Source organism: Callospermophilus lateralis, chromosome 19 (genome assembly GCF_048772815.1).
Source record: "Callospermophilus lateralis isolate mCalLat2 chromosome 19, mCalLat2.hap1, whole genome shotgun sequence".
NCBI lineage: Eukaryota > Metazoa > Chordata > Mammalia > Rodentia > Sciuridae > Callospermophilus > Callospermophilus lateralis.
In genome coordinates this window covers 24,058,544-24,199,689 of record NC_135323.1, presented here as the reverse complement: position 1 = coordinate 24,199,689, position 141,146 = coordinate 24,058,544, and the positions used below count along the sequence as shown (strand labels likewise).

The 141,146-nt window shown below is 52.1% G+C and overlaps 1 protein-coding gene and 1 long non-coding RNA gene across 2 annotated transcripts; both read left to right on the top strand.

Annotated features, from left to right (window-relative positions):
* The first annotated feature begins 50,732 nt into the window (after positions 1–50,732).
* LOC143638243 (uncharacterized) lies at positions 50,733–106,688 on the top strand. The gene is made up of 3 exons (XR_013154576.1): positions 50,733–50,877; positions 54,177–54,228; positions 106,271–106,688. It is a non-coding gene; the product is annotated as an uncharacterized LOC143638243 (long non-coding RNA).
* Positions 106,689–106,701: 13 nt separating this feature from the next.
* Positions 106,702–131,523, top strand: Auts2 (activator of transcription and developmental regulator AUTS2). Its single transcript, XM_076840055.2, has 13 exons — positions 106,702–106,739; positions 107,816–108,069; positions 108,769–108,989; positions 110,453–110,497; positions 113,524–113,619; positions 115,692–115,763; positions 116,875–116,904; positions 118,450–118,521; positions 121,609–121,750; positions 123,578–123,655; positions 124,343–124,426; positions 125,469–125,691; positions 127,873–131,523. Exons 2-13 carry the CDS (start codon positions 107,976–107,978, stop codon positions 129,110–129,112), a joined length of 2,397 nt encoding a protein of 798 aa, XP_076696170.2. The 5' UTR covers positions 106,702–106,739; positions 107,816–107,975; the 3' UTR covers positions 129,113–131,523.
* The last annotated feature ends 9,623 nt before the right edge of the window (positions 131,524–141,146 follow it).

Genomic DNA, 141,146 nt, shown 5'->3' with positions numbered 1-141,146 from the left:
CAGGTGCGTGAGGACAGCACTGGAGTCTGAGCTTCGCAGGCAGGACCGTGTAGTCCTGTGATCATCACATGTGCGTTTGAAGCAGTCTGCCCAGCCTGTATGTGCCACTCTGCCACACAAGATCTCTCCACCCCAGCGTCACGGGGCTGACCGTGGTGAGCAGAGGGCACCAGGCAAGCAATGTGGCCAGGTGGCTTTGGGCCCGTGCCCTCCATCCCATCTTGTCAGCTTGGCAATCGTAGCCCACGTGGCTCCTCTGAGCCTCGGGATTCCCTGTCTGTAAACCGAGTAAGTGAGCCTCCTTCCAGAGAGGCTGGGAGGGTGAGCTGCATGGGGAGCTGCGGGCTGCGCACTCTGGAGATTCTAGCCTAGGGCTTCTGAGGGCCGCCACTTAGATGTGCAGGCTTGGCCCCTGGTGGCTGACCTGCTGCTGAGTGGCTGCAGTGGCATGGGCGACCCTCTCTCCACCAGTTGTAAAGAGGGTGATGGGACCAAAGCGTCTGTGGTCCCATACTGAGTACTGAGCACCTCGCAGACTCCAGTTTCCAAAAGTGTAAACAGGGCTCTCCTCGTCTGTGAGAGGCCAGCCTCTGCTGTGGGCAGGCCAAGCGTGCCTGACAGGGAGGCTTGTTTCAGCTCCTCTTGACGTCTGGTGACGTCAGGTGGCGACTGGCAGTGGGATGTGTCTCCTCCGCATGTCCTCCCAATGTGGGTTCATGCAACGGGGCTTCTCCTAGGAAGTGGTGCTGCCTTCAGAGGAGCTGGCCCACTCCTGCCTATCCCCAGGCCATGGTGACCGACCCCCACACCCTGTCTCAGGCCTTCAGGGCATTGTATCTGGCCACCCAAGGGCCTGGCTTCCTCTGCTATCCCTGAGCTCCGCCAGGACAGGCGCCTGGGCTGGGGAGGGGATGGGTTCTAGAAGCTCTGAGCTGAGCCGCTCTCCACCCTGGTGCTCTTGGGCTTTCATACAAGACAAGGAGGGCACTGAGGGCTGTGTGTCCACACCTCTGCAAGAGAACCGGATAAGGTGGCTGTGGCGGGAAGGAGGGCGAAGGAAACGCCATCATCTCTAAGGTTCTCAGAGGAAAATGGCTCCAAGCCCCTGGGAGCTGCCTGCGACTCAGTACCAGCAGGTTGTAGTCTCCCTCCCAACAGTGACTGAGGACAGAAGGACTGTCCACACTCTTAGGTGATTCTGACCCCATGGACCCTGGGGGAGACTTGTGGTGAGTGGTTGTGGGTGTGCCACGTGGGTAGATGATGCCGTACAGAGCACCCAGGCTGAGGTACCAGCTGTGCTGCCTCCATCAGTGCTTTGGGCTCTCCCTGGAGGGGTGGTCCAGGCAGTGGGCCCAGAGGAGGCAGTGATGTTGGCCACATCACTGGTGTGATCTCGTCCATCCCCAGCAGGTCCTGAGGAGTCTGATGACTTCTGGCGTAGGCTGTCACAGCCCTGCATCAGAGCTGTTCAAGAGCTCGGTCACAAGGGGCAAGAGGCTGGCTTCCTGTCCTTCACTAGCTCCGAGAGGTCAGAGGTGTTCTTAAAGTGTAGCCCAATACATCAGCCCCACCTGGCACTTGTCGGAAACGCAGGCGCAGGCCCCACTAAATCAGGAACTCTGGGAATGGTGCCCACCTCTGGGGCTTCACCTGCCCTCCAGGTGATGTTGATGTGCTTTGGAGCCGCAGGTCACAGTGGCTGTTTGGGAGGACCACCTTTGTGGCTGCCACCCCTTGTGACATGGAAACTGGAGTTTCAGGAAACCTAGATTCAAGGTCTCTTCCTCTGTTTACCTCTTGGGACCTTGCAAAAGCACTGAGTTTTTTTGAATGGTATAAGTAGTATCCTTTATAAAATGGTAATAATCACACATCATCCATGTCCTTTGTGAATATAGATTTAATTGAGGCCTACAAAAATACTTGGTTAGTTCCCAGTGTTCCATGTATATGGTGGTAAGTGTAAGATGGTGGTGGTGTTTTGATGAGCTCAGACTGTCAGGTGGATTGCCATCATCCCCGTTTCACAGAAGATGCAACTGAGGCTCAGAGTTGGAGTAACCTGGTGCAATAGGGCTTCTGTCTGAGGTTCATCTGGTTCCATCTGGCCTCCTAGGGAGCCCTTGTTCTTAATCATGATGGTCCTGGAGATTTTCAGCCTGGCTTTACCATCACCTGTGGGGCTTTCAAAGATGCTGAGATTCTGAGTCTGTTGGTTTGATTTGGAGCTTGCCCATGATGTTTATTTCAGAAGCAGCCTGGTTCTGTAAGGTGTAGACAGGGTTGAAGACCACTGTTTCTTGCCTTTGTGCCACCACCCTCATGTCTGAGAGTAGAGGCTGGCAGCTCAGAGTTACACAAGATCTAAGAAAGTGGTGCAGGGCATTGGCACTCCATGGCACTCAATACATGCTTATTAGATTTGTGAATTGCATTAAGTATTTTTAAAATAGCATTTACTGCAATTTTAATAATTTGGATAATAGCTGTTCATTTTAGAAAAGCTGAAGAATATGGGAAGTGGAGGAATATTAATTCTAGAACCCCTTGTCCTGAGGCCCTGGGAGGTAGGAAGAGGTAGACACTGTTCTTGCCATGTTGGAGCAAGGAAAGCAGCCCCCAGGGAGCCAGAGTGATTTCCCTAAGTAGGGTATTTTGGGGTTGGTTTGTATAGATGGTGGGCAAGAGGATAATAATGTGAATTTTGTACTTTGAGCTTTTGGGGAGATAGGCAGACATTGTGTTGCGCCTGCTGATTATACCAAGGTGCAATCCAGGCTCTGTGTGAACTCCCAGCAGACCTGAGTGAGTGCTTCCCCGTGCAATTTCCCTTCCCTCCTCTGTCTGGAAATTACCTTGAGCTGGGAAGTGAGAGGGTCCCAGGGTGACATGCAGGCATTCTCCATTCTTAAGTAGCTCTTCTGTGTTGGAGGTCTGTAGAGCTGCCTGGTGGAGCTTTCCCAAGTGAAGGTTTGGGGAGACTCACCCAGGGCCACACCTGTCATCACCCAGATTCTCCACCTTGCTCCCCAAACCCTACCTAGCAGCAAGCCTTGCGACCACCTTCAGGTTAGAAAACACAGCATTCCTCTGCCCCACCCAGACCACAGAACGCTGTGGCTTTTGTCTGTGCCCCGTCATAAAACCACTTTCCCATGACTTCCCGAACCGTAAACCCCAGCTCGGGTGCCCGGGAATGGGGCTTTTGGTTTTTAATGGCCTACAGCTGAGGCGAGTTCAAAAGTGCGAGGATTGTGAACTTCAGAACAACTCTGCAAACGCCGCGCTGTGGCAGAATGATTCAGGAGGCCAAACTTTGCCTCATCGAGTCAGAGAATTTTCTGCAAATGAACTTTTCAAGAATTATGCCGTCGTTGGCATTACAGTATTACCCACATGCCTGTTCCCGATCACTCACTGGAACTTATTTTGTAGTTAACCTCCATAAAGGACTGTGTGAGCGAGCACAGGCCTGTCACACACACATTATTTAGAAGCCCTTATTATTATTTTATTGCCAGTCCTTGACAGCTGAGGAAAAGCCAAGCGCTTTAATCTTTTTTCCCTTTAGTTTACAGTGTAAGAGCTGCATGTAAGATGGATTTGATTAATATGTAACAGAGATGCAATTCTCTGTAAAATGTGCTGTACTTTAGCACCCTGGAAAACAAACTGCATCACAATGGCTTAAATCTCAGTCCATTGTATTATATAGACATCATAAATAATAGAGAGCAGGCAGATATTGCTGCAGGCTTCATCTGCATAACACATCTGAGCTCTCTATAATGTGTTCAACTTGTCACTTTTAGTACAGAAGAGAGGCAATAAAGCTAACAGCTGACTAACACACAGCAGCCCTACCTCACTTCCAGGGGGGGGTGCTCATTAAGCCATCTTAGCCCTGACTTTTAAAATCCATAACTCTTACAAATGTAAAAAAGTTGCCACAAAAGATTAAGCGCATAATATATGTCAAAGTATAATTTTTCCTGCTTCTCCTCCAACCACCACTCCCCACTGCCGCCGCCACACCAAGATCCTTGTTTCCTTTATAGCCCTTTCACTCGAGGAAGGGAAATAAGAAATCTGGTTTTCAGATAAAACCAAATGAAATATCATTTTCTCCGCGTCAATAAGGGACTAGGTAATTGCTTTTGAGTTTGGAGCCAATGGGCTGACCCCAGGAGGACTGAAACCTTTCCCCCTCTCCAAGACCAATTCAGCTGAGCAGTCGGGCCTCCCTGGGGGGACTGCAGACAGGCGCCCATCTTAGTGGCCTCACAGTTCTTGGCCTCAGTTTCCCTCTTGGAGACCAGAAGGGAATAAGCCCCTCCCTGGCATTTCTGATAGGATTACCCGGCACTGTCTGTGGGATCCCAGTTGGCAGAGCCTCAGACTTTCCGTTGTGCTCCTCTGATTAGCTTTCTGGGGTTAGAGGAAAATTTGAAAACATTACAGTATGTCCTTTTCTGTGATGACGGCTGAGCCTCTTTAAGGGATTAAGGCTGTCAGGCAAAAAAAGAAAAAAGCTTGTTTATACTCTAACTCGGAGCAGATTTAATCCCACGGGGTGCATTCTGGTGGCATTGTGGTCTCTTTCTGGGGAGGCTGTGATGTATGTACTACACGGATGCCTGTGTCTCACGACGTTCTTCTCTTTGGAAAATAGACTCTAACATTTTTCTTGCGCTTCTAAGAAAAGTGAATGGCTGATGGTGGTGGGGAGACAGGTTAGGATGAAACAGGAGATTTTTCCTAGCAGTTTCAATTCTCTTGGGGTAAGAAGCCAGAGCCCCAGCATTTGACTCATTTAGAGTAAGTTGAACCAACCCCTGAAAAATAAACTCGCAGGAAGGGAAAGACGGGGAAAGAGCCCAAGGACCCTCATGAGGTTGGGCCTGGCCTGCGAAGGTGGTAAGAACTGGAGTCAGCACAGAAGTCCCGGTGCGCACTGGGGTGGGACGCTGTTCACATCTCTGATTAGTGCGGAACTGCAGAGCGAGAGCAAGCCACCGACAAACACAGGGGCTTTCATGGACATCGGTGGAGCCTGTGGGTGGGACTGGAAGAGGCTTGGCTTCCTGGCCAGGAGCGTGGGCCTAAAACAGGGAAGGCTTTTCCACAGCTCACAATGACGGTCTGTTTTGGAGAAAGTCATCATTAAACTCCGATGTGGACCGCAGCACTGCTACCTCAGAGCTCTGTTGGTGTCCACCAGGCCACCCCAAGGGCTCTGCTGTCCACTGCCAGAGCCCACGTGGCTGGCACCTTGTCCTGGATTCCTGGCCTCCTCGGCTTCCGCTCTTCCCTGTTGTATACTGTGGCCACTGTGGCCCTGTGGCCCTACAGTCACCTGCAGCCAGCTCTGCGTCTCCACTCTTCACCTGACGGCTGGCCACCTTCCCCTTGTGCTGGCTTTTCCAGTCACACCTAGAACCCTCCACCCGCATCCAGCTGCTTCCTGGGCTGCAGAAGCCCTTCAGCTCTGCAGGCTGAGGTCTTACCTCTGTCCTTGAGGGTGCAACACGGACCTCCCCGATTTAGGAGCTCTTATCGGACCCCACTGGAAACACATTTCCCCAGAAGTCTTTTGTATCATTATCGTACAGATGAATATCCACAAGAGCTTTCACGGCAGTCAGCGCTGCTAGTCAGGCTCCCCAGTTCAGAGCGCACTGCCTTTCTGGATCCTCTCTTGATTCTTCCCTGCCATCCTGGCCTGTCCCCCTCTCCTAGACAGCCAGCTCAGTGCGTTGCCAGATAGTCAGGCTGTGGACGGGTGTGGCCTGCAGGAGCCGCAGCGTCTCAGGCCTAGCTCTGTTGGTGGACACTACCTGCTGTATCGCGATGCCTGTCCCCGCCACGGGTCTCGTGTGTAATTCGCTGCTCCTCGGGGCTGCAAGGGCTCCGTGGCCCGCGTTCCCCCAGGAAGAGGCACCTAAGGTTGCCCTCAGCTACCTGGGGCAGACCCGGCCACCACAGCCACTCCTATGATGTGTCCCCTGTGGGACTCTGCACTGATTTCTGTGACTCCTCCAAGGAGGGATGGCTGGGTCTTCAGACACACTCAGGTTCACTTCGGAAGCCAGTGCCAGGTGCTTTTGTGACTGCTGTGAATCCCACCATTCACACTGGTGGTCACACACTTTTCTGGGTTTGTGATTTTGAAAGGTTTAAAGTACTGTAATGAGTTGATCTGTTTACTGAGGTTCTGGCTTGTGAGCTCACAGAGGTGTTTTGTGTGGTCTAACTAGATTAGGTCCTTGGCTGTTCTTAGACTTCAAGTATCTCCGTCCACTCTGTTCCCCTAGCTATCCTAGTGGACTTTATTGAGACATCCCGTCTCACTTAGGTGGTGGGGCCTTGTCCCTGCTCCACAGAGGTCAGTCCACACTTGCTACTCAGCCTCATGTCCCACTTCTCACCTGGGGCCTGAATTCACCCACGTGACTTTGTATGACCTGCTCGATCTCGTGGTGACTTTATCACCAATTGTGTCCTCACCTAGATGTGTGTTCCTAGAAGCAGAACTGGGTTGTCCACTTAAGCCCTGCCCAGCCCTGACCTGGCTGACCCACTCCCCTGTGTTTATCTTGGTGACAGTTTTCCCTCCAAGCCAAAGAGGTCTTGACCTTGATGCCCCCACCTCTCCCCTGGGCCTCTCTCCTCCCTGTGGACTCCTCCCACCCAGGCCCAGTGCCCAGCATGTGAGCTCCACTTCTCTTCACAGCTCTTCCTCCTCTGTCCCCTGTCACAGCCCTGCTCACTTGTCATCTCTTATGCTGGAGCTGGCTTTGTTTCTGACTTGTCCTCACTGACCACTCCAGCAGGCCCCTGCCTGCGTCATACCTGCCTGAGGACGTCTGAGACCTTCCACTGCTCTCCTGGGTTGTGGCTTGGGCTGTTCTTGCCGCCCGTCTTGTCTTAGCCAACAACTCCTAGACCTCCCTCAGAGTTCCTTCCCTCCACAGGACCCACGATCTTATTCTCCCCCCTACAAGATGGTGCCTGCAACCATGGTACTGACCACCATTTAGGGGCCATTGGCACCTGATTCTCCACCCTAGCCCCCTCCCTTGAGCATCAGACCCACAAACCCTACAGCCATCACGATGCCCTTTCCCCATATGCCCTGTAGGCACCTCCGATTGAGTGTGCCAGACTTACTGCCCGCATCTATGGTCCTCCGCAGGTTTCCTGGAGTGTATTGGAACACCAGCACCCTAAGACAGGACCCTAGGAATTTTTCTAGACTTCCTTAAAAACACAAGGAAGTAACTTCATTATTAAGAAGTTGTTGGGTTTAGGAGCTCAGCTCTGTTTTCCCCCGCCCTGCCCCAGCCTCTTCCTATATGCTCACACTCAGAAGCAGCCAATCACCAAGGCCAGAAATCAGGCCCCTTCCCGGCTCTTCCTTTGCTAAATGCTGTATTTTACCTCTCAAAGTCCTGGGCCAGCCTGCCCTTTCTCTCTGTGGAGATGGCCTCTGCCTGGCCTCTGTCTCTCTCGTCCTCTAACCGCTCTGAAGCTAGGTGCAGAGGTGTTTTGTGTAGTCTGACCAGTCCTAGCAGCAACCAGCATCACCTAGGGTTCACTTACAAATGCAGAGATTGCTGGCCCCACCCAAAAGCTTCTGCCTCAGGGGACCTGGAGCCTGGCCGAGAATTTGCCTTCTTCCTGGTTCCCTGGTGAGGCGGGGGCTTCTGGTTGGGACAGCACTTGCAGAACCTCTGCTGGTGTTGGTCTCCCACCCATCCATCTGCTCACTCAGCAACTTGCTGACCGGTGCCAGCACCAGGTTGTGGAAATGATCAGGGAGCCGATGAAGCCACTGGTGGAAAAGGAGGCTGGAGCACAGTGGGCACGTGGGTATCCTGTGATGTCTGCAGCAGTGAACAATATAAAAGGGGGAGGAGGCCAAAGGGACAGAGAGGGTGATGGGGAGGTGGCAGTCAGGGAAGACTTTCTGTCAGGGAAACTTCTGAGCAGACGCCTGGGGAAGGAGGGTTCCCCACACGGGAACCGGGTGCCCCCAGCTTATCATCCCGAGCCCAGCCCTCACCATGTGGGTCCCTAATAGAACAAAGGGCAGAGGTCTGACTGTCCCAGGCCTCTCACCTGTCCATCATCCATCCACCTGCACCCAGCTGGCCGGCTGCCCCAGGCCACATGCTGGCAGGCCACTTGCCCAGCTGGGGCAGTGTATGTGCCGTTCCACCCCTCGGATGCCCGTCCCCGCTTTGCCCCTCGTCCAGATCCTGTCATTCAGTCATCGCCTCCTCCAGGAAACTACCCCAGATCTTTCAGGTAGAAGTGTCCTCTTCCCACTTCTTCTAGAAGCTTCTCTTCCAGAAGCATTTCAAGACCCTGTGGCACAGCTCCCTTGCATCTCCCTGTGGAGTGCTTCTCCAGCTCTCAGACACCTCCAGGGGCGGGCCTCCTGGCCCCTGCCCACAGGGCTGGCAAGGCTTGGCCAGATGGAGCGCGGGCCCCGCCAGGCTCCTCCGCTCGAGCCGCGTTCTGCGCCCTGATGAGGATAATTGGCTTGGAAGAGGGGGTGGCATCTTCTTCACCTTCCTCTAGGCTCCCAGGGTGGTTTTTACCCGAAGGGAGGGAGGTCCATTGACTTCCTTTATCTTCCATTCAAATGAGGCTCCCGTAGGGCCGGACCTGCAGGGGGGGTTCTGCAGACCCTGGAGCCCGATCCAGGATGGCTGCTCCAGGGTCCTCTCCCCCTCTTCCCGCCATCCTGACCTGGCACCACAGCAGTTCAGCGGTTCAAGTAAGAAATGTCACCAGGGGGCAAACAGATCCAACCGGAAGCAGCGCCAGCTACTGCATCCCCCACGCCGCCAGATGGTCTGTGCAGCAACCGCCTTTCAGAATTAATAACTCGCCCCCCAGAGGGGAGGCTTCGCTCAGGAGCCCTCTCACATTTTCCGGCGAAGTGTGCTTTTCCCCACAGTGTGTCCTGGCCGCCCTCCCTGGGCAGACTCAGAGCCTGCTCGTGGAGGCAACAGAGACGTCTCTCGCTCCCTGCACCTTTCTCTGCCTTTGGCTTCTGACAGTGCAGCTTTTAATCTAGAAATTATGGTAACTTGTATGTGCATTTTGAGAGTATATCATTGCTGCATTTAATTAACGGTTATTAGTGTTAGCGTACTGTGCTGTATTCTATGTCACAAATCACCAAGTCTCCCAGAGCAGTTATGGCAATTAAGAACTCCATCACACCTTCTGTACAGTCATTTGGTACTTTTCCAGGTCTTTTCAAAACTGGAAATTACTAATCAAATCATTTCTGCTCTGCGCCTCAGTATCGTTTATTCCATTCCTAATGATGTGCGACTTTTTTTTCTTTGGCCGTTAACAGAGGCATCCGTGCGTCTAACCCATTTCACACCACCGTCATGCTTTAGCGAGGCGATAATGAACTTGCAGAAGGAAATGCAGGCTTTGGTTCTCTTTTCAGAGCAGTGTCTTTCCTCTCCTGCTGCTGGGTGATTGAATTTTGAAACTGTAAAATGCATCGACAGACCTACAAACCTGACTTGCCAGAGCCACAGCCATCCCAGTTTAGCTTCAATTCAGAGCGCAGTGCGACTCCTGCCTGATCAATTTGTCATCCCTCTAAATGGAAACTAATTACTTCCCAGGGAAAGATTGCAGGCAAATACCAGCCTCTGCATCAGCAGCCCTCTGCAGTGAGGTTAAGGCAGAGTCCGTGGGGTTTCACCAAAGGGGCCATTTCCCTCTCTGCCTAAATGATGTCAGGAAGAAGTTTTATTATTGAGAGCAGCAGTGGGCTGCCGTCAAGAGTGCATCTCACTTAATAGGTCACCTGGATGGTCCCGAGTCAGATGTCAGGGGCCATCCAACTGCCAGGTTTCAACAAAAACACCCTGGCAGGCTTTTGATGGCGTTTAGGTGAGGTGAGCCAGCCTGCTGGCAGTGGAGCCCACCACCTCTGGCTCCCCGAGGGATCCTCTTTCCCCCCTGCCCAGGAACACTGCCCTGGAAGCGTCCCCAGAATGACTGAATCGTGGCCATTTGTGCAGCATCAGACAGTCTGTGCGGCTGACAGCTGTAGGCAGGATTGACTTGGACGTGGTGCCAGGAGACCCGGCTATGCAGGGCTGCTGCTTGAGGCCTGCATTAGTGTGAAGGTCCTGGCGGGGCTGGGCTGGGGCCAGGGCCAGGCCGGCCAGCTCACAGGCTGGTGAGCAATCTGATCAGAGCAGGGCCTTGCCAGTTCCCCACCTTTGCCCATCCTGGATGCTATCTGCTCCGCCTGTGTTGGGCTGTCAGGCTGCCTGAGCCCTTTGCAGTCAGGGCGATCCCAGCGCCTCTGTGTCTGGACTGAGCTACAGGGTCTTTAGTCTGGCCGGGGCTTTGCCTGTTCTTGGACATTCTCCCAGCTTCGGAAGTCGGACAAGACCCAGCAGAGAGGTTTGTTTGGTTCTGTGGCAGATTGGATGCCCCCACTATTTGATTTGTGTTGTTTTGGGGAACTGCAGCCCCTTGAGCATGTGTACAGAGGAGCCCTGGCCCATTCCAGAATGCCCCTGTGCTCCAGGACAGCGCCCCTGTGCTCCAGGACAGAGTGCCCCAGTGCTCCAGGACAGCGCCCCTGTCTCCAGGACAGTGCCCTGTGCTCCAGGACAGCGCCCAGTGCTCCAGGACAGCGCCCCCTGCCATTGCAGCCCACACAGCAGTGGCACCGTGAGAAGTGCTGGCTGGCTCCTGCACCTTAGGAGTTGGGCTGAGCCACGAACCTCTCCAGCCTCCTCTTCCTCATCCTGTGACCTCTGGTATGCCTGGTGGTGGCCTCTGAAGCCTTCCATTCTCTGTACTTCTGTCCTCAGTCTCTATGAAAAGCGGTTGCTTTGAATATAATTAAAAAACAGAAAAATAGCTACCACTTGGACACCTCTGCTTCCAAGTGGAGAACAAATGAGGTGTGTTGAAGATGCTGCTGGCCTGAGAAACCTCCCCAAGAACTTGGTGAGGCGTGTGGGTCACATGTGGCTCAGGTCCTCTGTGGCGTGCATGCTGGGACTCTCAGTGGGAGAGAAGCTGGTCTTCTGCACCCATCATCTCTTGAGCCTTCCTTCACCTGCTATTGTCATCGTGGAGTGAAGCGGTGACGCCTCTCTGACACTCAGGCCCCGTCCACCCTGGCTCCAGGCAGTGCTATGGAGAAAGCGGGCTCTGAGAAGGCCATCGCACTCATTCCTATTTGAGCTACTGACCCTCTGGAATAGCCCCCAGGAAGTGTCACCGTCGCCTGGTGTCGTGCTGGTGATGGAGATGGCTGAATGATGACTGTATGTCCAGCACCAGTTAACTCTGGGCACGGACTTGACCTTCCCCTGCCTTTCACTTCTCGCACTAGGGGCTCCTCAGCTGCGCCCTAAGGGAGGTGGCTGGGCAGAGGCTTGCCCGTGCTGATGGTGTCCGGGGAGCATCCCCTGCCAGTGAGCTGGCCGTTGTGCACCAATGAGAGCACTCTGGTCTTGCATGGAACTGTATGTTCATACCATAATGCACAGTGTGCACAGGAACACGGTCCACAGGCAGGAAACCATCCAAAGAGATGCCAGGAGAGCCCATGGAAGGCTGTGGTGAAGCGGATGACCCACCTAATCCCACAGGTGAAGGAGGAGGCCTCTTCTGAGGTAAAAGAGGAGTTGGGTCTGTTTTGAAATCAGGGTGCCTTTCCTGTGTCAACCTCATCAAGGTGAAGTGGACAGGCCCTGGTGATGCAGAGAGCAAGTGGAGTCTGGGGCCCAGGGCTCCATCAGTTCAGCGTCCACCCTGGGTGTCCTGGGGCAGTTCTGTGGGTGGTTAGGGTACGTGCTCCAGGTTGCCACCCGGCTTGACCATGTCTCAGTCACGTTGAGCCTGGGTATTTAGAAGGTCAGCAGTCAAGAACATCGATGCACAAGTCACACAATTAAAGTGGCTTCACCAATGGGAGGGGCTGGGTATGTGGGTGGGCGTGGGAATGGCCTCTCCGCCGTGTCCTCGGCTTTCCCGTGGCTTCAGGATGGCCAAGCCACCTGCCAAACACTCCTTACAAGCCAGGCTCACAGGGAGGGATGTATCTTCCATGTCTCCATCTTGTTATCAGGAGGAGGTTCTCTTCTAGAAGCCCCACAGAAACGCCCCCCAGGTCTCACTGAAGTATATGCCTACTCCCAACGTAATCACCAGCAAGGGAAAGTGGGATGCCACGGGCAATCTGGCTCCCTTGGCCGCCTGCCCATTACACAAAGCCTGAGCATGCAGACCTGAGAACAACCCTGTTCTCTGGACAACCCGCAGGGTCAGTGTGTGACCCCAGGGTCATTGATTCCCGCCTACCACCTGTAGGTTAGCAACTGTGGTACACACCTGCAACCCCAGCTTCTCGGGAGGCTGAGGCAGGAGGAGCCCAAGTTCGAGGCCAGCCTCAGCAACTTAGCAAGATCCTGTCTCAATAAAATGAAAAGAACTGGGGGTGGAGCTCAGTGTCAGACAGCCTGCCTAACCTGGTGAGCCCTGGATTCCATCTCCAGCACCCCCTTCCCACCAAAATAAATTTGGCGAGGAACGTGAAGCAGTCACTAACAGGCCTAGAAGTAGGATCTCTTCTCTTCTTGTCCCTCTCATGTCCACTTAGCTTTCCCCTGGCGCCACTTTCAGCTTCTGAAGCTGGAAGCCAAATATACAGCAGTTGCACATGTCACTTGATATCACTACCTAGTTGCATGTTGTTTAAAAACAAGCGCCTGGTGGAGGGGTTGTGGCTCCGTGGCAGATCGCTTGCCTGGCATGTGTGAGGCACTGGGTTCCATCCCCGGCACCACATAAAAAAATAAAATAAATAAATACAATAAAAGTATTATGTCCATCTTCAACTAAAAAAATTAAAAATTAAAAAAAAAAGTGAGCACCTGGGGCTGGGGCTTAGTGGTGGGATGTCCTCCCCGTGCGGCCATAAATAGCAGCCTGCACGTCCACAGCTAGGCGCCACCTTCCTTCTACGGCCACTCACCAACGACCTTGGGGGTTCATTCCACATGCAAAACAAACCACAGCCCAGGCCCTTGTCCCCAAGACGTTTCCAGGCTGCTGGGACACTGTTCCCACACCTGTGACCTGCACACGAGAGTCAGTAGGGCCTCTGGCTCAGGGCAGAGAAGGGAGGAATCCTGAGCAACACCGTGCTGGGCTGCAGGGGGGGTCAGCTAAAGGGAGGAGGGAGGAGTCGCCAACATGCCACGGTGACAGTAGTGCCCCCTGTGTTTAGGAGGGCTCACTGCTTCTGGAATAGAGTTCTAAGCACTTCACACGTATCCACTGGCTTCCTCACCAGATCCATTACGAGGTGGGACCATGGCTCCTTATGGTTTCTGCTTTGTGCACAGGATGAGTAGAGGCAGAATGTCCTCGAGGCCACTCTGCCAGTGGGCAAGCAGCGAAGCCGGCCCAGGTGTTAAGCTCCCGCATCGGCCCTCGTGACGCCCTCTTTCCCGCCTCAGTGTGGGACAGCCCAGGCTTTTTGCAGGGATCGCCAGTGTCCCCGGAGCTGGGGGGTTACAGCCAGACGAGCAGAATGTGAGGCTCTCGCCCTGGGGATCCTGGTGGACCCTGGCAGACGCTCCAAGAGCAGCCACTTGGCCCTCATGTGGCCGGTTTTGTTATTGTTGTTTAGGGTCCAACAGTTTATACACTGCAAGTGATAAGATGAGGCTGACTTGCAGTTGGAGCCGGGAGACTTCCCACCTTCACACTGGGAACTCCACTGCATCGTCTGTAAGCAGTGAGGACATGGCCAGACCCAGATCACGAGCCTCGTAGCACTGGCCATGCCTGGGCCAGTGAGTGGGAGCACCAAGGACCCCTGGGTATGACGCTCAGCGAGTGGGCTTGGCTGCCTTCCGCGTGTCTCCCCACATTCCACCCCGTGGGCTTCGACAGAGGACAGAGGGACCCGTGCGCTGGCCACTCCCTTTGTGAGATGAGTGTGGAGGGCTCTTGTAGCCCTGCAGTGGGGAGTGCGCCCTGGACAGAGCAGCCCAGGCTAGCCGTCCCCTGGCTCCCCGCCGGCTGTGCTGTGCTAAACGCAAGCACAAGTGCTTACGTCGCTTTTTATGTAAACAGTTTACACCATTTAAAGTGTTGAGATGGAATTTATTTGGCAGTTAAAGTGGAAAGAATCGGCATCATCTAGACACAAGGAATTTGTGGAAATAAGGTCTTAGACCATCATTTCTGCCAAAAATTGAGTACCCAAATGACTAAAAAACCACATCCAGAGTCTCCCCAATGAGAAGATGAACCAGCCATAGGAAATGGGAGCATCCCCGAATGTCAGGAGTGTTTTTCTGATCAGAGCTTCACTGCTGTAGCGGGTGGTGGCTGGGTTTCCTGTGGGGTGACCCCTCCCCTGGGCAGAGGTGGGGTTCTCATCATGGTGGTGATGGTGGGTGGTTGGTTCTGTCTGCCTGACGCCCAGATCCCTTTCCTAATTTAGATTCTCTTTCTTGCTGTAGTTGGTATGATAACAGTTTCAGTCAGCTTTTTTGCCAGTGTGACCAAAACACCTGACAGGAACAATCTTAGAGGAGAAAAAGTTCATTTCAGACCTCATGGTTTCTGAGGTTGGGTCCATAGATGGCTGACTCCACTGCTCTGCCCAGAGGTGAGGCAGAGCACCTGGTGGCGGGCAGCAGCTCAGGACTTGGCACCAGGAGGTAAAGAGGGAGCTCTGCTCACCAGGAGCAAATGTACACCCCAAAGATGTGCCCCTTCCTCCCACCAAATGTACACCCCAGTGCCCCTTCCTCCCACCCACCCTGCCCGCTGATCGGTCACTGTGGGTAGGTTAGAACACTGAGGGGGTCATGATTCTCCTCTTCTGACCCTTTCCCTTCTGAACCCTCTTGCGTTGTCTCACACGTGAGCTTTTGGGGGACACCTCATAGCTAAACCATATCCCTCCCTTCTCTAAGAATGTTTTAAAATTTCAAGTCATATTTCCTCTGCTACTTCTGTATTTCCTCTTTGGACATATGTCTTAAAGCTTTTAAAGATCGCTTCACCCTGGACATCTGGGCTCTAATTCTAATTCTAGTACCTGACCAAGAGCTCTACAGCCCTCGGGTCCCTCCAGCTGTCCCTCTAAGAAGTGGTCTCCCACCCTCCTGGTTCAGATTTGTCCTTCCCTAGGGCCCAGCCTAAATGCTGCTTCTGGAAGCTGTCTTTGATGCTTCTCCTCTCATGTCCCTCAACCTGGCAGTGATCCAGGAGGTCATTTCCTGCCCTTGAAGTGCACACTTACGGACAGCCAGAATTATGCTTTCATATCGTCAGTCATTTTCTTATCCCAAGTGCTGAGCACAGAGCCTGCCCACAGTAGGAGCTCAGGTGTTGGGAGGATGGGTGAATAAGTACATCTTGAGGGTGATCTTGTGATTTGAATCAGCAGTTCAGCCGTGGGGCTGGGCACGGGGCTGCCTCAGCCACAGGTTTGCTGTGGTGATTGTTACTGACAACGGTTATAGCCTGAAAGTATGCCAGCTGTTTATAAATAGCTGCTTTATAAATTAACTTTGTAAATTTATAAATAGCAGCTTTGTACATCAGAAAACTCCCGGTTAGTAGTAGCCCACAGTGGGGGCAGTATCACGTCCTCCGTGCTGATACTCAAGTGTGACCTCCCATGTGTTGCAATGTATCCTGAATGCAAGAGGAAAGAGTGAAAGTAGAATAGAATCAGGACACAGGAAATTGTATTAATCCACAGTCTGTCTTTTCTGTGCCCCAGCCCATAATAAGCCAGAAATCACTGTTAATAGTCTGCAAACTGTGAAGGTGTTGCCAAAATGAACATTTTCTGTCAATTTAGGGAAAGGAATAACCATTACTATAAACTAGAGATCAGCAAACTTTTTCTGTACAGGTAGCTGGTGAATATTTTAGGCTTTGAGGGCCATGAAGTCCCAGTAGCAACTCTATACAATATCGCTGTTATAACACAAAAGCAGCCATAGGCAATACTTAAGAGTATTGATGAATGTTGCTGTGTTTCAAAAAAACTTTATTTACAAAACAAACAGTGGGCCACATTGAGCCAGGGGTCTGCTCTAAATCATGCAGTGCACATGGAAGTATAGGTGACACTGGACAATTTCAAACATCATACTAATGGTATTCATGTACTTCCTTTGTAATAATGAAGGAGTTCCTACATAACAGTGAAAACCAAGGTGTGGTGAACTTGTTAATTATTTACAAGAATACATGTTTTTGTGTATGCTAAGGTTGACAGTCCCTATAAGTTCCCAGCCTAAGAAATGAGGTTAAATTCCGCTGCGGCTTAAATATAGCAGCTGAGGCCATTTCGTCAAAGACAGCTGTGGTATGAGGCCGGGCCCTCCTCGATCAGCTTTCATGGTGCCAACCTGAGCACCTTGTTATTGTCTTGGAGTTTCTCTCAGTGGAATCACCAGGCTCTGCTTCCATGTTTGGCCCATTTGCTAATAATGACTTGAAAACTCTGCACTTGTTTTAAATTGCTGCATGGAGTAATGACCTTTCTTCTCGACAGTCAAAAGGCCAATAAACGCATCCATGTGAAATAAATCTTTAAAACAGGGCCCCAAGTTGACTCGAAATAATTAGTCCCTGGAATTTGGACATCAGTGATGGCTGTCTGGGGTGGCTACCAGACTCAAACCGGCTCAGTCACAGCTTGTGGTAGAAGACCACCACAGCCGCAGGACCCCCCATCTGGGGACTTCCTACCCAGTGCTTGTGAGCAGAGGGCCCTGCCCTCACACTCTTCTACCCTCTCTTGGCCGAGGGCCATGGGAGCCTCTCCTTCCCTTTTCCTTGAGCCCTGTTCACCGCGAGAGGAAAAGTGCTGCTCCTGAGCTCTGCTGGGCATAGAGTAGTCCTCTCAGTCAGGGCCAGGGCCTTGTCAAGCTGAGGAGGCTCTCCTGAGTCACAGACCAAGCCCCTCTACCGTCAGTCAACCCAAGAAGGGAGATGGTGCCCACTGTAGTGTCGTGTGGCCGCCATCTCCACTCCTCCAGGCCAACACAAGCCCAACAGCTGGCATCTGAGCTGGCCCCTTGGTGCAGCTAGGCTAGGAGCCCTGATATACCCCTAGTGATCAGAAACCCAACTAACTGGCTGCTATTAAGCAAAATGTCTGTCTCCCACTGCCAGAAGTCTGGATAGGCGAGGGCCGGCCTGTCAGCGGGACCAGGCTCTCCTCCCCTCCCACCTGCCTCCCAGGGTTCTGCCAATGGTCTCTTCATGGATGCCAAGCACATGTCACATTCGTGGTGGCTCTGCAGGGGACAAAAGAGGGCTCTCCTCCTCGGGCTGCTCTCTTAGCAGCACACATCTCTTCCCCAGGTTCCCCACTAACCCCCTGAACTGGCTAGCTGAGCGGCAGCCCTGGCCTTTTCACGTAGGAGTGAGATCACATGACCAGCTCAGACCCTCCCTGGTCTCCCCTGGTGCTGGGCACACACCACAATTAGAGTTCTGTTGGCAGAAAAGAAAGGCGGTGGCTCCTGGGTAAGCAGCCAGATATGGTGGTCACCAGTGGTCACCTTTGGCTTTGACACGGGGACCAGAGGCTCGCCAGGAATCCACCGTCTACGGATGGTTGTCTGCAGTTGGGGCCAGCAGTCTTCCTGGTAGCTGACCATTCGCAGACACCCAGGTTCCCTTCAGTGCTTTCTACCTGGCAGGACTCCTTGATGCCCGCGAGGAGCTGATCTTGCCGGGTGTTTTGGAGGCTCTGTTCCCCACCTGGCCGACCCCGTGGTCCTTTGCATCTTGAGCTCTCCCTTCTGTGGTGTAGAAAAGCCACTTTGGAGCCCTTGATACCTTAAAAAAAAAAAAAAAAAAAGAATTTTATTTTTCAAGTGAAATCAAGGTCTGCATTTCTTTTTTTGCAGGATACAAATACATGGTTTGATACCATTTCAATAGACTACTTTTTAAAAATAGATATAAATTTGAAATTTCAAAGTAAATTTGAAGGGTTCTCTTCCTCTATCTTAATTCCATGTGATTTCTTTCCATGATCTAAACTGTTGGCTGCAGGCTTTTCAATATACAGACATAAAATTGTAGAAAGGTGTTTAAGAACTGTAAGGTTGGCATGCACAAGGCCCCGGGTTCAGTCCCCAGCACCACCAAAAACAAAAATAGCAACGGTAAGATTTGATTTAATCTTCAAAGTGCCAAATAGAGCTGACTTGGATCTCCTGCCCGTTTGGAGAGGCCCATGGTTTACAAAGGGCTTTGTTTTAGTACTGCCATAGCTCCTCTCCCCGTTTTACAGATGAGAACTCAGCTGTGAGCATCCGGGTGGCTGGGTCAGGGTGCTAGCTCTCTACTGGGACTTGGCCTTCTGAGTCCACCCCTGAGGCCCTTTCCTTCCCCTGCCATGGAAACCCCAGTCTCCACAGATATCCACAAGTAACCATGCCCCACTTTCTGCCCATTGCCAGGTTCTTCTGTGCATAAACTTCTTTGAGATTTCCTTTCTTTCTTTCTATCAGATGGAATTGTCAATAAGAAACAATAAATGAGCCAGGCACAGTGGCACACACCTGTAATCCCAGCAGCTCAGGAAGCTCAGGCAGGAAGATAACAAGTTCAAGGCCAGCCTCAGCAATTTATCAAGGCCCTAAGCAACTCAGCAAGACCTGTTTTAAAATAAAAAGGGCTCAGTGGTTGAGCACCCCTGGGTTGAATCCCTGGTACAAAGAGAGAGAGAGAGAGAGAGAGAGAGAGAGAGAGAGAGAGAGAGATATGAAAACAAAGTGAGTAGGTGTAGGTTCAGACCTTAGAATAACAGTGCCTTTAAAAAAATAGGGTGTTTTTTTGTTGTTTTTTTTTCCTGGATGTAGTGGCACATGCTGGTAATCCCAGATACAAGGGAAGCTGAGGTGGGAGGATGATAGTTTCAGGCCAGCCTGGGCAACTTAGCAAGACCCCCTCTCAAAATAAAAAAGTTTTAAAAAGGGGCCGGGCACATAACTCAGTGGTAGAGCACTTGCCAAGCATGTGCAAGACTTGGGGGTTCAATCTCCAGTACTAAAAAAAGGGTGGAGCTGGGTATTTTTTCTTCTTAAAAGCCTGGAAGTCAGGAGCACAGGGCCAGGCTCCTCAGATCTCTCCATGTGGCCCATGATGTTAGTCAGCTTTCATTGCTATGACAAAATACCCAAGAAAAACACCATACAGGACAGGACTGGGGTGTGTCCCTGCAGCATGCAGGAAGCCTCGGTTCCATCCTCAGCACCAGAGATCAAAACAAAATCACAACAAAAGACATCTTAAAGGAAAAATTTATTTGGGCTTCTAGATTAAGGGGCATTAGTCCATAGCCAGTTGGCTCTGTTGGGTGAGGGCCTGTGGTGAGGCCCAACAAGATGGTGGAAGGGTGTGGAGGAGCAGAGCAGCTTACCCCATGGAGGCTAGGAGCAAAAGAGAGGCCAGGGGAAGGGTTCAGGAGCATGATGTACTCTCCAGGACCTGCTCCCAGGGGCCTGCTTTCTCCACCTGGGCCCTGCCTCCTCAAGCTTCCGTACTTCCCCATTGGGCCACCAGCTGGGGACCAAGCCTGCAATGCCAGCCCCAGGGTATGGGAGATTCAAACTACAGCCATGACATTGATCTTCCTGAGCAGTGGGACAGATATAGGGAAAGGGACACAGGAAGAAGGCAGGACAGGATCAAGAGTGGGTTTCTGGAAGCTGCCAAAATTCTGCCACATGGCCACTGCCAGCTGTGGGAAGGACGGGGAGTGGGTCCCTCCTGTGGACTGTCAGCACCAGATGAAGTTCTGCTGTTGTGGAAGAAGGAGGGAAGGACGGGCAGTGGAGATCACCAGAGCTTGCAGAGCACCTGGGGCAGAAGCCAAGTGTGACCTGCGCTGACAAGGGGAAGCCGGGACGTCTGCACTGCGTCCTTGTGAAGGGCATCCAGGATTGCCACTCCTCCGTTCACCCACTGGGCTCGTCAGCCGTGCACACTAGGGCTCGACCGTGGAGCATACAGAGCGAAGGCTCTGGCTCCAGTGTGGAGGGAGGATTGCCACAGAGGTAACGCTAAAGCAGCTGAAGCTTGGGAGGGGGCCGCAGGCAGCTGTGCACCGCAGCCTCCCAGGCAGGGGAGCAAGCGACAGGCCCCAGGGTGCAGGTGCCCTGGGTAGGTCCAAGGCCCAGGGAGCTGGGGCTGGAGCAGCGCACGCCAAGGGACTCTGTGAGAAGCCACAGTAGCAAAGGTGGCCAGGAGCAGACCGCGGAGGGCCCGGCAGGCCATGGCAAGGAGGTGAGAATCCTTCTCAGTGTCACAGAAGTTGTCAGATGACGGAGCAGGCCATGACAGGTTTGGATGTGCCGATGAGTAGGCAGCCCAGAGCTGCAGATCTGCTGAGCTGTGCAACAGAGGTCCTGGGCAGAGCTCAGGTGCTCTGGGGAGCTCCACCAGGCTCCCTGCCTTTCTTGGGTCAAACTCGTCATCATCTGCCCGGACCTTGCTCTGAAGGGGGAGCGCTGAGTGGCAGCAGCAGAGGAGAAGCACCTGGCCACGGGCCGCATGCTGAGGCTCAGATCTCACTCGCACTCTCTAAGCTAAGGTGTTTGTATGGTTTGTGTCTCCTGAAGCTCCTCCCAGGAAGACCCCAGCAACAGGCCCGGGAGCACAGGCGGCCAAGTGCCAATCCTGTTGGGGGCTCCCTGCTGGTGGCTCTCTGCCGCTTTCTGATGGCAGTTTGTGGCTTGCCCAAGTGTCCCTTCTGGTTTCCTGATGTTGGGACAAAGCCCAAAGATGAGCAGGATGTGGTTGCCAGCCAGCCTTCATTGCAGAAGTCCTCAGCGGGTGGCCTGGAGCTAGCCCGCGGACTTGGTGCCTGCCTACCCAGCTTTGCATGCCAGGATACACATACAGGGAGAATTCCATCGAGATCGTGTACAACTAAAATCAGCTTATTTTTTTCCAAAGAGGCAGGGGAGCTACTTCTTAGCCCAAGTGAGCTGGAGTCTCTCTGGAATGCAAAACACAGACCTTTGTGTTAGAAGTGAAATATTTAGATAGGGATCATTATGGAGCTCTTTTTACAGCCAGGCAGGCCTGATAAACAGAGCTGGGAAAGGAAGCACAAAGGAGGTAATAATATCTGATTAGCGAAGCAGCTGGATAACTGAAGGAGAATTTGTTAAAAACCTATCAAGACATCAGAGCTAGATGTGAGTTGCTCTGTCATCCCAGGACACTTGTAGAGCCTTCTGGAATATTACTGAGTGTCTAATCTGCTGCTGTTTCCCCCTCACATCACTTACTCCTGAGGGTTCCGCACTGTGACTTTAGCAGGCCTCTCTCCGCCCATCATGGCAGGCATCCCAATGTGGGGCAGCTAAGCTGGCATCCAGTCACCAGGTCTTCCTTGACCACTATGAACAAGCTACCTTGCGTTTCTGGGGTGGCAGGCCAGGAACCTGGGAGGTTGACTCCCCGCCGGAGGCCTATGGCTTCCACAGAGCTCTGGATCTTGTGACTAGTTTCCCAACATGTAGCACATCTTTCTTGTCGTGGTTACAGACTCGAGTCACCATGCCGTGCTGCTCAGGAGAGGAGGCGGGCCCAGGTGGGAAGGAGTCGGCCCGAGGCTCTCCCATGGCCTGCTCTGCTGTCCTTGCCGTGGAGTGCTATATCTGGTCACTAGGTAACCCCTGTGCAGTTTTTAAAACCAACCAGAATGTTTGAGCTTGCACCCTGAGGATGATGGTCCTGCCGCTGGAGACCCTGGAGGCCTGCCTAGGGGCGCTTGGGGGTGGCCCCAACACAATGGCACACACACTTGCACAGAGGTCTTAGGTGCCTTGTCTCTTCAGAGAAGGGCTTCAAAGCTCTGCTCCACTGTGGTGCTGCGGGCCACCACACGCCAGAGCCTTTGATCCAACTCTCTGAGTCCAGCCCCTCATGGGGCTGACTCGCTTTGAACCCAGAGCTCAGCCCCTCTGTCCCTCACACGAGCAAGAGCACGGGCTTCTTTTTATCTCACCTAAATTGTGAGGGTGCTCATTTCCACACCGTCCTGGGGGAATCGTCAGGACTCCGGGAAATGTCTCTGAGCCCACCAGGCACAGACTGCAGCGGGAGCCCCTTGTCTTGGCAGCCTCCTCTGTAGTTCAGTACAGACGAGCCACATGCAGACAGAAGATGGGAAGAAAAGGAAATTTGTCGTAAGGCTGCATGTTTTGTTATTTGGGGTGCAAGGGGAGTGGAGAAATCTGTCATGGATAAAATCCAACTTTAATGACACTCTGAAGCCCTGAAGCACAGACATATTGCAGAGCTAATGTATTATTTTGTTTTTGTTTATTCTGCAGAAATGGTGAAATTTCATTTTTTAGTGGAATTACAAGCTCCCCTTTTATTATTCACAAGTCCTAACATGCATGGCAGCCTGAGCCAGAGCCTTTGGTGATTTTAATACCAGCTTCCTTGCGAATCTAAACTGGTTTTCCAGTCCTCCCCGGTGGGCCACCATGGTCACTGGAGTGACGTTATGTGTACTTAAAGCTTCTTTAGGGCATCTGGCTGCTGTGGGTTCTCAAGAGCAAGGAGCTCTGCCATGAGACTCGGCTCTGAGGGAAAGCCTTGGGGAGGGAGGGCCACTGTCGCCTCATATCCCTGGCTGGCTGCCCTGCTGCAGCCGATGTCCCCCTCCAATACCCTGCAGCACTTGCTGGGTCTCGCCCTGTGACTGCTGGTTCTCAGGCCCGGGCCTCACTGGAACCACCTGGGATATTCTGAAAATTCGGACTCCCAGGTCTGTTTGTTCTGACTTAATTGGCCTGGGCGAGGCCCCTGGGCAAGGCGGCTTGCAGAGTCTGGGCTTCCAGCACCACCTGGGTGCTTCTCTGCACTGCCTGCACCCTGGTCACCTCATCATCTCCAGCTGCAGGTGGTGTTGGCCGAGGGCTCACACAGGTTCCAGGGTGTGCCCCTCCCTGACTGTGTGACCTGGGGCCTTTTTACTAGGCTCCTTGCTGCTAGGACAGTAGAAGAACTGCAGAGCGGGTGGCACCCACCTCCTCCAGGTGGCTGCGAGGACATGGTGGCCTGGCACTGTTGAGGGTACTGGGTTTCTGCCCGGGCAGAATGGCCAGAGTCCCTGCTCTGCGGACCTTTACTTCAAGTTGTGGAGATGGCGAATCAACTACATTTACGATGATGTCAGTGATGGGGAAGACGGCAGGTGGCAGGAGATCTGCACATGACATGGGGGGCGGTACCCAGCGGCTGCTAAGGCTCCAGCTGTGTATGGGGGCTGCGTGGTAGCAGGGATGGGGGGGGGGTTGCAGTTCCCGCCGTCCCACTCCAGGCATGTGAGAGCACCCTGGCGTCTCTGCAGAGAGGCCAGAAGCTCCCTGAGGCAGAGGCAGGCTCAGAGCTGCCAAGCCGCCCTTGGTCGCCATCTGTAGGGAAAATCCAGTACCCAACTCCAGGCAAGCATCTCAGGGTAAGCGAAGGTCCCAGAGGAGGCGCAGGATCAAGTGCTTCCTTCGCCCTGGGTATGGCCCGTGGCGGGACCAGGGAAAGCTCACTGCCCAGTGAGGAAGCCCCGTCTCTCGCCACTGCTGCTGTGGCTTCCTCAGGCGCCGGCCCCCAAGGTCCCACCCATGCTCTCCACCATCCTCACAGGAGGGACGAGGGCGCTGGGCCCTACCATGCTGTCCCCATTCATGCTCACTCCAGGCTCACAGGGGCTCACGTCTGAAATGTCTGTTCTTTTCCCTCCGAGGGTCTGAAGGCCTACTGTGTGCCAGAGACTGGTGTCTAACCATAAATCGCGGGTTCCATGGTGCTCTCTGCTCAGATGGGGCCTTTTTCGCTTCCCTGGCCACCACCCTCTCAAGTTAGCTCTGGTGACGTGTGTCAGTCTGCCCTGGCCTTCTTTCTTTACTTGTCACCACACACACTAGAAGTTATGCTCAGAGAGGGGTCTCTGTTGGTACTGAAGTCAGCAGGCATTCGGGCAGGCCACCTGATAACCCAGCAGGGGGACTGGGTGGTGCCATGTGACTGCCCATAGTCCCGGCAGAGCGCGGGTTCAGGCAGAAGCCAGAAGGCTGTCTGGTGGCGCGCGAGGCCAGCTCCTTCAGGAGGGTGTCTCTGGGGTGGGCTGTGAAGTGTGAGGGCTTCACCAGGGAGGAGCGGTGGCGGGGCCTGGGTGGTAGGGGGCCTTCTGCTGGAGGATCCTGTGACATGGAGAAATGCAGGAGGCCCTGTGGAGTGGGCGGGGGTCGCTCACCTTTGCTGGCGTGGTGTGAAGAGGCCGGGAGCCGCACTTTGGACATAAAGCATGAGCTGTGACTGCCACCGATAAATGTGTTTCCTTGGGCAGCTCTTGAGCCTCGTCTGTCGAACGGGCTGAAGAACACCTTCCCTTTGGAGAGCTGGGAGCGAGGCCCTGGTGTGGGACGTGGGCAGCAGCAGACGCCTTCTGCTGGGAACCCCCAGGCTGGGTGCAGGAGCAGGGCCATCTGCCCGGGCCGGATGCTGGCTCGAGGCCCTTGACTTGAGGGACAGGAACAGCTTTACAGATGCTGTGCTTTGAGATTTTTCTTTCATAAATACAACCAGCAGCGGCCTCCATTTCTGGAAAAAATGGAACCTTCAGTCACAGCTTCCTGCCATGGCCTGGCCATCAGCAGGGGAGGCAGAGCCCCCAATAGGAAGGTGACACCTGAAGAGCAGAGGGGGGCCAAGTGGGGCTGCCAGCCCTTCCCACTGACACAGCTGTCCCTGTGAGGCGGGAAGGCCTGCATCGTCCCCACCCACTGCAGAATTCGCTGCAGGATGCCTTCTGTCTGTAGCACTGAGGTGACATAGTTTGGGCAGCTGCCTGCGGGGCTCAGGGGTGCATATGGAGTCCCAGTTGGAAAAGTGGGCAGACACTAAGACTACAGGGTCTTATTCTGAATTGGACTTCACTGCCCATCCTTCCCCGAACCAAGCTGTGGACCCAGATCCTAAAGAAGCAGAAAAGTCTTTCTGGCAGGAAAGGGAACTCCTAATTATTACCTGGGAAACAATCCTCATTTCCAAACCCAGTCAGTTACCTGGAAGATAATGTGTGGGCAGTGATTCATTAGCAGGCTGTAATCCCCAGTGCTAAAGGGAGAGTTATAGCTGTATCATGGGGCTTAGAGAGAGGACCAGGGCTTCATAAATCACTCCTCTGGCACGGTTGCCTGCATACCTGGGCCTGTAGCAATTCATCCCGAATGAGGAAATAATAATGTCATTTCCCTAGCCTTTTCCTGGGAGAAAGTTCTGTAATGGAGGGTAGGTAGGCAGGTGCGAAAAAGAAATCTGTCTGGGCTGTACCTCATTACGAGGTTGGTCTAGGAAAGCCCTCTCGACTCCTCCCCTCCCCTTGCCTGGTCAGCAGCAGCGTGGGAGTCTGCACAGCACGCGTGGGAAGGAACTCACTCTGTTGTTGGTTTGTTCTTTGCATAATGTAAAGTGGTGTGGGAGGGTTTCCCCTCCTGCTGAGCCAGTCTTGGAAGAGGGGGCAGCTGTCCTCTGCTGAGGATCGACACATCTCAGCAGAGATGTTGCTGTAGAGGTGGTCTTGGCTGAGGTCACCGAGCCTAGATGCTTGGCTATGCTTGTCTTCCACTGCACAAGGTGGAAGCCAAACTGTCGGCTTTGAGGGTGGGTAGGCGGGGCCATCTTAGGCATGATGGACAGACGGACACCCTTCTTCACTGATACTCTTCTAGCATCTGCAAGAAGACAGGTCCCTGCTGCTGCCGTCTTTCTGAAATTCCAGGTTGCCCTCGCCTTGACCTCTGAACTTGGACCTGTAAAGCTAATGCTCAGTTTTGCTTCAGATTATGATGCTGCCAACCACGTAATAAGTGGGAGTCGTGGAAACCCGTATAGGGTGGCCAGTTGCCCTGGAGGAAGTGGCCGCTGTAGACTCCACACGGTGTCCTGGATTGTTGCCGAACTTGCACAGTGATGATCCCTGTCACTCTTCCCGTGGTGGCCCACTCTCTGTCTGTGCAGCTGTACTGAAGTGTGCCCAGCAGGCCCCCTAGCTTTCCCAGGTGGAGATGGCCGTTTTACATTTAGATCTGGCAATGTATTATTTGATCATCAAGCGATTTACCAAGTGTGGATCTGTGACATTGTCATGCTGGATGCCTGATCACTGGAGGGGACACTGGAAGCCAGAGCTTCCCTCCAGAAACTCTGGTTCCCAGCAGAGGGTGCAGGGAGCATTTGGTACTGCCAAGGCCCGTGGGTGGTGGCTGTGGCTGGCATCTGGGTGATAACACATGGCCAGTGGGAACGCTGACTCTGCAGGGCACTGATGCTCAGCGTCTCTGTGTTCATAATAGCAGTCTTACCTCAGCCCAGTGAATATGGAGCTGGGCGAGGCTCTGGTCACCAGGAGAGAGGGCACCATTCCCTCCTTGGGCTGTGCAGCCCCCTCTGGCCCAGCCCCTGGGGGTTCCGTGGAATCAGCAGAATCACAGCTCTTGAATGTGGGGGCACCTGTTAGCTGCCAAAGCATCCAGTACAGCATGACTGCATGCCCACGGAGAGCACAACACACAGACATCCAGTGTGGCGGGGACCACGCCCCTGATCCCAGCAGCTCCGGAGGCCGAGGCAGGAGGATTTCAAGTTCAAGACCAGCCTGGACAGCTTAGAGAAGCCCTCAGCAACTTGGTGAGAACCTGTCTCAAAATAAAAAAGGTTGGGGATTGTGGCTCAGTGGCAAAGTGCCCCTGGGTACCATCCTCAGTACAAAAAAAAAAGGAGATTGGCTTGACCACCCCCCCTGAGATGGGCGGGGCTGACAGAAGTGGGTGCTTGTCAAGTGGCCAGCTTCCTGGGGACCTGGGGCATCTGACTGAAGCTGCATAGAAGGGGGAGCGCCCTGTTGATGACAGGTGCCAAGGATAGATCAGGAGTGCTCGAGACTGGGACTCTGGACCTGAGCTGCATTGGCCGTGTGAGCTCAGGCCTGTCCCTCAGCCTTCTGGAAGCTTCTTCCTCTATAAAATGGGGATAGTAGAAATAATGTAACAGCTTACTGAGGAGACTGAACAAGGGCAACACTGGGGGTCAGACCCAGGCATCTGCCTGCTAGATGGTTGCTGTGTCACTGAGCTGTGTCCCCTGCCCGTGTGAAAGGACTTAGGGTGTCCCCAGCACAGCAGTAAAAAATCCGCAAACATTGGCTGTTCTCCTGGAGCTCAGCAGCGTGAATATGCTTGATGAGCGTGAGGGCCTCAACGGCATGTTGCAAGGCAGGAGAAATGGGTGTGGAGGGAGAGAGCTCCCAGGACAGACCCAGGTGGGGCACATTCCTACTGCTGCAGGGAGCTGGCAGGCTGGCGACTCCCCGCCTGAGCAGTGGTATCCTGGAGCAGAAACCATCCTGTGTCCCCATCAGACTCCTTGTTACCCCACGTGTCCGCCTGCCCCACTTCCTGTGAGAAACCTCTGGCTCTTTTATTTATAGGGAATGCATGAGTTTCCCGTCACCCTTCATCAACGTGTGTGGCTATAAGAACCGTCTCTGCCCCCAGGATGCCCAGAGCTCTTTCCCCTGGAGTTTGGCTGTGCCAGGGGAGTGGTCAGAAGACAGGGGCCTCCCCTCCTTCCTCTGCTCTGCTGTAGTTCTTCTTTTGATGGGGCAGGGTACACCCTGGGGCTGATTGTGTTCCCCAGAGCTGGAAGCTGTCACTGCAGGGTTAAATCAGCAACAGGAGGAGAGCAACACTCCCCACAACCTCGGGAAATGGAGAAGGATGTGGAAGGGAGCAGGAGCTGGGTGGTTTTGCTGCTTTGGTACCATCTTCTTAGGGGGAAAAGTTCCCTTCCCACCCCTGTTCTGCCTTCCCACAACACACCTTGTACTAAATACATTTTTCAGACCTGACTTTGTGCAAACACAATGTTGTTCTGCAAGCATTAAAAGGCAATTTAGTACTCAAAGGATTAAAAGCTCATGTTAAATTGAAGACTACACTTGGCATAAACATTAAAAATTGACAGAACACCCTGCACATTAACTGCACCAGGGCTTCGTAATTAGCATTTAAAAGTAAAACATCATTTCCTTACTGTTTCCTACTTACTCATTTATAATGCATTTATTATAATACAGATGTGAGCAGGAGGCTTTCTACCATCATCAGCAAATGAAAAATATACCTGTGCTGAGAAAGAATCGGGATTTATTAATCCAGCCTAAAAAGCAAACCAATAAAGGAGGCTCCCCCCGGGCTGATTTGAGAGCTTCCACTACCCTTTGGAAGATTGACACAAGGCCCCCAAAGAAATCACCTCCACGTTTCCTTTCCTTTTTTAGCCTTTCACTAACAAACACTGGGAAGAAAATCCCGCTAAGCTTAGGCCAGGCACAAACTTGCGTTTAGAATTGATCAGCTGGCAGTTATCAGGGGATGTGGAACAGGGCACGTTGGCCAGTTGCTGAGTCTTCTCAGAACTTTGGAAAGACTGGAATCCCGTTTTCCAATTTAAAGTGAAATTCTGCTGACTGCACACAGATAGCTGAATTTGTAAATGAGGACACCTGTTCGTGACACCTCTGGGCTCCCACTTACATGAGGGGGTTTGCTCGTTCCCAAACTTTCATGTGCATCACTGTCCCCGGGGGGTCCCACCAACTTCAGATCCTGACTGCAGGTCCAGGTTGCATCCTGCACTTCTAACACGCCCCCGGGTGATGTAGATGCTGCTGTCCCTGGATCACACCTTCATCCGTTCTCTGAGAACACCTTTCCCGGGTGCCACCTAGAAATCCTGACAGACATGTTCTGCCACAGCAGACTCCCTGGCTGTCCCCGGGTGGCCTCCAGCTGGAGCACTCTAAGTTTATCAGGTTAGCCAGTTGACAGGACAAATATAATTTCTGGGCCAGGAGGCCAGCCTGGGTGGATGCCTGACATAGGTGTTGAAGTAGAGGAGAGCACTGAAAATAGACTTCACTCCTGCCAGACAGGGCCAGGGTCTGGCCCAGCCGGTGGAATGGCTCAGCCCTGGAGGCTCTGGGCAGTGAAGCACTTGTCCCTGGGAAGGATGGTGGTGGCTGGGGAGAGGGAACGTCTCCAGAGCCAAGTTCCCAGGGAACCAATTTGGCACCTTCTGTGGCATCCGCTTGCAGTCTGGGGAGTGAAGAGGAACCTTCAGTGTAGACATGGGAATATTTGGGCACCAGCCACCCCCTTGTCTTTTCTTTTCATGGGTATAATGATTTTTTTTTATATTTATTTTTCAGTTTTAGGTGGACACATATCTTTATTTTATTTTTATGTGGTGCTGAGGATTGAACCCAGGGCCTCATGCGTGCTGGGCAAGTGCTCTGCCACTGGGCCACAGCCATAGCCCCATATAATGACTTAAAATTCCAGAAGCATATTCATGCCCCTGAGTGACTTAAAAATGCTCCCGTCTCAGAAAGAAGCGAGGCTTGCATCAGGGTGAAGACTGCAGCAGGAGCTCCATCGACGCCTGGCAGGGCCGGGAGGGCGGCGGCGTGTGGTTTGCAGGTTCATTAATTACCACGGTGTTTTTGTGGGAAGACTCTTGGGTGTGTTTGTGGGAACAGAACCCTGATTTTAATTGCATCCCTTCTGGTTACTCAGATGATGAACTTCCACGGGTCTCGTTTCTCAGGCTCCTGTGTACCTTGCAGAAATGCAGAGCTGTGGAGAGGGTACCTGTGAGCTGCGCTCGCTTCCAGGAGCAGGCCCAGCCACGACTGGTCCAGCCCCTGGGCTCATGGGTGCAGGAACTGGGGCTCCAGGACAGTAAAGGGGGTTGGCCAAAGCCACGTGGCAGGGTCAAAACCCAGGCCTCCTGGATCTGTTTTATACATCACAGTCAGTTTTTCTTTTCAGATTTTTAATCCAAGTCACAACTAGAATTAAACGTCTGTCCTTTGAGTCTTGGCTGTTGCGTGAAGAGCCAGTGTTTCTGTTTCTTGATTCTTTGGTTCGTGGCATTGAGAAGCGTTAGCACGGAGTTGGGCAGGAGAGTGGGCTCAGTTAGAGACTCAGATGGGCGCAGGACGCCTCTCACTACGGCTAATGCGTGGGACGCTTGAAGGCAGGGAATGCAGAGGCACCCAAGTTGCAGCTCATGCAGGGGCCACAGGGCAAGCTTCCCTCTTCAGCAGTGCAGAGCCTGGGGGCTGAAAGGCACACTAGTGCAGGCCGCACCCTGGGGGCTTCCTCCGTGCAGGCTGTTGGCCCCAGGCCCTGACTGCCACTGTCCAAGGACCTCCTCACACACACGTCTTCAGTGATGGCGCTTCGGCTTTTTAACATTCTCTTTGGTTTCTGTTGCCTGGTATGTGTAACTGAGCCCTGTGTGATGACCTTTTCTGGTCACCAAGAGCCTGTGTGGGGAGGAAGGAGGATTTTGTAGATGAAATGACCATTGTTATTTCCTTTGTTTCTCTGTCTTAATCAAATTATACCTGATTCCATGCACAGACGGCTCTGATCCTCATCTGCATGCGTCAGAACAGGGCACGTGCTGATGGGGAGACCGTAGGATGTGACCTAGCTGGAGTGAGATCTGTTCTCGCTAAGGAAGAGAGGCAAGGGGCCTGGCGCTCTGTCAGGTCCAGCCACCAGAGCAGAGGGCAACTTTTGGACCCGTCTGCCCCAGGACTTCACTTGGGTCCTGTCCCATGGATGGACAAAGTGTCACAGAATGGAGAGCTGGAGGTGACCTAGAGAGGACACTTGGGCCCTCCTTTGGTTCCTGCTGCAGCCCTGGGCAGTGCACGCTATCCTCTGGTCTTATGCCCCCTTAACAAGCCAACTTCCTGCAGGGCTGCTTGGAGCCACAGGGGCAGCCCTGGGTTCCCTCAGGTAAGGAGCAGGCGATGCTCACCCCAAGCATCTGCTCTTGTGTACCTTCCATCCTATTAAAAACTTTGACTTATGCGTCTTACGTCCTGCCACTGATGGCAGGCAAAAGCAGCCACCCCAAGACAAGATAAATGTGGCTCAGGTGGACACGGCTCTGGCCTTGCTGTCTTCTTCCTCTCCAGGTGGGTGTCGAGGGCAGCCATTCATCAGACATGAAAAGATGGCTTGGAAGTGGGCGTCAAAGGGAAAGTTTGGAGAAAGGGAAATTACCCCTGAAAGGATAGCCCTGCCCTCCCCTGGGGCTTGCTAAGAAGGACTCCTTATCTCCGAGGCAGTGGCCGTGTCCAAGTTCCTCCTGTGTGTGAGGTCGTGCAGGCCAGGCCAGGCCAGGGAAGGAGCTTCTCTTCCTCTTCCCTCTCATTCTAGCACAGGTACCAACATGTTGGGGTCTGCTTGGCTCTGACCATGCACCACCGTTGGCTGTCAGCCTGGGACTTGGCAAGTGTAAGCCCCTGTGACTGAGGATGGATCTGTGTTGGAAGAAGCTAAGTGGTTTGTCCCAGACCCTCCAGTCACGGGGAGGCAGAGGAGAGATGTGCAGAGAGAGATGTGTCTCTCTCCAGCTCACCCTCTGGACTGTCAGCCTGGGAGAAGGGCCAGACGGTGTGGCACAGAGCTCTGTCCTCGGGTCAGGTCCGTTTGCAGTGTTTACTTGGTGGAAAGAAAGTGGGGGGCACTGGCCTGGAAGAAGACAATCACGATAGCTCAGTGCCCGGCAGACTGAGGGGCTGAAGGGGAGCCAGGCAGCGTGCGTGGGAGGGAGGTGGCAAGCAGGAGGCCGGTCCTGAGACTTCTGAACTGGTTCAGAGCTGGGGGCGTGGGGGACTGGCTGAGGCTGTGAGAACCAGGAGGACACGCCTCTGAGTTGGTTTTCAGAAATTTAGATTTTGAAGAGACAGTGGAACATCAGGGCCACCACTCACCAGTCCTATTAAAAATGTGGGTCCAGGATGCAGGAGAACCTGGGGATGCAGGAGCTGAGACTGGGGAGTCACCTCCTCGGAAAGCAAGGCAGAAGCTGGGAACGGGGAAGAGCGCCCTGTCTGACCCCTCTTTCTGCACACTGGGGTGGACCTGAGTCCAATACCAAAGGATGAGCCAGTCAAGACAGCACCACATCACTAAAGAAAGAAGATGACAGGAGTCCACTGGAAGCCCACCAGCAAAGGAGAGGACTGCTGTGGAGAGGGCCCAGAGGCCCAGCTGCGAGGCAGAGACCTGTGACCCTCGCAGGCAGTGAAGGTCAGAGCTGCCCTTTTCCCATGATGGAGTGGCCCTCGGGAAGGTGAATAGATGACAGTCCCGACCCGCCAAAAATAATAGCACATGATTTTTTTTTTTTTAAACAGTGTCTACATTGTTGTTTTTGTTGTTGTTGTTGTTGTTATTATTATTATTGGTACTGGGGATTGAACCCAGGGGAGTGCTACCACTGAACTACATTCCCAGCCCTGTTTGTTTATTTTTTGAGACAAGATCTCACTAACTTGCCCAGGCTGGCCTCAAGCAGGGTTCCTCCTGCCTCGGCCTCCTGGGTCGCTGGGATTACAGGGCCTCCACACCCAGCATGGGACACAGTTTTTAAAAGCAGAAGGACAGGGGCAGCACCCAGCCAGTGAGAACGACCCTACCGCAGCATTTATGGAAGAGTAGGATGGAAAATGAGGGGCGCAGCTGTTGGTCCAAGCCCAGCTTCACAGAAGGGAACCTGCTTGATTGGGTCAGCCCAGCCTGGAAGCCCAGAGGTGACCTGCTAATCAGACTCAAGGGAAACTGACTAAATTGTAACACAAATCACTCTGTTTACAACAAGGATGTAACCACCAACCCAGCAGAGTGACTTATGTGTGCTAGTTGGCAGTTTTGCCCCAAAGGACAATTCCCAAGGAAGTGAAATTATCATCAGGAGGTCACGTCGTAAAGAGCCCTGGGCGGGCTGGCTGCCCTGTCCTGTGTGAGCCTCTGCTGGGTGGGAGCTTCTGTTTCTCTCCCAGCGCTGGACTGCACTGTACTGAGCATGCCCATTTCCCAGTGCTGAGTTCCAAGCCACCTGAGAGCCATCTGTGTCTTATCCTGGTGCGACTCATTCTTATTTGTCACATATTAGACCCTCAGTTGGAATCATCTGATCCCAATCCTGGTGGACTTAGCAGAAATAGCATCGAAGTCAGGGCTCCGCTGTTGGGGTGCCACCACGTGTCTGCATGCACACTGGACAGGATTACCTCATGGGTGCCCAAGTCCTGTGCTGGCCAGGTCCTGAGGTCTAGAGGCTCCAGAAGTTAAGTGACCAGGCCAGCTTTACGCAGGAGGATGTGGATGTGGACCTGGCATGCCCAACTTCAGGGCACAGGCTCCTTCCCCTGCACTGCACGACCTGAAGTCCCTGTTCCCCAGCCCCGTGATGGCAGTTTCCAGCTCCCCTCCATGGTGTGGCGTGTGCCTGAGGAGGTGGAGGGAAGCAGAGAAAGGCTTGTTCAGGCGTCAGCTCACAGAGGTGTCCTGCCTCTTGTCTGGTCTTCATATTCACAAATGTTCATCTTTCTTTCTGCCTTTTTTTTTTTTATTCTTCCTGGGGATGATGACTGACAGATTAATATATGTCTAACTACATGTCTCAGAAATCAAAAGGAAGGTGCTGTCAGAATCACTTGTCAGAAAATGAGATTAGGCGCACTTGTCATTTGCTGAGGATTGCAGTCTTTCAGAGATAAGGTTTCATTTAATGAGGGTAAAAAGCCTCCTTTTAAAAAAAGAGAGGGTGCCTGTGAGGGCGGGTAGCGGAGCAGTGATGATTCTTTTTTCTGGTGTCAGCCAAGTGTTTATACCTGACAGGATCCCGTGGCACTGGTAGCCACTGATAATGGCCGCCTGGCCTTCTCCACCTCCTGCCACTGAGCCCCATCACAAACAGCTACTCCGTACCTACATCGCCCCTCTTGGAAGGTGAAGCTCCTTTTCTTGAGGGAGGGGCAAAGTGTGCACTCTGGATTTAGCAGCAGGCTCAGGAAAGCACGCAGCACAATTAACGAAGGGTCCCATTCCCAGCCAGAGGAATGCTGTCTGCCTGGTTGGGAGGAGAGCAAGGTCCCCTTGCAGCTCTGTGTGTTGTTACGGGAAATACTTATCAAGGTCTTTTGCATTTGTTGGTTCTCTTAAAAGTGACCCAGGAGGTGCTCCTGGCACGTGCCTGGACAGCCTCATGTGCCCCGTGACTCAGATTGGCAGTGTGTGCCTGTCATTAATCTTCCACTGCTCCTTGGTGGCTGGATACTAGATAAATATTCCGAATCAACCTTCCTGCCCCCGACCACGGAAACCGCAGCTTTCTTATGGAGAATGCCCCGCATGAAGCAGGGTCCATGTGGTAGCGGGTTGCGTTAAGTCTTCTGCTCCGGCGCTCCTGGGGTGAGGCAGCAGCCCTTCTCTTCTGCTCCCACATTAGCATTGGGAGTGAGGAGGCGGAACAGGCAGGCAAAGGGGCCCCTCTGCTCCCCCTTGAGAGGGCACCTTGACCCTCTAGGCTGGGATCCCTGAGGGTCTTGGCTCAGCATGGGGCACCACGTGACCTTCCCCTGAGGCTTGGCTCTTCACAGAAGGGCAGCTGGCTCCCGGAGGAGTTTCCTGGGAGCTCCCAGAAAGCCAGGGTCCCCTGAGGGGAGGCAGCAGGGCCAGGTTCCTTTTGACCTAGCCTTGGAGAGTCACAGAAGTCGCTTCTGCCACTGCATCGGTGCCGCTGCAGCCCACAGGGTCCAAGGGAAGCGCAGCCCTCCAGCTGGAACCACAGCAGCCTTCTTCCTCCTTGGAGGTCGATCTGCTTCCTGTGTCCCTGGTGGTCTGTGAACACATGGCACCGGTGTCCGTCACTCCTGCCTGGGCACAGAAGGTCCCCCTCTGCAAGATGGGGGTGGAGCACTACTGCATGGGGTTGGCACCTGGGGTATTCCTGTCCCTGCATCTTCTGCACACACTTTAGTGACTGCCTTTTTGTTTTCTTCAGGTCCTTCCAGGGCTTCTCCATCCTGCCTCCCAGAATTGTATGGAGGCCCTGATTTCTCACCCCTTCATTGTGCTTATTTTACTATGAAGCCATGATCCACTGCAGCCTCGTGCTCCGACAGTGCTCTTGCTGGTCACCTAAGACCTCCTAGGTCGCCAGTCCCTCGGCCTCCTCTTGGTCTGCATCTTCCGGCACCTCTAGCACGTATCACCTTTAGATCCTGCCCTCTTGGAGATTCTGTGTCACCCACCCTTCCATGGCTCTTCCCCATGGATGTGGACAGGGACTCAGGGTGGTGCTGGGCTCTCTCACTCCCACCATTGGCTTCTGCTCAGGGCACTTGTGTCCCTCACCTCTCTGTGGAGTTGTCCTCTCTGTGGAGTTGTCCTGCACCCACCCCTGACAGAGCCTCTCTCCCGTGTCCCACCCAGGCTCACATCCTGACCAGGCTGACCTTCCCGCCGCCCTAGATTCCTCTTGTCCAATGCGGCTCCATAATACCCCCAGGTCCTCAAGCTTCTGTGTCCCCGCTTTGGGCAGCTCCCATGCTCTCTGGTTTAGTCAGCCATTCACTGCTGTGACCAAAGGACCCGACCAGAACAACTGAAAGGGGGAAGAGTTTATCCCGGGGCTCAGGGTTTCAGAGGTCTGTGTCCATAGAAGGGCGGCTCCATCCCTCAGGGTTCGAGGTGAGGCAGGACATCGTGGCGGGAGAGGGTGACCAAGGGAAGCAGCCGACATGGTGATTAGGACGCATAGGGTCGCCACTGGCCAGATATAAAATACATACTCCAAGCCACGCCCCAGTCCACCTCCCCAGCCAACCCACCCCTCAGGGACCCCCCAGCCTAGCCCTGTCAGGGTTAGATCACTGATGGGGTAAGATCTCAGCCCAGTCCTGTCTCCCTGAACCTTCCTGCACCATCCCACCGTGAGCTTTGCAGAACCCGCACGTCCACCATGACTCTCTCCTCTTGCCTGTCCTGCCAGCTCTCTGTCCTCTCTGTCCTGCCCCTGCCTTCTCCCGTCGGGTGTGGTCTCTCCCCTCTTCCTGCTGGTTGCCCCTCCTGTGCTGCCCCCAATCACACATGTGCTTTTGCCATCTCTCCTAAATTCTGAGGTCCCTAGGGCTTTCTTCCTTCTCCTCCCCTCTGCCCCCCACCACCTTGTCCTCTTCCCACGTGGTTTGTGCCCATAATGAACAACTGTACTTTAGGATGTCACACGAAACCAGTCACTCGGCAGGCCCCAGCCTATGGAGGTAAGAGAAGGTGTGGGTGACAGAGGCTCGTGGCCAAAGCACACCAGGTCCTGCCTGGCCCTGAGCTGAACCTCAGCACTGGCTGAGGGAGCAGGATGCGTGCTAATGATAGGTGGCGGTGGTGGTGACACAGCCGTGGACAGCCGTGCTGGGTGCTTACTGCATGCTGGGTGCTGTTCTGGCTGGCTGAATCCTCTTGCCTCTGAGATGGGTACCTCATGTTTTCCATTCCATGATGAAAAAGCAGTGACAGGAAAAAAAGTCAAATACTACTCTTTTGTCCACTGGGCGAATGCCTGGTACCCCAAAGCAAGCCTCTTGGCACTGTGTGCCAGGGCCAGGGAGTGCTTGGGCTCCCCTGGGGGCAGGCCCTTCCTTCCCCTAATTAATCCACATTTTATTATTGGTTGACCAGCAGACCCAGAGCAGCTTCCCAGTGGCCCCCAGCTGGGCTTAGTCACCGCCACCCTGGAGGCAGTGGAAGGCAGAAGAGAGGCGCCAGGTGCCTGCAGCCTACTGGGCAGGCCCGTGTGGCTCTCCACCCACTGGTGGACAGGCCCTCCACGTCCTAGACGCCAGCCACTCGTGTTAGCAGCATGAGGAAAGCGCTAGAAGGAACGCTGGGAGAGCGGGCCTTCCCCTCAGTAGCCAGCAGCCAAGCAGGCGGTGCTCCTTGGTGTGTGTGCCTGATACCTCCCGAGGTCACCTGCCGATTGAGAAATAAGTGAAGAGTTGGGGACATCGGACATAGGTCTTCCATCTTTTCTATTAAACTTGAAAATTTTCAAAATACAAGCTTGGGAAAAACCTTCAAAGACAGCTGAAGAAGCAGAGAAAACCCGCATCGCTCTGAGAATGGGCGGCAACAGCACATACCAGGAATTGGATCTGAGGCCAAGAACTTTCTGGTCTGTCAAGGGGGAAGTGCCAGGAGAGAAGGGAAGAGGGGGAATGTGAGACACCTGGTGCTTCTCAGGGGATTCTCAGCCTGCTCAAGAGGCTAATTTAAAACCCAATCTCAGCCCTGGGTCCCACAACCCTTAACGTGACCCAAATTTTCCATTAGCAGGTTCTGGGGATTTGATCCTGATACGGTGGCTGAGTCTGGACTGTGTCTCCTCGGTTACAATCTGACCCGCTGGGGCCACGTGTGTCTGCGTAATAAGGTCTTTTCAAGCCAAACTTTCATGTTAAAAAAAGTCCCGAGAGGAAATAAATGTGGTCCTCTTCCCTTCAAGGCCCGTCCAGGCTATATGTTGTTTTATTTGATTTTTGAGAGTCAGAAATGCCTAAGTTGGTTCCCAATGTGGTCTGCACATTGCCTTGGCCAGGAATGGGCGGTAGGAGCTCAGCTCAGCTTAGACACCAAGAGGGCTCTGATTGGTGTGGGTTTGGAGGAGGGTGTGTGTATTTTTTCCTTCTTTCTGAAGTCCTTCCCTCGTGATTTTCAGATTAAAGTGTGCGTGATGACACCTTTGCCCTTTGGGTTTTGTTTTCAAAGCACGAAGCTGACAAATGTGTTTAATGGGCCCATAGTTCCAAGTGACAGCAGCACATAGCCCTAGAGCGCCTTTACGCTGTGACTGTTGTGAGGGGAGGTTGCACCCCACCCTCAGCAGAAGGAGGAGATGTTCCACTGCACACTGACCAGGACAGCGCAGGGTGGGCACATCAAACTGTGTGCCCTGCTTAGGAATTGACCATGTGATGGCCAAGAAAATGGAGGGAAGAAGATGTGGTGTGTTTTCAGCAACAGACTGTTGTGTTTAGAAAGCAGGTTTTAGATCCTGAAGAGTTGTAAGGTCTTAAGGGGGGAGAGAGAGTACTCATGCCAACCCTCATGCATTTTAATGGCAAATTAAAAGGTTAAATGATCTAGTGAAAGTCTCAGCTAGTTGGCACTGGACCTGTTCCTAAACCAGATCTCCTGACTGTGCCAGTCCAACCCAGGCCTCATTCAGTGCTGGATCCTCCCTGCAGTGGTACACAGTGACCCTGCAAACCATTTCTAAAACTCCCCAGAGTTGGCAGCTAATGCGATCAGGGCAGTCCTCAACACACCCTTAGGTACGTCATTTGCAGTGGTGTTCATATTGTACTCTTAAACTCGGCCAGTCAATTCACAAGTGCATGTGTGTCAACTGTAAGTGAGCGCTGGTGACCAAGAAGAAATCCATCACCCCAGCAGTAGTGGAAAGGAACCCAGAGCACAGGGCCTGCAGTACATTGCTCGTAGCTTGATCTTTGTGTAAGATGGACATCATCATAAATTAAAATAAGAGCTACCAGCCAGCAGCTATATTTTTACCAACCTCCTCTTCTCCAAGAAAACTCATTGCCAGAAAAATAAATAGCATTCTTTACCAGCAGTCCAAGGAGAAGTCTTGCTCATTATAGGCGAGTGGCTATTTGAAAGCCTGGCTACAATTTTCCTGTTTTACTAACACTTGTAATTAAATCCATCAACTCCCTCTAAGATTCTGTGTAAATACCAGATGCTCGCTGTGCTCTTTCCTCCTGGAGAACACGAGAAGTGGTACGTTGGCTGTGGAGGCGCCTCAGAGGAGGCGCACAGACCTGGTGCAGGTGGTGGGAGCCCTGCTCACATCGCTTCCTGGTGGGTTGCTTGGATTTTCAGGCGGGGGCAGCTTGCCACCTGGGATGGGGAGGCCCCTTCCCATCACTCGCCTGAGCCAGGGATGTGAGGTTGACATCAGCGCTGTGCTGGGAGCAGATGGCTCCACGTGGGGCGTGGTGGCCGGGAGAATCACAGGCCTGGCAGGAGGGTGTGAGCAGGGAGGAGAAGGCCAGGCCTCTTGCTCCTGTGGGGCTGCAGCCTGCTTTTCATGTGCCGTGGAGGCTGCCCCGCCAGCTGTCACCTGATTCACTCAGTAGCTCACTGGGAGGATCAGAGGAGGAGGGGGGATGGCTCTCAGTCCACCCTCGCTGCTGGGGTGAGAGAATCCTCTCCCACCAAGGACTCCTCAGGGGGGATCAGATACATATTATCAGCTTTTTCCTTCCCTATAAAGAAGTGTAACTTTTTGTCCCAGAGGTGATGATATTTCAGCACCAGGCGAAGCAACCCCCTTTGCTTTGGCAGAATTAAATGTAGCTGCTCAGAGCTGTCATGACCTAAGGAGAAAGCTCGGGAAGTGTTAAGTGAATCGTAAAAGTGAATCAACATACCTGCTGCTATTTAAATTTTAGTGTATTCCAGTGTGAGTTTCTTGGCATTTGTAAAGCAGAATCTGGAAAAGGGTGCTCTGTCCTGGCTGTGTGTGTGTGTGTGTGTGTGTGTGTGTGTGTGAATTTACTTAAAAATATTGAGCACTCCTCAAAGTAGTGGCACGGCGTCTGTATCTGATGGACACCCCTGTCCTTCATGCTAAGGAGCACCCCCTGGCTTTGGCACTCCCCCTCTCCTGCTTTCCAGGTCGCCACAGAGGGATTGGTTGCATAACGAAGGTTCTTTTGCATGTGTGCATGTTTGGGAGGAGCGGGGAGAGGGGTGATGGAGCCAGTGGCCCACGCCACCCCAGCTACTTTCAGTTTCTATTTGAAACTGAAATCACAGATGAGCTGTCAGATGGCAGCTGTGCATTTGGTGGAAATGAGAATTCCAGATTTTATGCTAATTTGGTTTCAGGTTCCTTTGAACCTGCAGTTTATGGGGCTATGCTTAAAACTGCAATCTGTTTTGGATAAAAGAAGGGATTACTAAAGACTTTTAGTTTTGCAAACATTCCCAGTCTCCAAAAGAGAAGGGGGAGACCAGATTTATTCTTTTGTTAATATTGTCATGTTAAGTTTCCTTTTCTTCATCAAGTAGAAGAAAATTCCCTGATTTTAGTGAAGATCTTTCTTGTGTCAGAAATACTATTATTATCATCATTATTATTATTGTCGCTGCTGTTATTCGTCTGTACTTCAGTAGCACTCTTTGTCCTCCCTCAAGGTTCTGACAGTCCCTTGCAGAGTCAGGAATGCTCATGGAGGAGTCTCATCTTGGCAGGTGCTCACCTTCCTTCTTTCTTTTCAAGGCTGGGACTGACCCAGGTGATCACTCCAGTTGCCCATAACTTTGTAACAAACCACAAGCATAGTATCTGAAATCACAACAATTATTTATTTACTTACAGTGTTGCCGTGTGGACAGGAGTGTACACACAGCTCCTCCCTGTTACCCAAACTCACCTGCAGCTGGAGGAACCGCAGGGAAGATGGCTTGCATTCACAGGGGAAGGTGGTTTGTCATCCCATGGTGAACAAACTGTTGCTGGTTGTGGGCAGGGAACTCAGGTCTTTGGTCCTGAGGCCTCAGTTTTCCTCCATGTGGACCTGCTTGGGCTTCCTTACAACATGGAGTCTAGGTTCTCATCATGAGGAAGCAGAAGCCACTGGGCCTTGTTACCTACACTCTAGGGTAACAGAGCATAACTGCTACTGTGTTCTGTTGGTCAAAACAGCTGCAGGTCCAGCCAGATTTTTAGGTGTAAGTTCTACCCTCTCATGACAGGAATGACCTGCACATAAGCATTATTTGGGACTATATTTGGAGAGTAGCAACCACCATGGTTGATGTGATTGATGTAGTATCTTAAGTAGCCTTTCTTTTTGGTACTGGTGGTTGAACCTAAGGAGTTCCACCACAGAGCCACACCTCCAGCCCTTTTTATTTTTCCTTTTGAGCCAAGGCCTCCCTAAGTTGTACAGGTTGGCCATGTACTTGGGATCCTCTCTCCTCAGCCTCCTAAGTTTCTGGGATGACAGGCATGTGCTACAGCGTCCAGCAATTAGTAATCATTTTCAGGAGAGAATTTACCTGTGCTTTTTTGGTTAGCCTTGCAAGTTTCTGCATTGTGAAATCCAAAAAGCATGGCAATTTGTGGAAAGGCGCTCAGGGTTTAGTTCATGTCTGAAACATTGTCTTGCTCTCTTCTGTTCTGGTTGGTCATGCATTCACTAATGTGTTGATCTGACCCACTTATGGACTCTTCTCTTGTGTGTAAGAGGGAAGCAAGTGTGTGTGTGAGAGAGAGAGCACACACCACCTACCTGAATGCACACTCAGGCGATTGGGTCTACAGATTGCTCTCCAAAGCAGTGACCTGTTCCCAATTAAGAAATGTGTGCCCTCAAAAGAGAATGGCAGTGTTCGGGGGAGCCCTGACATAGGTGTGTCCTGCATGGGCTGAGATGTTTCCCTTAGGAAACTTCAAGAAAAGCTGTGGGTGGGAGCAGAAGAGGACATTTCTGGTCTAATTAATTTGTATCCAACATCAGGAGATGGAAATTATACAAAACCAGAGAGGTGCTGCTGTCTCTGCAGGCACAGTCTTGCTCAGACTTACGTAGCATCGGTATATGATCCTAACGACTGGCAAGTTGGCAGTTTGCAAAGGAAGCTCATCCTGTCCACAATGCCATCGAGTTGGAGGCTCTTGGAATGGCCACTGTCAAGCTTCCCCCACATTCAATAGTGTGAAAGAGACAGGGAGGGGAACTAGGGCTGGAACAAGAGTGAAAACAGAGAAATGTCGTCAGTGAGCTTTCAGGAGATTCAAATAAGGAGCTTCTGTGGCATTTCGCTTCCCACCTACTGCCCTAGCAGTGATATGAGCCACCAGAACAGGGACGCAAGTGTTTGGTGACTTCCCAGTAAGAACCTCTGCAAGTAAATAGGGACCATCAGGATATTCAATAAGGAAGCTTCCAGTGAAAGCGTCGTTGGGTCACATTACGTTGGCTTAGATACAGGAATAGAATTCCCACCACCCAGAAATTATCAAGACGTCCAGGTGCCATATTTCCTGGAAAAGGTGGCAGAACCTTTGACAGAAGGTTGTAAGGTAGCCGCTGGCCACCATCTCTCAGGAGGTCAGTGATCCTTCACAATGCATGACCTGTGAAGGTCATTACTCTGACACCCTCACAGTCCTCACATGGCATGGAGACAGCTGTACCCTAGCCTCTCAGATCTTAGACCTCAGAATGTATTTTAACCTACAGCTTTGGCCAAGGGGTGAGAAATTGAGAGCCAGCCAGCTGTGGAGGTGGAGCAGGGTATTAGCGCAGGGGGTGCTGGCCCTTGCGGAGCCGTGCTGTGGGAGGGAGTGCGCCAGGCCCAGGGCCTGCTCACATTGGCTGCATCAAGGTCCTCGCCTGCAGCAAGGGGAATGGGGCATGTCTCGACTTGCCATAAGACTGACAGGCGACATGTCAGTGCGAATGCCTCAGGAAGGGCAGCACCAGGTAGCCTGCCTAACATCACCCCAGAGCAGTCGAGTCTTAGAACCATAGATGTCACCTTGGGGGATGATTTGTGGCCTGTGCTCTCCCCTTGGTTTCAGTGTCACCACTTCATGGGTTGGTCTCTGTGTCCCTTCCATTTCAAGGCACTAGAACAAAGATCTGGATCATGTTCTGAGGCTGCCTGGGTCCTAGATAGCGAGGACAGGAAGCAAGAGGTGGCCCTCACAACAGGCCCAGGGTGTTTTCCCTTCAGCTCAAAGCAGTGTACATGCTGTGACAAGGGGTGAACACGGACGAGTGCTCAATAGGTGGCTTTTCTTTCAATATTCGTGTTAGTCACTTGAGCACCTAACTGCAGAGCATCTAGGGTGGCTTCAAAGGACTCTCCTCCAGGTTGAAAAAACTTCGGAGTTCAATCTGAAATGGCTCAAATGCTTAATTATGATCAGGCCTAATCTCCAGGGAATCAGGAAACCCCAACAGCCCCTGGGAACCCCCCTAAACACACCATGCTTGTTTCTTGCGCTGTCCCGAAGGGCAAACGACGGAGAGGGTCATCCTCCCTGTGGCTGCAGGGGTGGCTTCCCTGTTGGGCCAGCTCTCTCTCCCAGGAGCTGTGTCCATGCCTGGGAGTTGTGGTGACAGCCCCTCCTTCCCAGTGGGACTCAGGCTGCCCTCCTTCAAGGTGAGCTCCTCAGGCCTCCCCTGCCCCCAGGCCTTCCCTTTGCTCTCCCTTTTCGAGGGTAGGTACCTGACAACCTGAGCTAAGTGGGGTCACTCTGAGTGTTCCCAAGGACGTGTGCTCCTAGGAGATGGCAGGTGCTGAGGAGAGAAGGTACTGCTCCAGGTGCCGCGCTGATCCTCTCACTGCCCGCAGGTGAGCAGCAGAGGCAGGAGGTGGGAGTCCCCTGGGCACCACGTGGTGCAGTGTGGGTGCGGGAATGGAGGGCCAGCCGGATTTGGACCGGTGCTTCCTTTGTCAGTGCTGAGCTCTGAGCCACTATTGGACCAGCCATCTCTCAGCTGTCCCCACACAGAAGTGGCTGGCACCCGTTGAAAGGCCCTTCTTGCCAGGCACCCTGGTGTGGAGAGCAGCAGTGAATGGTTGAGGGAGCGTCCGCTGTGGGCCAGGGACAGGCAGGCATCCTGCGGGGTCAGCCAGCTCCCCACAGGGCCACTGAGTCACCTTCTAGCCCAGCTCTGAGACTCACATGGGGAAGCGAGGCATGGCAGAGTCCTGTCACTCCCAGCATCACCCTGCTACCCTGTGGAGAAGACTCAGGCACATTTCCTGCTACTTGAAGGGCATGTTCCTCACCCCTAGGCCAGGGGCCGGAAGCCTAAAGCCCCAGGAACCTGGGTAGGAAGCAGGTGCTGAGACATCGCAGGCCCCGGCAGCCTGGGAAGCATCTTTTTTCAGTTTAACACTGTACTTTCCTCCGTGTGTTCTCTTTGGTGACTTATATCCACCCTTCGGCTCAGGCAGATATTTGTACTTGATTTCTCATTTTCATTGCCTTCTTTTCCCCGGCTCTGCCACATTTTCTTGTGGAGACAGTGCCAGGAGCCAGGTGACTCAAGCAGGTGACCCAGGCAGGTGAATACCTGGACTCTATCCAGTGCTGCCCCTAACCCCAAGTTACACATGTCCTCCAACAGTATGCGGGGGGCAGGGAGCTCAGAGACTGGAGTCCAGGTCACAAGCAGGACGGCAGGACCGGGCAGGCAGGAGGCGTTGCAAAGTCGGGCGAGCTCCTGGTGCAGGTTGAATTTATCCTTTCTTTTCACTGCCTCTCTTCCCGGGGTTGTCAAATTCTGAATGTTAATATTTTAATGTAGATTTGGTGGTTAAGTAAGATATATTTCATGTCTTTTTTTATGCTTTTTCCCTGTTATAGTTTATAGTACACTGTGAAGTTTGAAAGTAAAATTCTTTTTCTTGACTTCTACACTTGGAAAATATTTATTCCCCTCTGCATCTCAGTAGTAGGCATCATAAACTAACCCTGTTCCGTTTATTTACTTCCCTCTCGTTGCTGCCCCGTGATCAATTGTGGCAACACAGCATGTGCTAGTGGAGGGCTTGGCTGAGCCACGGCAAGGCGTGAGCTATGGTCGCCTCTATCCTGCGATCCAGGAGCGGGCCTCTTTTGTAAACAGTCCCCTTTCCAAAGGGATGAGGATTTGGGCAGAGGGACTGGGGGCCACCTCAGGTCAACTCGGCGTGTTTCCCTGAAGACACCAATCCTGGGCCATGGTTTAAAAGAGGGTTGACATACCCAGGAGAAATCCCTGGGACCCAGAGAGAGATTGAACCTGTCTGTGGCTGAAGAGCACGGAGGCCGGAGAGCAAGGAAGGACAGCCTCGGCAAGAGACCCCACTGATGCCTGGTGGCGGGCACCCCGCTGACTCCAGTTCCCCACATCTGGACCCTTGGCTGACCACCATGAGCAAGAGCAGCAGGCACCATAGTCAAAGCGCAGGTCCCCCTGGGCTCTGTGGCCAGTCCCCTCCACTTTACCAACTACCCAGACACTGGGTGACCCAGGCTTACTGGGAGAACCTCATTCTCCCTCCTCGTGCCTCCGATGAGCTGGGCATACAACTGTGACCAACCTCTAGGACAGAGATTCTCGGCCAGAAACCAGGCAGGTTCAGAAAGAAGGTGCAGCACAGTCACACACGAGGACTGTGTCCCCGCAGGCAGGTAATGCAGTGCTGGGCTGTCTCATGCCAGGCTGCCACGGCTGGCAGGAAGGAGGAGGCCTAAAGCTGTCCTGTGCAGGTACATCCAACATTGAGTCATGGAAAAACAGAACGTGCTTCGTCCCAGTAAGAAATCATTTTTCTAGTCATAAGCAAAAAGGCAGGCCTTTTTAAACTGGAAATGACTTTTTAAAAAAATATTCCTTGTTTAGTTGTAGGTGGACACAATATATTTTATTTTTTGTGGTGCTGAGGATTGAACCCAGTGCCTCATGCATGGTAGGAGAGCGTTCCACCCCTGAGCCACACCCCCAGGCCTGGAAATGACTTTTTAACATGTCAAACGACACAATTCGAGTGCCTGCTGTTTTGTTTTGAGCAGTTGAAGCCCTCACTCTTAGGAGGTTGAACTCATCCCTCCCGACACCTGGTGAGCTCTTGCAACACTGTGCTGGATTATCATCTACCGAAGAGGTGCCTTGGCGTTACCATATGACTTGGGCTGTGTCGAGTCCAGTCTGACCCTGTGCAGAGGGACTGCAGTGGCAGTGACTGTGTACAGGTGTGGCTCTCCAGCAGAGATGGAGCAAGCCATTGAGCCTGTGGTTGGCGCCACTGTCCCACTCTGTTCTTGTGGCTGTTTGAATCACTGCTGTGGTGACCCCCATCCAGAGACACCAGCTGAAGGCGTGGCATGGATACTGTAGCACCCCAAAAGACACTTTTATTTTGTTGATTTCCACAATGATGAAAAGAAACCTGTCCCCTTGAATCAAAGTGACCACCTCCTGTGTCCCACTTAGCAAGCCCGGCACTGCTCCTGACAACAGTCAGTAGATGTAGCCTCGGCTCACCTCGTTTTATAGACAGGGACCCAGGCACCAGGAATGGAAGGATCACATGAGGTCTTCTGGTTGAGAAGTGACAGGGCCATGGTGTCACCAGGGGCTCATCCCAGAGCTCCAGCTCCTACACCCTCCCAGGGAACAGATGGAAACTTAGATTTTTCAGAGGTGAAAGAACTTCAGAAGTGAAAAGGAATCAAGTCTCCTGGAGTCACAGAAATCAGCCAGGCGAGGGGACATTGTTCCCAAAGCTAGCTGGGAAGCAAAGTCAGTGTCACCACTCCCCTTCGGTGCTCTTGGCAAACTAAGACATAATTCAGTATGAAAGACCCAGACATCCCCTTCCTGAGAGCTGAGAACCCAGCACCGCTCTGTTGGTGTCTGAAGGTCATTGTGTTTATGAGAGGAAACACAAAGAAGTGATGGAGATCTCTCACTGTGAATGCCCAGCAGAAGACGGGTGGCTTTGTTTGTTGGTTGGTTTGTTTTTAGTAGTAGAAGGACACAATACCTTTATTTTATTTATTTTTATGAGGTGCTGAGGACCAAACCCTGAGCTTCACAAATGCTGGGCAAGCGCTCTACCGCTGAGCCACAACCCCAGTCCCCAAAGGCCAGAGATTTTAAGGAGTATTTTCCCCAAACTTGTTTAATGTAATCTGATCATTTATGATACAAACTGAATAACATTTCAGGTTTAAAGTGTTGCTGTTTTAGGTTGACTTGGATCTTGCATGAGCTTCTGAACCTGGTCTGTTTTGAGATGTATCTGGTGATTGGAGAAGGATGCCCATATTGGAACGTGGCTTTTGACAGTTCCGTCAGTTGGGCATAAACTTGGCTTAGATCTTTGGCCACATATTAAAAGTGCTTCTGGAAAGACCATGGAGTCCACCCTCTTGCTCTCTGCTTCTTGTTGGGGTTCCTGCTTTGAAGCCTTGCTCTCCTTAGAGCTGCCTGGTAGGTGGAGGGTGGTGACAGCATGATGGCCTCCAGTCCTGACTTCTAATGGGAATTCTAATGGGATCTTCTAATGGGAATTCCTAAACAGGGGGCCATGCTGTGACATGCAGTAGAGCCCTTCCTAGCCCAGGGTTTCTGACCAGGAATCACACACTAAGGACATTTCAGGGGTGCTTTTGTTTGTCTGGTTTTTGTCTCAGTACTGTGAATTGAAGTCAGGGATATGTTACCATTGAACCACACACCCCCCCACACACGCATATAGTCAATGGATCTTTATTTTATTTATATGCGGTGCTGAGAATTGAACCCAGCGTCTCACACACATTGCTAGGCAAATGTTCCACCACTGAGCCGCAACCCCAGCCCTGTTATTTCTTTCTTTCTTTTGGTACTTGGAATTCAAGCTACGGTTGCTTAACCACTGGGCCACATCCCCAGTCCTTTTTATTTCTTATTTTGAGACGGGGGTGGGGTGGGGGCAGGATCTCATTAAGTTGCTTATTAGGGCCTTGCTTAGTTGCCCAGGTTGCCCTTGAGTTTGGGATGCTCCTGCCTCAGCCTTCCCAGTCACTGGGATTACTTGCATATACTGCCAAGTCTGACTCCCCTTTTCTCACTTTCAATGCTGTGCTGTGCCTGTTGCCCTTGCCTAGGGAACAGAGCTACTAGGAGACCAGTCAGAACCGCCCCAGGACTCTGCAGAGGTGGAGAACTAGAGTGTGTGGGTAGTGGTAGATGCACCAGGGAAAGCCAGGGCAGTGGAGGCGAGTGGGGCTGAATGTGGTCATTGTGGTTCTGTGGACTCCCCAGAGGTTTGGTTATTGGCATTCACAGGCTCCTCCTGATTACAGATAATCAAGATACAGGAACACACGCAGATCTCACCCAGGCTATGATCTGAGGCCTAATCTCTGATTATCATTGATGACATGATATGTATAAGAAGTGCCGGCTGATAAAAGAACCCAGGAGGGCTGCGTGCGCGGCTGTTGCAGCTGGTCTGCTAAGCTGTCCACGCCTCCTCAAGCCTCAGTTTACCCTGTAAGGAAACTGGCAGGAGCCCAGGGAGTTTCTTTCCTGTAATACTGACTTTATTAGAGCAAGAAGATAAGAAAACCGTTCCATTTTGTTTGCTCCAAAAGAAACATTTTAATGTCTTTTCTTGAAAATTGCGTGTTTGCCCTTCAGCTATCCTAGCATTGTAGAAACAGCTCCAGAACAAATGTCCCGGAGGTCAGGGCCTCAGCTGGGTTTGTAACATCTTGTAAGCAATTGGAAAATCCATCTCCAAACTTACACCTTCTGAGGTGCCTTTTTCCCCTGACTTCTTGGGAGGTAGTGATAGGAAAAAAATCATTATTACCTACCTTAAGAAATACTTTCCTGACACTACCAGCTTGGGAAGGGATAAAGCTAAAGAGAGAGTGCCTCTTATTTCCAAAATTAATTTTATTAAAGGGGTGGTCAGAGGATGCCATACAGCAAGCACCCCCTTTTTTCTCTTGGAGAGGTTTTTCAGGAGCACCATGAAATCAAACAGTGATGGTTAGGCGCCTTCAAAGAGGTGAGGAAGGGCAGCATTCCTCCAAAGCAATTTCCAAGTCATCTGTATGTGCAGCACATCTCTCCCAAGCCTTGTTCCTCCTCCTCTTCCCCAGCCACACTCCAGGTAGCAATGGCACTGGGAGGAACTGGAAGCTTTCCTCCTGCTCCCCTCTTGGTGTGTGGCTCCATTTAAGCCCCTCCCAGTTGCAGTCTGGGTCTTGCTTGCACTGGGAAAATCCAGGTAGCATTTCCTCCAACCCGAGAAGGGACCCCACCAGGATGCCTGGGTATGGAATTGGAACTCCAGATGTTGTCAGGGGTCTGCAGCCTCCTGGTATGGCCTGGCTCTTTTCAGGGCCCTGTGGTTAGCTATTGAGTAAGGAGGCTGGGGCCCTTCAGAAGGGGCCCGCCAGGCTGAGCAGAAGGGACCAGGATGTGTTCTGGTGGAAGAGCGTAGCTTGGAGAGAAGGGCAGGGTTCTTTTTATGATAACCGGGTACCCTTTACCCTGGGGAGGCCTGCTCTGGGCTCTCAGGGGTACAGTGAAAGTAAATGACAAGACTGGTGCCCACAGAATTCTCTCCGTATTTATTTGATGCGTGTGAGAATCAACAGGCTCCACTTTTGTGGGTGTGAGGAGCACAAATGTCAGACGATTTGAGATATTGAGAGGAGGGGAGGATTTGTGAAGGGCCAATTTATGCACTGTTATCCGTGAAACCTAACAAGCTGTTCTGTCTCAGCTGCACTGGGATGGAGGGTTGAACAAGCCCTTTCTGTTGTTCTGACACGCGGACTCTAGTTTCGTCCCTTCCGTTTTCAACGACGAAATTATTTTGTATTGAGCACCTACTATGTGACAGGCCTTTTACATAGAATTGCGCCTTTTTTCCCTCACAACCACACATCTAATCTGCTCTTTGCAAATGTGACTAGTCTCCTCGCAATTCAACCCCAGGCTGCAGGCCTAGTGGCCTTTCTCTGCCACGGCGCAATCTTGGAAGCGACAACTGCGGAGGGCGCGGAGCGTTGCAGTTCCCGCCGCGCCCGCCCGCGGGGAAAGCAGCCATGGGGACCAAGGGCTCGCCCCGCGGGGGGAGCAACAGCTGTCGGTGTCGCGCCCGGGGACTGCGCCCCCGCGGGGCCGACCCGGCGCCGGGGCGAGAGGAGGGGCGGCGAGGGGCGGGGCGCGCGGGGCGGGACGGAGGAGGGGCGGTGGCACCGGCGGCTCGGGCTCGGCGCGCCGAGAAGTCCCGCTCCGAGAGCTGCGAGCGTCTGGGAGAGGCGCGCTCCACGCAGCCGGGAGTAAAGTCCGAAGCGAGGGCCCTGCGCCGCGCCCCCTCCCGCCAGCGTCCATCCAGGGAGTCCACGGCGCCGGCGGCGGCCGCCGATGGAGTTCACTTGAGCCGCGCGCGGCGGGAAAGGCAGGCGCCCGCGAGCGGAGCGCGGGCCGGAGCCGAGCCAGCCCCGGGCGCCCGCCCGCCCGCGAGCTCCGGCCAGGAGGCGCCGCCAGCGCCGCGCAGCCCGCCCGGCGCCCCCGCCGCTGCAGCGCCTCCCGCGCCGCGCGCCGGCGAGATCGGCTCCAAATAAAGACTCCCGGAGCGGTTCCCTCCAGCGCCGCGGTGGCGGCGGCGGGCCCAGGAGCAGTCGGCCCGCGGCGCTGCTGGGGAGGCGGGACCGGCTGTCGGGGAGCCCGAGGCGGCCGCCGGGGAGCTGCCGCCGCCGCCGCCGCGCGCCCTCCTCCTCCTCCTCCCTCTCCCTCCTCCCTCCCTCCGCACATGGTCTCCTTTGTCCTGTCGCCGCCGCCGCCGCCTCGCTCCTAGCTCCGCGCGCCGCGGCGGCGGCTCGGGCCGCTCCTCTCCGCCTCGCCCGCCGGCCCGGGACGCACCTCGCGAGCCCCCGCCCGCCGGCCCGGCCCGCCGCGCCGCAGGAGCCGCAGGGAGCAGCGGGCGAGCGCGGGCCGGGCGCCCTCGGCGGGCGCGCTCCCCCCCGCCGCCCGCCAGGACTCGGCCGCGCTGGATGTGCGCGCGCGGCGCTGGCTCTCGGCCGCCCGAGGCTGCTGCTCCGGTTCGGATTTGGTTCGCGTGCATCCGCTTTCAGACTTTGGCGAGGAAGGAGCTGAGACTTGCGGACAGAGCCGGGCTGGAGTTGGGCGTTTTCTCTGCGTGCGTTTTGCTGGCTTCACCCCGGGCTCTGGTGATCACCCATCAGGAACCCTGCTAAGGACCCAAACCATGAACTTGGGGCTGACAGGACCGCTTAACCCCTTGCGACCAGGTAATGCAGCCCGGGGGGCGCGACGCGCTCGCCTGCTAGCGGCCCGCGTCAGGAGGGAGGCGGCCGGGTCCAGGGTCTTTTGTTGCGCGGCCGGGCCCGTGGGCAGGAGTGGCAGGGCGGGCTGCTCGCGGCCGGCGCGCCCGAGCCCCATGCGCCACCCCTCCTCTGCCTCCGCGCCCTCCCCCCGCGGCCCGGCGTCCGCCTTTGTACTTTCGGCCCTCGGCCGCCGGGGCTCGGCCGGGGCGGCGGCGCGGGGCCAGGGAGCGGGGTGCCGGAGGGCGCGGGGCCGGGCCCAGCCCCGGGCGCCCCGAGGGGCCCCGCCCGACTCCGGGCCGAGGCCTGCGCCCGCGCGGGCTGGAGGCCTCGGCGCTGCGCCGCGCGCACTTTGGCTGGTGGCGGCCCGGCGCCGAGGTCGGGGTCCCGGCCCGCAAAGGGGCCCAGGGAAGCGAAAGGAGAGCGGGCGCGGGCTCGGCGGCTGGTGGAGGAAGTCGCGCCTAAGTTTCGGGGAGGCTCCGCTCCTGGCTGCAGAGTCTGCCCTCCGCGGGCGCCGCCCCAGGTCTGCGGCCCCAGGGGTAGAGCGCACCCGCCGCGGGAGTCGCCAGGGGCGCGGAGGGCTCTCGCCCGAAGTCCCCCTTCGATCGGTCGGAGTTATTTAACTTTTCTTTAAACGTCAACTACGGTTTCTAGTAATTGTTTAGTTTCACGGGGAAAGACAGCCCCCATCCACGTACACAAAAAGCCCGGAGACGATCGGGTTTCCGAGCCCTGGCCTCGCCTCCGGACGCTTCCGAGCCGGCGAGGGAGGAAACCGAGCGGCGAGCGCGGCCGTCACGGGCAGGGGCGCCCCGCGAAGGCAGCCGCGAGGCCCCGCTCGCCCCCGCGCCCCCGAGCGTCGTCTTGGTTTAAACTACCGAGGAGAACGATCCCGACAGTGGAAGGCAATGCAGGCGTTTTTCCTGCAAATAACGAAAACGTGCCCACGATGCGGACCCAAGGAGCCAAACGATCTGTGCAAATGCTTGGAAAGTGCAAGTGGAGGAAAGTTCACCGCGGAGGGGTGGAGGTGTCGGCGGCTTCCGCTTCATGCATAGGCCGAGGCGCTCGGCTCTGGCTCTGGGACCGAGCCGGCATGACTTGAGCCACCTGCTTGGGAGAAGGGGATTCGGAAGCCTTTTACGGGGGCCAGAGGCCCACTGCGGTCACCATCTTCTGGGTGTTTTCCACGGAGGCCTTTTTGAAACGTCCCTTGCCCGGTTACAGGAGGAGGCATTTCAAGCTTTGTGACATGTCAGTAAATTAAAGGGCTCAAAAATATTTTATTAGGAGACCCTCCTAAGCCTTCGCATACCGTGTGAGACTCACCTCCTTCATAACTTGCTGGATGGCATCTTAATAATCAAGTCCTCAAGTTGGGTTCAGACTGAAGGACCCTTACCTGCCTATCAGGACTGCAGAGCCCCATGCAGCTCACAATGGTGGCAGTCCAAGAAGGCTCTGAGTGGCCAACCAGAGGTCCTGCTCCCCCACACCCAGTGCAAGGAAAACTCTTTGGGTCCATTTCCTTTCCCTGCCTGTGTTTCTGCATATGTGGGGCCGTCATTTGTTTACTATTTATTTGGGCCAGTTAGAATAGTCTTAACAGGCAATCCCTTAATTTTTAAGGATTATTTCAGCTTGGCAAAATGATTTAACAGTGACGTTTTTCTTAAAAATAAAATTAAAAAAAAAATCAACTCCAGTTTGTTTTTTAAGCCATGAATGGACCAGCCATTTCAAGAGAATTCCAGGCCATCCTAACAGATACTTTTTAATTGAAGAATAGCAAAATACTCACATTGGGAAGTTTTTAGTTGGGAAACTCGTATGCTTAGAAATCTCCGTTAATGCTTCAGGATAACAACACTGTTAGTGTCATTTTTGGTTAACTTGGTAGTCTTGATCTGTTTGATGCATAACTTGTTCCTCCCCCCATGCAACACTTTTTCTAGTAGTTGATTTTCATGAAAAGCTACTGTGATATTTAGTTTTATTTAGTTTTGTTTAAGATGTCATCAAGGCTCTCTGTGTACTTTTGTTTTTCCAGCAGAGGAGGAAAAGTCCAGGGTTTATTTTGAACAGTATAATTGTGTGCAGTTGAGTACTTACTCTGCACATTAATTTTCCCCTTCAATTCCATTAATCTTCTGAACTATCCCTATAGATAGAATATTAGAATTAAAGGAAAGGGAAAATAGCCATAGTAAAAATATTTTGTCATTTTTTTAATCACCTGCACTGAAAACAGAACGTCTCCCCTATATGCACTGGAATGTCTCATCTTCCTCAGTGTAACGAGGAAAGACTAAGCAGAGTATCTTCTTTGTCCCTAAAAGCTGGCCCCAGAGTAAGAAAGCACTGTACCTCAGATCCCCCTCCTGGTGTCCTCACATTGCATGCCTTCCTTTGCGTGGCTTGTGAAGTGTGAAGGAGGGTGTTATGCCTTTGAGTGGAAATATACCTTAAAATTCATGTAGCACGTTGCTTCATTTTTATTTTTTCAAGTCCTACAAATATTCAGTGCTTCTGAAACATTCCAGCATTTTCCACTAAACCGACTTAAATGTTTATTTTCCAGAACATCAGTGTATAATTTAAATTGGCTTTCGTCTTGCTATTTAGACAGGCTTATTTCGCTTTCCTCAAGCCACTGTAATAATTAGCAGACATGAGCTGTAGAAAATGGGAAGGGACTCATGCTGGTGGCATGTACAGTGACGGGGTCTGGGCAGGTCGCTTGTGTCTGGTCATAAGCTCGTCCTGGTGACTCTGAGAAACAGGGGATCTTTAGGTTCATCAGATGAAAATTAATTTCTGGGAGTATTGGCTGACACTTTAGTGAAAAAAGCTTAGCAGTAAATAGTAGGCATTTCTGATTTGTGGAGAAAATTGAAAAATAGGCATGTCTGCAAGTAGCATGCAAAAATACCATTTCCAAAATAATGATCTGTCAGCGAAATTGGAAAATCATTATGCGAATGAGCTGAATTGCTTTGTGTATCATCTCATAGAAACATGTTTTGCACAGATAATATGTCTAATAAGGACACATTTTTAAAAGCAGATTTTTTTCTCCAGCAAATAGCTGCACTGCAGCCCTCTCCAGCAGTCGGCTAGCACCACCTTGTGGATGATTCAGGAAACGCTGCTCTCCCTGTTAGGCTGTCCTCAAAGGAGTGAAGTAGTTTAAGGTGGTAGTATTGATGATGGGCCCACAGTGTCAACAGCAGGCCTAACCCTTTCCTCCCCTTCTTGTTTTTCAGGCTTCAGATGCCAGCTCTGAAAAGCTCTTCAACACTGTAATTGTGAACAAAGGTAAGGCTCCTTCATTCTTCTGCTTTTCCTTCGGAGCTGCTGTTCACGTTCTGAGCTTATGCTTGAGACAGATCTGAACGTTTATGATGCATTAAGAGTATCTTAAAAGAACACGCTGAGTCCTTGGGTGGGAGCCCACTGCTGCCCGTGTGACTGTGGCCTCCTGTGGGAAGCTGCAAGCGGGAAGGTCTCTCAGACGTCCTAGCTTGGCTGTGGCTTGCCAGCTCCCTAGCAGAGGGATTCAGTAGTCCCCTACAGTGCCCGCTGCGGTGACCGACCCTTGGTGCTTAGTATTCACAGTGCTGCGGCCATAAACCAAGCCTTACTCTGCTGTGGGCTTTCTATAAAGTTAATAAACGAGCAAGAGGGCAGAATTTAAATATGCACTGTCCCCATTAATTTCTTCCAGACCTCTATCTAGAGTAAGAGAGGCTAATGATATAGCAGTACATTAAGGGAGGACTTATCTTAAATCATTGCCAGTAGGCTTCTTGGCAGTTTTCATTTGTAGCAGTATTGTTGGAAATAATGAAATTTAGGGAAGTCTCTAATCATGGGCTTTGAAGGTGTGTAATTTGAAAGGTATAAATTATACAAACTATTTAGTCTTTGCTTTTCCACTATAGAACCTGATTTAGGGCCTTGCAGGATAATTGCTAAATAAAGAAGATGGTTTGCCTGTGATAATTTCTCTCTGTCACACTGGGGATCTTGGTAGCCCTGGATAAGAGTGGCTTCTCTTCAAGGGGACTGTGAGGCCATTTCAGCCTTCCAGGTGCCTTGGCTAGCATTTTTGTTAGCTGGTTAGTAAGACGTTTCCAAGTGCAGTTATTTTGACTCCCAGATTATTTTGGAATTTGAACCAACTGCAATTTTAAATAGTACATTATGTTTAGCGTTCCCTTGAGGTGTGTGTGCTCATGTGATTGCTGTTACTCCCAGAATTACTGTCATATTGAATTTTATCTTTTTTATTGCATAATAGAGTTCCAGTTTTATATTTCATCATATTTTTTGATGGACTGAAAGTTTGTATAAATTTGTAATCCATAATGCTAAAAGCCCAATAAAAGAAGATATGTGCAGTTCCTAGCAGACAGTGCTTATGCGTAAAAATACATAATTGTTTACTGCTCATTTTGAGGAGGGAAGAGCTTGGGAAGACAGTGGGGTGTCCTGTGAGAACTCAGGGTACCAGAGGGAGACTGAGGCAGGGGAGGGCACGGAAGAGGCTTCTGGGACTCCTGACCTGGACAGCCAGACAGGACTGAGTCTTTCTTTTGCTAATTTGCTATTAAAAGCTTTGGAATGTGTTTCCCCTTCCTGGGGCTGCCCTGAAGGCACTGGCTCTGGGCCGGCCTTGGGCCTCCCTGGCCCTGAAAGACCCCTCAGGGCAATGGAGAGGGACTGAAGAGCTGCACCCCTGCCCCCCCACCCCCTTCCAGTCAACCTTTCCCACATTCTTATTTTTGTTTACTTACAGAGTGTGATTTGTGGCATCTATTTGGTTGTGAATAGTCATCCCCTGACAGGGCCCTTTCTTCTGAGCTGCTTTTCTGGGGGTGATTTAGTCGCCTTGAAAGGATTAAGGTTTCTTTGTGTACTAAAATCAACATAGGCTTTTTCTAAGCTTTGCTTGGGAAACCATACACAAATAAGCATTTTAGTTGATGGCAGATTATTCCTTTGCCCCTTATTTCCATCAAAATGGCCTTTCTTTTCTCCTCCAGAGTTTCCCCTTAATGCCTTATGCTAATTCTTGTTGGTAACATGAATGACAAGAGCGGAATCAGTGCAAATCCAGGTGCTGCAAAGTAGACTGCCCGGTACCGCACCCCTCCCTGGAGAGAAGGCAGCACAGGGGGAGCTGAGGGGGAGGCCTGGGCAGTTTTGTTAAGGGGATTAGTATTCAAACTGCTAAATATCAGGAAAACAACTTCAAAAAGAGATTCATTGTGCAGCGATAATGTCAATAATTGCTTCAAGACAGGTGCAGAGTCTTGTTCTGTGCTTGGGTTTGGGTCTGTTTCTGCTTCGGGTAGTGCCGGTGTTTACTGGATGGATGGTTGACAGGGCCTCCAAGGAACTGTCAGCTCCCAGCACATCAAGTTCAAGTTCTCCTGCAGAACAGCCTGCCTGCCTGAGAGTCAGGTCTGCTGTCTCTGTCCGGTGTCTTTAGCCAAGAGCAATAAAAAGCCTTGTAAGAAAGGGCAAATCTACACCAGGTAACAAACACTGCTGGGAAAACCTTCAAGGCCTCAGCATGCTGAGCAGTCTAAGGACAGTGTCGGGGAGCTGACACCGTGTCTCTCCATCTGGAGACTTTCCCTCTCAGAAGCCTGGCAGTATTCTGGCCTGAGAGGAGCGTGGCTTTAAGCTCTTGGTGAGGTTATGCTGGCAGAGTCGGTCCATAAAATTTCCCTGCAAGAGGGCAGTGCTAATCTCACCAGCTGATTGTAGGGAGGAGGCTTTGACATTGTGCTTTACAGTGCTGGAGAGGATGCTCTGAGCTGAACAAGACCGGGGCTCAGGTCCTGCCTGTCTGCTCCTGAGCCTGAACCGGTCGTTCAGCCCCTGTTGGCCAGGAATGCCAGTCATGGTGAAATCAGCCCTGGCCAGCATCTCTGGTGAACTGGAAAGGGCTGAAACGAGGGCTCAGGGAATGTGTTTTCTACAACTTGTCCAAGGACTTTGTTTTGACTCCCATGTTGTAGAGTCCATTCGAGGCAATGGAGAACCAGTCAGAGCTTTCCTTCCAGGTGTTCCAAACATGGCTTCCATGAATGCCTTGTATTTCCTGTTTGGAAAGAAGCTAACCAAGCAGCACGTGGTTATGTGTGCGCACAACACGCAATGCAGTGCAAGGCAGGGTGGAGTTGGGCCTCTGCATTGTAGGGATTCATGCTGTAGACATAAAAAATAGTTTAATCAAGGTCACGGCTGCCTTATTTAATCTTTATGTGTTTAAATGTTTACAGGATGTTCATGTGAATTTTATGAATCCTTCTGTCTTTGTGACTCAACCATCTGCCAAAGAAAAAATCAATTTTCCCACTGAGACAGAAACAGAGAAACTGACTTACTGTCCCTATTTAGCAGGACAAACGGCCTTAAGAGCAGCAGGGTGCGCACCCCAGTTTCTGGAGCTTTCATTCCTAGAGGAACTGGCCAGTGCTACTGCCCCTTCTCAGGTGCTCCCCCCTGTGGCCTTGCCACTTTGATGTGTAGTTAAGAGCAGGAAGGAGGCTCTGGCTGCTTGCAGTCACACTCATCCTGCTGGGTGATGAGTCTCTTCTCCAGTTCTTGGTGACTGAGAGCAGAGCCCAGAGGAGGAGGGAACAGAAGGAAGCCTTCGTGGGAGGTGGGAGGAGGAGCAACGAGTGGTCAGGTGTTGTGGAGCCTTTTGTTCTCTGGACTCCATCCCTGAGGGGGGCCCAGGATCCACACTGGGAGGAGGAAGGTCCTAAGCCACCTCCCTTCCTGACTCCTCCCAGGACTGATGAGCAAGCTAGCAAGCCAGACATGGACCCTGCGACTTTCTCACCCCTTCTTTCCTCCACCTTTCACTCAGGTTGTAGAGTTGGACCCTCCTGGCAAAAGCCCTGAGCCAGAAGGGAGGGAGCTGTGCCCAGCTAATGGGCATCTCTGGGGGGCTGGAGTGGGGAATAGTCCAGCTGGGAAGGGGTCCTGAGTTCTGCTCCCTCCTGCCGTGAGCACCCTCCTGGGTAGGACCCACCACACCCGGTCAGATCAGCCCTGGGGAGTCCGAGTGGGTGCTGTGAGTGGGTGCTGCGTCTCCATGATGAGCACCACCTGGAGCTGGAGCTGGAGCTGACTCTGCCAAGGCCTGACCACTCCTCGTAGTGGGCTGTGCCCGGCCTCCTGGGCTGACTCTGTGCTGAGGGTTTCTCAGGGGACTCAGAGGAGATGGAGCCTCAGGTTAGGCGTGTCCATTGCATGTTTGGCCGTATGGCTTATCAGCATCTTGGAAAGAAGGTCTGACTGAAAAATAGCCTGAGTTCTGAGGAAAGAGGCAAGAAACAGGTAACCCAGAAATAGTGCTGGCTCAGAAACTAGGCTCCTGGGCATCCCTAATGGCTGTGACACCATTTTGTAAGGTTTAGACATGAGGGAATTCCTTGGTTTCTCAACAAAAAATGGTTAAGAGTTCCATTACCACCAGAGCCGCCATTGGCTTTGAGGAAAGTCCCTCCCCCTGGAACGATTCCAAGTGCACGGAGATACTGCTGTGGACTGTGGGCTGGCTTTCTAAGAAAACGGACGGTTTAGACTCCAGAGTCCACATATAAAGAACACAAGGGGAGCGTTTCCAGTCCTCGTGGTGGCCAGGTACAGGTAGGCATGCAGGACGAGGTACAAGGACCTTCCCGTGTGCGCAGGAGTGGACGGGCCAACCTCAGCTCTATGCACTAGCTGAGCCTTTGTCACCTCTTAGATCCCAGCTAAGGGGATGTTGGAGCATCACTTGTCTTGATTTTTCTCCCCCTGGACCTTTTCTGTGCTGCTGGAGCGTGTTCCCTGGGGTTTTTAGGAGAGGGAGATATCTGGTGTGTGGAGAATTAAATGGTGCTGAAGGGTGGTTGGTGCCTGGTGGGAGACAAAGTCCTGAGCGCCTCCTCCCCCTGAAACTGCAAGTAGTGCCACCAGCCCCTTTTGTCACAGAAACTGACCTTCCCTTGGAAGCAGCCTCTAGAAAGAAGCTGCTGTGTGGAGTTCTTCTTTGAGAATTCTTGGAAACAGATGCTTTGTTCTGTTGGTGTGAAGCCTCCAGTAAGAGCCTAGAACTACTCCATGTTGTGACGAGTGTCTCTCTCAACCTGTGTCCCATGGTTGCTGCAGGTCCTCCTGCAGAAGGCCTGCTGCGTGTGCAGGGCCTGGGTAGAGCGGGCTCCCAGCACTGCTCTTCTGGCGGAGGTGGACTGTGCTCCATGCAGAGGATTTCCAGGTGTCTTTGGGGACGCACTCAGTGCTTTCCAGGGGGAAGGCAGAAAGCCAGATCCCAGGCCCAGATGCCCTGTGCCCGCTTGGGAGCCCATCAGAGTGTAAGGGATGCTGGAGGCCCTGTTCAGACTCCCAAGCCCTGTGCTTGTTTTATTGGTGATCACTGGGTCCTCGGAAGGAGCTGCCCCAGCCTGGCAGGCTGGCTGAAGGCTCAAGTGTCAGCCCCTCACCCTGTCCTGCTGGCCTCCAGAGCCATACACCCTTCCTGGGCGCCACTGTGATCAAGAAAACAAAAGCCTCAAATCCATCCTCAGACCTTGAAGGAAGAGAGTTAAATGACCACAAGGGCCCTCCCTGGACACTGTCAAGTACTGGCCAGCTCCGAGTGAAGGAGGCCTGCGCAGACCCACAGCCTCTGATCATTTCTGGTTTCTGACAACTGCAGAAAAATGTTGTTTTCTCTGAAAATGTATGTTTATTTAACTAGGTTTCTTTTTGCTTCACAATCTGGATTCCATTCAGTCAGTTACCACTCCAATTAACTAACAATTATTTAACATTAACAGTAATTACAGACGCCAGTTAAGCGCCTACAGATGTCAACTGTTAGCTTTGTACCTAATCACTCAATGAAATGGAGAAAGTTCAACAAACATCAATTAGCCAAGCAATTAGTATGAGTTAGGAAAGAGCATGTTATCATGTGTGAGCTGATTCAATTTATTTTATTTTGGCAGTAAAACACACACAGGCAAGCGCAGTAAGTTCCTCAGATAAGATACAACTCCATTGTTTCGCAGCTTACTAAGAATTCTTTCCTTTCCCGTGCACAAGTCAGACACTCTTGCCTGGAATTTATTTAACAAACAAAATTTGTCTCAATTACTGGGAAAGCCCAGCAATGCTCAGTCTCGGGAAGCAACTTTGGTGAATTATGGACCCAGTGCACACACTGGACGAGGAAGTGCCAGGAGCCCTCAGAGGAGAAGATGATTGATTCCCACTCGAGTAATCTGCTCCGTGCATTTCGGATTTTTACCAGTTTATTCCTGAACCTTTGGAGCTAGTGCAACAATGATTTTATTAATTTCATGGTGCCTGAACTTTTGCTCAGCTGTCTTTTATTTAGCCTGGAGCTAACATGAACGTATTTTTACCTCCTTGCTCAGTCTGTGCTTTAAAAAGCAGAAACATCTCTCTGTTGAATTCTGCTCCTGAACCCGCCAGGGAGACTCAGAGGTTCTCTGTCCCTCCTCCTGTCCCCCGTGACTCACCCCCCCCCCCCGCCCCCGCTCCATAGGCTTGATCTCTGTGGACCTGCTGAGCCTGTCTGGATGTACTGGGAGGGTACATTCTAAGGCCCAATTACACGTAGTGGCCCATGAATTGGTATTTGGAGACTCGTTTTGCCTCCAGGAGGCTGGTCACAAGAGGCGGTGTCTCTGGCTCTCTTCCTAACCACCCCCTGAGGCCTGTGGGTAGGAGTGGAAGAAGCCAGTCCCTTGTGGAGTGCTCTCTTGGGTCCCTGTGGGTCTGATGTGCAGGATTTTCCATTTGAGTAAGCCTCTCTGCAAGAACCGAATCCAGGAGTTGGAAAATAAATACAGTGCTGCTGGCATGGCTTAGGGTAAAACGTCACCTTGCCCCTTGGGCTCTCTGTGGAAATCATTCACTGGTGCACAGTGGCCCGCGTAGCCCGCGAGGTCTTGGCCCTTCTGATTAATAGGCCTGTTAGTTGGCCTTTGTACATTTTGCTACAGTAACAAAATAACCTCCAGTGTCTCCTGGTGGTGTCAACCGGACATTGGCTGGTTCTGGACATGGGCTGGTGCTGCGGGTGCGGCCGCCTCCTCCTCCTGGGGCTACCTGTGTGGTAGTTTTCCTGGGAGACTGGACAGAGACAGCCTCTGTACCAGGCCTTCTCAGGTCACAGTCATCACATTGGCAAGAGCAGGTCACATGGCCAAGCCTGCCATCAGTGGAAGGGAAGATACACAGAGAGGAGGGTCCTCAGGGACTCACCTGGAAGGAAGGAAAACAGTGCAGGTGATGCTGTCGCCTGGGGCCCATTTCCCAAGGCCAGGACCTGCTGCTGGTGCAGACAGAGGGTGCTGCACCGCCACTGCCTAGAGACCTAATCACCCAGGCCCCTTGCTCCGCCCAGGCCCCTTGCTCAGTCCCTGTCATCTGGATCACTTAAGTCCTCAGGGAATTAACTGCTTCCTTGTAATTCACCTGGCTTAGCTTATTGCTGGCTTTGAAGCACTGTGGGCAGAGCTGCTCCAGAAGGCAGAAGTGACTTCCAGGACTGTGAGGGACATCTGTGGACTGGCCAGACGTTTAGCTCTTCATGACTAATCTGAAGAAACTTGGTCTGCCGCACTGGCACCAGCATTGTAGTGCAGAGTAGAGGTGTCATAGGGTTGAGTTAGCATGTAGGCTGTAAGTTCCAGGAGGACACAGGCACAGGGTAGAATCTTGGCTTCCCTGCTTTATAGCTGCAGGACTGGGGCTACTTACAACTTCTTAGCATCAGTTTTTTCTTCTGTAAAATGGGAGTAGCCAAGCCTATCCTAGTTTCTATGAGGATTAAATGAGATTATTATATAGAAAGTGCTTGGCTGCTTTGTGCTGTATTTTGATGGGGTCACATACTTGGCTGAGCACTTGACAGGCATGACCTCATCTACCTTCACAGCAGCTCATCCATTAGAAAGTAACTTAGAGATGGCGTCTCTACCCTGTGTGAGGGTGCTGGAGCTCAGCTGGCATTCGTCGTGGAGTACTTGCTTTTTGCCAGGTAGTGTTCTAAGCACTCTTCACATAATTCACTCAGTTTTCAAATAAGGAAGCAGGATCAGAGTAAGTAACTTGTGCCAGCTCACACAGCCAGTTAGTGGTGGAACCAGGTCCAGCTGACTCAAGGCAGGTGCTCCTGACAGCCATGCTGTGCCAGGACCTGGGGACACAGCAGAGGATCAAATAAGGGTCTCTGCCCTCACTGACGGGCGAGCAAAACAGGTTGGTAAATAGAGGGACATAGAGGAAGTTGGTGCTGTGGGAAGGCACAGGCAGGGACCCCCAGCCAGGCGAGGGTCTCCTCAGGGCTTCCTCACACCTTCCCCAGATAGCTCATGTTCTCTGCAGGGTGGCAGTTCCCACCAGGACTGTCCAGCACCCAGGAGAGCTCCCGCTGTCCTGTCCACAGAGCTCAGCTTCAGGCCCCTCCAGTTCCTGGCCTTCAGAGGAGGGTCCTTCTCCCAGCCTCTGCCCCACACCCACTCCCAGGCCTGCCAGTGAGCCCTCTTTGCCTTGCCCCAGGTCTCAGTGGTGACAATCAGGAGCTCACACAGGGGCATTTCCCTTGCCACCACCAGACAGGCTCAGGCCCTGATCTGAGCTGGGGCACGTGGGGCCCAGCTGCTAATGGGGAGCTGCATTCTAGGGCGCTCAAGTCTGCTTCTCTGACCCTCGTAAACCTTCTCTTGTAAAGACGGAGGCTGAGAGCACATCATTGCTCTTCTAAGAGTCCTTCTGAAGAGGGAAGTGTCTCAAGTGTGCCCGTTAATAGACTGATGTGGGAGGCGGTTATATTTGGATGCCTTTAAAAGCCACTTGGAAAACATTTTCCCCTCTTATCTATCACCTTTCGCATCTCTCAGCAGAGTAACACTAAAACCTAATTTTAGCCACGATGACATCATTTTCTCATTATCTGTTTATAGCCAGGATGGGTTTCCCATAGTAAATCTCCTCTCCCTGACTGCCAACACCCCCAGCCTCCTGGGCCTATCTCTTCAGGCTTCTTACCAGAAAACTTCATCCAGAACCTGGATTTGACAAGCAGTCTTCTAAAACCAGATTTGTCACCTGCTAAATAAATGACATCAATGATTATTCCATTTATTCCTTCAGTTGGCTTATAGGAGAAGCCATGTTGAAATTGATCCTTTCACTCAACAAATACTGAGCACTGACCACCTCGCAGGGCTCTGGCACATGGCCAGAGCAGGAAGAGTTTCAACTGCTTTCAGATGCTGAAAGAAACTTGCTTCCCCCTCCCCCTCTTTGTATTGTTGGTATTTTTGTTTGGTTTTGGCAGTATTAGGGAACCCAGGGCCTCCACTTGCTGGGCAAGTTTCTTTTAAACTTCTTAAGTGGTGTCATGGCAAAGAAGTCACTTACTAGTTTAAAAAAAAAATAATAGTCTTAAGGCTATTGGGAGGCAAAGCTGATCTAAGATGAACCCTGAAAGGTCAGCCAACCGGAGACAGACCAGCCCTCAGAGGCCTGCGGAGCGTGTTACCTGTCGAGCCACAGGGTGCCAACCTGAGCTCTCTGTCAGCTGAAACCTACCCCTGGAGTCTTCCGCTCAAGATCAGCGCTGCTGTTATGTCGGCTAACTAAACCATGGCCAGGACTCGGGGAGCTTTAAGGGTCTGTGGGTGGGTCCGTCCGTTGCCCTCTTGCACGTCTCTCTGAGTTTGATGCCTACACACTGGACAGGTTGGCACACTTCAAGGATAAAGACCCAGGCACCTGCGCACAGCTTCTTGTCCCAGTCAGTGAATCTCAGCATTTGACTTGCTTTTCTAACTGTAACTTTAAACAATGGGGCGGACTCTGGGGATCCTGTGGTTGAAGGCCGATGTCTGGGCTGCAGTGTTCCATCCCCCAAGAGCTGCCAGAGAGTGGCCTGCACTGAGGGATGTAGCGCCGGGTACTAGTCAGGTGGCCTGACTTCAGCCCAGGCTGGTGAGGGGTCATGAGATTAGGCCTCTGACCCCTCAGGAGGGACTGTTGCTCTGTAAGGAAGATCTTAGGGGCAAGAGATGGAGCCTGGGCACGAGGGCATAGGAGATGAGCCTCCGCAGCTCAGGTGCCAGCTGTTACAAAAGCATGGTGCCCTTTTCCTGCCCAATAGTGCAGACAGACGGATGGTGCAGACAGACGGCCTCGGCTGCCTAGCATACGTATGGCCCCGACTGTAGGAGGCCAGGGTGTGGGCGCCTCCGTTCTCGACTTCTCAGTGGGCTGACTGGCATCACTCCCTGTCTCCTAGGCAGGCATTGCCACAGGGGAGATGGGGGGGCGGGGCCGATGCCAGAGAAGGTCCCCGCCTGGGCACCCCATGGGTGAGTGCCAGGCAACTTCTGTTCTGAGGTGACTCACTGGGGTGAACGCGGCTGGGCATCTAGGTCATGGGGCTGTCCCCACCTCCTGTCCCCTTGAGCTGGCAGGCCCGCCCAGTGTCAGGACCCTGATCCTCCCGCGTGGTCCAGCTTTTCTTACTGGGCAGTCTTTTTCTCGCCTGCCTTTGGCTAAAAGGCAAGACAAGGTAGACTTCATTCTCTCAGCAAGGCCTTGCCGCTGCTGGACTTTAGCTGTGTTCTCCTGGCGTCTGTTAGGAAGGGTCTCAGGGGTTCCCTGAGAGGTGACCCAACCAGAGTCCCAAGTGGGCCTGAGGAGGGGCAGGGCAGTGCTGTCACCACCATCCACGGGCACCTGCAGGAGCACCCCCTCACCTGAGGTCAGAAACCTTGGAGAGGAGGAAGGCCACAGATGGCACAGTGAGGACCTTGGGAAGCAAGTCCCTGGGTCAGGGCCGGGCACCGGGCTGGGGCTCTGGAGCATTAGACCACAGGAAACTCAAGGTCTTGCTCTTTTGCGTTTGGCCTTGGGCCAAGTTGCCCTGCGTGATGGCTTCTCCCCCAGATGTAGGCATCAGTCAGTTTGGTTTCTGCTCCGGGGAAGGAGGACTCCTGGCTTCCACTGGCAACAGGGGCGACTCTCACCTCCACCCTGGCTCACATGCCCCAAGGAGTAGGCAGTTGACAGAATGACCCCTTGTGCTGTTTGGTCAAGACTCTCCCCCAGAGTGTGCCCTCAGGTCCTGCGGATGCCTGGGTCGAGCCTTCTGCCTTCTCGGGCCCTTCAGATGGAGGGAAGAGCTCCTACATCTCCTCCTGTGTTAGCTCCGGACCAACTTGAAATCTGCCTACTCTGAGGGTTTTGGTGTGTTGAAAGTTGGGCGACTTTCCGAGCTTCCCGGCGCCTGCCAGGTATCTTATCCTATTCAAATACCCTAATTGCTGCTCGCTTCTCGCCGCACATCATCCCAGCACCCAGCTGACAAACCAGACCTTCACCTGAGGGCCTCATTATGCTTTCTGCCTGTGCGTCAGGCCAAAAATACCTCCCCAGTACCTGCTCGACATCCTGGGCTTCCAAGTGACAAACAAATAATTGGGTGAAACAAACCCTGGGCGCCGAGCGGCTGCCAGCGGAGTGGAGCACGGAGAGTCCTCGGCAATCACAGTCACGGCGCTGCCTGGTTCGTGTCAGAGCAAATCTTTGAACAGTGGGTTCTGCTGACACCAGAGAATGACAGCTTTGGAGGTGGCATGCTAGTTACTGCTGCAAGTGAGGCCTCTCATGTGCTGCGTGACAAGCGGCTGTCATTCCCCTACAGGAGAACAACTGACACCCTGGCGTGGGGCGGGCAGGAGGCAGACCTGCTGGGCGGGGCGGGGAGAGTGGCCCAGGTTCTGGTGGCCATTTGCATTATGGCAAAAGCTGGCTCCCCTAGCCCCCCACGCCGTCCCCTTGGGCTTCTGTTAAGCCTGTGAGAAAGGCTATAGAGAGCCTGGCCGGGAACTTGGGGCACTGCAGGCCTCCTCCTCCCTGCCTCCGAGGGCCATGATGGTCCTGGCCCAGGACTTAGTTTATAGAGCGTGGACAGGCAGGCCTCTCCTGGTGAGGAGCCCACTATTGAAGGGGGAGGGCCGAAGAGATTCAGGTGCAGGGACGGGTGTGGGCCCCTGGTTCTGCAGTCTGCACCCTGCAAGATGGCTCCGCAATACCAGCCCCCATGTCATTAGGTGTGCGAGGCCTCAGGGTGCTCCCCAGGCTCTCAGAATTGGAGATGGCAGAGGCAGGGCCACCTTTGCTCAGGGAGCCTTCTGGGTCCTCTGAAGCACACAGCCATGGTGCAGGTGTGAGGAAGAACACCTGGGCAGTCGTCCGCAGACTCCCTCCCTGAATGCGTGTGCTGTTGAACCGTGGATAGGCGTGGCCCTTGTTGGGCATGTTTCTTTGTCTTTTCCTTTTATATATCAGATGCAGCTGATCTGTTGGGTTCCAGCCTTTGCACACTGTAGCCTGGTGAGCAGGCCTACTGTGTGCATGGCAGAGGCAAGGCCTATAGCTGGGCTTGTGCTGATCTGAACGAGGCTGGGAACCATGACCTTGGGCCAGTGTCTTGCTGAGCTAACTTGCGCAAAGACTTCCCAGAGAAACGCCGTTCTGTTCAATTCCTGCTTGGCAGATGCTGCCAATGGCCACCTGGAGGAAGGAACAGTCAGCACAGCACAAGACACACAGTCCTGGGCACCAGGGCTCCACCCCCAGGACCTGTTTTGTAAACAAGGTACCAAGCAAATTCTTTATCAAACCGTGGCCGTGCAGGACTGGAGAGTAAAGGATAGCAGTGTTGAGACTCCAAAATTGTAATCATTAAGTTGAGTTTTTCAACAATTTTCAAAAAAATGTCATAGCAGTTTTGCACGTGACCTAAGTAGGAGCGCTCCTCTGGATGACTCCAGGGGTAGGTGTTGGCAGCGGTGGTCCTCAGCTGGAGCCACATCAGAGCTGTGGTGCAGAGGATTGTCAGGACAGATGGCCATCCCCCCCAGACGGTTCTGTCTGGTGGGTCAGGGTGAGGTGCACGAGCTACCAGGGGAGGCTGAGATTCACACGTGCTGATGCTTTCCAAGTGTAAATGCCATTTCCAGTATATCTGAATTCAACATCGGCCCCAAGGTGTGTAGAACGTGAACATTACACAAGAAAGTGAGTTAGATTGTGAATATTACACAAGAAAGTGAGTTTAATGTTATCAGGAATCACAAGCTTCAAAAAATGGAAGCTCTCAGACCTCACTGGGCATGGAGAGCATTGTCCGAGTCGCCTTGGCCTGGTCCCGTGATGCTTGGCAGATGGGCACACTCTTTCTCTCCCTGCAGTGGTGTTTCCGCGTGACTCGGGCTCCGTGCTGCTTGGCCCTGTGGGTGGCTGTGCCCTTCAGTAGGGAAAGGAGCTATGTGTCGTTACAAGGCAGGTGTGCAGGACCCCCAGTGGCACCTGTGCCCCGCTGTCCCCAGTGCCACTTCCCACACTGCTCACATCCACATGCACCCACGCTCTCTCCAGCCTCTGTTCCCCAAGTCTCTGGCTGGTTACATGAGCTAGGTCAGCTGTTGTGGAGGCTTTCATATGCTGAAAGCCCTCGTGGGGTCACTAGCTTGTTCCTCTGTCCCTTGTATGTGCTGTCCAGTTTTTCTTCCTCCCCCCATAGCTTTTACTAGTGCATAGTGGTTGTGCAGAATGGTGTGACTTCTTGTTAGGTGTTTACCATGCACACAGTGTAGCTTGGCCAGTGTCCCCCAGAATTCCCCTTCCTCCAGCCATCCTCCAGGTACTACTCTGCCGTGCATTTTTGTGGGACCCCTGCACAGCCTCTCCAGCTTCCACATATGAGAAAACAGGTGACCCTTGATTTCTGAGTTTGGCTTATTTTGCTTAATGTTTTCAAGTTCCTTCCATTTTCCTGTGAATGTCATAACTTCATCCTTTACGGTGGACTGAAACCCCACCGGGTACTCCGGCCGTGTTTTCCTGATCCCTTGGCTGGTGGTGGACACGCAGGCTGGCTCTGTGCTCTGGCCATTGTGGGGATGCAGTGCTGTAGGGTGAGGACTTGAGCTCTACAGGATGGGCCCCCGGGAGTGCTGCAGCTGGGTGCAGAGTCAGGCTCCCACTCTGTGAGGAGACTGCGGCTGTCCCGCTGACCCGCTGACCATGGGTGGGGCCACAGCTATGTGGTGAGCTCAGGCTAAGGCACCTGACGCCTGCATCGTTTGGCCAAGCCTTTCTCCAGAGGGTTCTCTACAGACAGCCTGCTGGATCCAGGCTTGGATGGCGGGGAGCAACAGGGGCCTTGACCCTTTCTGTATTTTTGGGCTGAAGTTCATCTGCAAAACGCATTCCCTCCTCGGTTGGTGCTCTTCTCACAGGATAGTCGATCTTAATCTTTCCTTTCAGTTGCAAGTTTTTTTAAAAAATACTTTTAGTTATAAAGGGATACAATACCTTTGTTTATCTTTTATGTGGTGCTGAGGCTCGAACCCAGTGCCCCACATGTGCTGAGCAAGCGCTCTGCCCCTGAGCCCCAGCCCCAGCCCCTGCAGTTGCAAGTTTTAAGATGCAGAATTTGCCGCCCCACCAGGAGTTCTGTTGGTCAGTTCTGGGCTTCTGCCTGTGTTTTCCTACCATAGATCTAACCCAGGTTCCCACCGATAGAGGCTTTCTTACCTGGTTTGCTTCTCAATCGAAAGGACCAAAGGTCTGAAAGTCAAGTTCTAGCCAGAGAGCACCCTCATGAGCCTGTGTGAGTGAGTGTGTGAGCGCACCTGTCCTCACGGCTCTGCAGAAATGGCTCGCCCTCCAGGAAGCCCCCACCTGGCCCCACCTCTGTGGGCCTGCCCCTCTGTGCTCAGCTGTGTCCTCCTGCTGCTCCCTGAGGGCCCCCAGGCTCCCCTTGATGACCAGCAGAGAGTGTGCCTTGAGCTGCTGGGCCTGCAGGAATTAGCATGAGCATCCTAGAAGTCTGGGGAAGTGGACTTTGGGATCAAGGCTGTTCCTGGTGGGCATCTAGTGACTGGTTCAGGAAAGCTGCACCTCCCCAACACACCAGCCCCTCTGGGGTCTGGACCATCTGCTGGCCCCAGCCTGGTGTTTTTCAGGAAAGGAGTGGGGAGCTACCCATGGGCAGGGAGTGGAGAGGTGCAAGTAGTAGCTTCTCCATCTCTGTGTGGGGACAAGGTCCTGTGAGTGGCAGGACAAAGTGAGCTCCTGCCTTCTGTTCTTCCTGCTGTGCCAGCCCAGGCAGGGGCAGGGAGCCTGATCTGGGGAATCAGAGGGGCCTGGACCTTGTTCTTCCTGGGCTGCTTGCAGCACAGTGGGACGGGGGATACAGGCTTGGTGGTCAGGCCTGGGAAGGCCTGGCCTGTTCAGAACAGCACAGTGGGTAGTGGCAGGCTTCAGGGAGGCTGGAGGCCACCTGCATCTATGGAGGATTTAGTGTGTGTGGTATTTAAATGTAACTAGCCACAGAACTAGATGTCATGAATTTACAGGGCAGTAAGGGTCGAATTGGAAAAACTGGGAAGAAAGCTCAAGTGATGAAATAGTCGTTATGGCTGGAAATCTTAGTGAAGTTATTAAAACTGTCATAAATAAAACCTGCTCATACCGTGACTTAAAACCATCTTTGGAGTGTGTACTTACATGTGGCAGGGAGAGGACAGGCCTCTGGCCCTGGGGGAAGCACCCTCTCCCCTGGGTGGGCCTCCTGCCTGCTCCTTGTGAGGCCCAGCGTCCAGCCCACTCTGAGGCCCTGGGGGCAGAAGTGGAAGCCCCTGCGCTGCAGCCTGCTCAGCCTCCTCCCCTGGAGAGCTGGAGAGCACCGTCCTCCTGGCCCTCCCGGCCTGGTGCTTGCTGTGTGCCCCTCAGCCCCAGGGCGGGGCCTGTGGCAGGGTGTCATTGCTGAGCCACTGTTATTTATTTGCTGTCTTGTTTATTTTCACTGTCTTGAGATGTGGTCTCACTACATCGCCCAGGCTGGACTCCAACTCCTGCGCTCATTCTTTACACTGTGCTGCACACACGTTTCCCAGCCCAGAGGCAATTGTTCCGAAAAGATCCTCACTACCCCACATGCTGAGTGGACTCTATTATATCCCCCTACCTGCTGCCCACCGTGGTGAGGTTCTGGTCATCCTTCCTCTGTTTCACCCTGGACTGCAGAATGTTCTGGTAGAGGAGCAGGTTGCCCAGCTGAGGTTCAGCTCTGCCTCAGCTGAACCCTCAGGGCAGCCAGAGCAGGGTCCCCACCCGCTCTCTCATTGGGGCTGCTCCCCTGAATCTGGGGAAGACCTCGAGCAGCTCCATCCCTCTCCCAGAACCAGGAGCCTTCCTGTGGTTTGGGCCTCCTTCCACCCCGCCCCACACTTGGCCTGCCCTCTGCCTCACTCCTTCTCAGATGTGCTGTATCTACAGTGTCTTCAGAGTGTCCTTGGCTTTAAAAACAATCACAAAAGTACCAATGAGGTCCAGTCCTGCTTCTTGAAGTTCTTGATCCAAATAAACTTTGGACACTTTCTCACACCACTTCTGCAGAACATCCTGCACTGCCTCTCTCTTTGGTGATGATTGAGTAGGTTGGTAGGATCTACCATCAAGACCTGGACACTTCTCAGAGTGAGAAGGACTGTTGGTAACCATTACTTGGGGATGACAGGCATGACAAACAGACTAGGACATACGTCTCCTGGTGATGACCAGGATTTTCATAGGCTGTTGAGGCGTGTGGGTCCACTGGCGGTGATGGCCAGCATGTGCGGAGGACTTGCTCTGCACCAGCATTGTTCTGACACTGGGCATAGACTGGCTCTGGAGTCTGAGGCAGCTGGCCCAGGTGGCGTGCCTCACCAAGGACTCCGATCCCCAGGCGCGCCACCCCCAGGGGCCAGCAGGGCTGCGTCTTGTGAATCAGCAAGTGCCAATCCAGTCGAAGAAATTGAGAGGGAAACCCGAGCATCCTTGCAAAGTGTGTGGGGTACGAGGCTGCAAAGGGCCCCCAAAGGGGAAATGCAAGGGAGCCTGGGTTGGAGCGACTAAAACACTCAGGGTCACTCCAGGGGACTGGGCTACACGGAGTAATCCCACAGAGACAGAGATACTTTTTTCTTTGGGTCCTCTGACGGCTTCTCTGACAGCTTCTCTGACCTTAGGGGGTCCTTAGAGAGAGCGCGCGCTGAGCCCTTGTATTGGGGAAAAGCCATTCAAATGAGGCAAGGGGTCAGGTGGAAAGATGTTGAGTCCAGCTTCTTGATGTCTGTTATCACCAGATTGACTGACAGCTAGGAAGGCCACACCCAAAGCCAGAGCCAGAGAAGGGCATTTCCATGGAACATTCTATCCCAAACAGGGCAAAGGGATAGGATTACAAAAGGATAGGTGAGCATAGCTCAGCCCTAGGGTTAGGCCTTCTCAAAAGACTGGCCTTTGGGCTGGGGATGTGGCTCAAGTGGTAGCGCGCTCGCCTGGCATTCGTGCGACCCGGGTTCGATCCTCAGCACCACATACAAACAAAGATGTTGTGTCTGCTAAAAACTAATAAATAAATTAAAAAAAAAAAAAAACCTTCCTGAGCCCAAATCAAACAACAACAGCATCTTATTATCTTAAAAAAAAAAAAAAAAAAAGAAGACTGGCTTTGCTGCACACTGCCCCATGCCCACTTCCCCTTTCCCTCCCCACCCTTGCTCTCCTCCTTCCTCTATTTAAAAAAAAAAAAAAAAAAACCCCTGAGGCCTAGGACAGGCTCCTTAGGCAGATCCAAAGTTCCATAGCAGCTCCTGGTTTTCCTTTGAATACCACCAGGCGGATGGATGAGGATTTCTTTACTGGAAGCTGGACTTCCTGTTTGGCCTCCTGCTCATAGGCCCAAGGATTTGCTTGGGTACCTGCCTTCCTCCTCCTTCTGCAGTGTGTGAGGGACGAATGGTGCGGGATCTTGACATCTGAGTTCTGCGAACACACAGCCCTGCTCTCAGCCTGCTTCCTTCTGAACAGGTACTGTCCTTGTCCTCACCACCAGATGTCTTCCACCAGGAGTCCCTGCTCCCTGTCTCAGTTTGTCAGCCATCTTGAGAAGTGTGAGGTTTTAGTAGATGAGGAATCCCTTTTGAAGTGGCTTCAAATCCAGAACCTTCAGGGTACACAGCTTGTTCAACTTTGTCAAGAGAGGCGTGTTTGTAAGCCCAGCTGCTCAGGAGGCTGAGGCAGGAGGATTGTAGGTGTAAGATCGGGTGAGGTGGGAGCTACCAAAGGAGGCAGATTTTAAAAAGCCGCTGAATGAGGCTTTATTGAGACTCACTCCTGGGCAGAACTTGATCAGGCCCCCAGAGTGGACAGGAGAAGGGCCTGAGGAGAAACCGCGTGGGAGCTTGACTGGACTGGACTTTTATGGGGCTTACAGCAGGAAGGGAAGGGCTTGGGACAGGAAAAGGTGTTTTTAGGGTCCCTTGTCCCGCTGGAGTTGGTCAGGGAGTTGGCTGAACTCCAGGATTCGCCAGGGGGTCCTGCTGATTGACAGACGTTTCCCCTGGCGCCTGATTGATGTTCCTTTCCCCACAGCCCGCGGGCTGCTTTGTTCTAAGTCGCCGCCACCAACCTAACATCAAGTTGGAGGCCAGACTCAAAAATGTAGTGATGATGCACGCCTGTAATCCCAGCAGCTCAGGAGGCTGAGGCAGCAGGATCTCAAGTTCAAAGCCAGCCTCAGCAACAGCGAGGCCCTAAGCAGCTCAGTGAGACCCTGTCTCTAAATAGAATATGAAATAGGGCTGGAGATGTGGCTCAGTGGTTGAGTGCCCCCTAGTTCGATCCCTGGTACCCAAAAAGTAAAAAACAAAAAGTAACAATTAAAAAGAGGGCTGGGACGTGGCTCAGTGGGAGAGCACTTGCCTGGTGGGTGCGAAGCCCTGGCTCCAGTCCTCAGCCCTGCAAAAGAAAAAATAGAGGCTTGTTTGGGAAGCTTGGGAAATGAGTTGAAGCTCAGATTTCGGAAGAGTGTCCTGTATCAGATATTGTGAGAAATCAATGTGGCCCTAAGAAAGATAAGCAGCAGTAATTTTAAAAAAATATTCTTTAGTTGTTGATGGACCTGTTTTATTTATTTATTTGCATATGGTCTGAGACTCACACCCAGTGCCTCACCCCTGAGCCACATCCCCAGGCCAGCAACAAGACTCTTGGTGCTGCGCGGGTACGAGGGGAGCCTGGGCTCTCCTGGCCTCCTACGTCTTCACGATCTCATTGGGCACAGAAACCTAGGGCTCTTTCCCACTTCGGGGGTTGATTGTTTGCAGAACACAGATGTCCGGCTGCTGGTGCTGGGCCCTCAGCACCTTCTCTCTGGGTGCAAAGGCCTGCGAGGGCTGGCAGTGGGACCACGTCAGCCAGTCTGAGTGCAGAAGTTGCAGACATAGAAGGGGCTGTCCTGGGGTCTGGGGACAGCCGCTCAGGAGCAGAGTTCAGATTAGCTCTGAATCAGTGTCCTCAGAAGGTGGGGCGGGGGGGGCGGGACTCCCAGGGTACACGGAGGGTGTGGGAGGAACTGGGGCTTCCTGGATGAAAGGTAAAGCAAAGACGGGTAGTGTACAGTGACCTCCTGCTGCCCATCTCGAGCCTCTGCACACCTCGGCCACCTGTATCCCACAGTTCCAGACATGTGGCCGTGGGACAGAGGGGGCCAGAGTGTGTAGGCCTGCTCTGCCGTGGCTTCCTGTCCATCCTGGACTCCGTTTTCACTGTCTTCACACTGCTCTAGAGGTGACCTGCAAAGACCACCTGATTGACTGTGTTGGCGCCAGAGTGGCCCTCCTGAGTCTGTCCATCTGTCCATGGCCAATGATGCCTTTTGCAGAGGTGGATGTGACTTTTCTCTGGGCAGCTTGTGGCTGTGGTGTGGTCAGACACTGACCCAGGTCTATTGGACGCTAGTCCACTTCCTCTCCCTTAACCCTCACCCTCCCCCATTTATACATCAAGGACTTGCAGGCCTAGAGAGAGGGTGAAGACCAGCCTCCCGCACCCCCTCTGCCCTGCCCTGAGAGCCATCAGTTTGTGACATCGGGCCTCACTTGCTGTGTCTTTCTTTGAGCTAAATCATTGAAGCTTAAGACACCCATGACTGCACCTCTCCTTCATGCCTCTGGATGTTGTTAAATGACATCACATTTCGCAGGGGCCAGCCTGGTTGTCTCATAGTAGGACAGTCCTGCCTGGTTCATTTCCTCATGACCATAATCTAGATTGGTTACTTTTTAATTTTTTTTTTAAATTCACTTTCTTTTTTCACATAACTTTGATTTTTAACTTAAACATCCAGTTAACTTAGATGTTTCTTTTGGGTACTAGAAAGCGTCTCCTTTGGGAAGAGGGGAGACAAAGGGGGCAGGAACGTTGTGTGCAGATCTATTTAGTATTTGATGTTCTATAAATAAGATGTATATAGTTAAATATAAATAAGATGTATATTGTCAAATGAGCCCTTGGCATTCTGGATACCATTAGGGTTTAAGGATTCTTCTCCCCTCTTTGTGTCTGAATTAGCTTGTAGTTGCCAACAACCTTGGAATTGGCAGATCGTTTAAGGCATAATCTTTTCATTAAAAAAGAATTTGTCTAATTAGACTTGACTGGCAAGTCGACAGGCTCATTGATAAGGGGGTGGGTGCGTGGCCCTTGAGCCGGTAGCACCCACTAAACTTAAGTCATGGTGGTAGCTGTTAGAGCATCACTCCTCATGATTGTCTTAGTGCTGTGCCTAACACCCCAATAAGGACCAGAAACTCCTCCTCCTTTCCAGTTCTGGAAGTATCAGGATTGTGTTTATGAATTTTAGATTCAAGCTTGTGGATTGTAGGAAGCCGCACAGTATCAGGTACTCAGATATCATCTTATTGTTGAAGAACTGGTGGGTGTGGGCTTGTTTTGTAGGATAACTTAATGTTTGCCAAGCAACTTCATTTCAGTTTATTATTTAAAATAATTCTAAAATAATAATAGTTCTAAAATAAATCAGTGTTGATTAAAACCAGCAACCAAGTAAAATATCAGAATTAGACATAGGACCTCAAAAGTGAGGAATGGCCAAGCCTGCGTGTGATGCTCTGTGAGGCGGGGATGAGCCCGCCCAGGCACACCCACATGGGAGTCCGACTTTGGGAGGCTTCCTGAAGTTTCCTTGGTGTGCACACGTGGCCTTCCAGGTCAGATGTTGGAAAGAACATGGATTTTTTTCTGTGTGTCCCTCTATGGTTGCTTTTTTGATCTGGCACCTTTGGGATCTAAGTTTTGTAGTTGACCTGGGGGACATTTTTCATGGCCCTGCCCCACCCCCTTAAGGGTGGCAAGCTTTGACCTGACCATAGACACTCCAGCACACTGGGAAGCCTGGAGAGGCTAGAACTGCCCCCTGGGTCTGGCAGAAGGACCATCCCTTTCCGTTGAAGGACAGACAGCAGGCCTCTCCCTGACTGCTGTGTGGACTGTCAGGTAATGAGTACTTTAGGCACATTCAAAGAAATTAAAAGGTTTAGCCCCTCCCCCCCCGCCCCCCAGATAAAAATCTTCCATGTATCTGTCTGAGTTGTAGAGGAAAATGCTCATGTGGTCTATCTAACTGTTGCATTTTTCAATAAAAGAAACCGGCGCGTTGGAGTTTAGCCTTTGGAAGCTAAAGCGTTTGGAGTTCCAGCCTTTCCTGGAAAACAAAATGCAGAAGTAAAGATCTGGCACCTGGCATTTTGCTTACAGACTTTGCACATATGTATGCACAGGTCATTTTTTTCATAAAGGGACAAATGCCTGGGACTGGGGAGGGCAGATAAACCCGCAGAGGTTTCAGACCTTCCTAGGTGCTCATTGGCATTTTGATTCCACGCTTCCTTGTGAGGCTGTGGGTGTAGAAATCTGATGTCACACTGGATTCTCTGAGTAGTAAACTTATCAAAAAGCTGCACATAGTGAGCACTAAAGCATCCATTTATTTTTGGAAAGAAGGAGGGTTTCAAGGCTGAAATTCTGCCTTTGTTAGGTGCTAACGTGGTAGCGTCCTGCTAAAACCAGGTAGGACTAGTCTAGATGGGTTGGTTACAGTAATCCCATTAAACCTCTTACCTGTATCCACTACAAGGTGGCGCCCAAAGACTTAATGCTGGCTTGGCGGGGGCTCCTGTTAGAACAGGCCTTGTGACACTGTTATGCTGATCCAGGCCCCACTGGGTGTGAGAAACACTGTGGGGTGCAGGGGTGACTGCCTGTCTTAGTGAGAAGCAAGGTCCGTGGTGTCAAGCTTTACGGTTTGCCTAAGCAGTGGTTTCTAGGTCTTCTGAGGAAGAGAGCAAGGAGGGTGGACCTTGTAGTAAGACTCGAAACAGCCTTGCCTCAGGACATGGACAAAGCACACTGGACGCGGCCCCTTTCCTCTGGGTTTGTCTTGGAACTTGGGCAGGTCCTTTGTCAGCACCCTGAAGGCCTTTGAGATGTCACCACCTTGGAGCATTCCGTTGGCAAGACTCCCCACTCCCCATTCTAGAAGGATGCTTTGAGAGGAATGGAAAGAGAGTGGCAGGCCCTTAATCCTTTTTAATAAGGGCAAGTGCTGAAGAGAACTGTGTCCTGGGAATGAACGAGGCTGGGGAGTGGCGGGGCAGTCCCACGTTTTTTCTCTCATCTGTCAACACCAAATGCATCTCTATTCTGAAGCTGCCTGAGGATTTTCTGCTTAGCAAGCCTACATGACAGATGACAAGCCAGCGACATTCCTGGGCCCTGAGTCTGGCTTGGCCTACCTCAGCCTCTTTGCCCTCCAGGTGTCTGTCTCAGGCAGGGACGGTGTGTCTCGTGTTAGCATCTTGAGGTCCTCCTGTTCCTTGGCGTTGCCTGGTCCAGGTGGCATGTTGAGGGCATTGTTCCCATTGGAGATGGAAGCCAGATCTAGTGAACACACACAGGCGGTCCTCGACTGTCCTCAGCCTTAAATGAAGCTTCCGAAGGAGGAGGGAGGAAGGAGGACAGCCCAAGAGTTGTGATCTGTGATGTTTAGTCTCAGGGTTGAATTTGCAGGGTGTATTTTGGAGTTTCTGTAATAAAGAAGTAGAAAAGTAGTGGGATATCTTTCACACCTGAAATGTCACTTTGAAACACTTTAGAAGGTTTGACTACACACCATTGATGGTTTTTATAGACCTTTATTTATTAATCCTAAAGGAATCTCCAAGGAATATTTTTGTTATCATAGTATAGATTTTATTTTATTGAAAAAATGGTGTTTCTTTAAAAATAATTATACCATTGACTCATTTGTTTTATTCAAAACAGTGAATTGTTAAGTAGAAACACACTAAACAACTACCACATTCTAACATGGTCTGTATCATCTTTTTTTAAGTATGTTGACATTTCATATCAAAATGGCATCTGACATTGGCCCTCTTACATCTCTGTGACTTAGAATGCCAACAGCAGGAGGAGATAAACAGACGGAAACACTTCAGCAGTGCGGGAACGTTTGTAAATGTTCTACGGAACAAATGGAGCCCTTTGTAATGCTCTATCCCAGAATTTTTGAGCAGAGAAGATAAAATCTTAAGCATCAGAAATCCAGAGGCCCTTGTCCAGCTTACTGCTGTTGGAGCCTGAGACCCCTAATCCCCAGTTTAGAGGATCAGGTTGTCAAGTCAGGGAGGCTTACACACAGGGCCACCCGCCCGAAGACCTGGTGCTTTTGTTCTTTTTGAGAGGCAGGTGTCAGGGATCACAGCTGGATTATCTGAGCTCACTCCCCTCTTCCCTCCTTTCCCTCAGCTCTCAGTGTCTGATCCTGTGTGTGGTGAGAACAGGTGGGCTCCTGTGTGTGCTAGGCCAGCGTCCTGTCTCCAGCCCAAGCTGACAGGCCAAATACTGGCCTTGTGGCCTGATGCCGCCAGGGTGACTCTCATACCCTGCCTGGGGTCCCCTGGGGGGAGCATGAGGGTGGCTGTCCATCCTGAACAGATGACACAGTGCCCTCCAGGCCAGCACGCAGGATCTGCACCTTTATACCAAAGCACAGTAATTGTGCCCAGCTGTGGGCTTCAGTCCCGCCCAGCCACAGAAGGGACCACAGCTATGCACGTCACAGCCTCAAAGCCTGCTCGTCACAGCGCTCTTGGTAAAACTTAAGTTTAAGATTGACAACTTGCATCTCGGGACAAAAGGACTTTTGTGATCCTCTAACTTACCCAGGATGTGCGTCTGGGTTTCATGACAGGTTGGCATTAAATATCAGACCTGACCCAACAAGTTAAGAGCCACACCTGGGCATGTGCTTGCTTTCTGGCTTCCTGGTAGTGACAGCAGAATGACATGAGGCTTCCTTAGGGCTTTGTCGTGTTGAACAGCAAAGGAGAAGCTGGAAAGGGTTTGTCCCCAGTTGACACAGTGTGAGTGTGCAAGACAAACCTGTCATTTGTAATCTGTAACTTGAGAAAGGCAAACTCCTAAAAGCAGCCATTAATTTCTTCCAGAGAGGGTAGCTAGTCATTAAAACAAAACAAAATAACAATTTAAGGAAAATCAAGTTATCAAGACTATGCCCTGGAACTAGTGGAGGAAAATGTGAAGCTGTGTTTGCTCACGGCCTTTCCTCTGGGAGGTTCTCCCTGAAGACAGCTGGGGACGGCTGAGGACAGCTGAGAGGGACATTCCAGCCGGGCTATACTGTTCCCAATTTAAACTGTAAGATCAGTTCACCCTTGGAGTGAAAAGATGAGTTGATGGTCTCAATGGCCGCGACCCGCTGTAGATAGACAGCAACATTTTATACGAGTGTTTCCAGGCACCATTTAAAAAGACTATCAGGATCGAGTCCTTGAGAAAATTAAAATACGTTGCACATGCAGTACTTTTCCTTCAGATTTTGAAGATATCCCCCTCTTTCTATTTGCTTTCTTAAGTCATCTATAAATATTACTTGACCAAAATGACCCACACGATTTGAGGGGTGACTTAGACCTAAGTAGGAAGGAAGCACATTTCTCCCTGACCCATTCGGGGTCCCAGGCTGATGCCCAAAAAGGCAGATACAGATGAAAAGGAGAAGAGAGGACCCGTGGTCTGACGTAAGTCTTAGGCGACTCCAAGACCCACAGAAATGGTGAGGCCTGTGTGGTATTCTGCTAGAGATGAAGAGTGGACAGGCACAGAGGAGCTCACAGGCTGCCCCTGCCCCTCTGTGGGCCTTCTCAAATACCAGCCTGCTGCATTGGGGGTGGCCTGTCCTTTACACCTTGAAACAAATAGGACACTTTGCTTTCTTGCGATGCCATCTGGCATGTGAGTTCTCACCACCATGGTTCTGGGATTTTCAAAAGCTTGAAAAGGAAGCCAGAAAGCAAGCACATGCCCAGGTGTGGCTCTTAACCTGGCTCGGGCCTTCCCCAGCCAGACTGGCAGGGCCCTGGCATGTCCTCGTGGTACTGGATGGCTGCCACCTCTGTGGGGCAGTGTCCTCTGGCTGGAAACCAGACTGGGAAGACCCTGGTGAGCCATTAGCAGGCTGAGCCTTCCGGCCACTCCAGGGCCATCTGGGGCAGCGTGGGCAGGTCATGTCTTGGGCCACTTCCTCCCTTCCAAGGAGGATTGCCAGGGAATTTTACATGCCTGCAGGCCCCTGGACCTTCTTCCTCCACAGTGCCCCTGACTGAAAGGAGTCCTGGTCGGCCCCGAGGGTTCGGCGTTCTCTCAGGGGCTGCCGTAAAAGAGAAACCCAAGCAGGACCTCAGGGTGGAACAGGCCCGAGATCCCCTTTCTTTTCTTGGTGGAGTCGGCCTGGAGCAGGAACTTACTAATGAGGGTGTGGGCAGCAGCCACTCCTGCAGCTCCCGTGCTTCCTGAGGTGGCATGGTGCTCATGCAGGTGCACGGGATCTGGGCCAGCACTGACCCCTGGATCCTCTCTCCTCTCCACCCATACTTCCAGGTTGCTTCCCAGGAGCTGACTCCTCACCTCCCCCAGGGTTCTCCTCTTTCCTGTACTTAATGTCCCTCCTGCGACCGTGTACCTTCTAGGAAACACGTGGCACACACAGTGAGGTCCTTGGTCACTGTCCTCCCCCTGGTCCATTTTAATTGCGCGCGGCCCTTCGTCTGTCGACCGTCAGCTGGTGAGGGTTTCCTAGGGTCTGGGGGGGGATGTTGGGGGTGTCACATTCAGTTAGAAAAGTCAGCCTCACACCTTAGGACTTGTTTCTCCAGACTTCCCAGTAGGGGTGACTTCTGCAGGGCAGGACCCGGGTCTCGCCCAGTGGGCCCTGGTCTCGGGCCTGGAGATGGGCAGAGCCGTCATGAGATTGTCCATTGCCGTCTCCGGGCTATGACGGGAAGCTGGGGGACTGTTGTGTTCTGAGGCTCTGAGGACTGGGAGTGGGGGAAGCCAGCCTCAGGGCCCCCTGTCTGGGAGGGTGGTGGGAGGGAGGGTGTGGCCCAAGGGAGCAGGTGTTCACGCTCAAGGTGTGCAATGCTGTGGTTTGAGGTGGGTCCCTGGAACTAGTGACTGTCAGCTCAGTTTGAATCTTCATTTCCCCCAGAGTCTTCCTGCACCCCACAGCCACTACCTGGGTGCCCTGCCCCCGTGGCCTTCAATGCCCTCCCACGTCGGGTCTGCCTGATCTGGCATGTTATGGAAGTGGCACACACAGTGAACTCTTTGGTCACTGTCTTCCCCTAGTCCATTTCAATTGCGCGCGGCCCTTTGTCTGTCGACTGTCAGCTGGTGAGCATTTCCTTGTCCCCATCTTTGGCTTCGTGGGCCTCTGTGGGTTTCCTTCCTCCCAGGCTGTGCCCAGGAGTGGCGAGGCGGGGTCCTGGGGTGGCACTCTGAGCAGGCAAGGGCTCCAGCACCTCATTCCTTCCAGAGCCATGGCAGTGGCTGCTTGACGGTCATCAAGGGTTTGTCTCTGGAGAAATGTCTGTTGATCCTTCACTGTCCTCCGTTGTGTGTGGGTCGAAGTGGTCATTGAGACATGCTGCCCTGATTTGTGACTGTTCTCTCCCACTCTGGGCTGTCTTTACTTCCTGACGGTGTCCTTTGAAGATCTTTTAAAACTCAGCTAGATGAAGACGGGTTACTTGTTTTATCCCACCTCTGGTGGCAGTCACTCTAAATGACGGTCACAAAGACACCCACCCTGCTACTCTTTTTTTTTTTTTTTTTAATTTTCAAATAGTTTAAACTTACAGAAAGGTGATAGGAGTAAGAATACAGTAACCGTGCTCTGAGGGCACACGCCTGCAGTCCCAGCTACTCAGGGGGCCGAAGCTGGGGGGTCCCTCAGACCAGGAGCTCAGAGCCAGCCTGGCAACTTAGGGAGTCCCCTCCACAGAGGAGAGGGGAGAGGAGAGGAGAGGAGCTGCCCCCACAGAGAGTAGTGCAAAGCTCATATGGTCTTGACCCAAATCCATTTTGACCCCAATTGCTCTGTCCTTTCTGGTCATCCGTTGTAGCCTCTCTCTCTCTGGTTTTCCACGCATATGCACACGCACATGCACACACACCCCCCACAGGGGTAAGTTGCACGTATTGTGACGTTTTACTCTAGGTCGCCACTATTTCCCAAGAATGAGGGTCTTCTCTTCTCCACATCAGTGGCGTGTCCTTGCGTCAGTGACCCTTTATCTGATAGAGCCTGCGCAGAGCAGAACCGGTGTGGGCACGCGGTGTCCCTGGCGTCCTCCCCTAGTAGCAGACCTGGCCCAGAAGTGGGTGCTGTGCCTCCAGCTCCTCCACGCCAGCTCCTGGGCAGGTCCATCTGGGACCTTCACGCCCAGGAGGCTTCCACACCTGGGCACTTCTAGAGAAAAGGCGTGGCTGCATCAGTAGGTCCCTGGGTGGACGTCTGCCCTCTCCTGACAGTGGGGTCGGTGTGGATCCTCTGTACCAGTGACTCTGACTCTCCCGTTCCCCTGCCTGACCTTGAACCCACCTCTCACTGCTGGTGGGGAGCCCAGCAGACCCGTCTGTGGTCCCCACTCTGTCCTTTGACCTTGAACTAGAAGAGGCCTGGCTGACAAATGCAAACTCCTAAGGGATGTGAGTGAGGCCACTGCAGCCGTCTCTCCTGCCTCAGGGTTTCAGAGCCATTCCTTGTTTGTCATCACGGATCCCTGTAACTTTCTGTCCTCCTAACAGACATCCCAGGTGGACATGACCCTGTGGTCTCCGTCTTGTCCACAGTGGTGCTGAGGCTGGGAGGGAGGCTGCCACCGCCACAGCTCACACCTGGCTTCTCTGGCTTCTCATCTTGGGCTTCCTCCACAGGCTTAGCATCCTAATCAGTTTGCTAATTAGAACTCAGATTTGCGGGTTTAGTAGGAATCAGTTTATGCACCATTCGCGAATAATAAACATTTGCACCCTAGATTTTTAATGATCTGAGACAGCAGAGGAATATATAAAAACGCTAGCCTCCTGAGCGTTCAGTGCCACAGGGGAGGGCATGGTGGGGTCTCCATCTGCAGAATTCCAGCAGCCCCAGGGAGTCTGGTCTTGGGTGGGAGACAGCTGGAGAGCTTAGCAGTCACATCAGGGTGCATTTCCACTGCATGAGTAAAAGTCCTGCCGAAACTTGAGCCCACGGTGTGCAGAGCAAGCACCACACCACACTGCGGGTGACAGCTGCCTGGGTTACTATTCCCTGACACTGCTGTACGATCCACGCCAGATCCACACAGACGGTTAGCGCTGTCCCGAACACCTGCGTACCTCCTGCACTCCACCCTCTCCACCTGCCCTGGTCCACCTGCCCTGGTCTGGATGCTACAGTTGCCAATGTCTTCCTGCTTCCTGCTTCTTTGATAAGATAACATAGATCCAGGGTGCTTTTTGCTTATTTGATTTTTGTTTGGGTTTTTTAAATTTTTTCCCCCAGTCCTGGGGAATGAACCCAGGAGTGCTCTACCTCTGAACTACATCCCCATATCTTTTTAGTTTGAGGCAGGTTCTCACTAAGTTGCTTAAGGCCTCACTAAGTTGCTGAGGTTGGCCTCCAACTTGCAATCCTCCTGACTCAGCCTTCTGAACCACTGGGCTTACAGGTGTGCACCACCAACCACACCCGGCTCAGGCTGTTTTTGATTCACTTTGCTAACAGTCATTTAGTATGTTTTGTGTGTCAGATGGAGGAACCCTACAGTCTTTTTGTGGCCAAGTTCCCTTTTACTTATCTCAGTTGTTCTGATTAGTCACATGTGACAGTAGAATGCACTTTGACACATCATACATAAATGGAGGGTAACTTCCCATTTTTTTTTTTTTTCGGTTGTGCTGGGGCTTGAATTGAGGGCCTTGCGCATGCACGGCAGCACTCTATCAACTGAGCTATATCCCCAGCCCTCTCATTCTTCTAGTTGTGTATGATGTAGAATCACCCTGCTCATGTAGTCAATATGCATATAGTGTAGTCACTCCCCTCTGCCTAATCCAGAGTAACTCTGTTCTTCCCTAGTGAATAAATGGGCTAAGGAACTTAACAGAGAAAAGGAATAAAACTTCTTCACAGAAGAAGAAATACAACTGATCAATAGTACATGAAAAAATCCCCCATTGTGAATTAGCATCCACATATCAGAGAAAACATTTGGCCCTTGGTTTTTTGGAAATGGCCTATTTCACTTAGCACGATATTCTCTAGCTCCATCCATTTCCTGGCGAATGCCATCATTTCATTCTTCTTTAATGTAATAGTCCTTTGTGTATATATACCAAATTTTCTTTATCCATTCATCTTCTGAAGGACACCTAGATTGGTTCCATAGTTTAGCTATTGTGATTGAGCTGCTGTAAACAATGATGTAGCTGTGTCACTGTAGTATGCTGATTTTAAGTCCTTTGGGTATAGACTGAGGAACAGGATAGCTGAGTCAAATGGTGGTTCCATTCCAAGTTTCCTAGGAATCTCCATACTGCTTTCCAGATTGGTTGCACCAGTTTTCAGTCCTACCAGCAATGTAGGAGTGTGCCTTTTCCCCCACATACTCACCAACACTTAGTGTTGCTTATATTTTTGATAACTTCCATTCTAACTGGAGTGAGATGATATTGTTGAATAGTTTTGAGATGTTGAACATTTTTTCATGTACTTGTTGATTAGTTATATTTCTTCTTCTGTGAATGTTAAGTGTCCTTGGCCCATTTATTGATCGGTTATTTGGTTTTTTGGTGTTAAGTTTTTTGAGTTCTTTAGTGCTCTATCTGAGGTGCACGTGGTAAAGATGTTCTCCCACTCTATAGGATTTCTCTTCACGTTATTGTTTCCTTTGCTGAGAAGAAGCTTTTTACCTTGAATCCATCCTATTTCTTGATTCTTGATTTTACTTCTTGTGTTTTAGGAGTCTTAAGATCTTAGGATCTTGTCAGATCCTAAGCTGACATGGTGAAGATTTGGGTCTACCTTATCTTCTATTAGGTGCAGGGTCTCTGTTCTAGTGCCCAAGTCCTTTGTCTACTTTGGGTTGAGTTTTGTGCAGGGTGAGAGATAGGGGTTTTATTTCTTTTGATATATATGGACTTCCAAATTTATCAGCTCTATTTGTTGGATAGGCTATCTTTTCTCCAATGAATGTTTTTGGCACTCAGTTTTTTTTTTGTTGTTGTTGTTGTTGTTTTGTTTTGTTTTGTTGGTGATGCCGGGGATTAAACCCAGGGCCTTGTGCATGTGAGGCAAGTATTCTACCAACTGAACTATATCCCCAGCCCATGTTTTTGGCACCTTTGTCTGGTATGAAATAACTGTATTTATGCTGGTTTTTTCTCTATGTCTTCTATTCTGTACCATTGGTCTGTGTATCTAATTTTTGTGCCAATACCATGCTGTTTTTGATATTTTAGGTCTGTGGTATAATTTAAGTTCTGATATTGTGACGCCTCCTGCTTCACTGTTCTTTCTAAGGATTGTTTTAGCTATTCTGGGTCTCTTATTTTTCCAAATGAATTTCATGATTGCTTTTTCTAGTTCTATGAAGAATGTAATTGAGATTTTAATAAATCTGTGTAATGCTTTTGGTAGTATGGCCATTTCAACAAATAAATGTCCTAAGATTACATCTCAAAACCCTAGCAAAAGAGGAACAAATCAACACCAAAAGCAGAAAATGGGAAATAATTAAAATTGGAGCTGAAATCAATGAAATTGAAACAAAAGAAACAATTCAAAAAATTGACAAAAAAAAGTTCTTTGAAAAAGTAAATAAAATTGATAAGCCCCTAGCCACGCTAACAAAGAGAAAGAGAAAACTGAAATTACTAAAATACTTCATGAGAAAGGAAATATCACAACAGATACTACTGAAATACAGAAGGTAATTAGAAACTATTTTGAAAATTTATACCCCAATAAAATAAAAAATCTTAAAGACATTGACAGATTTCCAGGGGCATATGACCTACCCAAACTGAATCAGGAGGACATACATGATTTAAACTGAATCAGGAGGACATACATGATTTAAACTGAATCAGGAGGACATACATGATTTAAACTGAATCAGGAGGACATACGTGATTTAAACAGATCAGTTTCAAGGAATGAAATAGAAGATGCCATCCAAAGCCTACTAATCAAGTGAAGCCCAGGATAAGACAGATTCTCCACCAACTTCTACAAGACCTTCAAAGAAGAATTAACTCCAACACTCCTTAAATTATTCTGTGAAATAAAAAAAGAGAGAACCCTTCCAAACTCATTCTATGAGTCTGGTATCTCCTTGATAACAAAACCAGACAAAGACACATTAAAGGAAGAAAATTTCAGACCAATATTCCTGATGAACACAGATGCAAAAATCCTCAATAAAATTTTGGCAACTTGCACCAAAAAACATTAAAAAGATAGTGCACCACAGTCAAGTGGATTTTTTTCCAGGAATGCAAGGTTGGTTCAACATACAGAAATTAATAAATATAAATCACCACATCAATAGCTTAAAGACAAGAACCATGATTATCCTAATAGACGCAGAAAAAGGCATTTGACAATACAGCACCCCTTCATGTTCAAAACACTAGAAAAACTAGGGATAGTAGGAACATACCTCAATATTATAAAAGCTGTTTAAAAAGCTAAACTCGAGGCCAACATCATTCTTAATGAAAAGAATTGAAAGCCTTTCCTCTAAAAACTGGAGCAAGACGGGGATGCCCTTTTTCACCACTTCTATTCAACATAGGCCTTGAAACTCTAGCCAGAGCAATTAGACAGGAAAACAAAAATGAAATAAAGGGATACAAATAGGAAAAGAAGAACTCAAACTACCACTATTTGCTAATTATATGATTGTATATTTAGAAACTCCCTTTTACTTCTCAGAATCCTCTTGGACCTTCGGAACCTGAGGCAGAGCTGAGAGCAGAGGCCTTGGTTCTGGACTTAAGTCACCTGAAAGCCAGGCACATACTGAGCTTGAGGTTGGGCTTATTCCTTCAGGTCTCTTGGCCCAGAGAAATGTCAGTGTGGAGACAGGAAGATGATGTCCATCCTCTCTGACTGACCTATCTTTAAAGTGAACCCAGAATGAAGTCAAGTGTATTTGGCACATTTGTGGGGGACTTGGGTGATATTGGTGGAGTGGTCGTACAGGTTTCTGTCATCTTTTTTGCTGGGTGGAAAATAGTATGGCCTGCCCTTCACATTCACAGGGGCAAGTACCAAACCCCATAGATGCTTTTATCTTTGATAAAGGTCAACATATAAATGAGGCACAGCAGAGACTGACAACAACCTACTGTAATGCAGTCTCCCCCGCGCCCCACCTCAGGTCTTACTGAGGCCAGGGATCCTCCAGTACGGAGGGGCTACTTCCATAGAGTAGGCTCTAGGAATAGAAAACACAGCCGTGTACTAACTGTCAAGTCTCCAGTAACTGAGGAGCCACTGTGTAGTGTCCACCCGGGGCATTTTACTGCCTGCTCAGAATTCTTCAACTGTCTTTCCGCCTCTTTTTAAAAAATGGAGGCAATGACTTATTAAAGAGGTTTTGAGACACAAGAAGAGCTGCCCCTGTGTGTAATAATTAGATTTGCATTCAGCATAGAACTGTTGAAGGTTAAAGAAGAAGTTTTGGGTATTCTTTGGTAGTAGGGGAGATAATTATAAGCTTTCAAGCCAAGGTCAAGATAAATATAAATCTGGAGGAGGGGGGAAAAGCCCAGCTTCTCATTAGTAGGACAGTATCCTCATTTTAGAAAACCTTAATACCTGCTAGTGGACATCATTTCTGTTCACCCCACGCTCCTGGCCTGTGTTTCGGGGAGAGCAGGTTGGTCACAGGGTAGGTGGCCCCTCTCTAGTTAGGAGACCCCACCGAGGGAAGCTGACAGGCTGCTCCCAGAATCTAGGTGCTGGGAGATGCATCTCTGTGCCTGGTCTTTCTGGAATTGAGCTGCAAACAATGAAGCTGACTGGGTACAGGAATCCCAGCAGGACACGATGCATCTCTGGTTGGTATGGGCTTCTGTCCTGTCAGTTGGGAGGGGACAGTGGTTGTCGCAGGGCCTGCCCACAGGAGGAGCTTGGGCCAAGCCTGAGCGCAGGAGGCCCTGACCCCTGGCAGGGGTGTCCAGGGTTTTGATGGGTGCTCTGAAAGAGCCAGAGCCTTGGACTTCAGGGCCAGAGTGTCGACATGTGAACCACACTGGTGCCCAGTGTTCTTGTCCCCCATCAGGGGTGCACCTGCAGCCTAGGTTGTTTTCCTTGGTACTGACTCACACGTTGGCTTGCTGTGTTGCTCTCCTGAATCCTGCGTCTGAACAACAGTGCCTGGGTGACCTGGGGAGAATGTGCTATCAGAATGCCCGTCGAAGGGCAGAGAAGCCTGTCCTCCACTGTGCAGGGACTCATGGCCTGGGGCGAGGAGAACCTCAAACCCGAGACACAGGACTTGAGAAATAGAAGGTTCTAGAATTGGAGGCTTTAGGGGCTGGGGCTATCGCTCAGTGGCAGAGCACTTGCTTGATCCTCAGCACCACATAAAAATAAGCCAATAAAGGCACGCTATCCATTTATAACTACCAAAAAACAAAAAAGAATTGGAGGCTTGGATTTCATTTCCCTGCAGAGCAACTGACCCAAAGAGTCAAGTGTGTGTCACCAGAGTAGGCCAGCAGCAAGCACCTGTGACCACGGGAACAGCCACTAAAGGACACATGTGAGGGGGGGACACTCCTGGCACCAAGCAGAATCAGAACAGTTTCATAGGCAGGTGCAGTGACTGGCACACGCTGCCCAGTGTCCTGGGGTCTGGTGGTGATGCCCTGGCTTCATTTCTCCAGGACTTGGGACATGGTTGGGTCTTGTTTGAAGAAAGCTATAGGTAAAATACTCAGATTTTAAATTATATTCCTTCCTGCTTTTAAGGATGTCAGGCCAGTGCCTTTTATGTTTAAATTAGTCGACTGTTGACTGTTAATCCACCCAAACTCCTTTTGAGAGGGAATTGTCCTGATCCATGGGGTTGTGAGTTGAAAGGCTCCTCGTGCTGGGGGGCGCCTGCTGGAAGCACCTGGCCCCAGGGGAAAGAAGTAGTGTGCTCTACCCTCTTGTTGGAGGAGTTTCCTCTTCACAAACTTGGAGGGAGGTGGTGTCCACAGAGGGCATCTCCACCGCAGAGGGACCCAGGGGAGGCCTGGGTGCCTGTGCCTTCCCTCCCCAGGGTCTGGCTCCCACTGCCTGCTGGTGGCAGGCCAGGCCTCTCCAGGGTGCCTCGCATAGTAAAGGCGGCCGACCAAGATGGAACCTCAACCTCAGGAGGGATCCATTTCTGGAGCCGCTGGCTCTGCTACTTGTAGCACAGGTAGAAATACCTCAGCCTCCTGTGCTCGGTCCTCTCTTGTGTGTGATTTTCAGAGGAAGAAACTCATATGACGCAGACCCTCTGAGCTGATTGTACACAAGTGTGTGTTTCCCCTTTTCCCAAAGCCGACCTGTGGTGACTGGTGGCATTTTTCTTGATGGCTGTGCCAGGTACTTGCTTTGTTGTCAGAGCCCACAGGACATTGAAGTGACTGGAGTCAGCGCAGGGAGGAACCAGGAGGGGCAGAGAAGCTGTCAGCAGGACCCCTGGGGCCTCCTGGTAACCTTGAGGACAGGAAGGTCATCACCCATTTGCTGAGGTTGTGAATAGCAGTAAAATATTATGGCCCAGACAGATTATGATGCTCAGCCAATTAGCAATAAAGAGAAACACTTTAATACACAAATTAATTAGGTTTTTAATTTTGGGCACTGGTAATTGACAGAGCCTTCTAGAGGAAGTCGGCAAGGCGGAAGCTGAGGCCAGGGGACCTGTGCGCTGTCCACAGATGGGCCTTGGCACCGGGATAGCTGTCCCGCGTCCCGCAGGAATCCCGCAGGAGTCCCAGGCGTATGGCACACACACAGGCCAGGAGCGGTGTGAGTACCACGCACCGCTGTCACTGCTGTTGCAGAGACTCTCAGGGTCCCTCCCCTGTCCGGCCAGGGGGAGCAGGTGCTGCTGAGCAGATGGCAAGGCCACCAGCTGCCCAGCGCTGTGTAGGCGGGCATGGTTTGTCCTCAGGGCAGGCTGGGCATCATCCTGGAAGTGGACACAGGACCTATGCTGGCAAGTTGTGTGTTGGGCCTTCAGAGCTGGTGGCCAACAAACAGTTGCTTCCTGAACTTGTTCTGAGTCCTCAGTGGCTTGAGGAGAACTGGCCAAACTCCCTCTGCAGCACCTGGGGTGAGCTGCAGGGAGTGGCACGCTGCAGCCAGGGTTGGTGCCTCAGCCCTGGAGCAAAGGAGCAGGTGTACCGTCAGCAGGGAGAGGTGGCCAGCAGGAGAGGTGGCCAGGTACTTTATACATTGTCGGATTACACTTATCAGTATTGGAAAAAGATGTTGAAATCTAATTGTGAGGTTTTCTAGTCGTGAACACAATAGAAAGACTTGATTCGGGTTAAAAAAAGAAGCTAATGCCGTTTAAAATGTCTTCTCCACTCTTTTAAGGCTCGTGGAATATGCAGCATATTCAGCTCCCCCTCCCCCCATGCTCACCTCTTGTGGAGGTCACTCTCCTGAGAAGATGGTCACCTAAGGAGAAGGAAGGTTTATTTGGCTCACAGTCAGAGTTTCCAGCCCGTGGCCAGTTGGCTCTGTTGCTTTTGGTCCGGTGGCAGGCAGACCCCCTCCAGGCTATGCTCTGATGACCTAAACCCGCCACAAGCCCCTCTTAAAGATTCACACCTTCCAGTAGTGCCAAGCTGAGGACCAAGCCTTTGGCACATGGGCTTGGGGGACCCCTCTCCAAGCCCTGGCAAACACTGGTGCTGCTAGAACACAGTGCCATCCTCTCCACACGCCAGCCTTGGGGACCCCTGACCACACATCTCAGCCCAGGAGCAGCCCAGGTCTGCCTTTACCTGCTGGCTACCGAGTGGCTCTTCCTCTCAGAGCAGCTCCGGTCTTGAGAGCAGCAGACTCCTTTCAGAACGGCAGCCAGACTGCCTGCAATGGGAGGCCAGCAGCCCCGCCCATGCCTCTGAGGGGTCTTTTGGGGTCCCGGGAGAGGGTACGGGCAGTCTTGGGCTGGTGGGCATTGTTCAGGAACACGATGGCTGACAGATGACCTGTGAGTCCTTTTGCGCTCCCTCCAGGTTTCCCCTCGGCAAAGATTCTGTCTCACAAAAGTGGGAGGGGTCCGGTACCCAATGAGCAGTGGTCTGGTCACATACAGTCGGTCATGAGTTTGGTTTTGGTCTCTGTGTTGTTTGGGTGCTAGTCCCAGGTCCCACAGCCCCTTGCACACCTACCCCTGAGCTGCACCCCTGGCCCACGAAGCCAGTCCTTACCCAGGAAGAACCAGGGCCCCCAGGTGGAGCGATCTGAAGGTGAGCGGCACTCAGCCACTGTCGGGGGTGGACACAGTCCTGCGCCTCAGCGCCTGGGACACCCTCCAGGGAGCTCTCGTCTCTGGGCAGCTCTCACTGTTAGAAAAGTCTTCATGTTGGGCTAACATCGCTTCCCAGCTCGTGTCCCCTTTGGACTGCGTAATACAAGTCCTCTTGTTCCCAGGGACAGGCCTTGCAGTGCTGGGGACGTGGAGTTCCCTGCCCTTCCTGTGCCTTCCTTCAGCCATTGCCATGGGGCGGGCTTTGTCTCCTGGTGGTGCTGCGAGCTCCCAGGGTTTATGTATAGTCTTTTTAGAAGCAGGTGTGCAGAACCCCGTTGGCCCAGTGGAGGGCAATGCGGACCTGTCACCCCATTTCCTTGGTCGTGTGTTTTCATGAGGACACCCTACTGACATTTGTGCAGCCCTTGACTGGTTGGTGCTCACTGCAAAGTGGATCCAAATGCTGCTCAGAGGGGGCCAGGAGGCCCAGGCCGCAGGCTTCCAGAGGCCTTGGGTTCTGGGGATGCTGTGCAGGTGGCCCCGCCCCCAACCCATGAGCTTGCTGAGCTTGGGATTCACAGCTGCCACTGAGGTTGGTCCTTCTTCCTCCCAGGCTGCAGAGGGGACTCTTGGAGGTCTAGCTGCCTGCAGTGTGGCTGTTTGTCTCTCCACCATGGCAGGAGACCCTCCAGGACTCTGGTCAGGCCCCTCGCTGTCCTCTCTGCAGCATTAGCTGTCCTAAGTCCTCAGTTTGCTCTGGAATGAAGGAGTCAAAAACACTTGCGCTCAGCGTCCTCATGTTCCTAACTACGTCGCTTAGCGGTTGAGGATGGTGCCCGTATGCCCCTTGCAGCCCACTGCAGATCAGGCGGTACTGACTTCTTAGACACTGTTGCAAGATGCGGTTACTGCATCACGAGCTCACCTGGCTTCAGGGGCAGTTTGTTAAGGTCACTTTTGGTGGCGCATCACGTGGGTGCTACAAGTCACGCTTCGTGCACACAGGGCACGGTGCACACAGGGTCACTGGGTCATTTGTGGGAGTCACTGTCATGAAGTGCAGGGTAGCACCTCGCAGAGAGAGCAGCTGGGCTCTGCCCTCACCACCCAACTGGGAACTAGCGAAAGGCTGTGGCACACATGGATTTGTCTGAGGGAGCCCGAGGCCCGTTCACACAGCACACAGGGGTAAGTGTCACCCGGGAACCATCATCGGGGCGGCAGGGGCTCCCGAGGACCAGAGCTGAGTTGCCTGGGTTCAGGCACCTATATCAAGGGCACATTCGAGGCAGGTGTGCGCCCTGCTGCTTGTTCCTGTTGTCACTTGGCCAGTGGATAGCTCTGTGTTGCAGGGGCCCCCCAGGCCCTGGGGTCACGAGGATGCATACATCACGCTACCCCATGCTCAGGGGGATGGGAAGGCGTGTTCAGGGCTCAGAAGTGGCGCATGTGGTCATTTCTCAGGTCCTGACTGGCCAGGAGGATGGATGCTGAGGGTCTCTCGTTACATTGAGCAGATTCTCGCACTCTGCCAGGTGGAACTCGAGCCGTGGCGTCTGAGGTGTCCGCTTGGGCTTGGGGTGCAGAGGAGGCTGGAGTCCACCAGCGTCTGCTCTGGCATGAGATCCATCTCCTGGTCTACCTGTGTGCGACTCGACGGCCTCAGAAGAGAACAAACTGAGGTGCCAGTGGACTCACAGACCCTGGGACCTAGAGGGGCCCCAGGAATCAGGAGGCCAGCCTTCTTCCTGGTCTCCATGAAGAGACCCCTGAGAGGTGGCAGGGTGGCTTTGTCAAGTGGACAGGTGGCAGAGCCAGAACCAGAATCTAAATGCACATATCAGGTCACCTTGGAACCGTCAGAGGCTGTGGGTGCCCGCCGTGTGCTCAGGGAGGGACCCACCTGCTCCCTCAGCTTTGCTGCCCAGCCACTGCCCACAGTGGGTTTCTCGGTGCCGTGTTCTGCACAGACCCAGATTCTGCTGGGGGCTCTTCCTCAGACGGTACTGCGAAGCCCTGGGTCCTCATCAGGGCCAGCAGCATGGTGTGTCCTGGTGCTCCGAGATGCCCTGGGCTCCGGGAGCGGCACCCTGTCCCCGCTGTGGGTGGCACTGTCTTCAGGAGGAGACCCCTTGCTCTGGGCAGGGTGAGCTCTTTCCCAGGTGGTGGGTCACGTCTCCTTGCCTCTGTGGTCCCAGCCCCAGAGCTGAGTGGTAGGAAAGTATGAACCTGACCTGCCCCTCCGCAGGTTTTGTTTGGGAGGAACAGTCATGTCCAGTGGACAGAACTTGAAGCAAAGAGTTTGGATGGCACTTCAGAAGGCTGGGAGGGGTGGAAGAAAGCTGGGTGAATAGGCATCCCACACTTTTTTGTGAGGAAATAAACTAGTGCATTTTAAGCACTTAGAGCCCGCGAGAGTGCCCCTGGTTTCCGATTAGCAGGAAGGACGGCCGTGCTCATCACAGGCAGGGTGTTTTGGGATGTCAGTGTACTCTGTGGACACTGTGCGATGGCACTCCGCCTCACAGCCCCGCATCGCGAGGTGAGAACACCTAGTGTCCATGCAGCACTCCTCAAGAGTACGCACACGGGAGAGTGCCCGTGCCCGACCCTCTGTCCAGCTGCCGTCTAACTTAACCCCCACCGTTGCAAACTGGATTCACTTTGGGGGACTACTTGAGTCCACAGCCTGTCCCTGGGAGGCAGGTTTTATTTTTCCTCAGGGACATTTGAACGGAGCCTGTGGTCTAAGTGAGGTTGTTGGGAAGATAATCCAGATCTGAGTAATTGGGAGTCTGAAGACGTCGGCAGCGTCCCCATTTAGAAGTGGTCCTTCTGAGAGGTTGGGCACGTGGCGTCCTTTCCTGCTTATGGACCTCTGCTTAGTGAACCTCTAATACCACAAGGTTGTGGCCAGGATGTTCCTAGTTGGGGCATTGCCTCAGTACCCTGTTTTATCCTCTCTTTCTGGGCCATCTCCTCCTATCTTTAGGGACAGGATTTCAGAATGTCCTTCAGTTCTGCTTCCAGATCAAAGCCCTCCTTGGTGTCTTGCCTGGGAGGCAGTTCCAAGAGCAGTCGTGTGGACGAGTCGGTGGCCAGTGCAGATTTGCATGTCTGGGAGCAGCAGGCCGGCCCTTAGCTCCTGGGGGCTGGGAGGAGCTGCCATCCTTGGGACCCATGTGCCTGGCCCAGGAGCCTCACTGGGAGGAGTCCCCAGGGGTCTCCTGTGTGAGGGCCTATGGCAGCAGGACTGCCTCCACATGCCATGGTGCTGGCTTTCAGCGCCCTTCAGGTTAGTGTGACCCGACGGTTAGATTTCTAATTGGCGGTTCTTTCTACCCGTGTTCTTAGAGAAGGCCTCCTGCCATAGATCCAGTCTCTGGTCCTACAGTGGGCCCTGAGTGTTCCCGTTGTACTTGGAGATTGTCCCTGTGTTGGGACAAGGCCCGCCTTTCCCTCCTCCATGCCTGGTGCTTGGCCTTGGCCTTCCCCGCATCCCCTCCAGCGGTCTCTCTGGAAATGCCGCTCCTTGGCATCACTGTGATGGAGTTTTGCTGTGTAGATGCAGCGGTTCTCTGAGGCTAATTTAAAACACACTTTTACTTTGGTTTCCCATAAATGAGTTATCCGTGGATGGCACTTGCCTCTGTATTACGTTTCTGGATTTAAACCTAGTAGAATGCTCCAGAAGGTTAGAAATAAAGCTCTTTGGACACCTGCATGTGACTGTTGCCTTTTTCCCCAGCACATTAAAGTGTGTTTGTCCTCACGAGTCTCAGACGTGGCCCAGCTTGCAGACCCCGGCCTTCACCTAAAGAGATGCTGCCTACCTCTCATCATTAATAGAGCTCTCTTAACATCCTGTGCTTTTGATTGCCCTACCTTTTTTTTTTTGTAATACAAAAATAACCGTGCTATTAAATCCTTTATGATTCAAAGTAGAACATTAGTTTTATTATATATGGAAAATGGATCCTTAAACTTCATAATGGCATCCAATTATTTTGCATTTGCTTGTATTATATACTATTATTTTATTGCAGTATAATGTCCAATTATGGAAATGACTCCAAAGAGACATGATTTTTCTGGCTTAATGTGTAATTGTTTATTGAGTATTTTTCTCATTATGGTGATTTTTTTCTTTCTTTTGAATTGCAGTTAAAGAAACTTGCTTAAATTTTTGTAAATTGATTATTATATAGTTAAATCAACTATCAAGCGCTCACTCTACAGAAGGCACTGTGTTCAAAATTGAAATACACGCAAAGATTTAAAGAGATCCTTCCTCAAAAAAGTCATGTATTAAAATACAAATAGGAGTGAGTTTTTTTGTTATTTTTTATTATTTGCTTACTGTTTTACAATAAGATGATTTCACGTGATAATTGACCACTTGGAGACATTGAGGTAAGGGCCTGTGGGGGCCACCAGTGTCTAGGGTGGAACATTGTAGTGGGGGTACTGGTTAGCAGGGGTCGTGGTGGCTGGGCAGGACCTGGAAGGTTGGGGTTGGTCCGGGTGTCCCTGGGTCCGGGTAGGTGAGATGCCTCTGGGGAGTTTTAAACCCGGGCTGACAGCTCACCTGGCTGACATTTGAAAGTTCACTGGAGCTGCTGGGGGACAGTAGATTCTGGAACCACTGTTTATTTGATTTTAAAGGCTTCGCATTAGCAGTGATTTACACAGGAACCAGTGCAGGGTGATGAGGTGGATCCTATGGGGACAGACGCCACAGCTGGACTAGGGAAGGTGGGCTTGATGTCAGTCCTGTTGAGCCTGAGGAGACAAGGAGAGCCAGGCCAGGGGACCGGTCCTCAGGTAGTGAAGACCAGACCCACCATGTGGCCTTCTGGCCTTTGTTTTTAGAAGCCTCTCTGAAAATCCAGTTCAGATATTTGGAGCTGAGCTGGGATGGTTGTGAGGTGCATCCACGGCATTTCCCTGCCAGACGGCCTCTGGGCAGAAGCAGCTTCTCTGGGTTTTCTGGCTCATGCCAGCCCCATCCATGGGTGGGCAAAATGCTCCTGCATATCTCTAGACACTGACTTGTGGCCTTAAGGTGTCATAGCTGCTTGTCAGGTAGTAGCTTTAGTCGATTGCTCCTTGCACCCTAGAGACATGGAGCGTTTGGAGTTTGTATTTGAATATTTTTCCCTTTTTTGCAATAAATAGGGATAATGAGATCAAACAATGGCAAATGGAATGATGGCAGGAGATTTCACTTTTCTACAAAGGTAACAGGAGTTCCTTATCAAGAATCTATGTTAGGGTTGGCACTCTCCTTTCAGGGGACAGCACAGGGGCACCCACCATCGCCTCAAAGAGACCTCTCCCAGCTTTACCAGCGGCGTGGCTGGGCAGAAGGTGGGTCTGTTTCTACTGTTCCGCTGCAATTAATTGTATTTCAGGTCATTTAGCACAGGGATTCCTAATTCATAACTAAGATGTAGCACTCATCACGTTTTTGCCAATCGAAATGTGGTGTCTGTCAGCCCGCAGGTGAGGTCCTGTACAAGACTGAGTCCCAGAAGGGCAAATGCGGCAGGCCTCCCATGGATACTGCCACAACATCTCAGAGGCATCTGGCCCAGCCCCCTCCCACTCCCTGAATCCAAAACCCCAGGATCCATCAGTGACTCAGGATCCACTGATCAGAATCAGTGGACTAGCTTTCTCCTCACTTCACTGAAGGGCAGCCTGAGGCCCTGTTGGTCAGCCCCATCATTTCAGGCCAGAATAGAAAGTTCTTCTACAGCATACGACCTTTGGTCCTGGTTCTGTCCCTGCTGCGGGTCACAGGAAATCTACTCTTTGTGAGACCACCAGGTCCCTAACAGCGGCTCAGGCTGCACCTGGGTCAAGACTCCTAGCTCCCTGTCCTCCATTGTGAGTGCTCCGTCCGTGGAGCCCTGGTGGGGACAGCACCAGGAGCAAGAGCCCACTGTGCTGCCTTCCTCCAACATGTGCGGTACCAGGGCAGCCCCTGTTCCTGAAGGACACCGGCCCCTGCCCTCATGTACCTAAGGCACCCCTGGAGAACCTACCTGGATCTGTGGTGGGCTGAGAGGCTCAGAGGTGGGGGCCTCGTGGATGGCGCCGTGCAGAGGGGCTCGCCAGGCTCCTACCCACCCAGGAGTGCTGTGGAGAGGCACTTTGCAAGCAAGAAGCCGCTGGAGAGTGGTGCATATTGCCTTGGTCCCAAGCTGCGGAGTGACCTCCAGCTGCTCTGCAGGCCACACGGAGTAGTGAGGCTGCCCAGCACCATGGAACCATACAGGGCAGACAGTTGGGGGCCATGAAGGTCAGAATTTGGTGAAACTGCCAAGTCCTCTTTTTCCTTCTCCTTCTTTTCCTAAGAATCAAAGACTCCATGAAAGGAAAATCAACTCTTAGGGGTCCGATCTCGGCTTTCGTGGTACTCCCAGGAGCTGGCCAGGCAGATTGCAGGGGTTGGCAGCAGCTAGGTCCCATGGCCAAGCAGGCTGTGTGAACAAGCTGGGGAGGGTTGTGTCATCTGTCCTCAGGAGCACAGACAGGCTTATGTGCATGCTGGCAGGGCACACACGGCCAGGTAGGGCCCACTGCCCACGGTCAGTGGCTGAGAACAGTGCAGGGGCCACCCTGGGAAACACGGTTGCTTTTAGGCTTGGTAAAGGTCTGACAGAGCCACCGCCTCCTGTGCACAATCCAGGTGACCGCTGTGTGAACTTGTGGAACACAAACAACAAAGGAACTCGCGCTTCTAGTGGGGATGGGCCCTCTGTAGCTGAGATGAGCCCTGGGCACAGAGGGCCCTGGGCTTGAGTGGCCCCCTGTCCTGAATGCCTGGAGAACCTCCTTCCTCCCTCCAGAGCAGGAGGACCTTCACTCCTTCCTCGTGGAACAACTGGTACCTTCCTTTTAATACCCCGACTCTGCTGGGCGGGTGCTCTTGAGGGTAAAGAAGTAGGTGCACCAGTACTGCTGACTGCAGGGCGGCTTTATTTTAGAGGAATAAAATGTGTGTGTGGTTGCAGGCTTGGGTAGTGAGGTAATAAGCCTCAGTGACCACTTAACCCCTGGCCCATCATAGTGCCGCCTGTAGAGGGGGCAGAAGGACAGCAAGGCCCAGCACCTGGGACCCACTCAAAGTTCAGAAATCCTTGCATTTCTGGGCCCTCCAGAAATTGATTGTCTCAAATGTGCCCAAAGCCAGCTGAGAGGGAGCCAGGTCTGGCAGTGCAGGAAGGCGGGTGAGACAGCATGGGGAGAGGTCTTTGCTGTTGTTGGCTTCATGTTTGTCCTTGAGAAAATCAGCTTGGTGAGGCTCAGGTTTGGAAACAGGGGTGACGTGGAGCCAGTCCTTTGCCAGGCTGCTCTGTCATTACGCCATACTCTCAGCCCTGTGGATCGCAGACACAGCCATACAGAGGGTTGTGTGACGTTCATTGAATCAGCAGATGAGGTGATGTGGGCACATTACACCAAGGGGCCTCGCTGCCCCTCTGGCCTGATGTAGAAGTTGAGGGCACAGCTGGACAGTGGGGAAGTCATCAGATTTAAACCCCTCTCCGTGAGCCTGGCAGCTGCTGGAGGGAGGCTGGGAAGGGGGATGGTCAGGTGCCAGGATGGCTGTCTGTCTTAAGCAGACATCTCACTGTCATCCGCTTCAGTGCCTTAGTCCCACCTCTTGGAAAGTTCCCAGCCTGAGCACCGGGCTCCTCTCAATTGCTGTCTCTAGTAAGGAAGGCATGGCCAGGAGGGTGCACCTGCAGCCTAGACACACACCTGAGGTAGCAGTCCTTCTGGTGCCTGTGCCTGCTGGGGTCCTGCAGCTGGGCAGAGCAGCACCCCACAGCTGTGGAGCCCACATTGGTGGCACTGGCTGTGCCACTGAGACATGGAGGGGCGGGCTGGGGGGGGTGACCTGCCTGGAGGAGCCAGCTGGTGTCCCCTGAGCGGTGTTCCCGGTGCCCTCAGTGGCTGCAGGTTTCCACACCCGTCACAAGATCAGCTGATGCTGGCTGGGGCTGGTCCTGGGATGTGCAGACAGGATTGCCCGGGTACTAACCAGATAGTAAAATAAGGATGGCAGCATCAGCTTTGCTCATCTGACTACTCCCCAAGCCACACAAGTACACATGGCTCTCCATCCCTGCTGCTCCAGGGCTCTCTCCTGGGTCTCCGTGCCCTCTGTCCCCAGAGGTCAAGGACAGGGCCCTCTCCTGGGTCTCTGTGCCCTCTGGGAGGAAGTGACTTAATACTGATTAGTCTCTTCCTGTGGAATGACAAGCAGGAGGATTGGGTGTGACCTTGACACAGCAGACTCTGACTTGCTCATGGATGCTCCCTTCCTACCCCACAGCAGACCCCTGCCTGCATCCCGCATTCCGAGTTGGGTCCTTTCCTTGCCCCACCCACCCCTACACTGAAGATGACTTCAGGAGAAACAAAATGCTTACCAGCTGGGTTCCCCCCCAGGGACTCTGCCCTCTGTGCGCCGAGGCTGTTGGTGGCCTCCAGCCTCCCGTCAGGACTGTGATGGATGGGCCTGGCATGCGAGAGGGCTGGCGCTGTTGGCTGTGGGTTTAGGAGGAACACACTTGAAACAAGTTGGAGCACGTTGGCTGCAGCGGATGGCTTTTCCTGTAATCCCGCCAGATACCCCCGCCCTGGGTCAATCTGATGAGGGCGATGAGGACGCCTGTAGCCTCCCAGGTGACAGAGGCCTCTGACCTGTGGGGTTTCCCAGTCCTCCCAATGGGCTGCTGGTGTTTTGCCAGATACACTGGCTATTTTCCCCCTTTTAGGATTTTGCTTTTAATAGGAACCCTGGAGGCCCTCAGAGGTTTGTGATGCCGACTTGAGGCCTGGCTCAGCCTCCCGGATGGTAATTAATGTTTACACAACACGACAAGCACGAAGTGCAATCTCTTTGAGCCCTGCCAAGCACCCATCATTCCCCTGATCTTCCACTCCTGCAGTGTTTGGAAATTAATTTGCCTTGAACAAACAGTGGGTTTTCCTCAATTTATTTGTACAGTTTCAGTGGCCGAGAAGCAGAGCTGCAAGACCAAGTGTCATCCTGCCATTCGTTCGAGTAATTGAATCTGCTAATGGAACAAACTGGTCTCTGTTTAATGATTTGAAGAAAAGAGGGAGAGGAGGAGGAAAATAAAGAGACACGTATGTTCCAGAAGGTGGACACTCTCCCTGAAACATGAGTGCATTGTGGAGTTCTGGAGATAGCAAAACTCTGAATGTTGGGAGGGATTCTAGCATTGCGAACTTGGGTTAATAGGTGTACAAAACAGACAGCATTTGCTTAAGAAGAGGTTACCTCTGAGGTGACAGAATAGACTAGCAACAGGATTTAAACCGTGAGCCTTACTGGTAACTTGAAAGAACTGAATGTTGATTCACAGAAATTTGATGCTTCTGCATGGGCCTGGGTTCTCAGTGTGGAACATTCATTCTTTAACAATGTTCCCACTTAAGTTGAAGTCCGGAGGGGCTGGGGCTGGGGCTCAGTGGTAGAGCGCTTGCCTAGCACATATGAGGCCCTGGGTTTGATCCTCCATACCTCGTAAAAATAAAATAAGGGTTATTGTGTCCACCTACGATTAAAACATATATTTTTTTAAAGATGTAAGTTGAAGTCTGGATTACTTATTTGGCCACAATCTTCAGAGCTGTGTGGTGAGGTCTCGGAGGCTCTGTCATTTAGACAGACAAGTAGAGAAGTTAATTAGAAGATGGAGTAATGACAAATAGCATGTGTCCATTTCTTGGATATGTGGAGCAGACACTCAGATAGGTAGAGATTGGGTGAGTGGATGGATGGTTGGATAGATGGGGGAGTGGATGAGTGTGGTTGGGTGGGTAGTTGGGTGAGTGGACGATGGATGGGTGGATGGATGGACAGGGAGATGGATGGGTGGGTGGGTGAGTGGATGGATAGGTGGATGGATTGATGGATGGATGGGTAGAGGGATGATGGATGGGTGGATGGGTGAGTGGATGGACGGGTGGGTGGATACTTTGCCTGATAGCTACTGGTTTTCTTAATATCTTTGAGGCTTATTCAGGTTTACTACAGTAATGACCTGGCAGGGACGTAGCCCTCTTAGGACTTCACAGCCAAGTGTAAAGACAGGTAGGGGACACAGGTGTAGAGGCTATGCCTTGAGAGGCCTCTCTCACTTCTGTTTCCTTCCTGTTCCAGTACACCCGCTGATTAGCACCAGTGAGAAATGGTGAGGACAAGGGGGGAGCATGGTGCCATGTTCTGTCTTCATTTCTGAGAGGAAAATATTTATTTGGTCTCTTGACGTGGTTTTATTGCTTTGCTTTTTTGTTTTAATCCATGCAATAGTGGAGACAATTCTCTTGATAATGGTGGTGTATTATCCATGAACTCCACCATGGGTATCTTTTTTTCTTTCATAGAAATAATATATGTTCATTACAGAAAATTTAGGGAGTTAAGAAAAGTACAGGTCCATGAGGTACAGGTGGTGGTCTCTTCCTGGATATGGGATTTGGTTAACATTTTGGGTGTGTTTTTCCACTTCGCATGTTCGCGTGTGCACTTACAGAGATGGTTTTCAGTTCTGAGACCATACCCAGAACAAGAACAGTGTGCTGTATTTTTCTTGGCGGTCACTTTTGTCCAAGGTACCCCATGTCGTTCGTATCTCCTGGCAGTGGTTGGGGACACTGCGCCTCCACTATGTGCTGGACTGCAGTAGCACTTCACCTGCCAGAATCCACATCCATTGCCTTGTGAGGCAGTGACTGTGCTTGTGCGTGGAGAAGTGTGTGGCTCATCATGGACGGACACACCACCAGGCCTCCTGGACCCAGAGCCTGTGGTGCACAGTGCCTGTGGTTAGCATTTGGTCACACATGCTCGTGTCTCACTGGCTGGGATGACACACAGTTGGTACACCCATCTGTACACATAGTTCAAAATTTAAGTAAGTCCCTAATGAAATATAAAGGAGAAGTAAATGGAAGTCATTCATAACAACATAAATGGTTGCTCATGGTGGAGAAGGACATGTAAACGTGGCCGCTACAACCACAGCCACCTGGTGGTAGCAGTTAGTCCCCAGAAGCAGCCTTGGGCATTTTTTCCTAAGAGTGAACAACTTCTGGTGAAGTCCCAGATGTGGCAAAGTATAGTAGTTGCATTCCTGGAAAATTCAATAAGTGTTGAAACCCTGCAAAAAAGATTACTTTGTGTTGATTTTTCATTTAACTGATAGGAATGATTTGTTCATAGGTCAGTGTTGATTATTTAGTACTTAGTTTATTTTTATGGTTGGGTTTATTTTATTCAGTGTTAGTGATTTGTTTTTTCACAAAATACATTTTATTTTCAAATTCATTAAAAATTTTCTCTGGGCACAGTGGCACACACCTTTAGTAATCCCAGCAGCTCGGGAGGTTTAGGCAGGAGCATCATAAGTTTAAAGTCAGCCTCAGAAAATCGAGGCACTAAGCAACTCAATGAGACCCCATCTCTAAATAAAATATGAAAAAAGGCTGGGGATGTTGCTCAGTGGTTGAGTGCCCCTAAATTCAGTCCCTGATACCCTACCACCCCCTTTTTTTTTGCTTATTTATTTTTTATACAATAAAGCAAAATGTCCCCCCACTATCCAGTTCCTAGCTATAATAATACAATTATATATAAATACACACATATTAGTTTTTCCAGTTTCTACAAAGGTGGCATGGTATACGAAGCATTTTTTTTTTTAAAGCTGCAAATTTTTCCATGGTATGAATCTACCAATGATCTCATTTGGGGCATTTCCAAACTTGCACCTTAAACCATGGTGTTGTTTCATTGTATCTGAATTTCATTGTATCTAAATCCTTGTACACCCACCAAGTCAAGGGAACCCTATTTGTTCTTTTACTAAATGTTTCCAAATTGCCCTCCAGAGATTATGGGGTTTGCATTGTACTGAGGAGGTACAAAATAAGGTCCATTTCCCGGCATGGTGATACACCTCTATCTTCCCAGTACTTACAAGCCTGTGGCAGGAGGATTGCAAATTCAAGGCCAGCCTGGGCAATTTAACAAGACCTATCTCAAAATTTTGACATGGGGTGGGGGCTGCAGCTCAGTTGGAGAGTGCTTGCCTAGCATGCCCAAGGCCCTGGGTTCAATCCTCAGTACTGAGCCAGGGGGGCGGTCAGGATCCAATTTCTCAGGGCACTTGTATCAAATCTGTATCAAAATCAAATACTTTTTTTTTCTAATCCTCCATTAGGTTTTTAAAAAATTTATTGAGTCAAGTTCATCAATCTATATTTTACATGCAGTAAATGCCCTTTTTACCATACACAATGGAGTATAACTTTTATTTGCATCTTTTATTATAAGCCACGATGTGTTATTCTTATAATTGCAAGAAGGGAGATTGCTTAACCCCAACCCCAAAATGTAATGAATACAACATTTAAATAACACTTGTCAATTTGAATATTTCTTCAACCCCAGCAAATCTCATCCTTTGGCAAATTCAAAGCACATAGTGCAATATAAAATGATTTTAAAATATATTCCTGCCAATTTTAGAGAAGCATAGTAAGACAAATTGTCAAGATGGAAAACCTTAAAGGGTAAGATCCATTTATTGAATAATTGAAAGGAAGAGGAAATGCATTACTGATTAGCCACAAAGATGCATGGTGCCTAATCTGTGCCTAAAGAGGCCTGGATGCATAGAACTGTTTTAGCCACCAGCGTTCTTTCCAGCTCTCCACCTGTGGCTGCCCTGCCTACAGGTCACAGTACCAGAGCATTGGTGGGTTGATGGTGGCTTTCAGGTGTAGCTAAAGTATGGTGTTGCCATAATTCCCTGTAGCTTTCCTCGCCCTTTGCAGTGACTGGTTTACTTAAATATTTTAACTGAGTCAGGGATTTGCCATTATCTGCTTTGTTTGGGGGCTTTTGCTTTCCAAGGACCACACAGTGTAGACGGGAGAACAGGCATTTGGTGGACAGAGTTAAGATCAGAACCCAAAACTTCTGATCTATCAAACAGCAAGGTGACCTCCAGCCAGCAAGTTCTCACTTCTCTGGGCTCATTCCATTTGGCAACAGAGGGTTGGATTCCCAGTGTGGTCCAAGGGTCAGCAGCATCACCTGTGAGATGGCAGGCAGGAATTGGAGCCCCACCCAGAGCTGCTGGGCTGGAGTCTGCACCTTCACAAGACCCTCCCTGGGTGATTGGCACACCTGCTCAAGTGGAGGCCAAGCCGGGACGGCCTCCTGGCTGGTCTCCTTTTAAAGTTTCATGCTCCTGGGTTCCTTTAGTACTTCCCCAGAGCTGGCTGGGACAGACTGGTGTGGTTCCTTGGAGAGGCTCGGGCTTCCTATTTCCCTCCTTGCTCGTCCAGGGCAGCAGCGACTGCCATGCTCTTGGTACCACACCTTACTCTCCAGGGGTGTTCAGGCTGGGATTAGACATGGGGCAACAGGAGAGGAGGCCTTGCCTGCAGGACACATGCCTTCTGCAGACTTGGCGACATCGAGCTTGGTGGCTGTCCCTAGTATGTTCCTTACCAGCATAAGTGTATTTAAAGGGTGTCTTTTGGAAAGGAAGTCTTGTTGATGTGAGCAGATTTATTTCAACATTAATTTTTAGAGGAATTTGGATATAAACTTACCAAAATAGAGAATATTGATTGATTCTTCACCATCCTAGTCCAAGGAGAAGGGAATAGTGCAGAAGCATGCAGATGGGTTCCTGCCAGTGCCGGGGCCTGTGCCCATCAACTGGCGTGGGTGAGGGAAGAGTCCCGGCATATGCCCAGCCCCTCTCAGTTGGCATGTACTCTCTGGATTTCCACGCTCCTGGAGCTTTCTCTCCTCAACCAGACTATACCCCTGTTTTTGTGGAAGAAAAATTCAGGAAATTTGTGAGAGATGACAGAAAAGGCACGGAGAGGGCAGGCCAGACCCTGGCTCCCACTTCTAAGATAAAGGCCCTGCAGGATCCCCTGCAGCCACTTCTCCCCGGCCTCACCAGGGAGTTTGGTCCAGTTCTGGGGACCCACAAAGTTTTGGCTTTATTGTAAGCAGAAATCTTCTATAAAGTTTCTCAAAACGGCACTGGGCAGAAATAAGATACCCAGAGGTCACCAGTGCAGTCATTTGTCCTCAGGCCCTCAAACCTAGGCAGCACATTGGCCTGGAGCTGGCCACGTCCACCACAGCCCCGGAGGTGCCTTGCTTATGAACCAGGGCTTGTTTCTGCTTTGGTGCATGATTCAGGTTTGAACTGCTTACCAAACGAACACCAAAGATGATGGCTTGCTCTGATGCAAATTGTGTGTGTACACACGAGTGTGTAAGCAGGAACTGAGAGACCGCGTGAGTGGCACATGCTTTTCATAGTGGCGAGAGATGTGGAAGAGGAGGTTTGCAAAGGTGCCCTCATTTCAGAAAGTATTGCAAGCTGTGCTCTTCCTGTTTTGAACTGTAGTAAAGAAGGAATGCATCTTTTTTAGCACAGAAATGGAGTCGAGGTGATCTCCCCCTGCCAGAAGCCTACAAAGAACTTACTCCAAATTGGGCTATGCCTTGATATGTAATTATTGGTCTTTCATTAGTATTATTTTTTTAAAGAGACAATGAGAGAGGGAATTTTAATATATTTATTTTTTAGTTATTTGGTTTTTTGTATGTGGTGCTGAGGATCGAACCCGGGCCGCGCGCATGCCAGGCGAGCGTGCTACCGCTTGTGCCACATCCCCAGCCCTCATTATTCTGTTTTGAGAATTTTATGGAATTCAGCTTCTGGGATAATCAACAATGCCATCATAGTAGTTATGGCACTTAGGTCCTTTGACCTTAGGAGGGAAGCTTATTTTTTAAGTTTATACGGGAGCATCTATTTTCTATTCTTTCCCCACAATTGAAGAATCCTACTTAAATTTTACATCCAGTTAAGTCTCAGCATCCCGTGGTGCAGGGGCATTTCTGAAGGCCTGGTGAGTGTAGCTGTGGCATGCTTGATTTAAATTTGCATTTGCACGTTTGATCTCAGATGTCCCTGGGCTGGCTGGGGCACATCAGGAGGCCTGGAAGTTTGGCACTTGCTGAACAAGAACTTGTTGCTCTAAGAATGTCAAGTGCGCCTCCTCAGTCACAATGCAAAGGTGGGGGGGAGGCCAAGAAGAAACATCTGTTTGTTGTTAAGTAACATTTGCTTCATTCGCTATTGAAAATACTTCTCATTCAGGAACTGTATTTGTTTTTAAAGGGAAAAATCAACTTGTGGGCTATAATTTCTTAAGTGTGCTTCAGAAAAGCTTTGCAAAGACTGGGGACAGGGAGCCCTGGTTTGCAGACCACCAGCTGTGGGATCCCCAGCCAGCGCACCCTTCTCCCCAGGAAGGGTGGTGGGTGGCTGCTGGCTGTGCCTGCAGGCTGGAGCTCGCTCCTCTGGTGCCATGCTCCTGTGTCATTCTGTGACTTATCTTTGCTCTCCCCCATACAGATTCGGAGTTAGGTGTTGGCGCGCTGCCCGAACATGACAGCCAGGATGCAGGGCCGATTGTCCCCAAGATATCAGGTCTAGAGAGAAGCCAGGAGAAGAGCCAAGACTGTTGCAAAGAGCCCGCCTTTGAGCCTGTGGTGCTTAAGGACCCCTGCCCTCAGGTCCCGCAGCCGCTGCCCCAGCCCCAGGCAGAGCCCCAGCTCCGAGCCCCTTCTCCGGACCCTGACTTGGTGCCACGCACAGAGGCCCCACCAACAGCCCCTCCTCCAAGTACGCAGCCCCCGCAGGGCCCCCCGGAGGCCCCACTGCAGCCCGCCCCACAGCCTCAGGTGCAGCGGCCACCCAGGCCACCGTCCCCCACCCAGCTGCTCCACCAGCACCTTCCTGCTGTGCAGGCCCACCCCTCGTCCCAGGGCCTGCCCCAGCCCCTGTCAGCCTACAGCAGCAGCCTGAGCCTCAACAGTTTAAGGTGAGCCAACCTGCTCTCTGCCCGCCGGCCACCTTTGCTGGATGGTCAGAGAGTCTGGGTGAGGGTTTCCTGGGAGATGGGTGGCCTGGTTGAGAACTGTCCTTGTTTACTCTGGGAGGTGAGGAGATAGGGACAGGGGCTGTTGGGTGAAAGCCGGTTGGGTTGGCCGTTGACACTACACAGGAGTGAACTATCCAGGATCTCCTGGAGGACAGAGGCAGGAAGGAGAGGTGCTTACCCAACAGGTGGCCAGGCCCATGCCATGCGCCTGTAGTCCCAGCTCCTGAGGCCAGAGGGTGGCTTGAGCCCAGGAGCTAGAGACCAGCCTAGGGCGCATAGAAAGACCCCATCCCAAAAGATGAAAGAAGAAGAAGCGGTTGAAGGTGTGCGCCAGGGAGTGGAGGCCAAGATGCCTCCGAGGGCCCTGAAGGTGGAGACTCAGAGGAGACAAGGGGTGTCGCGGGAGGGTTGTCTCCTCAGGCCCAGGAGACAGAGACCAGTGCTGGGTTGAACATTTTTTTCAGTGGGATTTGCTTCCTCATTTGTGAGTCAGAGAAGAAACCATTGGGGAGAGCCAGGTCCTCCTGGTTGGTCTACGAGGGACCGTCCAGGGTGATCCTGAGCCCTGTGGTTGTTATTGTTTTCCTTTTAGAAGCCTGGTGGGGTCAGGGACAGGTGAAGACAGACCTAGGCAGGCAGGTTCCTCCCGGGGTTGGGCCAGCTCCTAACCCGGGGCCACTCCTGTGGCACAAAACCTGGCCCACCTCTTCCTGTGGTCCTGGGGTTACGGTAGCAGACAGGGGAGACCCAGGTGGTGGTTCTCTTCTGTTTTGTTCCTTGGCTGCTTTGCAGGAAGTGTGGCGAGGAGGGTGGGGGCGGCAGGGGACAGAGCAGAGCAGGCCGGGCCATAGGAGCGAGGGGGACTGTCTCAGCAGAGAACTGCCTGGACATCCTTGTGCATGGCACTGGGCAGTGGTCTCTGCCGGGCTGTGTGGTGGGGAGAGAGAGGCCCAGGGAAGGGAGGGCGGTGGGGACGCAGATGCTCACCTGTACCTGTTTCTCCCTTTGCTCCACAGCAGCAGCAGGAGCAGCACTCCGGCCAAGACTCAGCCCGCCGCCCCGCACCTCTCCCACCACCCTTCGGCCTCCCCGTTCCCCCTCTCCCTTCCCAGCCACAGCCCCCTGCACAGCTTCACCCCCGCCCTCCAGGCCCCCACTCACGCACATCACCCCAATATGTTTGCCCCGCCCACTGCTTTGCCTCCGCCACCACCGCTGACGTCAGGGAGTCTGCAGGTCCCCGGACACCCTGCCGGGAGCACTTACTCAGGTAGGATAGCCGGGTGGGCGCCGGGACCTCACTGCTGTCCCTGCCGTCCCTCATCGTCAGGCCGGGCGCACTTAAACAACCATGCCCTGGGAGGGGGGTGTGGGAAAGGAGGCCTGAGGGGTGAGGCCCGGCAGGCACCCGGGCTCAGCAGAGCGGCCACAGCCTGCCAGGCCCGCGCCTGCTTCTCTCCAGCATCTCAGGCCGCGTCCTGGGGCGTGGGCCTGGCCTGAGGGCGTCCACCTTCCTGGGAAGAAGAGGTGCACTTTTATGATGATGCATCCTAGAATTTAGGGATGACCTGGTGGGAGATGGGGTCCTTTTCCCCTCACCTGTGTCTCGGGCCAGGGTCCCAGTGCTGCTCCTTGTCGCTTTGTGTCTGCCCTGAGGCCAGCCGGGGAGCCTGCTGCGTTCATGGATGGCAGGCGTCCCCCCTGTTACCCCCACCTCCAAATGACCTGAGGAGGCCAGAGGGCCATCCCAGTCATGTGGATGGGGAACTGACCTGCTGGGCTGTGCAGCTGGTCCCCAGGCCCAGGTGTTAGTTGAGAGCAGCCCTAGGCTATGGCAGGCCTGGGGTTGTCCCCTCTGTCCCAGGCCCCCCGGGGCTGGGTCCTCAGCCCTGCACCCTCCATGCTAAAGCACCCAGATGTCCCGTTCGGAAGGAAAAGGTGCCGACATCTCCCTCTTCTTCTTTTCCAGAGCAAGACATCTTGCGGCAGGAACTGAACACGCGTTTTCTGGCCTCTCAGAGCGCGGACCGCGGGGCCTCCCTGGGCCCCCCGCCCTACCTGCGGACCGAGTTCCACCAGCACCAGCACCAGCACCAGCACACGCACCAGCACACGCACCAGCACACCTTCACACCCTTCCCCCACGCCATCCCGCCCACCGCCATCATGCCGACGCCAGCACCTCCCATGGTGCGTACCCCAGGCAGAAATGTGAGGATAAGTAGAGCCCACTCTCTTCTGTGTGCAGGAGGGTGGGGCTGGCGCGGGCGTGGGCCTTGAGGCCAGGCGGCCTTCAAGGGGCAGTGTCCTGCGCCTTACCCAGGTGCCCGCTGCACGCATTTGCCAGTGCTGGGTCCACCTGCTAGTGGCCTTCCTTCTCTGGGCACCTGGCATCGTGGCCCGACAGCAGTGTGAACCAGGTGCCGACGCACAGGTGCTCACAGCACCAGGAGGGAGGGGACAAGTGGAGGAACAGCCACTGGGGCCAGTTGCCTGCCCTGTGGGGTGACATTCAGAGGCTGAGCCCTGAGCCTAGAGGTGTCTGGGCATTGCCATGTACCCAGGGAACTGGGAACTGAAATGAATGGTCTCAGACAGGCTTCTTTAAATCTTTAAATGCCCTAGCAGAGTTCTACCTCAGTTGTCATTTATGTCCAGTGTTTAGAGAAGGGCCTGGTTGAAACCCTGAAGAGGAGAGTCCATCAGGCCCCATGAGAGCAGATGGGAATTCACGGAGGGTCCTCTCATCCACCTCTGCCCCTTCTCACCCACTGGCTCAACTTACTTTTCTTAACATATATTTTTAAAGTGTGTTCTACAAGTTTTATTTAGGGGAATATTAAAGATGAGGCCTTTTCACCACCCCACCCCACCCTACACATACACACAAAAAGTCCTATAGCAAGTTCTGTGTCTTTTTTTTTCTGGAAGAACTGTATTTTTCAACAGTTATTTATTTGTTTAAATTCCTTTTTAGTTGTAGCTGGACATAATACCTTTAATTAATTTATTTGTTTTCTATGTGGTGCTGAGGATCAAACCCAGTGCCTCATATGTGCTAGGCGAGCCCACCACTGAGCCCCGGCCAACAGTCATGTGTTTAAGGGCCTAATGGTTTAAGAAAATATCATGCTGGCCTGTGTGAGCTGGTCCACCAGTGAGTCAATCTGAGGTCTTAACATCCTGGAGGAAGACAGGCATGAGGGCGGGGGTGATGAGTCCTCCTGATGGGTTCAGAAGACCCAGCCCAAGTGCTTTGTGTGGGTGGCATGGACTTCAGAGAACGGCAGATCTGCAGTTCTTCTGGCAAGGAGAAGACCAAGTGGAGGGACCCTGGGAGGCCAGGCCCCGTGCTCGGCTCTCTGGATGGATCTGGAGGTGCCTGTCCTCTCCAGTTTGGATGTTCACTGTGTCAGCCTCTGAGCTCAGAGTAAAAAGAGAGGAACCACCAGGCGTCCAGGGCCCGAGACACCGTACGGCATGGGGAGACTGGACTCGGGGTTGCCAGAGGCTCAGGAGCTCAGGTGGCTCCTATCCAGTTAGGTTGCAGGGTCTGGTGATGTCTCAGTGACACAGAAGCTGTAGGCTGCCTCCACTGAACAGTGAACCAAAGGCAGATGAAGTAACTAGTTTTTGCTTTGATCCCTTTACAGTTTGACAAATACCCTACAAAAGTTGACCCCTTCTACCGGCACAGTGTGAGTTGCATTCCCTGCTACACGTTGAATGTGCCTGCTTTCCGTGCGTGCGCTCTCCCCCAGTCAGTACACGGCCAGCGGCCTTCCCGTCACTGCGCCAGCGTGCCCGCTGCTGCTCGTCCCTGTGGATGCTTGCTTTTGTGGCGTCTTGCTTTTGGTAAAGATGCAGTATCATCTTCAGAGTCAAAAGATCATAAGCACAGCCAGGATGGCCCCCTGGGAGCCAGAATCTGCCCTGCCTGGGGGTGTAAGCTTTGCAGCCCTTCCTACAGCAGAGCCTGAGGCCACAGGACCTCAGCCACAGGTGGAAAGCCAGCCACAGAGGGACCTCAGCCTGACTGTTCCCTCTGAACAAAGTCCCTCATTCTTTTGACTCATAACTCTTCAAAAAGTAGATTTTTATTTACTTGAGACTAAATACAGAACCCTCTTCCACATGGCTGATACTGTTCTCCTGAGTGTATTTTCATTTCACAATTAAAATATTGTTTAATTAAAGAAAGCCTTAACATTAAAACGAATGTACCTTTTCTCCTTAAGCTCAATTCTTCATTGCTTAAAAGATGCAGTTTTATGCAATCTTAAGTATACATTCCAGAACTTAAATTGGTACCAACCCGTTATATGTTCATTGATGTAGAAGATAAGAGCTTCTCTATACAAAGACCTTGAATACTTGATTGTGATATTTTGATTATGGGATGAATACTGCATCATTTTTATCTGAAAATTTGCAAGTTTATTTGCTCAGTGGTTTTTCTTTTCTTTTTTATTTGTAAGTGAATCCAGAAAAAAGGAAAAGTCATAATTGCTTGTAGCCATGTTGATTCATCATTTACAGCTATTCCCATTTTGATTCTTAGATTGTGTTCTCATTTTGGTGGAAATGTTGCTCAGCAGATCAGCAAAGACTGAATTCATTCATACTTTAAATAGATAATTAGACACTTTATTAGTCAAGAGCATAGCTGAGAAATCAAGACTAGGAAATATTAGAAATCAATTAAGAATCACTTACTCTGGAGCCACTCAGAAGTGACGTGAGGCCTCTTCAGTAAGGAAAGGTGCATTTGAGGGCCTTGCACCCACCATGTGGGCCACCTGTGTTGCTCAGCACTGATGCAGAAAGGTTTTCAGATGGACATTCAGGACCCAGTAGGCCTGGGTCCCTCTTGGGACCTGCCCATGAGTGGTGCCACTTTGCCTTGCTCTGTGTCTTGCTGATTTAACGAGGGACCAGCTCACAGAATGGTTTCTGTGGAGCTCAGTGTGCCCAGGAGGCGGCTCAGGTTGGCAGCCTGAAGCCACGCTCCATGCTCTATGCTCCGTGGGCACACTCCACAGAGACGCCTAGGCTGGGGCTGGCGAGGCAGCCTAGGGGTCTGGACTTTGGAAAGTGTTCACGACCTCTAGTTCTCCAGCAGGGATAGTCTTCAGCTATATTTATTTTCTAGTAGTCAGCAGTGGGACAGAGCAAAGGAAGTGGGAAGAGCATTGGGTTTCACTGTGAACGTGAAGGGAACTGCCCATCTGGACGAGCTTCTGGTGGAGGGTGTTGGTCACTCCACTTCCTTCCTACAGGGCCCTGGGGGATCCTCACACGGCCAGTTACAGGGTGATACAGGAAGTGCTTAGTCCCTCTTGCCTTGGGATCAGGACGCTACAGGCGGACGGCAGAGGCCGTGCTCAAGAATCTAAAACCCTGTCTTGGACTTGAAAGGAGTTCTGAAGGGGGCACCCTTGCACAGTCTCTGTGTAAGTGGGTTCAGTTCAGGACCAATGAATCTGAAACCTCTGTGCACCACTGGAGAGAGCAACTGGAGTCAGCCTGAAAGAGACGTGTGGGTCTCAGTTCCTGCCAGAGCGGCTGGTGTGAGGGCCTTATTGGGAAGATGCATTGTCATACTGTGACATGTGACACAACCGTGAATTGGTGTGTCACTTAAATATCCACATGATGGTTTGGTCAAAGTGAACAGACTCAGAGGTGTAGAACCTCAGAGGTAATACAATTTCCAAAGGCAGGAAAGATGTGCTCCCATCATCTCCCAGTATTGCTGTACATTTTTCCTTCAGTTATGTCCTTTGTATGCTAATGAGTCAAGAAAATTTATATTTTTCACTCAAAATCATGCTTTTCCTGTCATCAGGTGGTCAGACTCACACATCAACAGCTTGGCTTGTATGACCTCCAGTGAGCTTGTCTATTGAGCAGCAGACACAATTCAAAGCTGGCCCTAAGAATCAGGGACTTGGGTTAATCCCAACGAGCTCCGAGTTCCAGGAGAGCTGGGAGCGAGAATGGCTCTGAGCTCTGTGTGCTGGCCCAGCAGTCCTGGGGAGCCCCACATGTTATTTGTTACATGGGATAATATTTCCAGGCTTCTGTAATCTACCTTTTAGGAGAACTGGCAGCTCTATTTAAAGTTTAAACTGAGTCATTTTATTTTTACCCTTCCACAAATATTTGTCATCATTTTAGATGAGAGAATTAAAGTGTCCTCTGGAACTGCCACTTCTAGAACAACCTAATGAAGCAAGGATTGTGAATATGTTCTCATTTCCTCAAACTATTAAAAATCTAAAAGCACTAATTGAGTTTTAATGGTATAAAATCCTGGCACTCATGAGGAACTGCTTCTTTTTCTTTCCTTTTTCTTTTTTCTAATTAACTTGTGATTTTCTGGGCATTTTATTGGCCCAGCATCCCTCCTGGTTTGGATATGCATTGAAACCTCCACCCATTTAGGGCTCGATTGTGATTCACCAATTAATAATTAGAAAGCTCCCTTTCTAATGGCGTTCTCATCTGGGACACCATTTGTTGGCTGATTGATTCTGAACTACTTTTAAGTCAGACATTCGTGCGCATCTGTGTGATCACCCTCCCCATCCTGGCTCTTCACTAGTGGCACCTGGCTGAGTTGCCTGGCTCGCTCCTGTTGGTGTCTTTCTGTGGGAGGGGAATGTGAACATGTCACCTGCCTCCGACTAAAGCCATTTTCTCCTCTCGTCTCTGGCCGCAGCTCTTCCACTCCTACCCTCCTGCAGTGTCGGGCATCCCCCCCATGATCCCACCCACGGGCCCTTTTGGTTCACTACAAGGAGCATTTCAGCCCAAGGTAAGGAGGGCACAGGGAAGACCCAGGGGTGTGTCTTGCTGGGGTCTGCCCCTTCTTCCTGCACAGTGACTGACTTCTCAGATCCTAAGTGACCCAAGGATTAGAGTGAGAGGATTTTTTCTAGTCCATTTAGTTTTAAGCCTCAGCAAAAATTGAGGCTTCAGTTGGTACTCCCACGTGATCTCAGCTGAGCATCTCTGTGCCCTGTGGAAGATGCCACCACGGGCATGGGCTTCTGTCCAGGGAGCCATGACCTCTGAGCCCAGCTGACTTTTGAGGCAGAGATGGGAGGCTGGGCCTGTCAGTTTTCTAAGGACTGAAGTTCCAGGGGTGCAGCAGTCTGTGTTGTTGTACTGGGGAGATTCCCCTCCTGGCCCACCCTGTCCTCCACAGCCTCAGCTGGGCAGGCGGGTCTGCTGGAGCGGAGGCCACACATCTGGCCTCCTGGTTCTGTGCTTCTCCTACCGCTGGCTCTCAGCGTTCAAACTGCCAAGGTCACAAACATTTTTGAGAGGGAATTTCAGGACATGCATGTTTAAAATCAACTGCAGCCCATTTTACTCTCTTATCAAAGTGACGCATCTTCTAGTTGCAAACCATCCTCACATTTTTCAGGCGAGGTTTTCTGTGGTATGTGGTTTTCTTTTTCTTTCCATCCCATTTCTGAGGTGAGCACCAGGGTGGGGCCAGCCTCCCAGGATGGGCAACTGCTGTTTTTCCCAAGAAGTATTACACCTGGAGAGGAGGACAGAGGCCCTGGGGTGGGGTGGCTGCCCTCCAGGCCTCGTCCCCTTGCACTGAGTGCCCCTGACGTGCGAGGTCACACGTGCAGAGGGCTCTACAGTGGCTCAGCCAAGTGCCTCCTATCTGGAGATCGGTTTTCAACTCCTTCCCTGAGCCTGCTCTTTACTGCTCCCTCAGACCCTGGTCCGTCCCTTCTAGGTTGGGACAAATCTCTAGTGCATCCCCAAACAGACTGGTAGGTCATTTAATAAATTAGACTATTTCCCTCACTCACAATTATCCAATCACACAGAAAACTGCATCTGGGCAGGAGAGAGCCTCTGCTGGTGTGGAAATAGGCCTTTCCAGGCCACCTTCCTGATTGAATATGTAGATTGCAGTTCATTAGTGGAGTTCTTCATATGTATGCAAATCAGGCTGTTAACAACTCCAGCTTAATTGTTGGTTGTGCCGCAGCTGATTGCTTTCCTTTCATTCCTTCCCCCTTCACCAGGGAGGCGAGCCTGGTGCCTGAACTTGAGCTCCTTTTCCACACGAGTTAACTTCTGGTGTGTGTGTTGGGGGGAGGGTGTCCTGGAGGTTGTGATTTCCTAAATAACTGGTGTTACATAGTTTTAAAATCCTTCTCCCACAAGACCATAATGACTGTGCCCGAAGTAGGCTTTTGATTGTTGTTCATTCAAAGGACAAAAGCCTACAGATAGGTTAATATTATGAGTGGTGTGTAAGAAGGGAGGTAGGATAGGGGAGACACAGGCAGAATTTGATACTGCGTCTGTGTGGTCCCTATGTTGGATTCTCTTGTCCCATTTCCACCACCGCTAATGAGTCATTACTGAGTGTAATTTCTTGTTATTGTCTGCCAGTTAAAACGTGGAGCGTTGGCTTAATGTCTGCGCAGTGCTGTCAGCTCTTCTGATGAGAAGCACCTGACACTGCAAACGATGGCAGTGTTCACTTGAGCATCTCCTGGAACGTCTGGAGGGGGCAGAGAGGCGGCCAGCCAGAGCTGGGCCACCTGGGAAGGAGGCGTCCGGGCCAGCCTCTCCATGCATGGCTGCCCTGTTTGGTCCTGTGGCTTCCACTGTGGTGGCGGGTGCTGGAGGCCATCTCTCTGCTTTAGATGCCATGGGAGAGAGCAGCCTCTGGTCAGAACACTGGAGAAAACAGGGAGCAGCCTGTACAAGCTCACGTGCTCCCTGAGAAAAATGAGTCTGTGATTTAGAATGAAACAGATGAAGTCTCACTTCTTCAGTTAGAAGGAGGAAAGGTTTTGCTTCATGTCCCGTGTTTTGTGCTTCCTAAGCTGTGGTCTAATTAATTTGTAGACATCCAACCCTATCGATGTTGCTGCTCGGCCCGGGACAGTCCCACACACTTTACTTCAGAAGGACCCGCGGGTACGTGCCAAGTCAGGCTTGGTCTCAGGTAACCCGGGTGTGTGCAGGGGACAGGTCCTGTGCGCGACCCTCCTATCTCCTTTGAGAGAGCTGCTCTCAGGGAAGGGACTCTCCCCACCTGTGCAAGAGAGTGCCAGTTCCTCCTGGAAGACACTCTCTCCTGCCCTGTGAGTGACACCGGAAGACTGACTTCCCAGCAAATGGAGGGGGACGGGCTTGTGATCTGAGCCTAGAAAGTGGACACTGTGGCTTCTCCAGTTCCTACTTAACCAAGCCTTTCTGTCTGCAAGTCCTTATGTTGTTATGGGTGCTCTGGATGGACAAGCACTGAGTGCTTCTCCTGCTGGACATCAGCCCCCGCCACCCGCTACCCGAGGTCAGGACATCCCAGACCCCATGGCTCCTCTGGCCCTCTGCTTTTAATGTGGCTGGGATCCCCTGTGCTCTAGAGCTGAGTAAAATATCCATGATGCTTTGGTTATGTCATTTATTAATGGTCTACACTGCATCTACTCCCAAAGAAGAACTTGAAGTTCCACAGGAGGTACAATCTTGTCTTGACAATGGTCATTTATCTTTATAGTAAATGTGGGAGAATGATTGCCATCCCAGTGCCGTCTCCTCCCTGGGTAAGGGCAGCTGGAGCTGATGGCGGGAGCTAGGTAGACGGGCTGAAGCTTTTCAGGCTGAAGGTCCCGAGAGCGGCCACCCCCCGCGGTGACTCTTGATGCGGAAAGGCTGGCCCACGCGTCCCCTCAGCATTGACCCTGAACTGCCTCTTCAGCCTGCTCTCCCCCGCACCCTCAGTGTGGTGTGGAAGGGCTGCCCCCCAGGAGCCTCAGGCTGGGCAGCACCAGGGCAAAGCTGCCCAGGGCACGCCGCTATTGATTAAACTTGTACGGGGCTTGTCGACGGTGATGTCAGTGGGGGAGGGGACACTTGGCACTTTTGATAGTGTGAAAATGGGTTAATTATTCTCCAAAAGGGCTTCATTTAAAAGTAAAATTCTAACATTTTAATTTCCCCTCCTAATGAAGCACTACAAATTTGTTAATTAGAGCAATTGTTTGAGTGACAGGCGTGTAACCAAGTTGTCATTTTCTCTTCACAGTTGACAGATCCTTTCAGACCTATGTTAAGGGTAAGAAAGCCTCTTCTAGCACTGTTTTGCAACCTCTGTTTGACTCCCTGTGGGTTGGAAACACAAGTCTGTAGCCAGCCTACCCAGCAGGCTGTGGCACGGTGGTTGGGTTCTCAGGTCCTGTGTGATGCAAGTGTTTTGCTTCGTGCAGTGGAGGAAGCCAGGCCATGGGCTTCTTATTTATGTAACTGGTAGAGCTGAGTCCGATTCCGGTGTGAGCAGGTCTGGTAGAAAGTCTGATTGGATCTCAGGGAGGAAGACTTGAGCGACAGGCTGCAGTCAGTGTCTTTCAGGAAATGCATACTTACCTGGATGGGTGTGCTCTGCTGTGGGCTCCCTGGTTCGGCACGAGGTGCTATTGACTTTCATAGCCACTTGACCTATTTCTGTGGTGTGGGAAAGGATACTGTGAGCATTGGTTGTTAACGTCTTGTTTAAAGCAGAACGTCCTGAGGTTTGGTGCCTGGCCAGCAGATGGCCCCTCTGTGAATGCCGACTTCCCCATGCCCGGCTGAGTGGTAGATAATAGGCAGTAGACTTCCTGCGGTCCCCACCCATTTCTGGTGCATACGCTCAGATAATCCACCTCTCCAAAGGGAACAGGAGGTCTGTGTCCTCACTTAGGTGAATTCTGTCCTTTGCCAGTGCAGAACGGAGTTCTTTCCTTTTGTCCAGTAGTTACCGCGCATGCACTCTCGGCTTAAGAGGAGATTGCTTGGCAGGAAGCAGAAAGAGGTGGTCCCTGCCCCAAGTGGCAGAAGAGAGGCACTTGCCGTCACCCCACTGCTCAGAAACCAAGGCATGGAATGATTTCGGAGATGCAAATTGATCTGCACTCCTCCAGGAGTGGAGGAGGGACTTCGTATTGCAAAAGCCTGGAGAGTAGGGAGGAAGGAATGCCTTCCCCTCCCCTCCCCTCCCCTCCCCTCCCCTCCCCTTCCCTTCCCTTCTCTTAGACATGAACAGTGTCCCAGCATGAATGAGTGGTCAGCTCTTAATGAAGCATATGGGGTCACTGGACTTCAACAGAAGTGGGATGGATTCCATTGCCCCGCTTTGGGGGGTTAAAGAAGTAACAGCCATGGGGAGGTTATGACAGGTCCTGTGCCCTTTCTTGTTTTGATTTGATTCCGACGTTCCCTAATTAGCCCTTGTGAACAGCTGATTTGCATTATAGCATAGCCACATTTGTTAAGTAGGACTTCCTACTTCACCAGGTCTGCCAGCTGGCACCAGAAAAGAAAGAAGAGGCACAAAGTGGGATTCAGGCTTTTCCCATCTTGTCCTTGGTAACCAGGGGTCCTTGTCAAGTATGGCTTCCTGAGTGGTGGCCGATGTCTGGGCCCCAGGAAGAAGGGGAGAGCGATTATGGCTCCCTGATGGCTGGTCCTGGCAGGGTTGCTGACGGGAGGCTCTTGGAGGCACAAAGCTCTCTTGTTTCATGAAAAAAGTCTCTGCAGCCAGAATCTGCTGAGAGCTCAGGGGATTTGCAGGCGGTTTCCCTGAAACGTCTCCTTCTGACCACTTTGCTCTTTCTTGTTCCAGAAACCAGGGAAGTGGTGCGCTATGCATGTTCACATCGCCTGGCAGATTTACCACCACCAACAGAAAGTCAAGGTCAGTCCGACCTTCCTGGTTCACGGGGGTGGTGGGGGGGCTGGGTGCAAGCACATGATTTGCCCAGGAGCACCTGAGTAAGAGCATTCAAAACAGGGTCTGAAGACCAGAGGCAGGGAGAAGTCCCTCGGGAAGCCCATCTGAGACCCTTAACGAGGGAAACCTCCAGCAGAATCACAGAACAAAAGCAAACTGGTAGCTCCCTGGTGCATCTTTCCTTTTGATAAATTTGTCATCTTACTTAAATAGTAAGATCCAAAGGGTTTAAATATGGTTTAAATCCTGAAATAAAGGTTTTAATTATAGTGAGCAAGAACTAGAATATGGAGAACACTTAGAGGCTGAGAAAGCCAACAGAAGATAGTTTTGTTTTGTTTTTCAGTAGCAGCCCATGTGTTCTCTTCCTTTTTGGTTTTGGGGAAATGATATTTATGCCCCATGTGGAGATGGTGGTGCTGAACCTCCGTCGGCAGTGTGCATGATCACATTAGCCCTTCCGGAGGTCACGCTGGGCCTGCTCTTACCATCTGTCAGTCCTCCTGGTGACCTATCCAGGTGTTAAGAGACAGTCAGTACCTGCCAGGACCACCTGAGGCAGGTCCTTTTTATTTGCACCATACAGATGAAGATGCTCCATGCTTGACCAGAGCCTTTGTGGCACAGGAGGGAGGAGAGAGAAGCATGCGGGTGGTAACGTGACACGGTTCCAGGGCTTGGCTCAGGCACATGGAACCTGACGTCCATACTTTAGCCTGGCTCTTTGCAGCCTGGAAAAATTATGGGAAACATCCAAGCAGGTCATTCTAGCATAGGTTTCTCCGTCCACTTCTTCATGCGTGACTAGGTCCTGGCAGCGTTTAGGGTCAGCCTGAGGCCCATAGGCAAGGAGGACACGCCAGTCACATGGCAGGGTTCAGTGGTTCAGAAGCAAAGATGGAACCTAGTTAGAAGGGAGGAACAAACCTCCAAGAGACCTTTGGCTTTGGACACCTGCCCCTGGTGCTGACTGCATATCAGTGAGTGCCACTCACTTTTCCCTCCTTTTGGACTCAGTGTAATTGGGACCTCAGTGTAATTGGTGTTGCTGATTAGTTCATGCTTTCTGGTTCCGGGTGACATGGTCAGCAGAACTATAGGCACAAGATGTCTTCCTTTTGTCCTTTGGTTGAACGTGATGAAGGATGTTGTGTGTAGCAGCTTCTCCATAGAAACGCCCCTGGCAACTCCAGCTCTCATTATCCCCATTCAATCAGCAAGACCCTTGAACAGGAGATGGCTCTGTTCATCTTCCCCTCCCACAAACTGCTGGCAATCCCAGGCTCTGTTTGGCTTCATGGACCTGAGTTGGTTTAATGGATCTGTGCTGTACACCATGCGATGTTAGCACCAAATAATTTGGCAACTAAATTAAAGGAGGTACTCAGGAGATTTTTATAGATTGATAGTGAATCAGGCTTGGTTTGGGCTCCGCTGCTCCTTTAGGGAGGGACTCCATTATGGCAGTCCCTGTGGGTCTGAGCAGACGTCCCCTCCCCTTGCTCGGCAGTGCTCATTTACTCAGCTCTTTAGTGAGCCGCCTAGGCTCCTGGCTGCTCACCCCTGGACTCAGAGGGCCCCCTCTCTCCCTGTCTCACTCCTCAGGCATTTGCAATGAGGATCTGTGGTGCCCAAGGCCACAAGTTCCATTTGTTTTCCCAGGTGTTGCTCCTAAGCACGAGCTCCCAGCAGGTGTCAGTCACTCTCGAGGACCAGGGGGCTCTGACCTGCGGTGCTGAGGGACAGCCCACTTCCTGGGTCCCTGCTCTGTTGCAGAGACCCTCTCCCGCAGCTTCTCTGTTGTGCAGCAGGCAGGGATCTCAGGAGGAGGAGGGCTGGGGTGGGGCAAGAGCAGCTGGGCCGTGAAGGAGCCCTCAACAGGGGAAAGGCAGCTCAGCTCAGGTCTCAGGGTCCCAGGCCATGGGAGGTGAGGGACATGGAGGGCAGTGCTTGTCTGAGAGGTGTGGAGTTGACTCAGAAGGAAGGCTGTCAAGAAATAAGAAGGACAGCAGACTTGAAGCCATGCAGGCGAGAGGGCTACCCGCCTCCAGAGAGAGGCCAGAGCCTAGAGGAAGCCTCTGGCCAGTGCCCACAGCCTCAGAGGAAGGTAAGCTGGAAGGCCAGCATCAGGGTGGGCAGGTGAAAAGAAATGAAGCCAGGACTTCATAGCAGGAGAGGGTCTCCATGGGCCACTGCCTGGACTAACTGCCACCTCCTCCTCCTCCCCCCTCCTCCCCCCTCCCTCCCCCCCTCCTCCTCCCCCTCCCCCCCTCCCCTCCTCCCCTCCCTCCTCCTCCCCCCCTCCTCCCCCCTCCTCCTTCCCCCTTCCTCCTCCCCCTCCTCCCCCTCCTCCCCCCTCCCCTTCCTCCTCCTCCTCCTCCTCCTCCTCCTCTGGTGATTGGGGTAGTCCTAAGAAGAAACACCCCCATTAGTTAAACTGATACACCTACTTTGCTTTCATCTTGTTTTTTGTTTTATTTTTTTTTAATATGTAACAGTGATCATTAGAAAATTAGCTTGTAGGCATGCAAATATTTCTTCATAATGTTCAGTTACTAATGTGCTGTAATCTATTAGAGTATGGCTAAGAGGCATTAAACAATTAATTTACACAGCAGATTATTCACACAGAATTCCTAATAAAATGAGCTTTAAAATGCTATTATTTTAAAACTTTCTAAAATGGACCTTTACAGCAATATAGTAAACCACTCAGGGGCACAGTTGAGTGAACAGGATATGGCTGCCCTCCCTGATCGAATAGCCACAGGCCAGCCTCCAGCCAGGCTCCAGGCCTGCCCTCGGTGCTTCTTCTTCTGTGAGAACCAGGCACTCCCCTGCAGCAGTCCCTGCTAACCCCTCCTAGGTGGACCCGCTTCTGGCCATGAGGGTCACCTGGTTCTCCCAGCATTCCTAAACTTGACCCTCACCAGGGCCAGTGCCCAGGTGTGGACCGTTCCAAGAGCCCACTCCCGTGGTCTCAGGCTCTGAGTGAATCTCTCCTGCTGCTCACTTGGAATGACATCTTCTGTTGTCCCCTTGCCACTGCAGAAGCAGATGCAGTCAGACCCACACAAGCTGGACTTCGGACTGAAGCCTGAGTTCCTGAGCCGCCCACCAGGCCCCAGTCTCTTTGGAGCCATCCACCACCCCCATGACCTGGCTCGACCTTCAACTTTGTTCTCTGCCTCTGGTGAGTTCAGGGGGCAATGGAGTGAAAAATGTGGTCCTCAGGTAGCCAAACAGATAGGTCTGGGCCCTGTGCTCTCACTCACTCACCACCTAAACGGCATCCTGGTACACCTGGAAAGGAAAGAGACAGTCCTCCCCTACAGGGACTCTGGAGCTATGTGTACCAAACCAGTGCAACCCACAGCACATCAGATTGTCAGATGCCACTGAGAAAGACGGGAAGATCCAAGGGCCAGTCAGAAGTAAAGGGGGTACCTGGAACTGTGGGGACACGCACGGGCAAGGGGTGGCTTTGCACTGTGACGGTTGGCTGTGTTTCAGGATCTAATGGTAAAGAAACCCAACTGAGCTGGTTGTCAGTGGTTGGGCTGTGATAGAGAAGGTGGGCCACCTGGTTTCCATAAATACTTAAAAATGGCAGCACTAGGCTGACTCTGGTGACAAGTGGCTTCATGCCCACTGTGGACTTGAGTGTTGATGGGCTCTCTGCTTCACTGGCCGGCCTGCTGCTGCCCACAGCTCATGTTGGGGGCACATGGTCTCCCACGGAGGCAGAGAGAGTTGCGAGAATCCTCTTCCTAGGCCTTGTTGCCAGAGCAGGGGGACCACTCTTGAGGGTCAGAGGAATCTGCTGAGGTCTCGGGCTTTCCTGTTGGTTCTGTCACATTTGAAGGCTCTGTTGCCATGGAATCTGGCTCCGAGACATGGCCACACTAAGAGCAGTTTTTGGAGAGAAATAGATTTCTCCCTGGCTTTCACTTGAGCCAAAGTAGATGAATTGCATCTTTTGCTTTGATAATTCTGGAACTGTAGGCATCCCTGGGGCCTGGGTGGAGTGAAGCATGGTCTCCACTGAAGCTCTCAGGAGCTTGCACTGCAGACAGCGTGTGGCCAGAAGTCCATTGAGTTGGCAAGCGGTGGGCCCTCGGAACGTCCCACAGCATGCATGTGCTGTGGAGCTGGGGGATCCTCTCTGCACTCCCAGGTGGAAAACAAGCCACCAGGTGGACCATAGCCCAGGTCCCTTCAGATGCTGAGAGGCAGTGCCTGACCCACACTTCTCCCGTGCTGGTGGCCCTGACAGCCCAGGGACAGCCCTCCTGCACTGTCTTTTCTTGAGGGAATTTGCACTTATTTATAGGAACTTAGACAAAATGCCAGGCATTATGGAACCTTGTTGGTAGATGGGTAAATATAGGTCCTGATTATGCTTGAATTTTGCCCCAAAATGGTTATATGATAAAACTTTAACCTGGTATTTATTACTAGTTAATGTTAGTTAAATTCACCATTTTTATCTTACTGTCAGAGACTAATGCCTGATATACACGGTAGGGGGGAGCTCCCTCGGTGCCACGCCCCTCTAGGCCACACCCCCTGGCTCTAAGCTGTGAGTGGCCCCATCCCATGGCCTGAGCTATGGAAGCATTGTCCTTCCCTAACTCATGTACATCTGGTCCTCCCTTTCCTTCTTTCCTTCCTTTCCCAGCCTCCTCAGGAGAAGGATTTGAGGTGACTTACAAGCATATATATCAGGTGTGATAAAGAGTTGAGAAGCAAATGTAGATAGGGGGAACCTGTGAGGAAGGCAGCCTCAGCATGGACCAGGATGCCCTGCAGGCACGGGATTTGCTACTGAATCCACGAGGAAGCTGGCTCTTCCTGGCACCCAAGGCAAGGCTCTGCCCTGCTGGGAAAGAGGAGAGGGGCCAGGCAGGCCTGGGCCTCACCCCAGCAGACTTCCTGGGGTCCCCAGGCCTGCTGAAGCAGGCTGCTCCTCGAAGCTGCTTTCTGTAAGCCCTGACCTTGGTGGTGTTTGACTCACCAGGTGCTGCACACCCCACCGGGACCCCTTTTGGGCCACCTCCTCATCACAGCAACTTCCTCAACCCTGCTGCTCACCTGGGTGAGTTCACAGGGGCAAGGTGGCTCCTGCTGCGCCTACCAGCACATGGGGACCCGTCCTTCATAAGTCACTCGCCATTGGGGCCCAGTCAGCATGTGGCACCACCTCAGGACTCACTGCCGCCTAAACCACCTCCCTCGCCAGTATGTCTGTGCTAGTCCTGCTCTGCCCTGAGTTAATGGTGGGGGACAGCTGGGGACAGCTTGTCCTGGGTGCCTCAGGGACTTGGAGTCCGGGGTATTCTGTCCCTCCCTGGGAGGAAACATCGACGCCTTCCACAGCCAAGACACCTTCAGCAGGTGGAAGAAAGACAGGCCGATGTTACAGAGGCCCCTGGTTTTGTGGCCTTTATTTACTGATATTTGCTGCATGTGGCCAAGCAGACGCAGGGTACGGTAGGACTTCACCCCTGGGAACGTAAGGGGTGGTCTTATTTCTGTCCAGTGAGAGGCTGCAGAGCACCCTCCTGGGAGAGGTGCAGGAAGGCACCTTGGAGCACACGGGGCTCCTGTGTCCCTAGGCAGGGTAGGGACGCAGTCCTCATGGGTACTTACCAACCCCACTAGGAAGGCAAGCCAGGTGTGGGTGGGACGGGGATTGGCTTTGCTTCACCCACCCACCCCCACCCCACTGCTCCCGTCCCACTGGGGAATCTGAGCCCTTCCTTCCTCCTGCCTTTGTTTGCAGAGCCTTTCAATCGTCCATCCACCTTCACGGGCCTAGCAGCGGTTGGTGGCAATGCCTTCGGGGGACTTGGAAACCCGTCAGTTAGTGAGTACCTCTAGCTTTCCATACCTGCCTGGACTCTCCTTTGACGCCAGACCTTCCAAGATGAAGGAAACTATACTCTTGGGAATGAACTCGGGTCATATAATTGCAATGGCAGGCTTACACAGTGGAGTTGGTAGACGTGTGCAAAGCCACTGGTTTAAGGAGGCCACTGTCCCGTCCATCCCTAGGGCCAGGGACAGTGATGTAGCTGATGGCTGCAAACAGTTGACTCCCATCTCTTCCACCCAAGGGCTGGCCATAGCCTCTACTAGAAGCAAAAGCACCTGTGGCTCTCGTGGGGTTGAAATAGTGCAGTGAAGAACTGCAGGGCCAGGTCCAGAGTCATCAAGACCTGTGGCACGTCCTTGTGACCTGGAGCGCCCTGCAGCTCTTTGCTACTGAATAGTCTCTAGTAGGAGGGGCTGCCAGCCCTGCGTGTCCTGGACGCCTCAGTCTCTGGATGTGCAGCTGGTGGTCTTGCAGACATGTCTGTTCCTATTTGGGGAACAGAGGAGACCTAAAGTGTAGCTCTAGGTCACCGTCACAGTGAATGAGGGCTCTTTAAGGGACAGCCTGGAGGGCTTCTGCATATGTTCAGGTCGAGGTCCTGAGTGGTCTCTGGGGCCACTGTAGTTTGCCCATGTTGAGAAGACAGGAAGCATGGTCTGGCAGGGAGAGGAGACAGGATTCCCAGTTGATGACATGCACCATCACAGCTGCCCTTCTGCATGCTCAGAGCCTCTGCATGTGCTAGATATGTGTGATCAGGTGATCCTGACACCTGTTTGGTCTCTTTCATTTTTAATCCCCCCCTGCCCACCCCCACTTTTGCTTTTGGGTTGGACTTTTAGACAGCTGTGCACTGCCTCTCCAGGGGCAGGACAGAGCTCCTCTAATGACTGTCGATCTCCTTTCCTTCCAGCTCCCAATAACATGTATTCATTTTAACTCTGGGTGCTGTTGAAGGCTTTGGTAAGTACCCCGTCACAGCAGGTCGTATAATCTCTCTCCAAACTTTTTGTTCCCCACTTCGCCATTTCAGCACCCAACTCAGTGTTCGGCCACAAGGATGGCCCCAGTGTGCAGAGCTTTAGCCACCCTCACGAGCCCTGGAACCGGCTGCACCGGACGCCTCCGTCGTTCCCGACCCCTCCGCCCTGGCTGAAGCCAGGGGAGCTGGAGCGCAGCGCGTCCGCTGCAGCTCATGACAGAGATAGAGATGTAGATAAACGGGACTCATCTGTTAGTAAAGATGACAAAGAAAGGTATGCAAAGAAACCGCCCCGGAGTCCCAATGGGGGAGCCCGCTCTGTGCCAGTGGAACCGGCCACCCGCCCTCCTGTCCCAGCCTCGAGCTCCAGCCACCCTGTAGCCCCAGATCCCTCCCAGCCAGCTCGTGCCAGCGGCCCTCAGTCCCAGTGCCCTGTGGCACAGTGTCCATGACAGCACTACCACAGCCCAGGGAGGGCGCCCGCCCTGTGGCAGCAGTACCCAGAGAGCTCCCGAGCCCCTGAGAGTTAGCAGTCCCCACACAAGCCCAACTCTGTGACACAGCGAGCCAGCGCTCCGGGCCAGACACACACAGCATGAATCAACGCCATGTTTGCTTTCAAGTTCGCGCAGCCCATGACCCATCCATAGGCTTCTCTCTTCCTCTCTCTTTTTGTTTGCTTTTAGAAAATCATCTTTGCATTTCCTCATCATATTTTTCTCAAGTTTTGTTCAAACTCAAAGTCTGGGGCTCATAGATGACTAATAAAATTTTACTAACCCAAATGTAGAAATGCGTCCAAAAAAGAAGCTTTGGTGTTCGTTTGGTTTTCCTGGTGGACAAGCAGCTTTAAATAACCACTGTTGTCTCTGCACTTGGGAACTTGTGCCTAAAAAGGAAGCTCTCTTGAAGAGGAAGGTCTTGTGTTGTCTCTGAAGAATGTCAGTAGCCTTCTTAACCTCGTCCCCACCTTTCTCTCCTTCTTCAGGCTGCCTTCATTTTAAATGCACTGATAAGGGATGCACAAGATATGCTTAACAGAAATGTCTAACAATGTCCTTTTGGCACTTAGGATTGAAATTTGATCCTGATCTTGACTTTCTCTTTACTGTGTGTCTTGTGTGTGATGTGTACTGGTGACTGAGTTTGCCTTTGCAGGCTGTGTGGCAGATCACGGGATACTCGTCATAGGCTGTCACGGTAGAGTGGTTGATTTCTTTTGTACAAAACAAACAAATTCTCCTCCTCGTGAGCAGTATGATAACAATCTCCGAACCCATGGCCAACGTGGACAGCATTCAGCTCGAGCTATACATGGCTGAAGTGGGGTGTGGCCACAGCAGACCAGCTCTAGACCCCAGGCTGTCCAGCTCACCTGTCACTGAGTAGGACACACCTTTCAGGGCGCTCTTGATGGAAGTCAGGAAGCTTAATAAAATCTGCTCCTCTTCTGTCTTCCCCTTGAGGTCACTCTTCTCGGCCTTTCCACATAAGCTTAGGAACTCAGAGGTGCAGGGGCACGTCCATTTCTCACCCACGTGGCTGCCTGGTCTTCTGCCTCTTTCTAGCCCTGGAGACAGCTTGCGTCTCTCCTCTCCTCACCTTGGCCAGGTCTGTCTGGGCATCCTGAGCCTTGAGTGATTCCCCATCTCAGCTGGACTTGACCTTCTTGCCACTCTGCTCTGTGTTTTCTGCCTACTCCTCAGAAGTTCCCATCCACACTAGGTCTCTGGTGTTCTCCTTTCACATTCTCATTACTGAAGGAGCTCCCCAAGATGTTCTGTGTCCCCAGCCTGCTATTCTACTGCTGGCCTCCAAGTTCCCTTAGGACTTTGGCTCTTACTGACCTAATGCCCAGTGTTGGGTATGGCCCCAGATTCCTGGGTCCCTGGATACCTTTCCCACTCCTTGTTTGGCCCCCTGGTGCTGGTTCTGTCCCCGGCCTTTTGGCTGACACTGGCCTTTGTTCTGAGGGTCAGGAGGTAGAGACTCCTTTAATGTTTACATCCACTCTCCACTGGCACTGCTGCCAGTTGGGAGTCACTTTGCTCTTGGGCTTTTAGAATGTACCTTTAACATGAAAGGACCCTAAGAAGTTGGGCAGCAGGCTCTATGGCCCCAGCTCTGGCTTAGAGACCTGCGGGCCCCCTCTGGCTCTGGGACAGTGCTTCCTCCCGGTCTTGGCCTTGATTGAGGCCCATGGCTCTTACACAGCTAGGATGAGCCCCTCCACTCTCCACTCACCCTCATCCCCAGTACTTTGTCCCTGTTAAGCTTCTTCTGAAATCCAGGCAGGTAGGTCAGGTGGCCGGCTTTGCCCCACTCAGGGCAGTCCACTGCCCCAGCGACCGGGGACCATACCCCAGCCTGTCCTCTTCACACCGCCATTTCATCGCAGCCCCTGGCCGGCCACAGGCCGTTTCACCTGAGTGCTTGTCTCCCCTTCCTTGCGCAGAGAAAGCGTGGAGAAAAGACACTCCAGCCACCCCTCACCAGCACCTATCCTCCCGGCCAACGCCCTGGGACACAGCCGCAGCGCCACCGAGCAGATCAGGGGTCATTTGAACACAGAGGCTCGCGAGAAGGACAAACCCAAAGAGAGGGAGAGAGACCACCCGGAGTCGCGGAAAGACCTGGCCGCAGAAGAGCACAAGGCCAAGGAGGGCCCGGCGCCCGAGAAGGACGGGCATGGCCACGAGGGCCGCGCCCCGGGCGAGGAGGCCAAGCAGCTGGCGCGCGCGCCGTCGCCCTACGTGCGAACCCCCGCGCTGGACAGTGCCCGGCCGGGCAGCACCTCAGGCCGCGAGGCCGAGCCGCGCAAGGGCGAACCTGCCTACGAGAACCCGCGGAAGAGCGCCGAGGTCAAGGTCAAGGAGGAGCGCAGGGAGGAGCACGAGCTGCCTGCGGAGCCCGCGCAGCCACCGCGAGCCGCGGAGCCACCGGGCGCAGCCTCGGGTACCCACGCAGGCCCGCTGGCCTCGGTGCCCATGGCGGTGGGCGTGGCGGGCCTGCACCCCATGGGTGGCATCGGCAGCCTGGACCGGACCCGCATGATGACCCCCTTCATGGGCCTCAGCCCGCTCCCGGGTGGGGAGCGCTTCCCCTACCCGTCCTTCCACTGGGACCCCATGCGGGACCCGCTGAGGGACCCTTACCGCGAGCTCGACGTGCACCGCAGGGACCCGCTGGCCAGGGACTTCCTGCTGCGCGGCGACCCGCTGCACCGGCTGTCGGCCCCTCGGCTGTACGAGGCCGACAGATCCTTCCGGGACCGCGAGCCGCACGACTACAGCCACCACCATCACCACCACCCGCCGCTGGCTGTGGACCCGCGGCGGGAGCACGAGCGGGCCGGCCACCTGGACGAGCGTGAGCGCCTGCACGTGCTGCGCGAGGACTACGAGCACCCGCGGCTGCACGCCGTGCACCCCGCCTCCCTGGACGGCCACCTGCCGCACCCCAGCCTCCTCACGCCGGGCCTCCCCAGCATGCACTACCCACGCATCAGCCCCACGGCGGGCCACCAGAACGGACTGCTCAACAAGACGCCCCCCACAGCAGCGCTGAGTGCGCCGCCCCCGCTCATCTCCACACTAGGGGGCCGCCCGGTGTCCCCACGCAGGACTACGCCTCTGTCTGCGGAGATCAGGGAGCGGCCGCCCTCCCACACTCTGAAGGACATCGAGGCGCGGTAAGGGGACGAGCGGAGGGAGCCCCGAGAGCAGGAGGACTCCTGCACCCCGCGCAGACGCGGTGGCCAGCCCCACCGCTCCCCTTGTAAAACATGTACAGACTCCGTGCAGATTTGGAAATGTTTTTGTATATTCTATGTTGGAATTTTTCAGATCCTTTACTAAGTCATATGTTCTCATGTCTCCTACTCTTTGTTCCTTGTATGAAACTTCTTGATTTCAGCCAAAACAGTAAAGATGACAACACACACCAATTTGAGGAGGACGGGGGAGCCCACACCATCCATCACGCAGAGCTCTTTCAGATGGGAAGGGAAGGCCGTGTACATAGTCCTGTAAAGAGATTGCTTCATGAGCTGGTGGTTCATATATGCAAAGGGTGAGACGAAAGCTTTACTTTGTACAAATGTAAATAGATAAAGATTAAGTAACATAATACATTACTACTTCTTGAAATGTGCTATTTGCAAACCTAATATCAGTGGGCACTGCCTGCTAAGGCTGTGTTCCCCGTATTGTTAGAGACAGCTAAACCCTTCAACTATGCAATGAACGTTAGGGCTTCTCACAAAAGCCCGCCTAACTCAAAGGAGCCTTTTCAAATCCATTTACAACATACTTAAGGTCATATTTTCCCTGAACAAGCGCTTACGTGATATGACTCTGTTTTCCTTGCTTGTTTTTTTTCAAATGGAGAAACATCCTATTTTGCAGAGGGGACCCCAGGCTGGAACTTTGCATCTGAAGTTGCTGCTTGTGGGCTTCAGGGGCAGGTGCGCCCCAGGAAGGCAAACCAGTGCCAGGGAGGGTGGGATTGGTCAGATGCCAAAATCAGGGGCCGGCATCGGTGTCTGGCAGACAGAGCAAGCTGCCAGAATTGGTCACCGCCAGTCACGCGACCTCACACGCCTCTGGTGGGAACCAAGCCTTTTTTTAAGTGTGTCCTATTTCATATGTATACACACTTCCTCATTTTGCAGTGCGACTTAATTACACCCAAACAGATCCTGAAAGAAAGCTTCGCGTTTTCTGAGATGATGGATATGTTTTCACTGTATTCAGAAACCGCTGAGTGTGAGGTGGGTTCCCAGCGCGACGCACTGTACTCTAGTCAGTAACAAGGTCTGGGCGTAGCCGGGACAGGTCGACCTCGCAGAGCCATCGAGATTCACAGAGGTGACAGGTGGCAGAGGAGAAGTCGTGTGTGTGCGCGTGTGTTTTTGAGTTTGCATCAATTTTAATGTCTCTTCATGATACTTTTATAATACATTAAACTTCTTGTCTACATATTTGGAGAGAATATGACTTTACTAGCAGAGAAATACAATATATCTTGTCTACTGGACTGTAAAATACATGTATGAAATAAAATTAGTTCCATTTGGTCTTCTAGTATATTAAAGTGCTATCTGACGTTGTTATCCTGTTTTTGCAAAAAAAAAAAAAAAAGTTAACTACAGACCATTGTTTCTAATAAGCAGAGAGATCTATTTTAGTAGTAAACTGAAGGTTTAGTTGTGAGCTTCAGATTTTGTGAACACCAGATGTTGTGCAGTGTTTTGTTTTGTTTTTTGGGTTTTTTTTTTTTTTTGGTTTTTTTTTTTTCGGTTTTGTTTTGTTTCTTTTTTTTAAAAGACAACAACAACTTTAAAAATCCAAGGAATATGTACACTGGAACTGTAGTGGTAGCTTTCAGTATTGTAAAGAGATTGTTCTATACAGACCTTTTGCTGTTTATCCTGTATGTAACAAAGTCCTTTCTAGACCCTGTGTGAAAAGCAAAGTGAAGCAACTGAATCTTCAGCATGTTCTCATCGGCGGAGCCTCTTGTGTAATGTAAACTGTGCCATGTTATTAAAAAATGTGAACCAAGCTTCCAGCTGCTTGTTTGTGTGCAGTGGCCATCGGTTCTTAGGGAAGAAGCTACACTTGTGCAAGACCAGGCTCTCGGACAGAAGCACCTCGAACCCGAGCTCGAGCCCGAACCCGGCCTGCGAGAGACCAGGAGGTTCTCCCGCGGTGGCTGGCGCCCTCCCCGGCTCAGTTAGCCTCCCACCAGTTAGTGTCTGTAGCCATCTGCGCCCTCCCCCCCCCCACATGGGTTATGGATTTTTTTTTCATTTGTGTGTTTTAAACAAAAATGCTGTAAAACTCACAGGAAGGGACTTCTGGATGTTGGCGAGGACGTGTGTGGCCCAGGTAGCCAGTGCTGTGTGTCCCGACCCTACTTCCACACTCAGAGCAGAAGCCTGTGCTTGTGGCCATCGGCGAGGAGCCTGGGGGGGCCGTGAGGACAGTGCCCTCTGCTCGTTCCTCTGACCTCACCTGGACTCATCGTGTGCTGCTCCCCGGCATTTCCCCTGTGTCTCGTTGACGTCATGGTGTACCCCTCCTTGGTCTGCAGACTCCTCTGTCCTCTAAACCTGTTTTGTTTTTTCACGATGTAAAAAGTTGTTAAATTTTCTCGTATCAACCTGATGACGTTGGTCTTTGGATTGGTGTTTGTGTCTTACTGGGAAAGAAGCCCAACGGCAGTCATGGTTAGTGGTGGGGCCAGGTGGCTGCTGGGCGGGCATTGGACGTGGGGGTGGATGGACTTGGGGACTCTGAATCCGTGATGATGAGGTGCTAGGGGACATCCTGGGACCCTTGACAAGACTCCTGGTGGGCCCCCAGGTGTTAGCAGCCAGAGGTGAGCAGAAACCCACTTCCCACTGTCCCACGCCTTAAAGGCCGGCCCCCAGGCTGGAGAAACGGGAGGAAAACCCAGCAGATTGGAAAACGCGGTAGAGCGTGTTCTCCAAATTGTGCCCTACTCAGGGCCTCACGGGCAGCCAGTGGTGTCTGGATGCGCTGCTCCCAGCAGAACTGCCTGTCTTCTGTCACACACCTAGCTTGAGGCCTCCATCTGCAGTGCCAGGACGTGGAAGAGTCACTCTCAAATCAGTCACGGTATTTAATCCCCAGGGCTTCCTCATCTCAACCTTTGCATATTTTCTCTCTAATTACGTTCGGCGCCTTGGCGTTGATGGGTACCAGCACAATCTGATTCCCTGCTAACCTATAGATGCTCTAATTATCTCCACAATCTTTGACTGACAATGATCTTGTTACCTTCTAATGGTACATGACAAGTAAAATAGCGAATATAATGATGCAATAATTACCACTTTGGATGGATATTTGCAACAGCACTTGCTGTTTATCCTTTTTCTGCCTCAATCAAGGTGGATGAGAGGAAATAAGATGCAATTGTTGGTGTTCTGTACGTATGTAGCATGAAAAGAGGGAGCAGGCAGTTCCGCAGTACAATTAGCCATGAACATTGTGGAATGTTCAAGGCCTCCTGTGAATCGGCGCCTGGGATGAAAAGAGAATTAGGCTTCAGTTAGGAAAGAGGTGGGCAAAAGTGACACGGGCTTTTGCAATTCGCTATCTTCTAAATTCTGCCGACATTTCTGTTCCTGTGCATTTCTGAAAATTTCTTAAATGTGAAATTTTCTTAAATGAAAATTGCTTAAATTTCTTAAGATCTCTTAAATTTCTAAAGTTTCCTTTAGATAGAATAGGAAACTTACATATTCAAAGGTGGGGCCACAGTGCAAGACTGCTCTCTGCTTGGCCGCCATGTTTTCAGTGTCTGCACTCCAAAATGCTGGAAGCTTCTGATGAAGAGCTCATGGAAGGAGCCATTGATCCAGCAGTCTGGGGCCCTCAGTGTCCCCAAGCAGACAGAGCTATACCTGCTTCTTAATGTGTGAACTGAGACAATCAGAGCATAACAAGGCCTCAACATGGACACAATATTGGGTTGCTCTGTGGGAAACAATGGCCCCCACGAGAGGGAAAATAATTCCCCACCGAAATTCCCAGTGACAGCATCTTGAAGACTGTAGTTAAAGAGGAGCTGGCGTTGTGGCCATACTGACAGGCCAAGCTCATGATTCCAGGGTCTCTAACTCTCAGGTGTCTCTTACCTGGTTGGGGATGGAGGCGCTGGGTGAGCCACCCAGTGTTGTCATACCCAAGGTCTCCCTCCAGCTGCTGTCCCACTCAAACATTTATGGCACCCTGATGTACCCAAGATGAAGCCGACCCCTGAGTCCGTGTCCAAGCTCTCTGTGGCCTTCGTGCTCCCTGACAGCTCCCATCACCCATGACTGCGGGAGCTCTCCCCTCTTCTCAAATGCCCTGGGGCAGAGCCCTCTGTGGAGCCCCTCTAGGGCTCAGCTGGCTCTCCTCCACCTCTTGCCCAGCCCTTGCTGCTCTGGGGATTTGGAGGCCTCATGCCCCCCGTATTGGGGCCAGCATCTCACTAGCGTAGAGGCTGTGATAGCTGCTGCGGCAGGAAGAGGCCACCCCTCTGGGTCTGTGAGCCGAGCCTTCAGGCTGTGACCCACATAGACCATGACCCAGCACAGGGACGTACAGGCCCGGAACCAGTCAAGGAGACCACGGCCGTGTTGGGTGTGATGAACTCTTCTATTCTCTTTCAATTTGGTTTTTTAAATTGCTGTTCGCCACACGGTACTTGACTTGTGAGTCTCAGTCCCTAGTTTGGGAAATGTCTCATGGAGGAAGTCCCCCCGGGTTTTAGAGGCAGGACAGACTGAGGACCTGGCCTTCAGGCCTGCCTCTGGACTAGCCCTCATGTTCTCTCTAGTCGGCCCCACAGACTTGACCTGTCCCCCCACCCGACCCTTCCCGCTGCTGCCTGCTCTGACCTCATCTCTCCCAGGTCCCCACACCAACTGGACGAAAGTGCCCAAGGAGAACCCAGATTTGGTCTCCCAAGTGCCAGTCCCAGGGCATAGTCCCCCAGGCCCCTCTTCTCCGCTGGGCAAAGACTGATGCTCTACCTTCACCTCCTTGACACCCCCCCCCCCGACTGACCATTGTCATAATTTCTTAGACTGTTGGTTCTCCAGGTGTGATCCTTGGACAACCGGCAGCAACCACAGCTGTGACCTTATTAGAAGTGCACATTCTCGGCTCCCTCTCCCGCCTCCTGAATTCAAATTCTGAGGGCAGGACCCAGCACCCTGTTTTAACAAACCCTTCAGGTCTTTCAGTGGGTTTCAGAACCACTGGCTTAGGCCATGTAGAGAGGCCCAGGGAAAGTTCTGGCTAGATGCTGCAGGAAGAATCACCAGGGGTCACAGAGAGTGCTCCCAGAAGAGGACTGCGTTCTTGACCCTCCAGCCTGACCCTTGATCCTGCTGGTCCATTCCCTGGCACTGCCTCTTCCAGGCCTGCCTGGTCCTTTACTGGCATGCAGTGGCTAGTTCCTGCACCACCAGGAGCTGAGATGGGCAGCGAGGTTCGACTCCCCAGACCAAGAGTGGCAGGTGGCAGCCGGGCCTGAGGGTGCTTTGCTGCCAGGCACAGTTCTAAGTGCTTTGAGCTGGACTGTCTCCCTTGATGATCTCGATGCCATTACAAGGTAGGGGCAGATGTAACCCCAACTGGACACACGAGAAGAGGAGGCGCAGCGTGTGAAGTGATCTGCCCATGTTCAAGTCCCTAACCCAAAGTCCAAATCCTTGGGGGCCTGCACCGTCACCAAGGCCTTGTCCTACTGCAGGGAAGACGCTTGCTGAATTAATCAGCCACAGAAACTGCAGTTGCAGGGACACCATTTACCTACTTAGCGCAATCTTGTAATAACCCTGTGGACGCCCCGGGCTGCCAGGAATGAATGAGCGCCCCAGGCGGCTGAGCCGGCCCCATGGTGTGTGTGATCACACCGGAACCAGACACCACGTGTGTCCAAGTCTGAACCGCTCAGGTCCATTTTAAAAAATGAAAGCGGGGGGCTTGTGTGGCCCACAGCAGCCCACCAACAGATTAACTTGGCCCAAGGTGCTTTTAAAATACAGGAAGTTTTTTGTAGGCAAACCAGAAGAGGGGACTCCGTAGCCTGCATTCCCAGGGAGACACTTGCCCTGAGCTGCTGCAGTCCGTGACTCCCAGTGTCCCCTGGCACCTCCACACAGCTCCCTTTCATGGCGGGCGGTCATCGGTGAGCAGGTGAGCTCCGTGGCGGATACCTGCTGAGGGTTGAGACTAAAGTTCTTGAAAACAAAGTTCCAGACTTGACGTCCCTGAAGCAGTAATCCTCCCCCACAGGGTGACAGATGATGCCACGTGCTGTGTGCCACACCCCCAGCAGCAGCAGCAGTGTGCTGACACTTTAGTGGTTGGGACATGAAGGGACATTTGTCCACTTGGCAGAGAGTGGAGGTGTCCCATGGGCCAGCCTCATGCTGGGTGCTGGATCTTGGCAGGAACTAGCTGGGCAAGGCCCTGAGCAGCTCTAGACTTGGGTACCCTGGGTGAGGGTTCATGAAATTGACCTTTTGAGGAGGTGGAAAGAATAAGGGGCATCCGGGGGGAAGCACCAAGAAACAGACTTGGAAAAGCCCCTGGGACCCCCCGACAGGTGCTGCGCTAGCAGCACTCTGCAGTCCTGCAAGCCAGTGAAGCTTCTCTGTCCATAAGATCGGTGGGCACCGCAGAGTCCACCAGGAAGCCACGCTGCCGCAGGTGTGGCCCTTCCAAAGTCCCCTGTGAAAGCCACTCACTTTTTACTTAGCGCTCTTTTCAGCCCCTGCCCACTTAGATGCCCTGGGACTCAACGCAGAGCAGCACCTGAACTGTGATCCCCGTCACTTCCCAGGGCGTTGGAGGAGGACCTGGGTTGTCTGTTGCTGTCTCCGTGTGAAGATCCCCAGGGCTGAACTCCACCCAGCAGGGCGCTCCAGCCCCAGCCCCATCACCTCCTGCCTCCTGAGCCCTCCCCAGGCCTCTGCGCCCAGGGCGCTCCCACACTGTCCCCTCCCGAGCCTCCTTCCTCCACCTGCTGGGGTCAAGAGGTGGCCCCAAACTCTGTAGCTCCACCCCCCTCCCCCACCAGCCACCATCTCCGGAAGTCCCCCCTCTGTCTTGCTCTGTGCCAGTGGCCTGGGCCGTCCGCAGCCTCCCAGCGCGGGGCCTTTCGCCCATGTCCTGTGGGGTTCCTTGCCTGCTCTGGGTGCTGCTCTCGTAGTGTCCCTGTGTTCCACCCCAGGTCACTCGGTGGCCATGACTGCAGCCTTGCTCCGCCACACCCCGCCGCCCTCTCCAGCCTCCATCACTCTGCCCCATCTCAGGGATCTCGGTCACTCCAGCGGTAGCACCTTGGCTCTGGTGCTGGCAGCCACTGCCGCTCCTCCTGACTCATTTCCAGCACTGCCCACCCCTGGAGCCTCCCCAGGAGGACCGCCATGCCACTCCGGGCAGTACCCCCGACAGTCCCACTTGAAGCCCCCCTAGCTGAGCCCACTCCGTGCCGAGGTGAGAGAAAAGCACAAACTGCTTGGCTGCTCTTGTCCCGTGAGCCCCTGGTGCTGCCTAGAAATCATGTGACGGACTCTCCTGAGTGGCCCTCGGTGGCCCTGGGTGGCCGTGGAGCCCGTTACCTTGGTAGGTCTGAGGTTCTGCAGGTTGACCTTCTAGAAGAACCTCCCCATGGAAATCATCATGGCCAGTGCTCAGAGCCACCAAGACCAGAGAACTGGGGGGCTTGGACCCCGGCACCTGTCCCACCTGGGGGAGGACCCAGACCCTCCCCATGTAGAACACTCAGCCAAGATCCTGAGGCATCACACGGCTCTGAGGTCCAGGCTTCTGCTGGCCCCACGGAGTCACAGTCACCTGAGTACGTGCAGCCCAAAGCCCACCGCCCAGGGCCAGGTCATCTCTCCTGGAGTCCGGCACATACCGTCATGAGACTCAGGAACCTGGACACACACATACGTGTTTATTAAAGATCACAGGGATGCCCCTGTCACTTGGGACTTAGTATGCAGAATGTCCCACTAGCAGCTGGCTCTCCCCTGCACACTGTCCAGGCCCCAGGGACCTGTACATCTCTTGCCCTGTGTCCCCAAGTCAAAAGGCAGATGCTGTCAGGGTTTAAAATCAACACATAAAAATCAGTAGCCTTTCCATACAGTAGCAGCATCTGTCCCCTGCCCCCAAACTGAGAAAACGATCCCATGTATGACAGTCATAAAATAAATATAAGACTGGCTTCTTATGTGTCACTTATGATTAATATTACACAACTGCATATATGGGATGATGTGTGTATACGTATTCACAAACTCACATCCGATGAGAGGTTAACACCAAAATAAAAGAGACTCATGCAACTCAATAGCAAAAGGCAGCGCAGCTTGAAAATGGGCCGAGGACCTAAAGAGACACTTCTCAAAAGAAGTCACACCAATGGCCAAGGAGCACGTGAAAAGTACACAGTGGTGCTCAGCATCACTGGTCACTGGGAGGCGGGACTTAACCACAGGGAGACGGCACTCCTGGCTGTCAGGAAGGCCAAGAAGACCAGAGACACTGCTCGGCATGTGGAGAAAGGGGACCCTGCCAGGCCACTGTGGGGACGCCAACTCGCACGGCCAGCAAGAGAAACAGCCTGTCCGTCCCCCAGATCTACAGACAGCACACGTGCCCCAGCGGTCTCACTCTTGGACGCACGGCCAAAGGAAATGAAACCAGGATTTCCAAGGGACATGGGCACTCCTGTGCTCGTTGCACTGTTCAGGACAGCCAGGATACGGGGTCAGCCCAGGCAGCCGTCCATGGATGACCGCACAAGGAAACGGCTCATCTGCACAGTGGAAAGTTATTCAGCCTTGAAAAAGATGGTGCCTGTCACTATGACCACACAGAGGAACCTGGCGGCTGTGACACCAAGAGAGCAAGGCCAAGGCACCACGCGCTCACTCCCAGGCACGTCTGAGAAAGCAGCGCTCGCAGAAGCAGAGTAGAGTGGCAGGCGCACGTGGGGTAAGGGAGGGGACATGGGACATGGGGGGGGGCAGGTTTCTTCTGAAAAAGAAGGGGAGAGAGGCCACCACTGTCAAGGCCACGTAAAGGGTGGGGGCAGGGCCGCACCAGCACCAAGAATCCCAGAGCCCTGGCAAGGTCTGAAAGTGGGAGCCTGTGGACAGACACTGAGAAGCGACCACATGGCGTCCTCCCTACAGTGGCGGTGACACCACAGGCACTTCCAGGTCCTCGCTCCTCCTGCTGTCCTCCCGGGTTCTGCCTGTGCTCACCCACCAGCCCAACAAGCAGATGCTGGGCGCGGCCCCGGGGGGCAGTTCACAATGACCGATTGTCGTCACTTCTGAATCTCTGCACACATAAGACCAGAGGTGACCAGAGGAGGTGAAATACGGACCCTGCTGACAGCGGACCTGGAGGAGAATACTGAACACTTAACATCTTAGAACAGCGGCGCTGAATAAAACAGTCACTTAAATACTCTTTCCATAAAATGCTGGCATTGGCTAATTAAACCCTCCGTCTTGACCTCCGGTTCTACGAGATAATCTTGAACATTCAAAAACAACTACAAAGATGCAAGATGATTTTTTTTAAGTGATAGTAATTGAAAGTGTACAAGACACAGTGGAGGCATGTTCAGATCTTGGGTCCTCTGAGCACAGCTGCGGTCTGCCTTAGCCCTGGAGCTGGGGCTCAGCCTGCTCTTCTGGAAAGGGTGGGACAGTTTATCTCAGCCGAGTGGGCCCGGCTTTGTCATGGCTACTGTGCAGGGACAGCTGCCGACGGCAGGCAGGCCAGTCCACCCTCTGAGCCACAATAAGACCTCAAGGGCAGGCGGTGAGCCCGACTGGCCCACAGGCCACCGTTTCCTTGTGGATTGGGTTACCTTCCCCTGATGACGGAGGGTGGTGAGCGTCTCGGGCACTCCACAGCCGTGTTCTAGCCAGGGAACCGTCTGCAGGGTCTTCCGCCCTCCCTCTGCGTGGTTTGCTCTCTTCCTCTGGAGGTTCTGATGGCTGGTGCTGCAGCCTGGACCCAGTTCCTGTCCCACACGTGGTTTGCGAACACCTCCCCCAGGCTGCAGCCTCTCTCTCCACCGTCTTCAGGAACCCTCCACCTGGCAAGTTCTCAGTGCTCATGAGGCCCGACTGGTCTCTATCCCCTCGTGCATTCTGCGGCTGCTGGAGTCAGGTCCAGGAACTATTTGCCCAGCCCGAAACACAGAGACTGCTCTCCCTCTCTCTGATTTTCATAGTCTGTCTTTCATGCTTAAGTCTATGAAAAGGGGTGAGGCTTAGGCAGCAGTCCATCTGTTGGCTCAGGGATGTCCATCCTTGTCCTCCTGGAACATTTGTTGAAAGACTGTCCTATGCCACTTAATAGCTTTTGCACGTTTGTCAAAAATCAATTAAGCAGGGCTGGGAATACAGCTCAGTGGTAGGGAGCTTGCCTACTATGCCTGAGGTCCTGCGTTCAACATCCAGCACCACAAGAAAAAACAACTACAGAAAAATTTAAAATAAAGCAGAAAGGTTGGGGGACCCAGAGAACATTTGGTGCCATCAGTAATGCTGAGTGCATTTTTAAAAGAAATCAATTAAGTGTGTTTACATGGAACTCTTTCTGGGTCTTCTATTCTGTTCCATTGATCCCCGTTTATCCTTCTGCCAATACCACACTTTCCTGCATACTGTAATGATAGAAAAAGGCAATATGGGGTAGAGTAAATCCTCCCACTTTATTCTTCTTTGTTTATTGTAGCTATTTGAGGGCCAGAGCTTTTCCATATAAATTTTAGAACACACCTCTGTCTACAAAATATACTCAGGATTTTGATAGAAATTGCATTAAATCAAGGTTGGGAGTATAGCCCAGTGGTGGAGCACTTGTTTAGCATGCACGAAGCTCTGGGTTCAATCCCTACACTGAAAAAGAAAAGGCATTACTATAGATTAAATCAGGGGGAAATTGACATCTTTATTATGCTAAATATTCTGATCCATGAATTTGGGATGCCTTTCCATTTATTCAGGTCTTTTTTAAAAAAAACGTCATTCATTAATATTTTGTAGTCTTCCATATATAGATTCTGCTCATTTTTATTAATTATGTACTTAAGTATGTCATTATCTTTGTAATGATTATAAATGATATTGTATTTTAAAACGGGTTATGTGTTTGCATCGTTAGCATATGGAAATGTGGTTTTTATGAATTGATCTTGTATCCTGTGATCTTACTGAGCTCACTTATTGATTCTAGAAGGTTTTGTGAATCCTTGAGACTTCCTACATAGACAATCATATTATCTGACAAGATGGGGTATTTTAATTTCTTTCTTTGCTGTGTATATGCCTTTCATTTCTTTTTCTTGCCTTATTGCAATGGCTAAAGTTGCTAATACTATGCTGAATAAGAGTGGTGAGAGCAGATACCCTTGTATTATTCCTAATCTTTGGCAAAAAAAGCAAAAAGGCCAACTGGTCTAGTCTTAAAACCTTCAAAACTGTGAGCCAAAATAAATCTTTCCTCTTTTAAAGTTGATTATCTCAGTATTTTGTTACAGCAGTGGAAAATTATTTTTACCAAATGTTCAGTGTGAAGAGGTCAGATCAATTGTATGCTATTTGTATGTGTGTATGTGTGTGCTTTTTTTTGGCCAAGTCAAGATTTAACTATTGATCAAAACAATGAGAGTGTATGGGATCACCATTTTACTCTGGCTGCACAAATATTTGGGGTAGTATTGAGCTATTCAATCACTGTGCACCACCCTAGGTTGAATGGGTGTCAAGAACCCACACCAACTGCTTGTTTTTTCTCCTTGAGTAAGTTCCTGATTAAATACCTATTCTAGCAGTTTGAATGTGTAAACCTTTAACAATGACTGGAAATATGTTATTTTCAAGTATATACAGAACATTTACAGCAAAGGCCATAGCTTTGGGTCATCCAGCAAATGTCCACACATTTCAAAAGATCAAAAACAGAATAAGTGTTCTGACCACAATGCATTTAAATAATGTTTTAAAAGTAATTAGAAAAACTCCATGCACCTGGGAACTAAGACACATACTTTTAAATAAACCAGGAAACAAAGAAATAATCATAAAGTAGAATGTATTTGACCTAAATGTATGACAGTAATGCCACATGTCAAAACTCATCACCATCCTAAAATTCCTAG

What these genes read in the sequence shown, in the direction of transcription:
- Auts2 (XM_076840055.2), top strand. Translation starts at nt 107,976, where the DNA reads ATGTTTGCCCCGCCCACTGCTTTGCCTCCGCCACCACCGCTGACGTCA. An exon ending in AAGGAGCATTTCAGCCCAAG is followed by an intron (nt 113,620 to 115,691) that starts GTAAGGAGGGCA and finishes ATTAATTTGTAG; the next exon opens with ACATCCAACCCTATCGATGT. An exon ending in AGTAAAGATGACAAAGAAAG is followed by an intron (nt 125,692 to 127,872) that starts GTATGCAAAGAA and finishes TTCCTTGCGCAG; the next exon opens with AGAAAGCGTGGAGAAAAGAC.